General features: G+C 49.5%; 6 protein-coding genes, 1 long non-coding RNA gene and 1 pseudogene across 14 annotated transcripts in view; 4 read left to right on the top strand and 4 right to left on the bottom strand.

Moving 5' to 3' along the window:
• The window catches only part of EML2 (EMAP like 2), a 22,803-nt gene extending 17,505 nt beyond the window's left edge, over positions 1–5,298 (top strand). For 3 of the 4 annotated variants that reach the window (XM_010987578.3, XM_031458880.2, XM_031458881.2), the window contains 8 exons: positions 151–282; positions 1,711–1,778; positions 2,048–2,136; positions 2,370–2,467; positions 2,949–3,036; positions 3,468–3,563; positions 4,424–4,554; positions 4,877–5,298. In XM_010987578.3, the coding sequence (XP_010985880.2) occupies positions 151–282; positions 1,711–1,778; positions 2,048–2,136; positions 2,370–2,467; positions 2,949–3,036; positions 3,468–3,563; positions 4,424–4,554; positions 4,877–5,002 (828 nt within the window). In that variant the 3' untranslated portion in view covers positions 5,003–5,298. Of the gene's footprint in view, positions 1–150; positions 283–1,710; positions 1,779–2,047; positions 2,137–2,369; positions 2,468–2,948; positions 3,037–3,467; positions 3,564–4,423; positions 4,555–4,876 lie in introns of those variants that run through there. The other variant, XR_004138991.1, reaches the window with a different exon arrangement.
• A 6,583-nt stretch (positions 5,299–11,881) lies between these two features.
• On the top strand, positions 11,882–20,655 carry GPR4 (G protein-coupled receptor 4). The gene is made up of 2 exons (XM_031458878.2): positions 11,882–11,940; positions 18,583–20,655. The coding sequence occupies exon 2, from the start codon at positions 19,435–19,437 to the stop codon at positions 20,521–20,523; it is 1,089 nt and encodes a 362-aa protein (XP_031314738.1). The 5' UTR covers positions 11,882–11,940; positions 18,583–19,434; the 3' UTR covers positions 20,524–20,655.
• A 3,644-nt stretch (positions 20,656–24,299) lies between these two features.
• OPA3 (outer mitochondrial membrane lipid metabolism regulator OPA3) lies at positions 24,300–73,379 on the top strand. Of its 2 annotated transcripts, none has more exons than XM_064489428.1 (2): positions 24,300–24,578; positions 72,669–73,379. In XM_064489428.1, the coding sequence occupies exons 1-2, from the start codon at positions 24,437–24,439 to the stop codon at positions 73,049–73,051; spliced, it is 525 nt and encodes a 174-aa protein (XP_064345498.1). In that variant the 5' UTR covers positions 24,300–24,436; the 3' UTR covers positions 73,052–73,379. The 2 variants fall into 2 exon arrangements, with proteins under 2 accessions (XP_064345498.1, XP_010985883.1); XM_010987581.3 differs by lacking the exon at positions 72,669–73,379 and adding an exon at positions 53,212–56,652 and having other exon boundaries at positions 24,332–24,578.
• Positions 62,406–63,489, bottom strand: LOC105095446 (proteasome subunit alpha type-1-like; annotated as a pseudogene).
• Positions 65,917–72,749, bottom strand: LOC135322073 (uncharacterized). 2 transcript variants are annotated; one of them, XR_010382383.1, is made up of 3 exons: positions 70,049–72,749; positions 68,054–69,904; positions 65,917–66,317 (listed from the first exon to the last, which is right to left on the bottom strand). It is a non-coding gene; the product is annotated as an uncharacterized LOC135322073 (long non-coding RNA). The 2 variants fall into 2 exon arrangements; XR_010382384.1 differs by having other exon boundaries at positions 68,054–70,102; positions 71,379–72,749.
• Positions 73,380–74,753: 1,374 nt separating the features above from the next.
• VASP (vasodilator stimulated phosphoprotein) lies at positions 74,754–87,414 on the bottom strand. Of its 2 annotated transcripts, none has more exons than XM_031458875.2 (13): positions 87,097–87,414; positions 80,134–80,305; positions 79,896–80,061; positions 78,783–78,876; positions 78,227–78,270; positions 77,869–78,110; positions 77,621–77,721; positions 77,018–77,069; positions 76,822–76,855; positions 76,560–76,605; positions 76,320–76,410; positions 75,731–75,788; positions 74,754–75,603 (listed from the first exon to the last, which is right to left on the bottom strand). In XM_031458875.2, the coding sequence occupies exons 1-13, from the start codon at positions 87,099–87,101 to the stop codon at positions 75,566–75,568; spliced, it is 1,143 nt and encodes a 380-aa protein (XP_031314735.1). In that variant the 5' UTR covers positions 87,102–87,414; the 3' UTR covers positions 74,754–75,565. The 2 variants fall into 2 exon arrangements, with proteins under 2 accessions (XP_031314735.1, XP_031314734.1); XM_031458874.2 differs by having other exon boundaries at positions 76,822–76,858; positions 87,097–87,413.
• Positions 87,415–90,068: 2,654 nt separating this feature from the next.
• PPM1N (protein phosphatase, Mg2+/Mn2+ dependent 1N (putative)) lies at positions 90,069–93,541 on the bottom strand. Its single transcript, XM_031458873.2, has 5 exons — positions 92,587–93,541; positions 91,908–92,025; positions 91,724–91,829; positions 91,569–91,629; positions 90,069–90,416 (listed from the first exon to the last, which is right to left on the bottom strand). The coding sequence occupies exons 1-5, from the start codon at positions 93,502–93,504 to the stop codon at positions 90,348–90,350; spliced, it is 1,272 nt and encodes a 423-aa protein (XP_031314733.2). The 5' UTR covers positions 93,505–93,541; the 3' UTR covers positions 90,069–90,347.
• A 1,194-nt stretch (positions 93,542–94,735) lies between these two features.
• Positions 94,736–103,186, top strand: RTN2 (reticulon 2). Of its 2 annotated transcripts, XM_064489426.1 has the most exons (10): positions 94,736–94,956; positions 96,639–96,683; positions 96,806–97,276; positions 97,382–97,636; positions 100,136–100,343; positions 100,619–100,757; positions 100,897–100,966; positions 101,097–101,143; positions 102,360–102,418; positions 102,688–103,186. In XM_064489426.1, the coding sequence occupies exons 1-10, from the start codon at positions 94,923–94,925 to the stop codon at positions 102,767–102,769; spliced, it is 1,410 nt and encodes a 469-aa protein (XP_064345496.1). In that variant the 5' UTR covers positions 94,736–94,922; the 3' UTR covers positions 102,770–103,186. The 2 variants fall into 2 exon arrangements, with proteins under 2 accessions (XP_064345496.1, XP_064345497.1); XM_064489427.1 differs by lacking the exons at positions 94,736–94,956; positions 96,639–96,683; positions 96,806–97,276; positions 97,382–97,636 and adding an exon at positions 98,245–98,333.
• Positions 103,187–103,790: the final 604 nt, after the last annotated feature.

The following is a 103,790-nucleotide window of genomic DNA, read 5'->3' as shown; positions in this document are numbered from 1 at the left end:
ACACTGGGGAAAGGGTCACCTGTGGGGCAAAGTGTGTTCCTGGGGCTGGTCCAGCATTTCTTTCTGGCGTCAGACTTTGGTGTGGGCTGTGGGGGATGCAGAAGAAAAGCCTGGATTGATCTTCCTGCTGTCATCTCTCATTTCCACCAGGGCCACGTGGAAGAGCTGTGGGGCCTCGCCACGCACCCCAGCCGGGCCCAGTTTGTGACATGCGGGCAGGATAAGCTGGTGCATCTGTGGAGTGCAGAGTCCCACCAGCCCCTGTGGAGTAGGATCATCGAGGTAAGGGGACAGAGGGCACAACAGAACCATCTGTTTCAATGAGTCAGGGCTCAGTGCATCCAAAGGAAACCACATCTGGTCTTTTTAGGTAAAAGAGGATTTAACGCAGGGCATTGAATGCTTAAAAACTCACTTGGAAGGGCAGGAGGAGCGAGTTCTCACATGGAAGGAAGCCCAGAACAACACCACAGAACTGACTTACCAGAGGAGCTGCTGCCTCTGTTGCAGTCAGGAGGGTGGGGAGTCAGGAACCACGGAGTTCAAGAAAATGCCATCATCATAGCTGCGATCTAGGAAGCTGGGGGTTGTGGTCACTGCAATTGTTAGCTCTAGAGCTATACTATCCAGTACCTGTGGCTCAAACTTAAATTAACTTTAAAATGTAAATAGAATTAAAAATTCAGCTTAGCATACCAGTTCTCTAGCCAGGGCATCAGAACACATCAGAACCACCTGGGAGTTGTTAGGAACCCAGAATCCTGAGCCCCAAGCACAGGGAGTCTGATTCAGGAGGTCTGAGTTTGGTCCCAGAAATCTGTGGTTTATAATGAGCTCCCTCAGGTTATTTTAATTCTGGCTGTCTGCCCACCATGTCCGACACTGGCTTAACTCTTTACCCACGCCATCTTTTTAACCTCTCCCCTCAACCTCCACACAGCAGTGGGGATGATGGATTCCCCAGGCTCACAGAAAGGTAAAATCTCTTGCCCATCAGGACAGTGTAATTACAACCATAACAACCTTTACTGAGTGCTTCCCATGGGTTGTTATACTTACCAGCTTACTGTTTTAGGACTTCACACCCTGCTTGTAACAACCCTGAGCAGTGTGAATTGATGTTCTCCATTTGAGGCAACCAAGGCCAGGATGGGGAAAGTTATTTGATGTCACAAAACTAGCAAGTGTCAGAGCCACAGTTTGAAGCCAGGTCTGATTCCTTGGTGCACTGTTGCCTGCAAATCATACAAATGCCCTCCCAAATTTAAAAATGATAATACCCAGGGCTGGGGGTTAGAGAAAGCTATGGGGAAACAGGCACTCAGATATGCCTGGGTGATAAGTCGATATAATTTTATGGAAAGCAAATTGGCATGATACATCAAAAGGCTTAAATATATGGCTACCCTTTGGCCCAACAATCTCACTTCTGAAAAATTCTCTAATGAAATCACCTTGGATGGATAAAGCTGTGGGAACTTAAAACAGGAGTGAAAAGGGAAAACAGTGACAGGAGGAATGTTTTCTGTTCAAGCTGACATGTTAAAGGGATGGAGAGTGGTTTCCAGAGTATCCGCGGCCGCAGGATACTGGAGAGCAGCAGAGGAAGGTGGCCGCCTTCATGCTGCGCTGGCTCTGAGGCTGGGGAATTGTGGGCCAGATGGATGGGAGACTGCAGCTCCCAGCCCTGCCTCTTCTCTCCCTCCTCAGGACCCTGCCCGCTCAGCTGGCTTCCACCCCAGCGGCTCTGTCCTGGCAGTTGGCACGGTGACTGGGAGGTAAACCTGAATTGGGCATTTGGGGAAGGCTTCTCTGCTCCCCTCAGGAACTATCCCTTGATCACCACCCCCTTCCCTACAGCCCCAAAGCCTACAGAGAATATTAATTAGGTACCAACTGTTGACTAGGCCTTGATCTCCCCACATTCCTCTGGAGTCAGCCTCTCCCAAATCTTTTCTGGGGTCCCTTCCTCAGGCCTGGCAGGTTGCCACCCTTCTCCACCAGATCAGCTCACTCCTCCTCCCCCCACCATGCCTTTTCTTTAAAGATGGCTGCTGCTGGACACGGAGACCCATGACCTGGTGGCTATCCATACAGACGGGAATGAGCAGATCTCAGTGGTCAGCTTCTCTCCAGGTAAGAGGTGGGGCCAGGGACCTTGGAGAGGCAGGGCCTGGGAACTGAAGCTCAGAGTTACTGGCAGGAGGAAGGGGTGGAGCCCGTGTGGCACAGCCTAGGGGCGGGGCCAGGACTGCAGTAGGGATGGAGCTTGGGACTACTGAGGAGTCTGGGATAGTGGGGAGGCTGAATCTGAGAGAGGAGGGGGTAGAGCCTGGGTGCCTCCTCATAGCCCCCTCCCCCTCCCCCAGACGGGGCGTACCTGGCCGTGGGCTCCCACGACAACTTGGTGTACGTGTACACGGTGGACCAGGGCGGCCGCAAGGTCAGCCGCCTGGGCAAGTGCTCGGTGAGTGGGCAGCGGCCCCCAGCCCGCCCCGCCACCCCATCCAGGCGGTGCAGAATTAACCAATTTTCTACCTCAAGGGAGCACAGCTTCAACACTCAACTGACTGCCCTGATCAAGTCCAGGAGTCTTAGCCCCGCCCACACGTTTACCCTCCTGTTTTAAGCCCATCCCTTGTGTAGCCCCGCCCCTCACGTTCTAAGCACACCCTTTGTGTAGCCTGGCCCCTTGCATTCAAAGCCCGCCCCTCTGTGTCTAGCTCTGCCCACTTGTGTTCTAAGCTCTTTTGTCTAGCCCCGCCCATCACAGTCTGGCCCCGCCCATGGTAGTCTGGCCCCGCCCCCCATGCTTCAAAGACTTGTGTATCCTTCCTCTAGCCTCCTGTGTTCTTACCATACCTCTGTATTTTGCCTTCTACCCATCCTGGTCTAATCCCCCCCGCTCCAACCTCCAGCTCTAACTCAACCCCTTCCCTCCCCTGCAGGGCCATTCCAGTTTTATCACCCACCTGGACTGGGCCCAGGACAGCAGCTGCTTTGTCACCAATTCTGGGGACTACGAGATTCTGTACTGTGAGTTCTCCAAAACCCAAAGGCATTCCTCCTCCAGTCTCCCTATTATGTGTGATTTGCATAGGCTTCCCTGGGTTCTGGGATAGGGGGCAAGGCCCTTCAATTCCCTCTCCTCTGGCTGGTGTATTCAGGGGCTGTTCTAACTGACTGGTCTCATGGCTTCTGATTTTCTCTCTGGTGGACTCAACGCTTAAACAATTCCTCCCCTTCCTGGTTGGATGGATGGGGTACAAGTTTCTAAGCAGATACCCTGCTCTGGCCTTGGGGTGTCATCACCCAGGATCTAGCCCCCTCAGCCAGTCTGGAGAGGTAGATTAAGCCCTGGAACCTTAGCCTCTGGTCTCAGACCTCAGTGCCCGTTGTCTGTGAAATGGATGTGTTAAGTCAGTAGTTCTTTCTGCTCTGAACCCCTCCCCCATTTTCTGCCCCAGGGGACCCAACTATGTGTAAGCAGATCACTAGTGCAGATGTGGTGAAGAACGTGGAATGGGCCACAGCTACTTGTGTCCTGGGTTTTGGCGTGTTTGGTAAGTTCTGGAATGTGGGGAAATCTTGCTGAGGATAGGAGTTTCAAGAAACATCCCTGACTAGTGGTTTTCACAGTCTCTTATTACCTCCAGGCTGGAAAACACATCCCTTTACACATGTGAGCAGCAATATGTGTGTAAGAGGAAAGGCTAGGATGAAATGGCAACTCAGGTTCCTTAGAATTGTAATGAAGTGAAACCAAATGAGTGGTGGCGCCTGGCCCAGAGAGATTCACAGGGCTTCTGTCCCAGCCACCCATTTATTCAGGCCTTAGTGCACGTAACACATACTCCCTGAGCACCTCTGCCCATCTGGGCAGTGCTGTGACACAGTGGTGACCATGACAGCCCTGACCCTGCCATCATGGGTCTCACAGTCCAGTGGAGGAGACAGACTTGTCCCCAGCCTAGGAGGGGGTCACGGAGGGCTTCCTGGAGGAAGGGGCATGGTCCAAACTGGACCTGGAGGATAAGGAGTTACATTCTAGGGTGGCAAAGAAGGAAAGCAATCTTTAGGAGAAGGGAATAATAGCTGTGTATAAAAGCCCAGAGGTGACAGCTTGGTATTTGGAGAAATGCAAGAAGGCGGGATGGCTAAATCATTGCAGGGTTCAAGGGAAGCACTGGTGAGGATGAGGCTGGCGCAGCGTAGGGGACCAGGCCAGGCAGATCTTGAGAGTGAAGGTGAGAAGCCTGGGAGAGTTTGAGCAATGGAGGGATAGGGTCAGATACGCATTTCCAAAAGATTGTTCCAGCTCTCCTCCCAGGCTAGAGAGGAAATTGGGGAGGCTGGGGCTGGGGCCTTCTCACCTGGCCCCAGCTAACATCTTTCCACCACCCATCCCCAATCTTGTCTGCAGGGATCTGGTCCGAGGGAGCAGATGGTACTGACATCAATGCTGTGGCCCGCTCCCATGATGGGAAGTTGCTGGCTTCGGCTGATGACTTTGGCAAAGTCCACCTGTTTAGCTACCCCTGCTGTCAGCCTCGAGTGAGTATCTCTAGGGGGCTGGCAGGGTGGAGGTAACAAGCAGCACTGGGGACAAGACTAAGGAAGTCATTTCTGGGCCTCAGTTTCCCAATCTGTACAAGGAGGGCAGCAGCTTGATCCCAAGAGCCTTAACCTGAAAGTTGATAAATTTCCAAGTCTGTAGTGCTAAAGCTCTGAGCATCTGCATTATGAGATCTTTGGTTCTTTTATCCTATTAACTCAAGAAATATTTATTGATCATCTGCTATATGCCTGGGCACAGGGGCTATAGCAGTGAATGAGACATATGACCCCCCTTCGCTTCCTTCTTTCCCTATCACAGGCCCTCAGCCACAAATACGGCGGACACAGCAGCCATGTGACAAATGTGGCCTTCTTATGGGATGACAGCATGGCCTTGACCACGGGGGGCAAGGACACCAGTGTGCTGCAGTGGCGGGTGGTCTGAAGTGGGAGGAGGGGTGGTCTCAGGAACGTGGGGCCCAGGTAGTCAGGTGACAGATCTGGAATTCTATTTTCGGGAGATGTCTATTGCCGAGTAGAGTAATATATACCCAGAGTATGTCTATAGCAAAGGGGGTTATGGGGGCGGGAGGGTGGACTGACAGACAGAAGTCTATTTATCGGGGTGGGAAGAAGAGTCACATTGCTTTGGGGGAGCCATTAGGGTGTTTGGTTGGGGGTGTTTTTTAAGTTTATTATTTTATATCATCCAGAAATAAAAACACGTGCACTGAGATAGCATGTCAGAGTCTGTGTATGTGGTTTGTCCATAGATTGAGTGTGTCTATAAATGTATGTGAATGGCTGTGTGTATGTGTGTGTATTACAGTGTTTGTGATGAGAGATCATTATTAGGTCTTTTTTTTAAGTTTTTAGTGGGGAGGTAATTAGGTTTATTTATTTATTATTTATTTATTTTTTAATGGAGGTACTGGGGATTGAACCCATGACCTTGTGCATGCTAAGCTCATACTCTACCACTGAGCTATATTCTGCCCCCCCCATTATTAGGTTTTTATTGGCCTTTAAGCTTGACAGAACCCAAACGTGCTCTAACTTAGACCAAAGGAGGACTCAGTTGGCCCACATTGGCAAACAAGGAAGGACAGTTGTCTCCTCTGGTCTTAAGGGCCATCAAACCAAGGATTTGAGGACAACCAGGATACTCTGTCCATACCTTCTCTGTGAGTCAGCATTTTTCTCTGGGACCAGCACTCTCCACACCACACAAGGGTGGCACTGAGCAGCTTCAAAGATCTTATCAACCAGCCTTGGGCTCCAAGTCCAAAAATCCCGGGGAAGGGCTGTGATTGGCCCAACTGCAGATCAATCAGCCTGGCCTGTTGGTTGGTCTACTGTGATTGGCTCCACTTGGGTGAAGACCAGCCCTGGACCAATGATTGTGGCCAGGAAGGGAATTATACAAAAACATGGAAGCCTCTACTTGAACCACAAGGCTGAAATAGGGCAAGGAAAGTTTTCAGAGTAGTGGGCTGTGGGATGGGGTATGAGGACTCTGGGTTGCAAGAGATAGAAACCTATCATAAACAATAAAAAGCAGTTGCCAGGTCATAGAACTGGGTAGTCCAGGATGGGCCCAGCTGAATTCAGGAGACTTAACTGTGGTGACCGGCATTCTCGTCGGGGATTTCTCAGTTTAGTCTCTATAACCCTGAGCAAATTTTTAACTTTTTATTGGTGTATGTTACACGCAGAGACATACAGTCATCATAAATGTATAATCACAAACTACTTCCCATCCATGTAGCCAGCTCCCAGATGAAGACAGAGAACATCCTCAAACCCCAGAAAGCCTCATCATGCCCCCTCCTAGTCATTGCCCCTCATAATCACTACCCTGACTTCTCACATCATAGAATTTTTAACCACTTTTGTACTTGAAAGCAAAAGTCGGCAAACTGTTTCTGTAAAGGGCTAGATATTAAATATTTTAAATGTAATGAGCCCCCCCAGTCTCTGTCCCAACTAACTCTGACATCATTCTGTGAAAGCGACCACAGGCAATGCGTGAATGAACAGCTCAGCTGTGTTCAAATACAACTACTTATGGATCCTGAAATTTGAATTTCTTATCATTTTCACATATCATAAAGTACTATTGTTTTGATTTCTTTGGAACCATTCAGAAGTGTGAAAACCATCTTAGCTCATGAGCTGTACAAAGACAGGCAGTAGAAAGGATTTGGTCCATGGTTGTAGTTTGCCCATTTTTGTTTTAAATAGATGGAATCATAGAGTTGTATGAACTCTTTGAGGCCTGGCTTCTCCCCTTGAGCGAGTTTCTTAGCCTTTTAGGGCCTCAGTTTCCCCATGTCTGAAAATAGAAGTTAATAATAGCACCTGCCCCATAGGAGTGCTGTGAAAATGAAATGACTAAACACGAAAAAGCTTAAGACAGTGCCTGGCACATAACAAGCCCTCTATAAATGTTAGATGATTATTTTTACGCTGTTGAGAACACAGACTCCATGGCTGCAAGCATTCTGCCAGGCTACACGGTGGCATCAAAGCAGGAGGAAGTCTCCCGCCCTTAGCGCTCAAGTGTCAGGAGGAATCTGATTCGGTCAGCTATCATCATGTTGACACCCTCGAGCCAATCGCTATGGCCCAGGGAATGGGCTCATCTGATTGGCCAGACATGGGTCATGTGCCCATCATTTTGCCTTGTGTTTTTTTTTTGGGGGGGGGGAGCGATATTTAGTTTATTTATTTTTAGGGGAGGTACTGGGGATTGAACCCTTCAACCCAGGGCATCGTGCATGCTAAGCATGCACTCTACCACTTGAGCTATGCCCTCCCCCAATACTTTTGCCTTGGCAGGAGTTAGTATACCATACAGGGGCCTGACATCCCCTCCTAAACCTCTCAGAATGGGCAGGGGAGTTCCCTCAAAGGAAAGAGGGTGGGAAAAACAGGAGATGGAGGTTACCAGCAACCGCAGCATATCTATGTCAATGTGGGCGACACCCTGGAGGGCAGAATCAGCAATGTTTCTGGGAGTTTGAAGGAAGAGCACTATTCCCATTACCTGTTGCCTCAGAACAAACCATTCCAAAACTTAATGGCTTAAAATAACAACTATTTTATTGTCACTTATCGTTTGGTGTTATCTGTTCACCCATTGATGGAAATTCGGGTTGCATCCGTCTTTAACTATTGTGGATAACGTCTTGATAAACATTCATATACAGGTTTCTGTTTCGACATGTTTTCCTTTCTCTTGGGTATGGAACAAGGAGTGGAATTGCTGGGCCATATAGTAATTCTATACTTAACTTCTTGAGGAACATGTGTGTGTGTGTGTCTATGTGTGTATGTTTGTGTTTGTGTGTGGTTTTACTTAAATCATTTTGAAATAATTACAGACTCAGAGGAAGTTGCCAGCATGGTACAGAGAGGTCCTTTATACCCTTCATCCAGTTTCCCCTAGTGGTAACATCTTGTATAACTATAGTGCAATACCAAAACTTGGAAATTGACACTGGTGAATCTACAGACCTTATTCAGATTTCACCAGTTATATATGCCCTCGTGTGTGTGTGTGTGTGTGTGTACGCAGTTTTATCACGTGTGCATTTTTTTATGGGGATTCCAGCAAAGGTGAGAAACTCCCCTTTATTTCCAAAGTATTCCCAAAGTTTATATGTATATGTTTGCTCTCTAGTCTTCAACTGCCTAAGCTATAACTCCCTAAATGTCAATACCCTTCAGAAATGACAGCCCTCAGAGACAAACATGAAATTCTAGGAAGGAGAGGGTGTTCAATCTTGTCAAAGGGTTCCATCCCTCCACCTTTCTGGCCAAAGATCTCAATTAATATGACCAGAAGTCAATCATTCACTAATCAATTGTCCATGAGGATGAAGATTTTGGCTTTTTAAGACTGTATCCCCAGGGCCTTGGTCAGTCCCTGGCATGCAGTAAATGCTCAACAAATATGTATGTTGATTAATCAATGAACAAATTCATTCTATATATATGTAAGAAACATTTTACTCTAGGCCAGGGCCTGAACTGGGCAGTACTGGGCAGAGTGGTGACTGAGACAGCCCCGGCCCTGCCCTCAAGGGTCTCAGTCCAGTAGGGGGAGGTAGACCCATTCTCAGACAATGATCAGTCAAAGGAAAAATAATGGGGCATCAGGGAGGGCTTCCTGGAGGGGACAACAGACCTGACTACTGAAGGATGAGTTAGGAATGAACCACATTAAGTGAAAGGAGTGTTCCAAGTGGAAGTTTTGACAATTTACTGCTCCCTCCTTGCTCTTATTCCCCAACAAACTGTGACAACCCCCACTGGGCTTCAGCAGCCCCCTGGGCCCCTGTCTCAGCCTTGACCACTCTGAGATGTCACTGTCAGGGACAGATCTGTCTCCCCCTTCACTGGCTGCCAGCCCTAGGAGGGACGGGCTAGCGCTGTTGTGGTTACCACTGTGTCCTGAACACTGCCTAGCACTGAACCAGGGACAGAAGCAAGGGCTCAGGAAGTGTTTGATGAATGAATATGAGAGTAGAGTGCATGTATGTGTGTGAAATAGTTGAAAGTGTGTTATATGAACAAGATCAAAGTTCAAACTCCTCAAACCCAACTTCCTATCCCAGGAAGTGGCATAAGAGCAGTTAAAACACTGGAGCCCTACTATTTGGACTCCGGCATTTCTTCTCCCTGTGACTCAGTGTCCTTATCTGTAAAATGGGACCTCCACATATGGTTATTTTGAGGATTAAATGAGTTATTCACATAAAGTGCTTAGAGCAGTACTTGGAGTATGGTAAGTGGTCATTAAATGTTAGCCATCCTTATTTTTTAAAATCATTTTTGACCCTTAGCTTTTTAAGCCAACATCCTCTCCTATTTCCATCTCTTATCCGCAGTCATTTGAATCACTAGTACTTGCCCTTCCTTGTGACAGTTCATGTCTCTGAGCCTCTGCACATGCTGTTCCCTCCCCACTAGTACACCCTTTTTGAACTTGTCCACCTGGGGAACTCCTATTCAGCTGGCACAATACAGCAATCACATCACCCCTCCAGACCCCCCAGGTTTCACAGGCCAGCTGGTTGCCTCTCTGGGATCAAAGTCTCCTTTCCTGTCCTCCAGCTTTTGACACTTCCCTACTGTCCAAGGTGTGGGGAAGGAAGTGGTCCAACTCTGTGGAAGCATCCCTTTCACTAGGTCTCTTGGTGCTCTGTCGCCCCCACGTGCCCAGCCTCAGACCTGCATGGAAAAATTTGCCTAGAAAGTTCTGGGAGAATAGAGCTGGTAATGTTCCTCTGCACCCCAAAGTCACCCTCAGCCTTTCTCCTCCTGCTCTGGGTCCTGGGAGAGTGCCCTTTGTGGACTCCATCCACAGGAGTCCCTTGCCTTCTGCCTTCTGGTTGGGTCATGCCCATTACAGGCACTGACCCGAAATCTGAGGATAGCAAGGGGAGAGAGGTTGGAGTATTTATTCTCTGGGCCCCTCCATGGATCCCTGCAGTTCTGGCAATGGCTTTGTTCCTCTGTCTAGAACTCCTATGGGCTCCTCTCCAGACTTTAGCTTTCTGCCTGAAGGGTTGTGATGGCTTGGCTCTGTCTGCTGCTGGTCCCATGTTGTTGCCCCATACTTTGTGGGTTTTTTTCACCGTGCCCATTCCTCTAAACTGTCCCTTCATAAATACTCCCACTTCAACTCTTTGAATGGCTAGGTGTTTCCTGCTAGGACCCTAAATGAATCACAGTATAAACTTAGGGGGAGCCCAGGAGGGAAGGGGACCCTCATTCACCAGTGAGCCTGGGAATTTCTCTGTAGGAGGAGCTTGGGATGGTCATGGGGCTGACAGGAGGGTTGTCTTGAAGCTGATAAGATGTATATGGGGTTATTTGTAGGGAGGGGCTAAAGCCTTCATGACACTTCCATCAGAGTGTCCCTGTCTGTCCACTTGAGGGAGGGTGGAAGGAAAAAGCTTTCATTCTGGTGTGCAGTGCAGGTCACTTGGGCCCTTGATTAACTCTCTCACTTTCAGTTTCCCTCAAAAGCCCTGAGAAGAAGAGGGTAATATGGTTCAGAAAGGTGAAGTCACTTGTCCAAGGCCACACAGCAAACGATTATAATAGCTACTTTAAACAAAACAAAATAGAAGTGTTTCACCTCATTTCTATGGAGTTCTAGAACAGGCAATACTAATTTCCAGAAAAAAAAAAAAGTACACAGTTGCCTCTGAGAGTGATAAAGAGTGTGAGTATTGCCTGGAACAGGCAAAAAAACAATGTTCTTAGGTGATGGAAATGTTTATGTCAATTTGGGTGCTTAGTCACACGGGTGTATCTGTTTGTCACAACTCTTTGGACTGTTCCCTTAAGATCCAGATATTTTTATTTTTTATTTAAAAAATAAACAAAAAAAGAATTTGCAAACCTAACAGCTGTCATTTTTCGAGAACTATATCCCAGATCTGTCCAAAGTGCTTTGCCCAAGAATGAATTCTCCTGACCAATTTATGAAGGATCTGATGGTAATAATAAAAACCAGCAAGTATTTTTGGACCACTTACCATTTGTTTATTCACTCCCTGAAAACAATGTGTGTTGCACACTTATTACATGTCCAGTGGTTTTGTAGACAACAGACACACAACAGTAAACTAATCAAACTCAAAAATGACACTCCTTCTACCTGGGAGGCAGGGAGGAAGGGGAGCATGTGGGGGTGTCATGTTTTACAGACTTGATAGTCTGACATCCCCATGACAAAGGGAATATGAGGGACCACATTATTAGAAGAGGAAACTGGGGCACAGAGAGGTCACCAGCCTAAGTCTAGCCAAGAGGCAGGGCTGGAGCTGCAAGCCCCAGGACTCCTTCCAGAGGTGGCTATGACCGAGTCTGTGGGCTTGGGGACCTAGCAGACTGCTTGTTCTCTCCCTTGGGAAAGGGGTCATGCAATAACCAGAGAGTTAATGATTTGGGCCTGGGGGCTCCGAAGGGAGAAAATGGTTTAGCTCCAGGAGACTTAGTGAGGGACCTCACTTTCCCGTACAGCTTAGGGCTTGATCGAATTAGAGTGCGGGGTGGGCAGGAGGGTAAGCAGAGGGGTTTAATGAGGTGTCTCCTGCCTGGGGACTTTGAAGGACTGGGAGGTGTTCCAGCAGCAAGTGAGCTTTCCCCAGGGCTGGAAGCCTTTAGTGGGGTAAAGGCTTAAAGGAGTTAAGGGGAAGCGACAAAGGAAGGGTTAATGGGGGCGGGGCGGGGCGGGGCCTCGGCTGGCCACGCCGGCCCCGGGACCGGGAGGAGTCGCCGCCGGGTCCCAGCGCCACCAGTTCAGCCCAGATCCCCCAGCCGCCGAGAGACGCGCCGCCCGCCCCGTCCAGCCGCCGCGCGCAGGTAGGCGCCGGTCCCTCCCCTGCCCGCGCGGGTCGTGCGGCCGCCGAATACTGCTCCTCCCTGCGCCCCTCGGGGGCTTTGCGTCCCGGCGCCGGCTGCCTCAGTCTCCCGCGCCGTCTCCGTCTCCCGCGCCGTCTCCGTCCCCGCCCCTCTCTGGGGCTGGCTCTCCCGGAGTCTCTGCAGTTGATTTGCCTCTGGGTCTGTCTCCATCTCTCCATCTGTCTCTGGTATCTCTGTCTCTGCGGTCCCTCTCCCTCTAGATGTGTGTCTCCTCCATCTCTGGATGTCTCTGTGTCTATTTCTGTATCTCTGTCTCACTGTCTCTCTCTGTTTGCCCCTGTCTCAGTCTCTTGATGAACTCTCAGTCTCTACGGATCTGTCTGCTTCCATCTCCACGTCTCCCCGTCTCTGAGCATCTCTTTGCCCTTTGCCTTCCTGTCTCTCTGTCTCTCTCCGTATTCCTCTGTCTCTGTCTCTTTGTATCTGAGACCCCTTTCTGGCAACTTCATCCCGTCGTCGTCATCTCAGTCGAAATCCTCGCAAATCCCAGAGCTTTCCCCTGGGCTGAGGAGCTGCTTGGGAGTTGGGTAGGGGGTAGTAGGGTTGCCACCTGGGGCAGGTGGACTCTAAGTGACCCTGTGACCCCGGCTCCGCCTTAACAGAGTCACCCCACTGCTTTAGAGGTCGCACCCACCCCACCCTCCAATTTCAGGAATTCCTGGCTGGGGGGTGAACTTCCTCCCCCACTTCCTCCCTTCCAGGATTTGGCTGGGTCACCCGTTAACTCCTTCCTGCCTTGGCTTCATCCCCACCTCCATGAACTGGACACCCATGCCCTAACCCCCAGCCAAGCTGAAGAACAGCTCTGGAATTTCTGTGACGTGTTGGTTGTGGGGTATGTGCTGTGTACTCAGGAGGGATGTGCGCTGGGGGGTTTTCTGAGGAGCACAGATGGAGATGATGGGGGCCATAGACCCCCATGGTTCCCTCCAGGGCCACCACCTGCCCCATTCCTCCTGAATTCACCAAGGGGCCCCCCACAACTCTTGTCTCTGTGGATGAGCTTGACTTCAAGTTTGGGGTGAGGATGGGAAGTTTCCCTTCCTGGGTGTGTTCCAGGAGGAGAAAATGAGAGAGACTGTCGGGGAGGGGGCTCCTGAACTCTGGAAATTATAGAATCAAGAAGTCTTAAGGGGGGAGGGTATAGCTCAGTTGTAGAGTGTGTGCTTAGCATGCACAAGGTCCTAGGTTCAATCCCTAGCACCTCCATTAAATAAATAAACCTAGTTATCTTCTCTTCCCCCCAAAAAAGTTAAAAAAAAAAAAAAAAGGATCAAATGTGAAATCTTTGAATAAAAGGACCCAAGTATGTGAGAATGGTCAGAGAGGAAGACTGGGAATGCTCAAATCTTCAAATTAAAAGCCTCAGGATATTTGTATCTTTCAATCCAAAAAGAGTAGTGTTTTCAATATTCACAGCTAAGAGCTTGAAAGATGTCTTGCAGATCCATCCAGACCAAGCACCCACCCATTTTACAGATGGGGAAACCAAAGGCCCAAGAGCAGAAGTCCCCCCAGGGAGTCAGTTTCAGGCTGGGGTTGGGACTCCAGTTCAACTGAAGCCCAAATTCACAGATCTGGCTTCTTTTGCTGCCACCAAATCAGATTAATTTGGGGAAGGAGGTCTTCATAAGGTGGAGGGGAGAATGCCAGGGTGAGTGTGAATGGCCACAACCTAGAAGGGAGTGTTTTTTTTTTAGAAGCAGAGAAGAGAAAATATTTCTAAGACCATGGTGGTGGGGAGGGAGACTGGACCAGAGTTGGTCTGGGTGGAAGGGGTGGAGTTTCAGAGAAGGAGGGAAGAGGAGAGGGGAAGTGGGGGGGGGGAGCAGAGATTAATTCCCGCCTGCCTCTGTCTCCTGACCCTCCCCACGAAGCCCACTGCTCCCGTGGGACAGGGCCTATAATTTGGTTTGTGTCTAGACAAATAATAACTCAGCTGGTGTGAGCCAGGGAGCCGGGAGAGAGGCGGCAAAGCCTGCCGGGCAAGGGGTAGGGATGCAGCCTGGGCTCCGAGTGTCCCCCAAAGGCGGTGAGAATTTAGGGGCCAGGTGAAGATGGTGACTCCCCCCCTCCACCATTGAATCCTTAGTATCTTAGAATCCTGCATAATCTTAGAACTTCAGGCTGCTGGAATGTTAAAAAAAAAACAAAAAACAGAATAGATAAGGGGGAAAAAGTAAGTGAGGTTCACTGTATACAGAGTATGTTCCCATTTCTGTAAAAAAGAAAAGGGAAATACGCATTCGTGTTTGCTGGGCAAAGATAATCACAGAGAGTTTAATAATAGATTATGAAAATCGTAGAATGTTAAAAAAAAATCATAGAGCATTCTAACAATAGAACTTGAGAGTCTTGGAATGTGAGACTCCAGGAATATTGGAAACTTAGAAGGGTAAGGGCATGGAAGGCCGCCATGATAATGATAACAGAATGGTAGAAAAGGAAAGCTCTAGAATATTATAATAATAGAACAGAAAACCATGAACAGGACTAACAACAGAACCGAAGATCTGAGAGCCTTGGAATCTAGAACACCAGAGGGGTACAGTCAGAACACCCTGGTGTCCCTTCTGGGTGGTGTAGGGGATGGGGATCCCCTCGGTAGAAATGGGGAAACTGAGGTCCAGCGGAGCCGTCATGGTGGCCTGACTGTCCCCCAGTTTCCGCCAGCCAGCCGCCAGGGCACCAGGTGGGGAGCGAGGCTCCGTGATCACATTTCACCCAGTAATGAGCAGACCGGAGCTGGCTGGTCCCCGGAGGCTGATGGGGGAGTTAGGGGAGAGCAGGAGCCCTCAGAGGAGGGAAATGAGGGGGTGAGAGAGGCAGCCTGGAGGCGTCCAGGACCAGGCTGGTGAGTGAACCAGTGTGGGGGATGTGGGGGGCTGCCTCACCTCTCCCTCCTGTCCTCTCACCCCACTCCCGCCCCCGCCCAGTCCTTCAGCCTTGGTGGACTTGGAGGTGGCTGGTGGGGCCCATGGGCTTTTCTGGCTCGAGCACTGAGACGCCAAGTGCCAGCAGGGGTCTGACCAGTCCTTCCTGTCTCCCCACTACGGCTCCACACTCCCAGCTTATCTCTCTTTCCTGCCCCTCTGGGAGGGGCCAGCATGGACCAAAGAAGGAGCCTGGGGGCCAGGGAGAGCTTCTTGTGGGGACTGTGAGATTTGGGGGTTGACCCCCCAACAAAGCCTGAGCGAGGGACGCAACTTTGATCCCAACCCACGGTGGGGGGCTGGGCAGGGGATTCAGGTGATGAAAGGATATGCAAGACATTGAGGCCACTTGCTTTTTTGTGGTAGTGAGTCCTTAGATCTTTCAGCAGATTCTCCAGGGGGTGCTGAGAACCCCAGAAACACTTGAGGAAAATTACAGGAAAGAGAGAAAACATTCAGGGAAGGGGAAGTTTTTGAGTTAAGACCTACAATGTCTTGATATATCATGTGACTTAGACGACTGCCTTGTGGCTCTGGGCCTCAGTTTCCCCATCTGTACCAGGAAGGGGTCAGAAGTAGCCTCGCATCCCCAGTGGTGGCATATAGGCCTGTTGTACTGTGGAGTTCTAAGAGTCTGCCTTTCCATGCTGTCTCTTGTGGGCTGGATGGTGGGCAGAGCTCAGGTGGGGGTGGGGGAGGAGAGGGCTAAGTGCCCCTCCCCTATGCCCAGCATCCCCATGAAGCAGGTGGACTGGGGAGGAGGGATAGGAGGAGAGGGGGGTGAGCGTCCACCTGGTTCCCCCTCGAGGAAATTAGCAATGGGAAGTGTATTTCCTCTGGCTGCCGGAAATAAGTCTCCTGTCTGTGTTCCCGCTCCAGCCTCAGCTGAACCCAGGGGTTCTTGAGAAGGTGGGGCAAAGGGAACTCCCAGCTCTTGGCACCTCCTCCCATTATGAACTGGTTCAGTTCTTGTCTCAGCTTCCCAGTGAATAGTAATAATTGTTCAAGTACTGCACGATTTATATATGGTGTCACCGCTATACAAAAGTTATGCCCCATCCCCATTTATACAGAAAGGGAAACTGAGGTTCCTGAAGAGGAATAAATTCCCTCAGTGTTACAGGAGGAAGGAGAGACCCAGGGCAGAGAGAGGGGAGAGAGATGTTTCCAGTGATTTGTTCAGGGAGGGAGGGGTTTCAATTCAAAGGGAGGGACTGGATTGCACTGTTCTAGCCAGGAGCAAGCTCCCTCCATCCCATCTTCACAGGATCCTGGAGTCTCTGTGAGGCTGAGGTGGGGGCAGCCCTTCTGTCGCTGAGGAACCCACAGGGGGTAGGGCTTACTAAGCGGGACTCAGCTCTGACCTTTCAAAGTCAATTACGCAGCGGATGGGTCCTGCCCTTTTTAATTTTCCCCTCCCCATCTCCTTCCTTGCCATCCCGCAGGGCCTCACTAGAGCTTGAAGTGGGAGGTGGTGCCCTCTCAGGGGGAGAGGGGGGCCTGTGTTGGAGGAGGGGCTGACCAATGTGTGTTCCTTTGGTCCACAGTCATTTATTGAGTGTCTACTGGATGCTGGGCCTGTCCTGGGTGCTCAAGAACAAGGTCCCTGCCCTTCTGGAACATCCATTCTAGACAGACAGGCACAAACAAGATACAAAATAATGTGAGGAGAGAGCCCTGGGGATGGGTGGGTAGGACTTGGTAGAGAGGGCCTCCCTGAGGGAGTGATGGAGGTGAGGGAGCTAGTCCTGAGAAGATCTGAAAGAAGAACAAAGGTTTTGAGTTAGTTGAGGCAGAGGAGGGAAGGTGGGCAAGAAAGTCAGCTAGGCTGCCCAGGCAGGTCAGACAGCACCTTGTCACCTGGGGAAGGGATTTGGGGTTTTACCCCTAGTCCACTGGGAAGCTATTGGAAGGTTTCAAGCAGAGAAGTAACAAGAGCTGATTTCCATGTCAGAGAGATCTTTCTGGCTGCTGTGTGGGAAGTGAGTTGAGGGAAGCCAGAGCGACAGCCAGGAAAGCTATGAGGAGGCTACTGTAAGGTTCAAGTGAGTGGTGATGGTGGAGCAGAGCAGGCAGTGGCAGGGGTTTTAGAGACATGCATGGATTCAGGATTTATTGTGGAGCTAGGTAGCACCATGAGGACTTTCCCATGGAAAGATGCTGAACCGTCTGGGAGGTTCCCATGGACCTGCTGTGTGCCTTTGGTCTCATCCTTTCCCCTCTCTGGGCCTCAGTTTCATCATCTGTCCAACTGACTCAACCAGTGGTTTTCCTTCTTTATTTTTATTTTTTTCAACCAGTAGTTTTCAAAATGTGTCCTGGGGATTCTTCAGAGGTGGCTTTCTTCCCCCACCTCATTTCAATCAGAGCACAAAGCAGCGTCCCCTTTTCACTGCCTTAGGTGGGGTTTCCAATTGGGATTTGGTTAAAAAAATAAATGATTTCACAGCCTAAACTAAAACCAATGCGGGGGTGGGGTCGGTGGGTGGGTATAGCTCAGTGGTAGAGCACCTGCTTAGCATGCACAAGGTCCTGTACAGAACCTCCATGAAAACATTTTTAAAAAGATACATAAATAAAATCAAGGACCGACCCCCAAAGTTCTCCAAAACTAAACCGATGCAAACCTGTGGATGGAGTGGCTTCCGAAGATGCTTCTAATTCAGGACTTATCTCCCCTCTTCTCTGGGGTTGACAATGATCCGGGGCTTGGTCCAAGACTGTCCTTTGTCCTGTGCTTTCAAGTCTCCCCAGGACCAAGCCTCTCGGGAAAATCAGAGGGGAGTGGGAAGAGGCAATGAAGTCCCCTTGAGGGAGGGGACTCCTGGCGGTGCCCCCAGGGCTCCCCCTTACTCCAGATCTTGATGGAGTCCAGAAGCTCCTCCTCGCATCCCTTCCCCTCCCAGCCCCCCGCAACTATGCTTCCCTGAGCTGTCAGCCCAGGACTATTTTCTGTCCAGCAATTCTTGGGTGAAAACTGAAGCACAGGCAGGAGAAACGGGGTGAGAGCCGACATTTCCACGCTCCCGCCATCAGGACCTTGGACAGGTCTCTGAACCGCCCTGTGCCTCAGTTTGTCAAATAGGGAAAGTAACAGTATTTTCCTCACTGGGTTCTTGAAATTTTAATAAATTCACACCCACAAAAGTATTTGGAACAGGGTCTGCTATGTAATAGACTCAGTAAACTTTAGCTGTTATCGTCACCCCCCGTCATCATCATTGTCTAGAATGGGGTGCCCTGGGCTAGGGGTGGGAGGCTGGTTCTAGCCCTAGTTCCATCACTGCCTTGCTGTGCATCCTTGAAGGGAGTGACCCAGCCTCTCTGGGCCCCATGTCCCTGCCTGTCACATGACAGGGTAAGTCTAGTTCAGCATTTCCCAAAGCAAAAACTTGTGCCAGTTTTATATGGTTTCTGGAAGAAAGTTTAAAAATCTGAGTTGAGTCTTTATTTTAATCTCTATTAGGGAAGAAATATTTCTGGCATCTCAAATCTGGGTTTTCAGAGATCTGTTGCTTAGAATGGGGGCTCAATTAGGCATCGTCAGGGTTCCCACCCTCTGCAGCCCTCTGGAGTCACTATTACAAAGGGGAATGGGGAGAAGGGGACAGTCCGTGACTCCCCTCACTGCAGTCCTCTCTCCCCACAGGCACTGGAAAGTCAGCTTCGAACTGTGAGGTGGAACCACCTTGTCCCAACTGCTCAGTCCCCACCAGGACCAAGCTGGAGCCCCTCCCTTGGCCCCTTTAAATTCCCTGTATTGTTAACCGTGCTCTTATCCAGTCCTTACTCACCTCCTTCCTGTTTCTTAAAAATCCTTCCCACGTTGCCCAGGCTGAGCTCTCCCTGTCTTTCATCCCACACAGGACCCCTCCTTTTCCGTAATTTTCTCCTCATTGGTTACCTTACTTATTTCCTTATTTCTTACTGGGGTCCTAGGAAATGCCAGCGCCCCCACCCACCTTGCCTGGTCTTTTCAATACTCCCTAACTGTAGCTGGTCCTATCTCAACACTATCCCATATATTTCCTGTGTCTTCTAGAACATTCCACCCCACCATTACTTCAGCATGGCCACACTTACTTTCTACATCCTCCGCAAGTATCTCCCTCTCACCACTGCCCACTGATGCCTTCATCCTCTCTATAAACCCCCCGCCCTGGCCAATTTTGTATTACCCCAATATTCCCCCATTTATGCTCTGATTTGATCTATAAACACCTCCTTGATGAAGCTCTTTGTTAATCCTGCCATCCCCCAAATCTCCCTCCTGTCGTAATTCTATCCCTCCTCCAACTTCTCCCTCTCAAGCTCGATCCTTCTTTGCCCAGCCCAGCCCACGATTCACAGTCAACCTCATCTCTTCCCCCTGGACTCCCTCCCACCATGTTCCCCTGAGCCTCCAAGGAGGGGGCCCAGGGGGCCTGATGGCCTCCTGTCCCCTGTGGCCCCACAGCCCTTGTGGGCCAGGGGAAGCACCTCGAAAGCCCCAGTGTCGAGGATGGGCAACCGCACGTGGGAGGGCTGCCATGTGGACTCCCGCATGGACCACCTCTTCCCGCCCTCCCTGTACATCTTCGTCATCGGCGTGGGGCTGCCCACCAACTGCCTGGCCCTGTGGGCCGCCTACCGCCAGGTGCGGCAGCGCAACGAGTTGGGTGTGTACCTGATGAACCTCAGCATCGCCGACCTGCTGTACATCTGCACGCTGCCACTCTGGGTTGATTACTTCCTGCACCACGACAACTGGATCCACGGCCCTGGCTCCTGCAAGCTCTTCGGGTTCATCTTTTATACCAACATCTACATCAGCATCGCCTTCCTGTGCTGCATCTCGGTGGACCGCTACCTGGCTGTGGCCCACCCACTGCGGTTCACCCGCCTGCGCCGTGTCAAGACGGCTGTGGCTGTGAGCTCTGTGGTCTGGGCCACGGAGCTGGGCGCCAACTCGGTGCCCTTGTTCCATGATGAGCTTTTCCGTGACCGTTACAACCACACCTTCTGCTTCGAGAAATTCCCCATGGAGGGCTGGGTGGCCTGGATGAACCTCTACCGGGTCTTCGTGGGCTTCCTCTTCCCGTGGGCCCTCATGCTGCTGTCCTACTGTGGCATCCTGCGGGCTGTGCGGGGCAGTGTGTCCACCGAGCGCCAGGAGAAGGCCAAGATCAAGAGGCTGGCCCTCAGCCTCATCGCCATTGTGCTGGTCTGCTTTGCGCCCTACCACGTGCTGCTGCTCTCCCGCAGCGCTGTCTACCTGGGCCGCCCCTGGGACTGTGGCTTTGAGGAACGTGTCTTCTCAGCATACCACAGCTCACTGGCCTTCACCAGCCTCAACTGTGTGGCTGACCCCATCCTCTACTGCCTCGTCAATGAGGGCGCCCGCAGTGACGTGGCCAAGGCCCTGCATAACCTGCTCCGCTTCCTGGCCAGTGACAAGCCCCAGGAGATGGCCAATGCCTCGCTCACCCTGGACACCCCACTCACTTCCAAGAGGAACAGCATGGCCAAGGTCATGGCAGCCAACTGGGTGGCAGCTCCACCCTCCCAGAGGGACCAGGTGCAGCTGAAGATGCTGCCACCAGCACAGTGAACCTCAAATCGTGCAGAGGCCCCACTCCTCCAGTCTTATCCCACACTCCTCCCCTTTTGGTCTGGTGTATGCAAATTGTATGTAAATAAGGCTGTGTTAATATTCATAAGAATATAAGAACATAGGAAAACAGTGAGGTTGGTGTGTCACTGGTCAACTATCATCCTCCACAACCCTCTAACAATTCAGAAGAATGGTGTCTAGCCCTGTGCTGGGTGGAACCAGTGACCCAGCAGTAATGAATCACAGCCCTGGCCTTGCCCTCATGGCTCCCACGCAATGGGGGACAGCTGTCCCCAGATAGTGATGACCCAGCATGGGCAGGGCTCAGACAGGGGAGCCCAATGGCTGGGAGAATCCAGTCTGGGAGTCAGAGGGCTTCCTGGAGGAGAGGACAAGTAAATTAAGTTTCCAGAAGGTAAAGACAAAAAAGTTAGGATTATTTCCGATGAGGGGGTAAAAGTCTGTGACTTAAGGAGAAGGTGGAAGGAGAAATTCACACTGAGGGTAGAGTGATCACTTTTGCCTTTCGGAAGCACCCATGGAGAGCAAGAACAGGACAATGCAAAAGTCAGGACTGAGGAGGAAGAGGGCACATGTCAGAACTCAAAGGAAGGACAATCAGCTGACTGGCTGGAGAAGCAGCAAGCAGGGCAGACTTGGGATGGGGACTCAGGAAAAGAGAAGGGTATTTATTCATTCACTCAAGAGAGAATTGTTTATACCTATTCTCTGCCCAGCTCTGGGCTGAAGGGGCTGGGAACAAAATGGTGACCAAGACAGCCCAGGCCCCACCCTCATGGTAAGCGAGTAAATAAAGATAAATATAAAGTTTGGAATTGATAAGTGTAATGGGGAAAAATAAAGCCGATTGAGGGGATAGAGAGTGACATGGAGTCTTATCTAGATAAGGAGGTCAGGGGAGGGGTCGCTGAGAAGGGGGCATTTGAGAAAAGACCTGAAGGAGGCGGGGGAGCAGTCAGCCTTGTCAGGTGGAAGAGCACCGCAGGCACAGGGAACAGCAAGTGCAAAGTCCTGGAGTATGAGAGTTTTGAGGGACAGCAAGTACACACAGTGGTGTGGGGGGAGCAGAGGGCAGGAGGATGTGAGGAAAGAAGCTGAGAATGGCGGGGGACAGGGGCCAATCTCTCAGAGCTTTGTAAGCCCAGATGAGGACTTCGCCTTTTACTCCAAGATAAATGCGAGCCACAGAGGGGCTCTTAGCAGAGAATGATGGGATTTGGCTTTAATGTTATGAGAATCGGCTGGCTTCTGAGTGGGGAACAGAGTATGGAAAGTAAGGGCAGAAGCCAGGAGCCCAGTGAGGTGACTACAGTAGTCCAGGCAGGAGATCCTGACAGCTGGACCAGGGTCGGGGTGGGTGGAGTGAGTAAGGAGCGGTGTCAGCTTTGGGATTTACTTGAAGGAATTATCATGATGCAAGAAGCACCAAGGGCCGGGGGGATTGTGTAACTTGAGCCCCTTGCCCATCTTGGGAAAAGGGTGACCAGCAGACCTGAACTGGAAGGACCTCTGGGAATGATCCCAGGCCCTGTTCTAAGACCGTCACCAAAGAGGCCAAATGATTAGCCCAGGGTCACACAGCCGGTGAGTCAGTGCTGGGGCCATCCTAGGCTCCCTGTCCCATCCCTGTCTCCGCCTATGTTCCCACGCTCCAGAGTGGCCAAGGCTGCTGCCCTGGTTGATGGTGTTCCCCTCCATCCCCAGCCCTCAGGGATCAACCAGGAATGGTTGTTCTTCCAGAATCAGACTGGAAAGCAGAAGGAAACACCCAACTCGAGACAGGCCTCACCCCTTCTGGTAGGTCACCTCCCTCTCTTCCTCCCCATGGGTGTGTAACAGGCTCCAGGCCCCTGATGAGATGTGAAGATTCCCCACCCCCCCCGACACACAGGAGCACACACACCCTTGCCCTAGAAGTTCCCAGAAGAGGTTCCTGGAAAACCCTTTTCAGAGAAAGAAAGAGGAAGGAGGAGGAGGAGGGGTGGTTCACTGAGATTTAGGAAGTTGGGGATTTGCTGTTTTGGGGGAGAGAAAAGAGGGAGGCCTGGAATCTGGGGATGCCTAGTAATTTTGCCACCCTGTTTCATGGCCAAAAAACTATTGGAATGGAGATATAGGGGGCAGAAGTTTTTTTTGAATACAGTCCCCTCCGGGAATCAGCTGAAAGCTCGCATACCATCCCTCCACCAAATGCTCATTCCCATTCATTCAATGAATATTTATTGAGCACCTACTGTATACCAACTATTGTTCTAGCTGAGGAAACAGTAGTGAATTATACCCAAAAAGTCATGTACAAGTTTGAAAGTTTCCTAAAACGACTGTGCGGAACCGCAGCCCCCACCAGTAGGTCCTTGGGCCCCAGGCTAACAACCTTCCAGGGATCAGGAGAAGACTCTGGGCTGGGACTCAAGAAACCATAGCTTCAGTTCCATCCTGATTATCCCTGGAACTCTGCAGAAATCCTTTTCATCCTCTAGCCTCATTTGGCCGGTCTGTAAAATGGGGTGTGGGTTGGTCCCAAGAGAATTATGGACCTTGAATAGGCCCCAAGCTTCCTCACACCTTCAGTCCAGAAGGCATCCTGGGGAGGGGTTGTTTCTATGGAATCTTGGCATTCTTAGTAATTTAGAGTATCAGGGTTCACACATGCCAGTATCATTATTACAGACAGAGAAACGGAGATCTAAAAAGGCCAGGGAAGTGACAAAGGACACTCAGGAGTCAGAGTGGATGCTGAGTAAAGCCCTGGGTCCCCTGACACTGTATCCTGAATGTTCGTTTCCCGCTATACACAGCTCCTCTGCTCCTTGTACTTCCCCTCCCCCCTGCCTCTTCTAGAATCTCTGTTACCCATCAGCACTCCCCATCCAGAAACTTCTCTCAACTCCTTCCTGACCTTGTTTATAAGATTTTGCTCCCCGCTGGGTAAGGGATGACAGTCTGGGACATGCATGTCCTTAAACTCCTTGCTGAGCCAGCTCCCAGGGGGCCCTCCCACAAACGGAGAAAGTTGGGCTGCTTGAAAACGGGTATAGTTTTATTAGTCAAGATGCCGGGCTATCAACCTCTGCTGGCTGAGGGGCCTTGTGCCATCCCCTGCCCACTATTCTGGCCTCAGTTCGTCAGTTACTTGGGAAATGATTGGATTAGCTGCTTCTGGAGATGAAATGCACTCGCACGCTGCAGTTAGCGAAAATAATGCTAATACCTGTATAGTAATAAGGGCTGTTTATTGGATGACTGGCACCATTCTAAGCACTTAACATTGTTCACTCACCATGTTTTTATATTCAAGATTCGAATGCAAGACCCACAACAATCCAATAACGTTATTAAGTGCTGTCATGATTCCCATTTTGTACATGGGAATACTGATGCCTAGGGAGGTTAAGTCACTCGCCATACACAGTAAGTAAATGGCAGAGCTGGGATTCCAACCCAGGTCCGTATGACTACCTGGCTAGGTTCTTGCTCCCAGGGAGGGCTCTAACTGCGGGGAAGAGGGTATATAGGACTCATTAGTCCTGATTAGGATTAATTAAGAGCCTCTTTGGGGCGGAGAAGCCACTTAGGTATGCGACGTCACGAAGGAGTGCGATGACATCAGCCGAAGCGGGCGTGGGAACCCGTTCACACTCCCGCGAGCAGCCGTTTAACGGCACCACCCCCTGACGGCCTCACTTCCGCCACAAATTTGCATATTCATCAAACGGACGTCGGAGCGTCAGCGTCGACGCGGTGACGTGAGAGAGCGCCTCTGCAGTTACCCACGGGGCGTACGCACGTACGTACGCACGCAAGGCGACGAGAGGGCGGGGGAAGAGGGAGAGCTCCGAGGCGCCCCGCCCAGTCAGCAAGGTTGCGTGTGCCCCTTGCGACCGCCAGGATGGTGGTGGGCGCGTTCCCCATGGCGAAGCTGCTATACCTGGGCATCCGGCAGGTCAGCAAGCCGCTTGCCAACCGCATTAAGGAGGCCGCCCGCCGAAGCGAGTTCTTCAAGACCTATATCTGCCTCCCGCCGGCTCAGCGTGAGTCTGACCCCACGTCCCCGCAACCTTTCCATTCTCTAACCCCCATCAGGTGGTTGCTCAGGAAGAGATGGACTTCTGTCCACGACCAATCACAGCCCGAACCGGCAAAGTCCTGCAGCCAATAGGGAGGGTTCCTGGGAGAGGGGCATGCGGGTTGCCTAATAGTAAGAACAGGCTTGGGGTAAGGGGCGGGTCAGGGAGCCCGCGCCGAGTTGGGAATACTAGCCAATAGAGGAAGAGAGTGCGTGGAGACTGATGTCTAGACAAGCCAATAGTATGGGGAAGGGGAGTGATTTGGGCGGGGCATTTGAAGACTCAGAAGAGCTAGGGGAAAGCCGAGGAAAGATAGGGTCATTTGCCAGGCCATCTTTCTAAAGCTTCGTTCCCAAAACTGCACCTCAGGCCTCAGTTTCCCTCCCGTCCTGGGAGGTGAGAGGTGTTTGTATATCATCCGTTTAGGACGTTGGTTTACCCCAATTGTGCTCCGGGAAATAGGGCTGGGTTAGGGGCGTGGCTCGGGGCGAAGTCTGGGGTCTGGGGGCGTGACCTGGGAATCTGGCAAAAGGGTAATTTTAACTAGAGCGGACATTCGTCCATCTATTCATTAATACCACTTCTATACGTGTTTGTTCGTCCATTCATTCAGTAGACAGACCGAGCTGGCTTTTTGCTGGGCACTGGGAGACACATTAATAACCCATCATTGTTAAGGTCAGTCAGGACAGTGCGAACTCCAGAGCTCAGAGAAAGCTCCTCACCCAGGGGTGTGGGGTCAGAGAGGGTGTCTACAGGATCTCTGCCTGAGCTGAGATCTGAAGGGCATTAGTAAACGTTCAAAATATGAGCTGCTTTCAAAAGATGATCAATGTGTTTTTGGCCTGGGGGGAGTATAGAATATGGAAATTTAACATAATTTGCTGGGTCAGGGAACCACCATTCATCCTCTATTACTTCATTTAGTTAGTATTTTTAGAGCTTCTGCTCTGTGCCTGGCCTTGTGCTGGGTAGTGCTGGTGAAACAGCAGAAATCAAGCCAGCCCCAGTCTGTGCCCTCAAGGAGCTCACAGTCCAGCGGGGACAGACTCATCCTGCAAGATCCAGAGTGGGCAGAGCTTAGATGGGGCGCCCCACTGGAATTCTGCCCTGGCATGGAGTTCAAGGAGGGCTTCCTGGCAGAGGAGACCTTTGGGCTGGGAACTGAAGGGTGAGGAGAATCTCACCAGACAGCAGGGGGACAGGGATGATGTGGAGGGAGAGGGAGGAGCATGCACAAAGGCCAAATAGTTGAGGGGAGCACACTTTTTTCCCTTGTAACTTTGAGTGCTTAAAGCTTGCTTTTCAGGGCCTGAAATTCTTGGTCTTTCGGTGTTTGGTCAGGCTGCTGCCAGAGTTGCAGCTCTTAGAATGGAAAAGTATTGCATTTCGTACAGGCTCTCTCATTTGACCCTCACACTGTTTTGTCCCCATGTCAGGGAGGGGAAATGACTTCCCCTAGTTTATAGACAATATAACCGAGGTCTTGAGAGCAGAAGGGAATTGCTGAGGTCACACATGGAGTTGGTGCCAGAGGGAGGACTTTAATCCTGCACTCTGGGTTCCCAGAGCTGGTTTCTATTTCCTGCCATTGCCTCTCTCCCAAACACTGTGATGTATCTTAGCATTGTGGTTTAGAAAGTAGCTTCTTGAGTGAGACTGACATGGGTTCCAATCTGTTGGTCCCCCAACCCCTTCCCAGCCAGGTGGTTTTGGGCAGGTCACTAACCCCACTGACCTTCAGTTTCCTCTTCTGCACAGTGGATATTATATAATAGTGACATTTAATAGGCACTCACTTTGTGCCAGGCGGTATGCTAAGCACGTCACAGCATTAAATCCTCACCAATTATTATGAAGTAGACACTGTTATTATTCCCATTTTGTGTATACTCTATATATGTATTTACGCTGTAAATAATACTCATCTTGTCGTGTTGTTGTGGGGAGTAAATGGATGTAAAATGTTAAGTTAGTGCACACTGAGTTGTGGCTGTTGTGCAAATGTTATGGATACGGCAGGGAAGAAAAAAACCACAAATCTTGTCTTCAGGGGACCTGGCATTCTCGGCATTGGGGGAAGCCAGACAGTATACAAAATGAATAGTTAAAATATGAAGTCGATATCAGATAGCAGTAACTGCTCTGGAGAAAACATCTGGGGTGTTGAAGGAGGAGTATTTGGGGGACAGTTGTTAAGTTTAGATAGGGTTATCAGGGAGACCTCACTGAAAATATGAGGAGAGGAGGGAGCTGACTAAGCAGGTATCAGAGCATTCTAGCCCAAAGTTTCCGTACATGCAAAGGCCCCGAGGTGGGCATGCGCCTGGCATGTTTGACAAATGTCAAGGAAGCCAATGTGGCTGAGCAAAGAGGCGGAGTGGAGACTGAGGGCGGAGAAGGTGGTGGGAAGGGAGACACATCGTGCACTGCAGTTTCTTTGGCTTTACTCTGAGTAGCTGGGACTCACTGGAGGGTCTGAGCAGAGGAGGGACAGGATCTGAGTTCTCTTTTAATAGGTCCTTTTGGCAATCATAAGACGAAGGCGGATGCAGGGAGGGGATGACTATGATAGTCCAGGTGGGAGGTGAGTGGGGAGGAGGGGTCAGATTCTGGAGATATTTTTAATTTCTTCTTAAAATTTCAAACTCTCAGAAAAGTTGAAAGAAAGAATGGCATAGTCATTAGTTATATGCCCTTCAGCACCTAGTTCATCTGTTTTTAGCCTTCAACAGATCTGCTTTGTCTTTGCTCCCAAAGAAAGAATGTATACACACAATCTTTTTTTTTTTCCTGAACAATTTGAAAATAGATTTTGGACATGAAACTTCACTCCGAAATATTTCAGCCTGTGTCTCCTAAGAACAAAGACATTCTATATAACACAGTACCAATATCATGCCTGAGAAATAAACAATGATAACAATAATATTGATAACAATTTAGTTCACTATTATAGCTATAACTCATGTTTAATATATAGCTCATATTCTGGTCCCCAAAATGTCCTTTGTGGCTGTTTTATTATTATTATTATTATTATTATTATTATTATTATTATTATTATTATTTTATTTTTATTTTTATTTTTATTTTTATTTTAACTCAAGGTCAGCTCACTGCATTCGATTATCATGCCTGTGTAGTATTCTTTAACCTACCATACACTCAGCAGTCATGCTCACTGCCTGTCTTTGTAAATAAAGTTTTCTTGGAACATGGCCACACCCATTTGTTTGCATACTGTCCGTGGCCTCAGAGTTGGGTTTCTATGGCCCCAAATCTAAAATATTTACTCTGTGGTCCTTTACAAAAAGTTTGCTTGTCCTGCTCTGTAGTAGTATCCCTGTTCTTTCTTGTTTTTCACGACACTGACATTTGCAAGGGTCCAACCTAGTGGTCCTGTTGTGTCCGACAATCTGAAGTTTTCTGATCGCTTCCTCTGATTTGCTCATACTGAGCATACTTGGCAGGAACACCACAGAACACCTAAGGACGTCACCTCAGGGGGCTCCTGATGTCTGTTTGTTCCGTCATTTGTGATGGTAGCTTGGATCCCTTGGTGAAGGTGGTGACCACTAAAAAGAACCTTTCCTTTTCCCCTTGGTAATGAATAACCAGTAGATGTGTTTGGCAGGTAGCGCCAGCGGGATTTCCTGTGCGTCGGGTGTGACGTGGTAGACCAGAGGAGGGCAGGCTGGACAGAAAGGGCCAGGAGCTCAGCCCGGGACTGGCTTGGTTGGAGATGGTGTTGGTTGTTGGAATGCACTGCCATCTCATATTTACACTTTTTAAATGATGTTGTTAGAGTCTTCACCTGGCTGACTGCCCTTTGCCGTGTCCCTGTCCTGTGCAATTGCAATTTCCCAGAACCTGTGGCTGCTGTGCGTTCTCCTGGGTCAGGCCCCTGAGCTGACCCACACACCCGGCATCCATTTCTTTGGCTGAGGTTCTTTTGACTCAGCAGGACAGGCCTGGCTGTCCGTCTTCTCACAGTAGGGGTTGGAGATGTAGGTGTGTCTGCCCAAGGAAAGACCAGTCAATGCAAGAAGCATAAGTCATCGGTGATGCACTGTGTGGGGAAAGCAGAGATCTTTTTAAACAAAGATTTCTGGGGGAAGAAAAATAAAGGAGGTGAGTGATGCCAGGCAACTGGGGGCCACTTTTGCAGAGTGCGCTGCTGATGCTTCCAGGAGCTGTGGGAGGCCCCTGGGCAGTGGCAAAATTTAAATTGGCTTCCCCTTATGCCTTTGGAGAATACTGGTCATTTTTCCAGTTTACAGCTCTGGTGGGTAGAGGTGCCCACATCTTAATCCCAGGCACCTGTTGAATGTTCCCTTACACAACAAAGGAGACTTTACAGATATGATTAAAGCAGGCATTTGGTATCGAAAGTGTAGCCTGGATCACCCAGAGGGGCCCAGTGTAATCACAAGGGTCCTCAGAAGTGAAAGAGGGAGACAGGAAAGGGACTGATTTGAAGATGCTACCCTGCTGGCCTTGAAGATGGAGAAGGAGCATGAGCCAAGGAAGGCAGGCGGCCTCCAGAAGCTGGAGAAGGCCAGGAAACCGATTCTCCCCTAGAGTCTCCAGAAAGGAACTCTCGCCACATGACACCTAGAGTCTAGCCTTGACAGCCATTTTGGACTCCTGACCTCTGGAAGTGTGGTTAGGAAGTGTGTTTTGTTTTAAGCCACCGTGCCTGTGGTCCTTTGTTACAGGAGCAACGGGGAACGAATACAAATATGCCAGAGTTTATTCAGGCTGCTGGGGTCACTTTTCCAGCGGAGTTTAGCTCTGTGATCATTCTTACAAGTTGCGGCTTCAGAGTTGGTTTCACTTTTCCTTTTGCTACATAGCAGTCTGACTGCAGCCTCACGGCTTTCAGTGATAACCAGACTGTTTTCTCTCTCAGTCTTGCGGCTTGGCTGGGCTCAGCTGGGCAGCTCCTCTGCCAGTCCTGCTTGGTGGTCTCTCAGGGGGTTCAGTGGAGGGCAGCTGGGGCTGGAGTCATCAGGAGGCTCGACTGGGATGTTGGAACGGCCAGTGCTCTCTCTCCCCCTCAGTGTTGTCTCAGGACTGCTCTTCTTCACGGTGTCTCTCCTCTCATGGTCTCTCAGGGACCCCCAAAGCCGGATTTCCATGAGGGAAGAAGCAGGAGCTGCAGTCCATTGAAGGGTGAGGCCTGGGGCAGCACAACATCCTTTCCACCACACTCTGCTGGTCCAGGCAGCCCTGGGACAGACCAGAGTGAGCATGGGAGGGGCCTGCACAGGGCATGATGCAGACGGTCACCAACAGCAGTTTGCCACCAAGGAGACACTCTTGGGTTTGAATCTCGGCACCACTCATGAGCTGTGTGACTTTGGGCAAGTGGCTCGACCTCTGTGAGACTCTGCATCCATATTTATCAAGTGAGGGTCATGCTAGAACTCACCTCCCAGGGTTCTTGTGAGGATCCAAGAGCCAGTGGATATCAAGGCCTGTCCCAGAGTGCATGCATCTGGTCGCTGGTGCTGGCTGTGAGCCTCCATTCTTGTTACACGTGGGCCTCACAGTCCAGAGGCTGTGAACTCTGCTTCCAGATAAGGGCTTCCAGCTCTCAGCTCCCGCTCTGCCATTTCCTTGGGGTGTGTCCTACGCAAGTCCCTCTGCCTTTCTGTACCTCCCTTAGGGTGAACCGGTTCCTCGGGGCTGAGTGGTCAGGGACCCCACCTCTGGGGCTAAGCTGCCTGTGTGTGAACTCCAGTTCTGCCCCTTTCTGTGTGTCCCCAGGGCAGGTTACTTAACTTCTCTGGGCCTGGTTTTGTTGTCTGTAGATTGTATTGTTGTAACTCATTCTGTAAGTTAATATCCATAAAGCATTAAACAGCATTAAGTGCTGCGTGAATGTTTGTTGAAGGTATGGGCACTATTATTATTATTTTTATCCTCCTCATCTTTTTTATTTTTAATTTTTATTTATTTTTAAAATGAATTGGAGGGGAGGTAATTAACTTGGGGAGGGAGGTAATTCGGTTTTTTCATCTGTTTATTTAATGGAGGTACTGGGGCATGAACCCAGGACCTCACGCATGCTAGACATGCACTCCACCACTGAGGGTTCCCCCCTCTTCGTCCTCCTCCTCCTCATCTTAATAACTCAACTTTCTAGCACATTCCTTCTCAGGGTGCACACCCTGGTGGCCTGCTGTAGCCGAGCAGCCAGCACTTCAGGCCTCCGGATGGTGCTGGAACATCTTCCTCAGTCAGCCCTCACAGGCTGGCCACAGGCAGAAGGGTCTGGGCTCTCCCGTGAATACTTCCAACTAGCATAGGGCAGTTATTCTGTTTGATCAGAAGCTGGGATTAGAGCTGTATCTCTGAGTAAAGAAACGTGAGAAAGTCACACAGAGAGAGGGCAGTGTGGCCGAGTAGAGAGCCTCCTAGGACCTAATGCTTCCTAAAATATTTAAAGCATCCCCTGAAATGAATGGTTGTACCTGCAGGGGGGAAAAGGGACTCCTCCCGGAGCAAGGAGAAAGCAAGAGTAAAGAGCCAAGGAGGGGAGTGAGCACTGAAGCCGTGTGATACTCTGGGGACATTGGCAGAGTCACAGGGCCTCGGGGACAGAGGCTAAGCTGTGGGAAAGCTGGACAGGGGACTGCCTTGTGCAAAACCAGGTCCTCAGGGGAGGACTGAACTAAAAACAAACCCATCCTGCGAAGTCACACAGCCTTAGATCTAGATGGAGATGGAGAAAGTCTTCCTCTGGGAATTTGCGGCCACTGACACTCCCTCGTGTGACTTTAAGGCTTGAATTATGCTCTTTGAAAGTTCCTGGAAACAGCAGGCTGAGAACGAACCCGGGTCTGTGTGCCCCCTAAGTACCTGGCAGGGACAAACATAAAGCCTCCCTCGAGGACCCCTCCTCCTTTGCCTGGGCCTTGGAGGAGTCTTTTAGGTAGAGTTCCGTCACCTATGAGCTCATGATAAAAATCATGTGCCTTACGGAGAAGCCGTCACCATGATGGAGAGTCAGCAGACACAAAATACGGCAGGTCAAGACTGGTAAACGTTGCAGACATGGGAACAATCAGATATGGATATAAAACAGCTATGTTTGTATATGAAAAGGATAAAATAGGAGGGATATAAAACCACAAATGGGTACAATAAAAATTACTGGGAAGGAGAAGAGGGTAGAGCTCAGTGGTAGAGCGCATGCTCAGCATGCACAAGGTCCAAGGTTCAATCCCCAATAGCTCCATTAAAAAATAAACAACTAAATAAAATTTTTAAAACATTACTGGGAAGTTGGAAAAAGAACCAAATCGAACTTGGAGAAATAATGGATACAACAGTTGAAGTACAGAGCCCAGTAGGACTAAACGATTGCCAGCTGCTGAGAGGATTGGTGAGCTGAGAGGTAGATGATCTGCAGGGAAAAAAAGAAGTGAGCTTTGTGGGGTGCTCCCCTGAGCTGCTGGGGGGCTACCTGAGGTACCTGATTGGATCCCCACCTGGGGAAGGAAGGGCTGGACATTTTTATTTTTATTATTCTCCAGACAAGATTCTGGTGTGCATGAGTGTTTGGAAACCACTTCCCTGGAGTCTGTTCATAATCTCCAGAGCATGACAACAGTTATGTTACATGACAGTGGGCTGCTGCTGGTGGCCTCCGAACAGTTTTATTATGCTCGCCTATTAAGGAAACATTTTGAGAATTCTCTCCTAGTGTGAATATACATGTATGTGTGTGATATGAATGTGTATATATTAGTTAGGAGTGATGTATAGTGCTGACAGATAATACTGTGAATGTGTTATGCACATTTAAAAACATTCAAAAATTGGAAGGGGTGACGTTAATGTTTTAAAAGTAAAATTTTTATTTTCTGTATTCATAACTCCCCCAAATACTCTTGCTCTCACTGAAAATATTTCCTTATACAGGCGTTGTTAAATGCATGTGGAAGCTCTTGATGTAACCCTCTGTGAGAATCTAGTTTTGACATTCTTTGTGCACGGCTGTCACAGCTGACAACGACCTAGGTAAGGCACAGAGATCCGAATAAGAGAAGTGTGTGTGCCGTCAGCTGCATTTAATCCCGGTGCTCAGTTTTCAGTCCCACCCTTCCTATGCAGAGGCGTTTTTTTGGAATTTGCTTGTGCTGGCATTGCTAAATCTCCTTGCTTTCTGAGCAGGAGTCTTTTTAAGAAGTGAGGACTAACTGGTGGGTTTGCAACCTGAGACTATCCCAGGGAATCTATTTGCTTGGGCTGCAATGCGCTGAGCGGACAGGAGAGGGCGCCCTTGTCAGTCTTTCAGCCTTTAGGTCCAACACCTGGGGATGCTGACACCTGCCGCCTGAGAGGCACTGAAGTCATCTCGGTCGTCGACCTCGCTGTATCTCTGAATGCCTAGAAAAGCTTAATTTCTTCTGCTTTTCCTCTTCTTCTTCCCCTTCCTTTCTTCTCTTCCTTTGCCTTTTTCTTCCTTGCTTCCCCTTTCCTCCACCTCCTGCAAAATATAACCAAAAGTTCTGATATTTTCTTCATGTGTTCCAGAGAAATGCATTGTACCCCACTCTTTATTCATCCATTCTTGAGACTTCGTGGTCATCTTAGAGGCCTACCCCAATGTCTTGGCCTCCCAGGATGTGCTCCTGTCCCTAACTGGGGTCTTACTCCCCACTTCTAGCTTCTTGGTTCCTCCTCTGTTCTTGCTGCTGGGTCTCCAGCTGACCCCACCTCGGACCCCTAAGCCTCCATACAGCTGGTGACCTCCTCAGAGCCCCCTCACTCCTGTCTGTCCTAAGTGACCTTCTGGCTTCCGGACCCACCTTGGTCCTGCCTTTGATGAGCGCACAGCCACAGCAGCCACCTCCTACTGAGGGCCTGGCCTGTGCCAAATCCCCTGCTGAGTGTCTTGCCGTTTTTAGCTCTTTCCTTTTTAAAAGTGAATCAAATTTTATTTTATTTTTGCCTTTTAGGGATTTTTTTTCCTCTAAAGTTTTTCAGGGGGACTCACTAAATTTACAAAAGTAATATATGCTTATTGTGAAAGAAAGAACAAGACAAATCAATTGGTGCTCCTCTGTGATTAACTAAAAACCCAGCAAATAAATCTCAACACACTGATCGCCATGTCACCTAAATCTGGGTGACAGTTGTGTTTCCTCAGGGGTACCTGATCTACGGTAGGTGATCAACATGTCCAACCTTAAGTCTAAGGAATGTTTCTTGTTGGTGGAGGCAGGTGGCTTTGTGGTTGGTCTGGTGGCTTGGTGATATCATTAGGGACTTGAGGACTCTTTCTGTCTCTGCCATCTTGGTGGTCAGGCAGTAACTTTCTTCAAGGCCTCAAAGGGGCTGCTGGAGCTCCAGACATCATGCCTTTATGTTGCAGTGTCCAAAGGAAGGAAGTGTGTGTGTGAGTTTATATGGGGGGTTAGGGCTCTAGGAAATGACAGAAAGCTCCTCAAGGAGAAAAATCTTTTCTCAGAAACCCCCAGGGGACTCCCCTCATTGCTGATTGGCCAGAATGGAGTCACAAATCACCCCTCGCTCTATGGGAGGTCAGGGTGGTGATTATCACTTCTGGGCTCTAATGGCGTGGGGGGGAGGATGTATTAATAAGACAGTAAAAAATAATATAAATAGTATTAATAATCATGAACACTAAGGTTATTGTAGCCATTATGTATTTTAGTTTATTCTCACCAAATCCCATGAGGTAGATTATCATCATTAGCATACCTGAACAGATGAAGAAACTGAGCAGAGCTGTTAAGTAACCTGCCTGAGGGCACACAGGTGCTTAGTGGTAGAGCTCAGACCAGACCATATGGTTCCAGTTTGCACCCACCGTGTTCAACCCTGTTCCCAGTCTCAGCTGTGCTGAGTCTCCCACTAGACCATCAATTCATGCATAAGCTTTGAATGCACCAGTATCCCTGCAGGCCAAGGACTATGATCCCCATTTGAAAAAGAGGAAGTGGAGGTACAGAGAGGTTGAGAAACTTGCCCAAGAGTGTAAGTAGCAGAGCCAGCACCTGAATTCAGAACCATCTGACTCCAGAGCACACCAGCCTCTTCACTTCTCTGTTAGCTGCTTCCCTTGTGCCTGTTAAATCCCCAAATGCTGTCTGTACTAAGTTGAGTTGTGCAGACTTTCCAGATCTGGGTGGGGAGAAGAGGTGGATTATTTTCTGGGACAGGGACATGCTTCAGTCCATTAAGGGGCTGTATAATTGACTCATTCAACAAATTTTTATTTAGTGCCTGCTATGTGCCAGGAACTATTCTAGGAGGTATGACTAACAATAAAACAGACAAAAGTCCCTCCTCCCTAGGAGCTCCCATTTGAAGGTGTTACCTAGTGACTGCAGGGCACAGAGAGCCCCTTCTTCCCAGTGGTTCCACCCAAATTCCCAATCTCAGTGGTCCAGGTTGGGTCACACCCCCATCCCCCGGGCCAAACATTGTAGCCTGGGGAATACAGTGTTCTGATTGGCCAGTCTAGGGGGGCGAGGTTAACCCTACCGAGTGGGGGAGATGGGATTCCCCAAGATGCTTGACAGGCAGAACACAGCCTGTTCTGTGCCCTCCGGTGACTGGTGCACTGTGTGTCACTGCTGTCTCCAGCGGCAGTGATGGAGGATGGGGCCAGGTTTGCCAACGGAAGCTCCCACCCTGCTTGTGGCACCATGAATCTGTAAACACCTGGAGCACTGTGGGGCGAGCTTTCAGCTGGCTGGAACGCACCCCTGAAAGGGCAGCCCACATAAGGACTGGCTCGAAGCTATGTTTACTCTGAATAGTAATTTCTTAACTGACGGTAACAGTTTTCATTTATTATGGTTTCTGTGATCTCAGCAAATGATATTAACCATGTTATTAGGGAGTTTATATGATTGTTGTGGTTTTATGAATGGGGAAATATCTCAGAGCAGCAAGTTCCCAGAGGCAACGCTGAATAAGAAATCAAGCCCCACTGGCTCCCAGACTCCTCTTATGTTTAGTGATTAATATTTGATTTTTTTGCCTGTTCTTTACTGAAGTACAGTGTCTATACAATGCAATGTACAGACCCAAAGTTTAATAAAAATCTATAGTTTAATGAATATTAAAGCATATACCCATATAACCAACACTTCTCCATTGCTCTGGGAGAAGTTCCTTCCTTTCCCGTTGTGTTACCCCGTATGATCTCTCTCACTCTGGATTAGTTTTAGCTTTACGACATTGTTAAACATCATATAAATGGAACCACGCAGTATGAACTTTCTGTCTAGCTTTTGTTCATAGGTATCTCCTTTTTGCTGTATGTATCTATCGGTGGTTCATTTCATTTATTGCTTTTAGTATATATTCTTTTCTTTTACTCCCATATGTGAATGTCCTATACTTTGTTTATGCACTCTCTTAATCATTTGGGTTTCCAGTTTTTTTTTTTTTTTTTTGGTTATTACAGGTAGAGCTGCTGTGAACATTCTTGTACAAGTCTTTGTGTGGACGTATGTTTTTATTTCTCTTGGGTAAATACATAGTAGTAAAATTTCTGAGTTATATGGTAAAGGTATGTTTCATCTTATAAGAAACTACCCAAGTTTTCCAATGTGTTTCTAGTTACTCTGCATTCTTGCCAATATTTAATATTTTCCACAGTTAATTTTAGCTATTACAGTTGGAGTATGAAATGGCAACTCATTTGCTTTTCTCTGATGAATGGTAATATTGAATACTTTTTCATGTGATAATAGATAAACATTTGTTACCTCACACAGTTCCAGAGAATTGGGAGTGGCTTAGTTAAGTGGTTTTGTCTCAGAGTCTCTCAAAATGAAGGCTCACCTGGCACTGGAGAAACTGCTTCCAAGGTGACTCACTCGCATGGTTGTTGGTAGAAGGTCTCAGTTCTTCGCTGGCTGTTGGCTGGAGGACTCAGTTGCTTTTCACATGGACCTCTCCCTAGGGAGCTATCCATGACCTAGCAGCTGGCTTCCCCCAAAGAGAGTAAGCCAAGAGTGAAAGTGACCAAGCCTGAAGAAGCAGTGTCTGTAATGTAATTTTGAAAGTGACGTTCTACCACTTCTTTCACATTCTGTTCATCATACTGACCAACCCTGGTACAGTGTGGGAAGGGACTATGCAGAGGTGTAAATACCAGGAGACAGGGATTGTTGGGCACCATCTTGGAGGCTGGCTACCACAGTTTGATTACTATTGTGAATTTAAATGATTGGTTTTAAAAAAGAAAGTCTTTTATTCCATATTCCTGTATAAACCCCATTTGGTCATGGTGTATTATCCTTTTTATATATTTCACATATTTGCTAATATTTTCCTGAAGATTTTTGCATCTGTGGTCATCAATGACATATTCGTAATTTTTTTTGTAGTGCCTTTTTCAGGTTTTAATATCATGGTTTTGCTGACCTCATAAAACAATTGGGAAAATATTCCCTCATTTTCTATTTTCTGTAAGATTTTGTGTAAAATTGGAATTATTTCTTCCTTAAATATTTGCTATAAATGTCCATCTTAGCTTGTAGTTTTCTTTAAGGGAAGATTTTTAATAACAGACACAATTTCCTATAGGACTAATCAGATTTTCTGTTTCTTCTAGTGTCAGTTTCCAAATATTATATTTTTCAAGGTGTATGGCATTTAATGTAAATTGTTGAATTTATTGGGATAAAGCTGTGCATCACATTCCTTTGGTATCCTTTTAGTATTTGTAGGCTCCATATTGATGTCTCCTTTGTCATTCGTGATAGTGGTAATTTATGTTTTCTTTTTTCTTTATTTTTGATCACTAATCCTGCTAGTGGTTTATCAAAGTATGTTTCAAAGAATCACCTTTTAGCTTTGTTACTTTCCTCTCACTTGTCTGTTTCCTGTTTCATTGATTTCTACTCTTATTATTTTCTTCTGTTTACTTTGAGTTTAATTTGCTCTTTTTTAATTAGATAGAATATTAGATTATTGCTTTTTAAAAATCTTTCCCCTTTTCTTAAATAAGCACTTAAATATACATTTCCCTTTCTAAGCACTACTTGAGATGTATTCCATAAAATTTGACACATTGTCATCATTGTCATTAAGTTCTGTATATTTACTAGTTCTTTTTTGTGATTTCTTCTTTGACCTATGGGTTATTTAGAAGTGAGTTGTCTAATTTCCAAATAGTGGGGCCTTTTTAGATTTCTCATTGTTATGAATTCCAGTTTAATTCCATCATGGTCAGTAATAACGCATGTGGTAGAAAAATTCAAGTGGTGCAAAAGGGAATATGGTGAAAAGCACATACATTTCCCAGCCCTATCTGCCTGCCTGTCTTTTCTTTGTTCATTAAGAAATATCTACCAAATATCTACTTCCAGGCAATGGGGATACAGCTGTTTATAAAGAGACCCAAGTCTCTGCTGCCCTTTAGAGTTGAGATTCTCCTGATAAGAGACAGATAGTAAATAAGAAAGTAAATATATCATGTGTTAGGTGGTACTAAGGAAAAGATGAAGCCAGAAAGAAGGACTAGGTGTAATAGGAGAAGGTACGTGCCCTATTAGAGTGAGTTTAGGAAGGCCTCTCTGAGGCGGTGATTGTTTGATTAGAGACTTGAGTCAAATGAGAAAGTATGGATGTTTGGAGAGGAGTGTTTCAGGCCTAAGGCACAGTAAGTGCAAAGACCCTAAGGCTAGCACATACCTGCCTGGTTCCAGGGACGGTGAGGAGGCCTGTGTGACTGGGGCAGAGGGTGATCTGAAGAGTAGGAGGTCAGAAGGGGAACCACGAAAGATCACTCCCCAGCCACTTTCCAGAGATGCATGATCAGGTATATTCTTCTAGGTATGCACATAGAAGGTTGTATACCCATTTTTGTCCCTCTGAGCTGCATATCTTGAAAATTGTTTTCAATCCCATGTTCTTTTTCATAGCAGTCGGTACTTAGTGTGGATGTACCGCATTCCTGCTGGTGGATATTAGGTTATTTCTGGATTATGCTCTCCCAAGGAATGCTGCCATCAGTATTCCAATCTGTGTGGCACTTGGCAGGCAGCCTTCATGCTGTGGTATGTGGAGTCACCCCATCCCTGCACCCACACAGGGAGGGTTTTAAGGGAATCCTTTCTGGTGCTCTAACTTCACCTGACTTGCCTAAGGAATCTGCTGGGTTTCCTCCCTCCGTCCCTCCCTTCCTTCTTTCTTTCCCTTTCTGATGGCCGAAGAAAAGAAATTACAAGAGAAGTAAAGTATGAAGAGAAAAGCAAATCTCCTTCCCCATCCTGGTGATACAGTGAGGCATTACCCCAGGTATAAAAACAACCAGGGTAACTGTGGACAAAAGGGCTTCCATTGTTGTCAAGCAAATTTACTGTAAAACATTTGTCTAACAAGGGTCTCAGCAGAAATCTCAGGGCTGCTTGGAGGCCTAGGGTCTTCCAGGCCACTGTGCATCTGATCTGCTGCCACCAGAAACTCAAAGAGAGAATGAGACAGTTGTCTAGTAATTTTATAATCTTGTGTATATGTTTAAGTCTTTGATGGATCTGGAATTTATTTTGGGTTTTAGATGTGAGGTAGGGATCCATCTTATTTCTTTCCTAGTTGGCTGTCCAGTTGTCCCAACAGCATTGACTGAATAAAGCATCTTTTTTCACCAAGCTGACTTTTCACTTTTGGTCTCATTCTTTGAACATACCTCCCATAAGCATCTTCTCTATACCATGTCCTGTGCTGCGGGCTGTGGACACAGAGGTGAAACAAACCCTGTCCCTCCATCCATCCAACAGTCCTTGGAATCCTCTCCGTGCTGGGTCCTGTGCTTAGTGGTGAGGACACAGTCCTGCCCTCATGGGCCTCACAGTCCAGAGGAGGAGAGAGGCCTGTCTCCAGATGATCCAGAGTTGTCAGTGGGTTGGTGCTGGGCTGGGGAAGCTGGGAGGGGACTTTAGCCAGCCTGTGGGTTCAGGGAGGGCTTCTGGGAGAAGGGGATGACTCAGAGGTCAAGGAGGAGTGAGCCAAAGTAGAAAGACAGAGGCACAAGTAATAGCATGCGTAAGGGTCAGGTTTTGAACGAGGGGAATCAGAGGAGGCTGGTGTGGTTGCAGTGTAGACGGTGGGTCTGCAAGTGGCAGGAGGAGAGACTGGATGGCCATCTGAGGACAGATCATACAAGGCTGTGTTAGACATTTGAGGGCAGCAGGGACCCCGTGTCATGGTTACAAAAGAAGTCAAGGACAACAAGGAATTAATATATTTGCTTTACTATTTTAAAAGAAAGCAGATTTCTACTTATAAAAGTAACACCTGCTCAGTGCAGAAGACCTGTCTAGTCTCTTTTCTGTGGTGCTGGTGTCCATTGTATATACATGTTCATAGGCACACACTTCTAGGAACTTCCCCCTCCAGTGCTCCTTGAAACCCACGTCTCTCCGTGTTTGTCTAGGAGGGGTGATGGTCTCACTCTGAACTTCTCCTTCAGCTCTTATTTACAGACTCCTAAGCTAATGGGCAAATGCATAAAAGCTCTGGATGTATATAGCTTCAGGCTCAGCTCAATCCAGGACCTCAGACAACGCCTGGAAGTCACCGTCCCATCCCTGGGCCCTGTGTTTCTCTGTGCTGTCCTCTTTCTCAGGCAGTCTTTCTCCTTTTGGGGACAAGATGACCTCTGTAGCTCCAGGTTCACATCCCACTCCCTAAGCAACCCCAGAGGAAGGAGAGGGCCTCTTCACTGAAATTCCAGGAAAAAAATCCCAGGGCTGAATGCCAACATCTGAAGATGAGGGTAGGGTTGGTTTTACCTGAACAACATAAGAGAGCAGTAGGGGAGGGGCATCCCCAAAGGAGAGTCAGGAGAAGTTTCCAGAGAAAGAGGAGTGGATGTGGGGCCAGCAAACCCAGCAGATACCTACTTCACCGGGGCTTTAGAGAGGGAGAGGGAAGCGGGGAGGGGCCTCTGTGTTCTTGAAGAGGGGCGTGGGGGCCTGGGAACCACCAGGATGCCCTTGGCCTAGATCTTTCCCATCTCCCTGGGTGACCGAGATGCACTGCTGAGCAGAACCCCTTTCTGTACCTCAGTGGAAGGTGTGGTCTCAGTCCCAGCAACTCCAGCTAGCATCACTTGGGTTCAGGGCTGAGGTCAGGTGCACTCTTGACCTCTGTGCATTGGCCACCAGCCGCAGGCGAGGGACAGGCCTGTTTTCAGCATGGCAGAATCCCCTTGACTGTTCCTGGAGTCCCCCTGGTTCACCCTCTCAATTTCCTATTGGGGAGGATAGCGGTTCTGGGAGTCCTCAGTTTATCCCCACTCTCAGAGGGCCTGGTGTGTGCCATCCCAGTCTCTTGGGTTCAGCTGCCTGCCACCCTGCCTCACCCCAAACCCACCCACCCACGGGTGCCTAGGTCCCCTTCCTGCTGGCTCTGTCAGTTACCTCTCAGCCATCTGCTTTTGGCCTCTGAGGCTGCTGTGACTTGCTCCTCTTCAGTCCATGCCACTCTGTTCCCGCTGTTTTTGGGGCTTCTGGCTTCTTTCCACCCGCCTGCCATCTTAGTGGGGCTGAGGGAAGAACAGAGTATTTAATCTAAACAGGCTTAACCAGGAATCCAAGGTCCAGGGTGGCTTGTTTGTTGATTTTTGGGGAGAAAAAATTTTAATGATCTGTTTTGGTTTTGTTTTGTTTTTTAAATTCACATGGTTTAGTGTTCAGAAGAGTATGTAGGGGAAAGTCTCCCTCCACTTCTGTTCCCCAGGCACCCTGTTCTGCACAGAGGAAACCACTATTATCTTGTGTATTTTCCAGAAAAAAAAAAACCAAAAAACTACTGCGCATTCCAAGCAGATGCTGATTTGTGCCCTCTTTTTTTCCATGAATATAGCAAACAGTATACACTGCGCTAGTCCTCACTGCTTTTCGCTGACCGTGTTATATGTTATCCTGGAGAGACTTACCTGTCAGCTCATAAAAAACTTTCTTACCCTCTATTTCACCTGCTGACAGAATTATTGTAATTTATGAGACTGTAGATAGTCTTACAGGGTCTTTCCTGGCTGTTTTATTGTCATCATAAATGATGCTGCAGGATTAATGTGTCAGCAAGCCTTTCACACCTGCCTGGGTGAGTCTGGCATCCACCTCCAGCAGCAGAATTCCTGACTCAAGGGTGTGCACCAGATTTACACTTGCGGCCGCCAAGGTTTGAGACTGTCCCTTTCCTCCAAGTCTGGCCACCTGGATGCTATTTCTTTTTTTATCTTTTTACTTTGAACTCAGTTTAGATTTACAGAAAAGTTGTAAAAATGGTCCGGAGAGTTCCTGCATACCTTTCTTTCCCTCAGCTTCCCTTGATGACAGCCTCTCAATGTAAACACTGTACAGTGAACAAACCCAGGAAATGAACATGACTGCAGCGCCGATGTCGCGACCACGCATGGCATTCAGACTTCGCCAGTTTTTCCACCCCTGTCCCAGGATCTCATCCAGTACCCCGCATTGCATTTAGTTGTCATATCTTTGTAGTCTCTCTTAATCCGTGCTAGTTTCTCAGTCTGTCTTTGTCTTTCATGACCTTGGCCCTTTTGGAGGAGACTGGTTAGTTAATTTTGTAGATAGTCCTTCAATTTGAGTTTGCCTGATGCTTTCTTACAATTAGAAAGAGGTTCCACACTGTTGGCAGAAACAGCAGAACTGCTGCTGTGTCCTCTCAGGGGACCACAGCAGGGCATTCACGATGTCAATCTGTCCAATTTCTGATCATGTTGACCTTGGTCACGTGGTTAAGGTGGTGACCACTAGGCTTGTCCAGGGTCAAGTTAGTGTCTTTCCCTGTACAGTTAATTTAATTTTGCCATGTATACAATTACCAAATCATTATGTTGTACACCTGAAATGAATAAAATACTATGTCAATTATACCTCAGTAAAAAGAAAATGAAACAAATCTCTTGGGGAAGATGCTTGGGGACTATGCAAATAGTCTGTTTCTCCTCAAACTTCTGTCCACTAATTTTAGCATCGATTTTAGATCTTGCCTGCAACAGTTATATTGTGGTATGATTCCAGTGTTGATTTTCCACTTCCCTCTTTCCTTTTCCATTTATTAATTGGAAGTCTGCTGTAAGAAGAGCTGTCGCTTCTTGTGGGCTGTTTTACCCCCGTCCCCAGTCATTCTGGGGAGGGGAAGGGGGTTCATGGAGGAAGTGGGGATCAGATCTAGGCTGGGCCTATTTCCAAGCCTGTGGTCTTGGCATTCTCCAGAGGGAAGAGGACCCACTGGGTGTTGCTAATGGTGACCTCGTTTCCCAGGCCTGGAGGAGCAATTATAACTTATAACATTATAACGTAACTACAGTGGCTGCCCTTTATGGAAACCTCAATTTGGAGCCAGGCCAGTCCATCTTGATGGAACTCATGGTAAATTAAACCCTTTTTATAAAGAGTGGAACTGAGACTTGGAGGGCGAGGTTTGCTGTTTTGTGGAGGGGGGACAGATAGTTACTTTTTTAAGAAGAGGTACTGGGTTCAGTCCCCCAGTACCCCACGCATGCTAACCATGCACTCTACCACTTGAGCTATACCCTCTCTCCCTCCAGCAGTAACTCTTAAAACCGCAGGTTCTCTGGCAGGAGAATGAGGGAGCCAGAGGGAGTACGTGCTACCTTCATCTCTGGCCAGCAGGGGGAGTCAGAGACCCAGAGGCCCTTGAGGCCCCTGTTCCTGGGGAGGAGATTTCTCCACTGTGCTGGGCCGAGGCCAGGACAGCTGCTTAGTTCACCTGTTGTGTTTAGGGCCCCTTTCCACATCGGCCATAGAGAGCTTTCATCATTTCTGAGGGCCACTGTATAATCAGGGTTCACCTACAGAAAAGAGAAAACACTCCAGCTCTTTTAGAAGAGAAGATGGTTTTCAATATTTTATTATAAACATTTCCAAACATACAGCAACATTGAAAGAATTTTACATTGAACACCCACATGCCCACCATGAAGATTCTCCCAGTAACATCTTACTGTGCTTCCTTTACCACATTTTGGTTCATCAGTCCACCCCTCTATCTGTTGATCAGTCTGTCTTATTTTTGATGTATTTCAAAATAAATTAGGCAGAAAGCAATTAAATACAAAGAATGAGGCTTGCACAGTTACTGGAAGGCCTGGAGGAAATACCTCTCGCCTGGGCCTCTGGAAACAGCACTACAGAACTGACCCACCAGGGGAGCTGCTGCCTTTGAGGCTGCCTACTCGAGTGCTATGTTGAAGAACGTATCAATTTAATGCTATCCAGGGACCAGGAAGCCATAACACCCATGAAATTGGTGATAGGACACTGGAAGTTCACCTTGGAAAACCCTGATGTCCCTAACCTACCTTTGCCAACAGAACCCGGGCGAAGCTGCAGTTGGGGGCTATTTTACTCATGTCTCCTTGCACGTCCTGGGTGATGCATCTCATTGGCCGACTGTAACTCACATCCTGGGCCCATGTGGCAGGGAAGTTAGTGAAGCACCCTTTAGAGCTCTGCAGCCTCTCGGTACAGGAAGGCCCAGTCACGGGGGACTGTCATGTGCACAAACTGGGGATCATCTGCTTCTGGCAGTTGAGTTGTTTCCCACTTCTTACCACTTTCACCTTCGCTGCCCAGAACATCCTTGAATGCTCATCTTTCCCCTCTTGGGTCTATTGCCTCTCAGGTGCTAGGAGGATGGCTAGGGGACAGGCCTGCAGCTCAGTGTGTTCACTTGCTAACAGAAGGAACTTCCCTCTGCCACAAGGAGAGCCCTGGGGAAGGGGTTCCAAAACTGCATGCTTCATCTTCCCTGACCACTGGGCCTTCATCCTTTCCCCTGGCAAGAGCTGTTTTGCAGACAAGGAGCCTAAGGCCCAGAAATATGAAGTAAATTACCCAAGGTGACACCACAAGAACGTATGGCCCATAACCTGTGGCCCAGATATCTGTGGCTGAGAACATTCCTGGAAAGAAATGGCCACTGGGTGACTCCAGGCCAAGTCCCTAAAGTGAAGGCTCAGGAAGGAAGAGGAGGGAGTCGGGGTTGGGAGGATGCCTTCCCTGAGCCTAGACCTTTTTCCTGTTGTATTTCCTGCGGTTGTCCTAATCTGACTTGGTATTATCCCCAGGGGATGACCAGGAACTCCTTCGTCTTGGCTGAGCAGCTCCAGTGGAAGGAGTATTAGAGCGCACAGCAGCTCCACCTGCCATTCTTGGGGTCAGGGCATGGCTGCCTCCATGTGGATCACCTGGGGGCCGGAAACAACTCAGCCGGGGCCTGGGCAGAACTGGGAGACAGGGCTCCCTGCCTGGGGGCGCCTTGGCCCCCTCCGCTCCTCACTCTGGTTTAGCTCTTATCTCCCATCTGGGGACCGCCCCTCATCTCCCGTGGTGTTTGTCCCTTCATCCGGCTGATGCCCACTCCTCTTCCTTCCTGGCTTGCTTAGTCTCTCCTGTTCTATTTTATTCTCTTCTGTTTCTTTTATTTTTTTATGACCTTATTGAGGCTCAGTTGACACACACTAAACTGCACACAGAAGTTTTGATAGACACGAACGCCCGTGAAACCATCACCACAATCTAGAGAGTGAACATGCCCATCACCCCCAAAGTGTCCTTGTGCCTCTTGTCCTCCCAGCCCCAGCCCCCAACTCCCCCGATCCGCAGGCAACCACTAATCTGCTAGAGATTAGCTTGCATTTTCTAGAATTTTATATAGTTGGAATTAGGCATTTGTGAATTTAAATTTGTTTTCTTTAAAGAGATGCTGGTCATCATACACCACATTGATGCTGCAGTCTATGACCGTAGATCTGCAGTTTTCAAACTCCTGTGTGGAAGCTGCCATACCCACTGCCCACCTCACTTGTTCATCTCCCCTCAGAAGATCCCAGCCTTCTAACCTCCTTACCCCTGCGCTTACCCCAGGGTTCCTGGCTCAGGGAGGGCAGACTTTAGAGAATGGTCACAGCAGGAGGCAGAGGAGAGAGGAGTGAGGGCTGGGTGGAGTGTGCCCTTGGCCCCATGACACTGGCTGCTGCAGGGTCCACCGCCCTGCGGGCTTCTCTCGGCGGGCACACACCCACTCTGCAGCAGCGAAGCTTCCCGAGACAGATCTAAAGGCTCCTCGGATGCCAACTGAGGTACTTTCTGTTTAGGTTCCTTAGAACCTGTCTTGTCCTCAATGAGGATTCTTCAAGTGACCCTGTCCCATGACCATAAAAACCTTTGGGTCACCAGATGGTGTCATGCACCACTCACATGCCTCTCGCCCCAAAAGTCACATGTAAATTCCCCTCTCATGAGTCCCGTCTGTCCTGCAGGGCAGCCCCTCGGGTGGCTGGTGCTCAGGGTGCACCCTGGATGGCTGAATGCAGAGCAGCTCCCTGGCTTGGCAGGTGAAAGAAGCTCCCCACTAAATGGGCCAGGCTAGTAGGGGGCAGGATGTTCCTCTGGTATCCAGATATTTCTATAAATCTCTACTTCCTTTCTTGAAGAACAAGGTTATGAATTCCTAGAATCAGAACTGTGGTTCCAAGGATATGCAGTCAGAATTTTTTTCTTATTTTTAAAAATAGAAGAGCAATCCATGTTTATATAAGTAGAAAAATGTAAAAACACAGATAAGAAAAAAATATAGATAGAGCATTCCATACCCCAGCGCTCATGACCAACCAAAAGTTCTTATTTTTGATGTGTTTCTTTTGTTTATTGTTTCATTTGCCAAACCTTCCCTGAGTGTCCAGTCTCAGTCCATTTTTGTGCTGGATAGTGCTGGGGACACAGCAGTGCTATCCAAGGACTCAGAGTCTGTTGTGAGAGACAGACCTGTCCCTAGACACTGGTGGCCCCAAGTGGGCAGGGCTGAGCTGGGGTACCAGGAGGCTGGGAGAGCCCAGGGAGGGCTTCCTGGAGGAGGAGTCAACTGAGATGAGCCTGGGGCTAAGAGAGAACATGTATATAAAGAGAATACAAAATGTTTTGAAAACTGAAAATAATTCCACATGTATAGAGGACTGGTGGTAAAAGGTATGTTGATCACATGGGACCTTTAGGTCATTTTAAGAAGTTTGGACTTTATCCTAGAGTCAGCAGAAGCCAGATGTTAAGCAGGAGAGTACCTTGATCTGATGCTGGTTTCAGTCTGGTGACTTCAGGTATGAAAGCTGCATGCAGACGAGGTGAGAGAGATCCAGGCCAGAGATCAGGGAGGTGGCGGGATCAGGGCAGAGGCCTGGAAACCCAAAGGCAGTACTTATATATTTCTGGCTTGGACAAGTTTTTTTTTGTTTTTTGTTTTAATTGAGTTGTAATTGACACAGCATTATATTAGCTTCAGATATAACACACAGTGGTTTGATATTTTTGTATATTGTAAAATGGTCACCACAATAAGGCTAGTTAACATCCATCAGCACATGTAGTTATAGAATTTTTTTTCTTGTGATGAGAACTTTTTATTCAACTATAGTCGCCATGCTGTACATTACGTCCCTGTGACTTACTTATTTTATAACCAGAAGTTTGTACCTTTAGACCCCCTTCACCTGTTTGGCCCAATCCCTTCATCCCACCTCTGGCAGCCACCAATCTGTTCTCTGTGACTATGAGCTTGAGGTTTTTGTTTGTTTTGTTTTGTTTTATTTTTACGTGTCTTTTTTTTGCTTTTACTATTTTTTTTTCAAATTGAAATGTAGTCAGTTTACTGTATTGTTTCAGTTTCTGGTGTACAGCACAATGTCTCTGTCATATATATACATATGTTCTCATATTCTTTTTCATTGTAGTTATTACAAGATATTGAATATAGTTCCCTGTGCTGTTTTGTTTTTAGATTCCACGAGTGAGATCATGTGGTATTTGTCTTTCTCCATCTGACTTACTTCACCTAGCAGAATGCCCTCTAATTCCATCCACATTGTCACAAATGGCAAGAATTCATTCTTTTTTATGGCTGAATAATATTCCATTGTGTATATAGTCCACATTTTTTAATCCATTCATCCATTCCATATCTTGGCTATTGTTAATAAGCTGCAGTGAACATGTGGGTGCATATATGTTTTTGAGTTAGTGTTTTTAATTTTCTTTGGATAAATACCCAGAAGTGGAATTGGTGAATCATATGGTAGTTCTACTTTCAATTTTTTGAGTAACCTCCATCATGTTCTCCATAGTGGCTGCACTAATTTACATTCCCACCAACAGTGTACAAGGGTTCCCTTTTCTCCACATCCTTACCGTCTCTTGCTGTGTCTTGCCTTTTTGGTAATAGCTGTTCTAACAGGTGTGAAGTGATAGCTCATTGTGCTTTTGACTTGCATTTCCCTGGTAATTAATCATGTTGAGTATCTTTTTAGGTACCTGTTGGCCATTTGTATGTCTTCTTTAGAAAAATGTCTATTCAGATCCTCTGCCCATTTTTAAATTAAATTGTTTGGAAGTTTTTACTATTGAGTTAAATGAGTTCTTTGTGTATGTTGCATGTTAACCCTTTATCAGATACATGATTTGCAAATATTTTCTCCCATTCTATATGTTGCCTTTTCATTTTGTTTCTGGTTTTCTTTGCTGTGCAGAAGCTTTTTAGTTTGACTTGGTGATTTTTGCTTTTGTTGCATTTGTTTTTGGTGTGAAATCCAAAAAATCTTAACCAAGACTGATATTAAGAAGCTTGTTGCCTATGTTTTCTTCTAGGAGTTTGATTGTTTCAGTTCATGCATTCAAGTGTTTAATCCATTTTGAGTTAATTTTTGTGTATGGTGTAAGATACTGGTCAGTTTCTTTTTTTTTTTAACGTATGGCTGTCTGGTTTTCCCTGTGCCTTTTATTGAAGAGACCATCCTTTCCCCATTGTATATTTTTGGCTCCTTTATCATAAATTAAAAATTGACCATATATGTGTGGGTTTATTTTGGGGCTCTCAATTCTTTTCCATTGATCTATGTGTCTGTTTTTATGCCAGTACCATATAGTTTTGATTACTATAGCTTTGTAATACAGTTTGAAATCAGGGTATGTGATGCCTCCAGCTTTGCTCCTCTTTCTCAAGATTACTTTGGCTACTCAGGGTCATTTGTGGTTCCATACAAATTTTAGGATTATTTGTTCTATTTCTGTGAAAAAGGCCATTGGAATTTTGATAGGGAGTGCATTGAATCTGTAGGTTGCTTTGGATGGTATGTACACTTCAACAATAATAATTCTTCAAATCCATGAACACAGTATATCTTTCCATTTATTTGAGTCTTCAGTTTTTTTCGTCAGTGTCATATAGTTTTCAGTATACAGGTTTTTTGCCTCCTTGGTTAAATTAATTCCTAGGTATTTCATTCTTTTTGATGCAATTATAAATGAGTTTTTTTCTTAATTTTTCTTTCTGTTAGTTCATTATTAGTGTTCAGAAACAATTTTCTGTATATATGAATATATTTTAACTTTTTTTCAAAAGCCTTTAATTTTTTTAAAAAAATTTTTTATGGGGTCATTAGGTTTATTTATTTATTTATTTATTATTAGGTTTTTGGGTTTTTTTTCCAGTGGAGGTACTAGGGATTGAACCCAGGACCTCGTGCATGCTAAGCATGCACTCTACCACTTGAGCTATACCCTCCCCCGTAATTTTCTGTATATTGATTTTGTATCCTGCAGCTTTACTGAATTCATTTATTAGTTCTAACAGTTTTTTGGTGGCATGTTCAGGGCTTTCTGTATATATGATGTCATCTGTAAATAGTGACAGTTTTATTCCTTTCTTTCCAATTTGGATGCCTTTTATTTCTTTTTCTTGCCTAATTGCTCTGGCTAGGGCTTCCAATACTGTGTTGAATAAAGTGGCAAGAATGGACATCCTTGTCTTGTTCCTGATCTTAGAGGAAAAGCTTTCAGCTTTTCACCATTGAGTATGACTTTAGCTGTAGGCTTGTCATATATGTCCTTTATAATGTTGAGGCACATTCCCTCCATACCCACTTTGTTGAAAAGTTTTACCATAAATGGATGCTGAATTTTGTCAAATGCTTTTTCTTCATCTGTTGAGATGATCTTCTATATGATTTTTATCCTTCATTTTGTTAACGTGGTGTATCACATTGATTGACTTTTTAATCCTTGCATCCCTGGAGTAAACCCCACTTGATTAAGGTGTATGATCCTTTTAATGTGTTGTTGAATTCGGTTTGCTAGTATTTCGTGGAGGATTTTGAATCTGTGTTCATCAGGGATGTTGGCCTGTAATTTTCTTTTCTTGTGGTGCCCTTGTGTGGTTTTGGTATCAGGGTAATGCTGGCCTTGTAAAATGAGTTTGACAGTGTTCCCTCCTATTCTGTTTTTTGGAAGAATTTGAGATGGATTGGTATTCATTCTTCTTCGAATGTTTGGTAGAATTTACCAGTGAAGCTGTCTGGTCCCAAATTTTTGATTTTTTGTAAGTTTTCAGTTGCTAATTCAGTCTTCTTACTGGTAATTGATCTGTTTAGATTTTCTGTTTCTTCATAATGCAGTCTTAGAAGGCTGTATGTTTCTAGGAATTTATCCGTTTCTTCCAAATTGTCCGATTTGTTAGCATATAATTGTTCATAGTAGTCTCTGATGATCCTTTGTATTTCTGTAGTATCGATTGTAACTTCTTCATTTCTGATTTTATTTATTTTCTTTCTCTTTTTTGTCAGTGAGTCTAGCTAAAAATTTATCAATTTTGTTTATATTTTCAAAGAACCAGCTTTTAGTTTCATTGAGCCTTTATATTGTCTTTTTAGTTTCTATTTCATTTATTTCTGCTCTGTTCTTTGTCATTTCCTTCCTTCTACTATCTTTGGGCTTCATTTGTCCTTTTTCTAGTTCCTTGAGGTATAAAGTTAGGTTTATTGAGATTTTTCTTCTTCCTTGAGATCGGTGTTTATCACTATGAACATCCCTTTCAGAACTGCTTTTGCTGCATCCCATGAACTTGGGTATATTGTATTTCATTTTCTTTTTTCTCAAAGTATTTTAAAAATTTCTCTTTTGATTTCTTCATTGACCCATTTGTTGTGCAGTAGCATGTTGTTTAATCTTTACATATTTGTGAATTTTCCAGTTTTCTTCTTGTAATTGATTTCCTACTGTTGTGGTCAGAAAAGATGCTTGATAAGATTTCAGTCTTCTTAAATTTGTTAAGACTTGTTTTGCAGCCTAGCATATGACTCCAAAGGCCTTGTTGCGGTGTATTAAGCCTGGCCCTGACTGAGAAGGTTTCGTATCATCTCATTTAGTCCGTTTAGCAATACTCTCCTGTGGGTGGGAGGGTCCTTATTTGAAGATCTAAGGCTTAGGGAAGAATACTCCCTTGCCCACAGCCAACTGGCGTGACTTCGACACTGGAGGCAAAAATATACAGTGGAGAAAAGACATTATCTTCAACAAGCGGTGCTGGGAAAACTGGACAGCCACATGTAAAACAATCCCATCAGACCATTCCCTCACACCGTATACAAAAACTAACTCAAAATGGTTTAAAGACCTAAATGTAAGGCCTGAAACCATAAAACTCCTACAGGAGAACAGAGGTGGAACACTCTTTGACATAAATTGTAACAATATTTTCTTGGATCAGTCTCCTAAGGCAAAAGAAATGAAAACAAAACTAAATAAATCGGACCTAATGGAACTTTAAGATTGCAAACAAGTGGCTGGATGACAAGACCATTCCCAGTTGTGATAGGTGCTCTGAAGGCAATTCACAGAGTGATGGGAGGTCAAAGAGGGGACATTGGTCAGAGCTAGGACGGGGCCTGGATAAGGACAGCAGAAGGGGGCGTGGAAGAGGCACTCCGGCTGGGGGATGGACGACTCAGAGCAGAGCGGCTGTCATTGCCAGGTGGCAGGACCCCAGGTGGACCCCATGGAGACCTGATGCTAGGACCTCAGTGTGGGCGGGGTCTCCACAGCCTGGCTCCCAGGGACCCCACCACATCGGATCTACATAACAACTAGTAGCAACAGTAGCCACAGCAGCTGGCAGTTACTGAGAGGGGACCCTGGGTACTCTCCTCCGATCTGACCGCCAGCCCCGGGCAGAACTCCACAAACAGTTTTACTGCTTTAAAAATTTTTTTTAATTTTACTCCTTTAAAAAAATTGAGAAGTTATATACCCTCTAGTGCATTTTCAAGTTGACAATTAAAACTTCGTAAGTTCAAGTAGATGCAGAGGATATAGTTTCTGGTGTGTTAACGAATACTGACATTTTCAAACATCCAGTGCGTCCTTTTTTTGTAGTATCTAGTGCAATCCACACACTCGTGATTCGGTGCCTGCTGATGTCTGGCATATTATTGTTAATTTTTTTAATGGAGGTAGGGGGGATTGAACCCAGGACCTTGTGCATGCTAAGCACATGCTCTACTGCTGAGCTGTACCCACCCACCCCAGTGTCTGGTTTAGAAGAAAAAAAATGAACACGTTCTTCTTTTAGTCAGAAATTTTACCTTGTTCCTTTTGTCCTTAAACTTGTATTTACAGTTCCCTTCCCCATGGAATTCTGTCTGATGAATGATGTATCAGCAACCAAAATATGTACAGAAATTCAAATTTTAATTTGTTAAATTTCCTGTGACCATAAAGTTCTGAATATTAAAATGTTTTCTTCTGGATTGAACTATGGTTAAACGTATTAGTGCACAATTAATTTAAAACATTTTCAGTATTTTGAATTCATGGATAATGATTAAACATTAAAAGTAAAATGATATGTTGGAAATGAGTCTCCAAATGGGCTAGAATACAATAATGTCATGTGTCCTTGGATGAATGGCAACTATTACAGAAGTGAGTCAGGCTTCAGCCTCAATTCTACCTTGGTTTCTAAGACAAATGCTGAGACCTTCCTTCACAGAGGAGCAGCTAGGCAAGGAAGGTTTTGTTCCAGCAGCACCAGTCACCTCTGAGCTTCTTCCAAGGTATGTGCCCAAAGCCTCACCATAAAGAGCTCACAACTCCTAGCTCTATCTTCAAGGTTGGTGAAAATCTAGGATGGGAGCCACCCAATTTGCAAAGAGGATTGGTTATCCAGCGCTCACACGCTTAGCATTGGTTCCCACATATCAGCCACCTTTTCTTTGGATCCAGGAGGTCCCCCTCCACTGCAGCCCTAATTCTGCATTTGGGGAAGATTTGGAAAGAAAGGAGGTCCGCCTTTTCCCTGGGTGCCAGGGCAGGTGGCTTGAGGGAAGAGCAGAGGGGGCTGATCTTCTGGTAAGGGGGCTGATCTTCTGGTAATTGACCCTTTTTTTACACCTTCCCAGGACTTTGTGCCCTGGGAGCTTCTAGTGGCCTTCCAGGGGCTTGGTCCCCAGTCTGAGGACCTCCCATCTAGGCCAGAGTTTCTCATTCCTGGCAGCTTGGCAGAATCTTCTGGGAGATTTAAAAAGATGCCCTCAGGGTCACCCTACGCCTGGTGACTGGCACGCCTGGGGCCATGCAGGTGCGGATCTTATTCCGAGTGCCCCCTGGTGATTCTGGCTGCCATGTCCCCATTTCTCCAACCTGGACACCAAGGCGCGGAGGGGCGGGGCTTGCAGGGGGCTCCTGGCGCACCACCTGACCCCTCTCTTCCCCTGCAGTGTACCACTGGGTGGAGATGCGGACCAAGATGCGCATCATGGGCTTCCGGGGCACGGTCATCAAGCCGCTGAACGAGGAGGCGGCCGCCGAGCTGGGCGCTGAGCTGCTGGGTGAGGCCACCATCTTCATCGTGGGAGGCAGCTGCCTGGTGCTCGAGTACTGGCGCCACCAGGCGCAGCAGCGTCGCAAGGAAGAGGAGCAGCGCGCCGCCTGGACCGCGATGCAGGACGAGGTGGGCCACCTGGCGCTGGCGCTGGAGGCCCTGCAGGCGCAGGTGCAGGAGGCGCCGCCACAGGGCGCCCTGGAGGAGCTGCAGGCGCAGATGCGAGAGGTGCGCACCCAGCTCCGCGCCCAGGACCCACCATCCACATCCCGGGCAGCGTCCACATCCAAGGAGTAGAAGTCTACTGAAGCATGAACTTAGGCAGTATGCCCTGACGTGGCCTTCTCCCTGCACTACCCCAGCCTGTGCTGGCCCAGTGGAAACCACAGGATCTTGATGGAACTTGGATTAGGTCACCTCCCACTGACCAGTGGTACCTTCCACTGGGACCAGCCCCCAGCAGGCAAAGCGTTTGTTCCAAAATAGCCCCCTCCAGTCTCTGGCTCGTTGGTACAGTGCACAGTGCTCATCTCCACCCCCACTCCTCACAGACCTGTGAGGTCCCAGCCTGCTGGACCACCTGATCATTCTTCCCGCAGAAGAAAAAGTGGAACCAGACTTCAGCCAAATCAACCTCAGTCCCCCATTTACCTGACAGTGTTACCTTTTTCTGGGATGATCATCCTTTATACCGGAACACCTCCTTCCCTTTGTAAGTTGGTACAGACTGTTGTGAGGAAACAAACGCAGTGCCAGTGAACTATCTCCCTCACCATATAAGGTGGGCTCTTCTCCCTCTTTCTTTGAGGGAGAAGAAAAAAGGGGATCCTGGCTTCAATTAATCCATCAAATATATCTTTCCCCTTAACCTGATCTGTGGTACCTTCCCCTGAGATGCCCAAATGGAATATTCCAACAGAACCCAGTCATCCTTCAGTCTGTGGCACAACCCACTGGAATGGCTGTGTGGGGGGTCTTCTCCTGGCCCTCCCAGCCCCCCTTCTGCTGGAAACATTGATCCTGCCTAGGGCTAATCTGTCTTGCAGCCTCGGCCCCCTGTTTCCTTGCCCTCAGTCTCTGGGCCCTTCCTACCTTCCGCACTGTCTTGAGTAGCTGCTCTCAGGGGGCTACCGGCTGTGGACTAGATGATCACGTCCTCCATGTTCCGTCCAAATCTATGGATCTGTGTACCCTTGCCCCTCTCCCCCGGGGCTCTGGAATGGCCGAGCAGTCCCCCTTCATGCAGTGGTGCCCTCCTGCCTCTGTAGCCCCAAGGCCCCCCTGCATCCCACTGGGCTAAGCCACCAGTCGGTCTTACCTTCTTTGTTAATTTCCACAAACTCGGTGGCTTAAAGCAATAGGAGTTTATTCTTTCACAGTTCTGGAGGCCAGACATCTGAAGTCAAGGTGTCGTGAGGGCCACGCCCCCTCCGAAGGCTCTAGGGGAGGAGCCTTCCTTGCTGTTCAGCTTCTGGTGGCTTCCGGCCTTCCTTGGCTTGTGGCCGCGTATCTCCAGTCTCTGCCTCCATCTTCACGTGGCCTTCTCTCCCTCTCTGTCTCTTCTAAAGATTCCTGTCATTGGATTAAGGGCCCACTCAAAATCTAGGATGATTTCACTTCAACTGTAACTTAATTACACATACAAAGACCTTTTTTCCAAATAAACTCACGTTCAGGTTCCATGGGTTGGATGGGGACACCCCTTCTGGTGAGCCACCATTCAACCCACCACGCCTCCTGCCAACCCCGTGGGTCATTTGGGGAACCACGAGGATGAGAGGAATGGTCCAGGAACCACCCATCACTGCCTGATTTCTCTTCCTGGGCTCACCTCTGAAGGCGGAAGGGCGGGGTGGTGATCTGGGCCCCACCAGTCTGTATTCTCTCTTTGAAACTATAGATATTTCCTAATTAAAAGAGCCCTGGAGTGAGGAAATCATCTGAGAATCATGATATGGCTCTTCAAATGGGTATAAGGCTCATTAAAGTTAGGAGAGAAGCTGAGAGAGTTCTGATGAGGGTGAGTGGTGGAGAGTCATCCAGTGAACTCTTTCCCAGATGGGGACACTGAGGCCCAGGGGAAGAGAGGGACTTGCCCAAGGCCATGAAGCCAGTGAGGTGATGAAGAAGTGAGAGCAGAGTCTAGAGCACCGGGAGGGACGCAGGGAGGATACAGGGCGAGGAGGAGGAGGAGGAGAGGGAGGTAGGTTACTGGGGGAGGGGCAGAGGCTCCCAGACTCAGCACTGATAGTGGGGAGTGGGGGCCTCCATGTTCTATCAGAACAGCCCCAGATCACTCCCAAGATCTTAGCTTGTAGTGAACGGGGTTAGATCCATTCCACGTGGGCCCGTTTCCTAGCAGCTGCAGGTGAAGGGAGAGGGGGAGGCTGACTCTCACTTCCTTCCTCCCTCATCTCACTTCCCCAGGGGATTGAAAATGATTTGGATACAAGACCTACGCAGATAGAAAACCAAGACACTGGAGTTCTGAAACAGCACCTTAATTCCTTCTAGAAGAGCCTTCTCTGATGTGGAGGGAGCTGAGGAGGTTGGGTCCCAGGTGGGAGTGTCTTTAAAGTTGGAAGTGACCTGAGTGGATTAAGTGGTGAGGGGAGAAAAGGCAAGAGACAGAGCTACACTGTGTGAAGGGGTGATTAATGGAGCCAGATGAGCAGGCCCAGTGCCTGTTTCCATGATTACCCCTGGGGGTCCACTCTGGCACTGAGACCTCTCTGGAGCATGGGTTGCTGGAGCCCAGGGACTGCCCACCCTCTCCCCATCATCGGGTCAATAAGGTGTGGTCATTATCATAGTTGATGGAGATTCTTGAGCTCTGGTTAGGTGCTTGGCACTGTTCTAAGTGCTTTACATAATCCCTCAAACATTATTTTCTTTGTTTTCTGGATGAGGAACCTGAGGCACAGAGAGGGAAAGTCAGCTACCCAAGGTCACAGAGGCAGGGAGGAAGCAGAGGTGAGGTATGAAGATGAGCGCCTGGGTCCGAGCTCCTGCGCTGTCCTGACCCTAAGGCAATGCTACTGTCACATCTCTGGGACTCAAAACTCAGCCCTGCCGTGTGCCTACGTGGGGCGAGACCTTGCGGGATGCATCCGCTTCACCCACTGGGTGGGGGTGGGATGAGGGTGTGTGGAAGTGGAAAGGATCCCCTCTCCAAATGCCTGAGGCCAGAGGATGCTTCAGCACTCTGGTTTCCTACTAACTAAAATTTTGTGTACATTCGCGACATGGGGAGAGGGGTTAGAATAAATGTGGAATTCAAGTTGTTTGTCTTCAAGTTGCTGCATTTTTTTCCATATTAAAAAAAGATCTCTGTTAACCCTAGAAAAATGTTCGTCGTTTATTATTTCACTCAAGAAACCGTCACCGAGGTGCTCACCATGTTTTCTGCCACATTCTGTGTTAGTGCTAGGGTCCCAGCCATGACTGAGACAGCCCCAACCCTGCCCTCGTGGGCTCACAGTCCGGTGGGGGGACAGATGCATACACAGACATTTCTTTTCCAACGTTACATGTCCCGTCCCACCGTTATTTGGGAAGAAAGGGCCAGACTGAATCCAGACTCCTCCTCTCCTGAGGGACTCAGCGCTTTCAGAACAGAAACTCATTCACACTGGCTCACAAAACCTCAACTGATGTCCCAAGGGCTCTGCCTCTCCCATCTCCTGGCAGGCGCTGTTGTCCCCTGTGTTAATTTCCCTACTGGGCTGGCTCTTGCCTGGGGATAGCCACCCCAGGGGGAAAGAGACTTCATAAAGCCCTCGCCTGATCCATTGGCCCATACGGTCGTCTCTGTGCTGGCCACTATAATGCTGTGTGGCCAGGTCGGGGTCCCCCCGCCCCAACAGACAGAGGGCATGTCCAAAGGAGACTCAAGTGAGCATCATCTGCCTGCTCGCTGGAGAAATGTTTACTGAGCACTTGCTGCGCACCTGGCCCCATTCTAGTGGCTGTGAACTAGCCAGGACTAGACAAGGTCACCATCACGGGGAGCCGACTTCTAGTGCAGGAGTCAGACCATAAAGAAGAAAAAAAACTAATCCAGTGTTTGGTTGATGAGAGCTGAGAAGAAAAAGCGTTCAGGAGGAATGAGGATGACTGATTTAGATCAGGTAGTCAAGGAGGAGGCGACATTTGAGAGGAGCCCTGAGGGCAGCTGCCAGGGAGAGAGAAAAGGTTATTGTATGGACAAAGGCCCTGCGGCAGGTGTGTGGTCGGCCTGCTCCTGGAACAGCAAGAGGTCCTGCTGTCAGAAGAGAGCAGAGGTTAGCGGACTTAGGCCATGGGCTGCCTGTCTTTGCAAATAGGGGCTTAACTGGAAGCCGCACCCATTGTTTCTGTATTTTTTATGGTGCTTCTGCACGGCAATGGCAGAGTTGAGTCATTTCTGATAAATACCATGTGGCCTTTGAAGATGAAAATATTTACTATCTGGCTTTTTATGTGAAGAGTTTACTGACCCCTGAAACAGAGTAAACAAGGGGAGAAAGATGGGCAACGGGGACAGGAAGACAAAGGGCGGCCGCCTTGCCTCAGTTGACACAACTCTGGAGGGTCTTACCAGCTCCAGGCGCCCCGTAGAATCGACCCTTGCACCTGAAGAGCACTTCAGCTCCTCCTGCAAAGCCCTGCTCCCGTCACTCTCTACCCACAGGGGCTACTTCCTGGAGATGCAGCAATAACCCTGCTGTCTGCAGATCTCAGAATCTCCATCTCAATCTCCAGCAGTGAGGCACAATGAGACAGAGTCTATATAATCCACAATATACGTGTTTATCTAATAATTCACAATTCACCCTATATATGTAGGATAAAATAGCATAATTTATGCATTATGTGACATAGTATGTAATGGAATATAAAAATGTTTTATGTAATATGTCACATAACATTATATACTATATGTTGTGTGTGTGTATTTAGCATTGGAATTAAAATTTCACTGAATAATTACACTTAATATGTGCAATGCAGTCTGAGACTTCCTGCTTTATCGTATTTCATTTCATGCAGAAAAACTATATATATGTATCATATATACCTAATATGTATTTTAAACATATAAAACCCACTTTGTGTGTTATGTAACATCACATATTATATATCTTTGTTAGAACCAAAGTTTCACTTAACAATAATTGCCCTTACCATGTGTGATGCACTCTGTTGCTTTCTGTTCACTTTTATTCTATTTTGTAAAGAAAAGCACACACCTGTTTACATATTATACAAACCTACATAAAGTGGGCTGCCTTGGGCCACGGTGAAGACTTTGGCTTTTACTCTGGGGTGAGGTAGGAGCCACCAGACGGCTCTGACAGAGGAGGGATGTGAACTGACTTAGTTTTAACAGGATCGTCGGACAGACTATGGGTGGGAAAGGTGGAAGTCGCCAGTCCAGTGACGAGGTGACTGTGATTGTCCAGGAGGGAGTTAATGGTGGCTGGACCAGACAGAAACAGCAGAGGTAGGGAGAAGTGGGATTCTGGGCATATTAATATTTCAAAGATGGAGCAGACAAGATTTGGTGAGTGATGGGAGGTGGGGAGTCGATGTTCAAGATTTTTGCTCAGTGCGTCGAGAAGGGACACGCTGGTCCTGAGATGGTGCGGCTGCAGCAGAACCAGTGTGAGATGCTGATAGCCCTGCCCTTCCCTACCCCCTGGTCACCTCAGATTTGGGTGCACTTTGACAGGCTTTGATTATTTGTTCTGAATTGTAGTCAGCAGGGGGCTGGAAAGACAGTCCTGGGGTTTCTCCTCATGCTGTGTAACTGACATTCTTTATATCTCACCAACTCCTCCATCAGGGAAACTTCCTGGTGTTCATTTGGGACATCTTGGAGGAAGGAGGCAAATGGAGGTGGCAGGCTTGGATGTGGGACTCTGGTCTTAGGGCTCCTCTCACCCCCAGAATGGCAGTGCCCAGGCCAGGCTCCCTTTGGATAAGGGCTGATATGGACCTGGGGGGCACCGTGGGCTCCATCACATTCAGGATGCCCGCCTCACTCGGAGGGCATATCCATGTGTCTTGATACTTTTTTTTTTTTAACTGCATGGTCTCTTCCTAAAGTTCAGCTGTTTCAGAGAAACCAAAGCCCCCTCCCTGGAAGGAATCCTGTCTCCAGTTTGGGGGAATGTTGGCAGAACTCTTTCAGGAGTGGTCTGACCACGCCAAGTCCTACCTAAGATCCCCCTTTGTGTGCTTGGTCGCTGTCCACCTCTTCCCTCTTGTGACAGTGAGCAATCTGCACGTGCCTCTCTGGCCAGCATGAGCATTTCCTTGGGGAGATGCCAAGAGCAGAAAGGACTGAATATATTAAAAACTTTTATAGTTAATATAAAAATGCTCCCTAAAAGCTCTGCAGTGACAGAGGAACTGTCAACACTTGCAATGATCAAACTTAAAAAATTTTCAACCCAAAACAAGTGCACGGTGGAATGTCATCCTTCTTTTAATTTGTGTTTTCTTGTTTACCTGTAGGTGGAGCATCTTTTCAGCCATTTATTGGACATTTGCAGTGCTTTTGGAAAATGCCTGTTTTCACTATCTGTGAAATTAATGTTTGTTTCTGGAGTGTTTTGACCTACTGAAGTTTTTGCCTTTTAAAGTAACCAAATCTATTAGCCATTTTTCCTGCAAGCATTTCTTTTTTCTGCCTTTATTTGAAAAGGGCTCCATTACCCTGAGAATTGGTATCGCCAACTCTACCTTCTAATATTTTTATTGAGGTTTTCTTTGTGCTTAAGTCATTCACTGAGATTGTGTTGCATTGCGTTTTGATTTTTGACAAGTTTAAGTTCAGAAACTGCCTTCTTCATTTTCCAAATGTACTGGTGGCTGACGTCTCCAAGTACATGGAACGGTCCATACTTCCCCTCCTCACCTGAGACCGGACAGCAGCATCGCTCTGTTCCCTGGACACAGCACCTCTTTCTCCATCCTGTCCTGTCAACTGTTTGTCCGTCCTTCAACCAAAACCAAGTCTTTTGAACAAGAGCTTGAAAATATTTTTTGGTTTCTTCTAGGCAACTGGTAGTACCGTTTTTATTTTCAAACCGTAATCAGGTTTGTCCGTTTGTTTGTTTATTTAATGGAGGTACTGGGGATTGAACCCAGGACCTCGTGTATGCTAAGCATGCGCTCTATCACGGAGCTATACCCTCCCCCGCTCATATTGAGTCTTTTCTTTTTTCTTTTTAATTTTAACCATTCTGGTTAGTATGTAGTGATATCTTATTGTGGTTTTTTTAAATTGAAGTATACTCAGTTACAATGTGTCAGTTTCTGGTGTACAGCACAATGTTTCAGTCATACATATGCATGTATTCGTTTTCATATCCTTTTTCATTATAGGTTATCATTGTGGTTTTAATTTGTTTTTCTCTGATGAGTAGTGATGTTGAGCATCTTTATATGTACTTATTGGCCATTCTCATCATCTTCTTTTGCGACGATACTAATCGCATCTGTTAATACAATTGTTTGATGAGAATTGTATCTGTCGAAGCCTTTTGTCCCTTGTATTAGTTTCAGGTGGCTGCTGTGACAAATGACCCCACACTTGGGGGCTTAAAACAATACACATTTGTTCTCTTACAGTTCCTGAGGCCATAAAACTGAAATCAGTGTCACTGGCTGAAATCAAGGTATTGGCAGGGCTGTGCTCTCTCCCAAGGCTTGAGGGGGAGAATCTGTTCTCAGCTTCTTCCAGCTTCTGGTGGCTCCAGGCTTTCCTTGGCTTGTAGCTGCATCACTGTAGTCTCTGTCTCCATCTTCATGTGGCCTTCTCCTCTGTGTGTCTGTCTTGTCCTCTTCCCCCTCATATAAGGACACTTGGCACTGGACTGAGGGCCTACTTGGGTAATCCTGGGTGAGCTCATCTTGAGATCCTTAAATTAATCACATCTGCAAAGACCCTTTTGCCAAAAAGACCACATTCACATGTTCCAGGGATTTGGGGGTGGACATCCCTTCAACCTACCACAGTGATCAAATCTCCCCCTGCCTCCCTCTCATAAGGATACTTTGGGTTGCATTTATGACCCACGGGGATAATCCAGGATAATTCCTCTTCTCAAGATCGTTAACTTCATCACATCTGCAAAGTCCTTTTTGTCGTATAAAGCAAGTTTCTCGAGATCTGGGGACTGGGATATGGGCACTTTTGGGAGCCACTCTTTAATACACTGCATCCACTTTTTTTTATTCTTCAGTCTTTCACTAGTGATTTGTAGGTGCTTTCAAAGAATCTGCATACTACCCTTTTGTCTGAGATGGGGATACTTTTTGGAAAACTTCTTGTCAGAGCCTCAGGGTAAGAAGACTGGCATGGGGGGGGGTGTGTGATCGTTGCTTCACTGATGGTCCTGAGTGGGCTCAGCATGTTTTCAGCTGTTTACTGGACATTTGAACTCCTGTGAGAAGTGCCTGCCTTAGTTGTCCTCAGTGCTTGCTTGTGGGGTCTTCTGTCCTTTTCCCAAATTTTTTTGATTTTTAATAAGCCAGATTTTCCCATCTTTTCTCTTATGGCTCTTCCTTTTCCTCCCTTGTCTGGGAAGAGCTTCTTTGCCCCAAATTATAAGCATCCTCACCCTTAGAGGACGGGATGACTATAACCCCCATTTTGCAGAGGAGGAAACTGGGGCACAGAAGAAATTAATCTCTTCCAGTTCACATTTCTTAGGTTCCAGGAGCTGTGAGGAGGATTTTACAAGAATTGTATCTTTTTTTTTAATGAAGTATAGTTGATTTATAATGTTTTGTTAGTTTCTGGTGTACAGCATAGTGATTCAGTTATACAGATATATATTCTTTTTCATATTCTTTTTCATTATAGGTTATTACAGGCTATTGAATATAGTTCCCTGTGCTATACAGTAGGGTCTTGTCATTTATCTATTTTATATATAGTAGTTAGTATCTGCAAATCCCAAACTCCCAATTTATCCCTTCCTACCCCCTTCACCCCGGTAACCATAAGTTCGTTTTCTATGTCTGTGAGTCGGTTTCTGTTTTGTAAATAAGTTCATTTGTGTCCTATTTTTATTTTATTTTTTATTTTTTGCAGGTAAAGCAATTTTATTTCACAGTTGTCTTTAAAACCACAAAGACACTGTGTTCTCCATATAAAAACATTAGTACAGATAGCTATACTTTCTACAAAATGGTTATATAGACTCTCTTAAAGAAAAATGCACCCCATTGTATGGTTTCAGTAAAGTTGCTTGGAAAAAATTCACTTCTGGACTGATTCCTAAAACATACCATTCCACCATTCTGCATCTTTTGGTTCAAAGTATAGACTAGTGTCCTCAGTATGTGTTCCTGCATTCTTACATGTTTGATAATCCACATATAGACTGGTCTATCATTAATGTTCCATTGGTTCAACAGCCTTTTCTGCAGCTTCATCAGCAGGTTGAGCAGGCTGTGCCTTTCTCTGTGGTCTTTCTTGAAGACTTCCCAGGAATGGAGACACATCAACATCACCATAAATCGTGAAGTCTTTCCCAACAATTCCAATGGAAACGTTCTTTGTAGTTAGGTCCTGTTCTGCAAGAAGTGTCTTCTGTAAGGCACGCAGACCATGCTTAACCAATTCATTCAAATTGTACTCCATAAACTCCGACATGTGTCTCTAAGTAAGTACAAGCTGACTGAGAACAGACTCCAATAGACATAGCTCTGCAGTCAAAATAGTTAGCAGAAGGACAGGTTTGGAAAATGTGAGAGCCCATATCATCATAACCAGCAATAAGCAACCCAACACCATATGGTCTCCGGCCATATCGTTGCGTTGGTATCTGAGTTTTGCTTCCGATTAGATATACAAGACGAGACACAGGGAGAGGTCTGTCAAATACAAATCTGGAATCCAAACACTCCTGGCACATAAAATTACATAACAGTCTAGCATCAGCAGTAAGTTCCACAATTGAGATACCAATATGGTTATCAACATGGAGAATTTTCTTCTGATGAGCTGCAAGTTCTGACGTGCTCTCTGCAATGCAACCAACACTGCAAGGGTTTTTTATTTCAGACCAACTGTGGCTGAACCGTGTTTGACAGCTTCCATTGCATATTCAATTTGATGAATCCTGCCCTGAGGACTCCAAACAGTAGCTTCATTGTCTTACTGGTTGCAAAACATGGTTCCATTGTGAGCCTGGCTGCAGCCTTCTGTGAACCTGAACCTGCAGATCAAGGAGCACTCCATTTGTGTCCTATTTTTAGATTCCACATATAAGTCATATCACATAATATTTGTCTTTCTGTTTCTGGCTTATTTCACTTAGTATGACAATCTCCAGGTCCGTCCGTATTGCTGCAAATGGCATTATTTTATTCTTTTTATGGCTGAATAGTATTCCCTTGTATATATATACACTACATCTTCTTTATCTAGTCATCTGTCAATCTGACATTTAGGTTGCTTCCATGTCCTGGCTATTGTAAATAGTGCTGCTATGAGGCACTATTGGGGTGCATGTATCTTTTCGAATTAGAGTTTCCTCTGGATATATGCCTAGGACTGGGATTGCTGGATTGTATGGTAAATCTATTTTTAGTTTTTTAAGGAATCTCCAGATTGTTTTTCATAGTGGCTGCACCAAATTACATTCCCATCAACAGTACAGAAGGGTTCTTTCTCTCCACACCCTCTCCAGCATTTATCATTTGTGGACTTTTTCGTGATGGCCATTCTGACCTGTGTGATTTGATGCCTCATTGTCAAGAATCATATCATTGAATCCTTGAATCTGCTTGTGTCGAGGTTCCCCCAAACCACTCTCAGACCTGATGATATGCTAAGAAGGACTCACAGGACTCAAAAGGTGATATACACATGGTTATGTTTCATTTCAGTGAAAGGATACAAGTTAAAGTCAACAAAGGGAAAAGGGGCATGGGGCGAGGTCCTGCAGAAACCAGGTGCAAAGGGAGCAGCATGTGCAAAGGTCCAGAGATGAGAGTGAGGAAGGATGTGAAAAACAAAATTTTTTTTAAATGACCTTGTCCTGGAGCTCAAGGTGTACAGCATAGTGGGCAAAATGAAGGGTCAGTGACCAGATCACACAGGGCCTGGGGCCGTGGAAAGGAGGGTATGGCTCCAAGCCTTGCGTGATTGAGAGCTGAGGGCTGACCTGGAATTGGAGAAGTGAGTACAGAAAGGAACTCCATTCCGGTCATTTCTTTATTTTCCACAGATTTCCAAACACAGCAGGCTCTCTAGAGAAATCATAGCAAACACTGAAAAACAAAAAATGGAATGAAAAAAATCGTCTGTGATCCCACTACCCAGAGATGATCATTGTTAACTTTTAGCTGTGTTTCATGATCCTAAGCCTGTGTATGTGAAGAGAAAAAAATTATTAATTGTATACATATTGGTCAATGTACCTGTACGTACAAAGTGGGACTTATCCTCTAAAGTGTTCTGTATCTATTTTAAGTGACCAATAAGAAGTCTCGGAGGAGAAGGCATCAGACCCCCCTGGCCAGGTGAGGGTGGATTTATGAGCCACTCTCTTTCATGGGCAGCAGTTTGGGGGGGAAGGGTGTTCCAGTAAAGGGCAGGGCCTGTGCAAAGCTCCGGCTGCCACCAGGAGTGGTCGGTGTGGCTGGAGCAGGGTGGGGTGGGCTGAGATGAGCTGGTGAGGCTGGACTTGTGCAAGACCTCAAGGGCCAGGCTAATGGCCCCCAAGTGCCCTAGGGGGCTGTGTGGGTTTTTCCTGTTTATTTGCTTTGTTCATTTTGTTTATTGAAGAGAGTGCAAGACAGCAGCGTGGGCAGGTGTGGGCAGGCTGAAGGGAGCCAGGGAGGGGCTGAGGCCCCCAGGAACTGGACATAGCAGAGCTGACACCACTCGGAGATCTCAGAAGGAAACCAGGAGCAGGACCCAGATGGGCAGATGCAAGCTGCAGCCAAGCCATGTAGGAGCCGGGGAAACTACCCCAGCTTTACCTTCTCTTGTCCCCCCCTCTTGAGGGCACTGCCCCAAGTCAGTGCCCACCAGAAATAGAGGACAGTGCCTCGGTGATGCCATCCCACGCACTCAGCTTCCTGGGAGCAGAGAAGGGCAGGCAAGAGTGGAGAAGGGTGTCTGGGGACGGAGGGAAGAATTGCAGCCCCAGTGTTCCCCGGCTTTCCAGGGAGCATGAGACCAGGACCCCCAACACCAACCACTCACCAGAGCCATCCCCACTCAGGGGCAGACCCTCGCCAATCATGATTGCACTGAATATTTAAGCCCAGTCTCCATGCACTTATCTCTGTGATCTTGCAATTTGGGAGCTAAGGTCCCAGGCTTGGTGAGTCACACACTCAAGACATCTGGTTGGTTCCAAGGTTTCTGTCTCCCATCCCAAGTGCGGCTCAGGTGGCAACAACCCGCTGGACGGTAGGTGGACGGACTGCCCTGCCACGTGGAATACTGCACGTGACTTCAAGTTAGTGCATGATTTGGGGTGGGTTGGGTGCAGGCTCCTGGAAGAGGCTCACTTTTGGATCGATCCACAGAGGTTCTTATTGGAGGACACATGGTGGGCTGGTGACGGGGGTTGGTAAAAAGAATTTATCAGAAACCAAGAGAAATTGAAGAACAAAGGAAAGCTTTTAATAGGTTCCCTGCTTTAGGGAACAGTGAGTCAAACAGAGAATAGGTGCCTGTGTGAGTGCCCGAGTGTGAACGTGCAGGGTTTTTTATTGAAGAAGGGACCGTGAACACAAAGGGACACGGGAAACATGGACTGAGAGAAGTCAGCCAGAGCTACAGTGAATTCAGGGATTTCCCGGGGCCGTTAGTTTTGCTACTCAAACATCTATCGGGCGTTTATCTTCTGAAGAGGAGCAGGTGGATGCTGCCGATGCCTAGGGGCTAGGAAGTCTTGGAGGGTCACAGGGCCTGGGCAGGCACCAGCTGGCACTGTGGTTCTGCTTCTTAGGAGATTATTCTTGTCCTTTCCTGTTCTGGAACACCTGCTGATTAAATACAATCAGCCAGTAGGAAAAGAAGAAAGTCCCACACTTCCAGCCAGTTAATAGTATGATTTGCTTTTCATCAAAACCAGATCAGAATGTGTGCCCCTCAGTATCAGGCTCGTTCCATCAAGGTTATCCTTGCATGAGAACGCACAAAAATCTCATCATCCGTCTTCATTTTGTTTCGTAACATATGGAGAAGAGAAAACCAAACACCCACGTCACCGCCAGCCCAGGTTCAGAGACGGGGCTTCCCCTGACCTTGGCAGTGTCTGTATCTGTGAGACCCTTGCAGGGGGTCAGCAGGCACCACGGCCACGTGGGGACCCTCAGTGATTTCCACCTGGTCATGACTCCCAACAGCCAGGAGCTGAGCCTCTTTCCTTTGCCCCCACCCCGACCCCCGCCGCTGTGGGACATTCTTGTGGGCCTGGGATGGGGCAGGGGCTCAGAGGAGGGCTGAACACAAGAGGGGCGGCCCCTGAAAGCTTGCAGAGAGAACACCCCCTCCCCAGACACAATAAAACCATTCATTGAAAAAAAAAAAAGATTAGAAGGGCACATAATTTGCTTTGTGACATACCTCACATGAGTGCTTAGCCAAACCACCGAACCTCTGAGTCATATGCATATTACTGCAAGCACTTACCCTGCCTAACTGACAAAAGGTGGGAAACTAGTATTTGCTGGGTACCGCCATGTGCATAGGCACTGTAAACGTGCTGATTATTTATTATTTCTATCTTAATACCCACCACAAAACCTTGGGGTTGATTTTTAAACTTATCTTTAACTTTTTTTTATCAAAGTAATTACTAAGAAAAAAGCACACGTAGTTTTACAGATCAAATACACTGCAAGGTTTATAACAAAGCAGGCATTTTCTGCCTGTTCCATTCGTCTGAGTCCCATACCCGAGACAAGTGTTCATTTTAGCTGTTCCTCTTCCCTTTCCCCTTGTATTTACTTGCATATTTCTTAACAGTGTGATTCTATCTCTATTTTTTGACCTTTTTCTTCAATTACCACTTGTCTCCCACTATGGTTTTCGTATCTTGTTGCTCCCGACTCTCCCTTCATCTTCCTAATATAATTGTATCACAACTTTCTTGGTAAAATCAATATTTATTGCTTACACTATTATGATTATAATATGTAATTCACAACTATTTCTATCATTCCTTTTATTAACTCTCTTCCATTTTCTCTCCTTATGGATTTTATCTTTAAAAAAATTATTTTAGGGGGAGGGTATAGCTCAGTGGTAGAGTACATACCTAGCATGCATGAGGCCCTGGGTTTAATACCCACCACCTCCATTAAATAAATAAGTGAGTGAATGAACCTAATTACCTGCCGCCCCCCAAAATGTTTTTTTAAGTAATATTTAAAAACAATTGTCACTTCCAGAACTGTGGGAAGGGATCACTTCTGGAACTGTGGGGAGGGACTACAAAAGCCCCAGCCCCACCCTGTTTGGCTGAGAAGTTCTTGTGCATATCTGTCACTTGGTGACAGGTAGACTGGGCCCAGAGAGGGCAGGACAGTTGTCCAAGGTCACACAGTGGGAACTGGAACGCAGCTAAGCTATTGGCACAGACGCCCTGTCTGGAAGCAGACAAACCCCTCCATGGAGGGCAGAGGTCCTGGGAAGGAAGGAGAGAGAAAAGAGTCTCTGAGACCCCCCCCCCCCCAGAGCAGAAAGGGAAGCTAGCAATGGGGCCAGGACCTACCTAGAGTTTTCTGGGTGTATGTCCTGCAGTCTTCAGCCTCTGACTTCTCTGGGTCCATGGGGATGATGATGAACTTCCCCCAGGTTTGGCAGCACCTCTGTGTGGGGCGGTGGAAAGGGTAGAAACCTTTGCAGCAGCTCCACTTTCCATCCTTGGGGTCCAGCGCCACGCTGCCACAGAGCTGCCACTTCTCCTTTCTCACCACCAGCACCTCCCCTGAGGGCCAGACAGGGCTCAGCAGGAGGGCCTAGGCACTTGCCCTTCCCCCGTACCTTATCTCTCTTGCATCCGTTCATTTTTTTTTAACTTTAAGACTATCATTGGCATAGAATTCACATACCGTACAATTCACCCATTTAAAGCATATGAGTCAATGGTTTTTAGTACTTTTGTGGGGTTGTGCCATCATCCCCACAATTAATTTTAGAACATGTTCTAAAAGGAAACCCCCAGTCCACTGGCATTTGCTCTCCATTTTCTTCGACCTCCCCGCAGCCCCAACCCCGGGGAACCACCAATCTACTTGCCGTCTCTAGATCTGCCTGTTCCGGACATTGTACCATTTTCCATTCCCATCAGCTATATCAGAGTGCTGATTCCTCCACATCCTGCTAACAGTTGTTATATGACTCTTTGATTCTAGCCATCCCCTAATGGATGGACGTGCTATCTCGCTGTGGTTTTGATTTGTATTTCCCTGCATCCATTCATCTTTTACCCAGCACTTAAGTCCGATGGCCAGTTGGCCTCTGTCCCCAAAGCAGTCATGCCCCTCTGCTCTGGCTGCCTTCTTCTCATCAGCCTTCTTCTTGGCGCAGGGGGTCAAGCTCTCAGGCCCTCAGTGAGCTCCTATCCTGTGGGCAAGGTTGCCAGCCACTCACTTTGGGCACCCCAGTCACAGCCGATGAAGTGCAGATAGCCAGTGGTCACACAAGATGATGATCGGCCTCACTCAGGCTCCAGAAAGAGAACTGGACAGCGAGGTGGCCCCGTCCACACATCAGCCTGACCAAAGGATCAGGCTGATGCTGGGTGGGGTCACTAAGGGTGTGAGGAGCACCAGCCCCAAATGTCACCCGAGGGAGAGCAGGTTGGGCTGGGTAGGCATGAGGTCAGCATCTTTCAACAAACATACAATGTCCAAGGTTGGTGGGTGGGGCAGGGAGGCTAGCAAAGCTTCAGGGGCAAGGAGATACAGGTCCACACCCAGCTGTTCTTGCCTCACATCATCTCAGGTGAATTGTGGCACTACATTCCTCACCACCTTCCTCACATCAGAAGAGTCCTCAGCTGATCGTGCCTCCTATGGCTCCTTTCCCGCATTCTGTCCCTCATGCCATGGCTGCACTTACCTGATTTTAGGGCTGAAACTCACATCACTGGGTCAGGGTTTAAGCCCCACTCTCCCCCTCACCTCAGGTAAGTAACTGTGCCCCTCTGAGCCACACTTTGTCCATCTCTAAAATGGGACTGTCTGCTTCACGGGCATAACACCCAGACAGAATCTGGCTGTCAGGTAGTGAGGTTGAAATAAGGGATGGGGGGAGAGTATAGCTCAATGGCAGAGCATCACACGAGGTCCTGGGTTCAATTCCATTACCTCCTCTAATAAACAAACAAACCTAATTACCTCTCCCCACACTGCCCCAAGAAAAAAAAATAAGGGATAATACAACATCTCCCCAGCTGGGTATGTGGGGGGTGGTACTCAACTTTGGCTCTTGACTTGGCCGATCACTGCCCTTCTTCCCAGCTCAGCAGACGCCCCATTTCTGGCACTCCGCCACCCCCAGCACCCACATTCAGCGCAAGGGGCTGGCATGGGGGATCCTCCAGAGGCCATCTCAGAACCTGGGTGTGGGAGGTGGGTCAGAATTCTGCGCTCATGCTGACATTTAAGCTGAGCAGGAGCGTAGAGGTGGGAGTTGAGCCCCTCACTGCCTCCCGGCCACCCCAGAGGGCTCACAGTGCCCTGTCCCCCATGCTCCCGCTCACCTTTGGAAGCTTGGGGCCATCCGGGCACGAGTGGGAACAGCAGGAGGAAGAGAGCTGCAGGAGAGAGAGACGTGAGGGTTGGGGAGCTGGGCCAGAGGAGGAGGGTGAGGCAAGCCCTGTACTTGATAAGAGAAGAAATCGGGACTTCCAACTGGCACTGGTCCTGGGTTCCGGCTTGCATTGGCGCATGTCCTGGAGGCCCGCAGCACTTGCGGAAGACTGGACAGGTAGGAGATTGAAACTGACTACCATCTTCAGAGTCAGTCACCAATGAGCGCTAGATGCTGATGTCTCAAGTAACTCCTTTATTGGTTAAGAATACATCTAGGCGTTTTCACAATTTCTAAGGCACTGTCAAAATTCTTTTTTTTTTTTTTTTTTGTCAAAATTCTTCATTCCTAATGGTAGGTGTATCTGTTATTGCTAATGAGATGACTCAGATCGGGCCACTCTGAAAGACCCATACAAGATGTAGAGGGTTGTGATTTTAAATTAGCCAACTTCACAATTTGGGGGGGGGGTAGGTAGTTGGTTTATTTATTTATTTTTAGAGGAAGTTCTGGGTATTGAACTCAGGACCTTGTGGATACTAAGCCTGCACTCTACCACTTGAGCTATACCTTCTCCCTAAAAATTGTATATATGTATTTATTTTATTTTGGGGGAGGTAACTGGAGTTTTTTTATTTACTTATTTTTAATGGAGGTGTTGGGGATTGAACAAACCCAGGACCGTATGCTCATTAGGTACGCGCTTAAAAACTTTTAACTGAAGAACAATGTACATAAAGAAAGTGTACAAATCCTAAGTGTACAGTTTGATAAGCTCTCACAGAATGAACAGGAGACAGAACATAACCAGTCCCCCAGAAACCCTACCATGCACCCCTTCTGGTCATTGTGCCCCCCAGGGGTAACCACCATCCTGACTTGTAACCCCACGGATTGAATTTGCCTGTTTGGGGACTTTATATATACATTGAATCACACAGCATGTGCCCTTGTTTGGCCTCTTTCACCCAACATTGTGAGATTCATTCAACTTGTTGAATGTAGTTGGGGTTCATTTGTTCTCACTGCTGTTGAGTGTTTCACTGTGTGCATCTTTTTTTTTTTTTTTAAACCAATCCTACTATTGATGGGCATTTGGGTTGTGGTGAGTCTTTTATTCATATCACTGGGGTGAATATGCCAGGACATGTCTTTTGGAGAACCTGTGACAGGTTTCTGTGGGTGTCCTCCCAGGAGCAGAATTGCCAGCTCATAAAGCATCGAATGTTATGTTCAGTAGGCGCTGCCAACCACCTTCCGGAGTGGGTGTTCTTAATTACCTTTTCTGAGTCTGATCCAACTACATCTTTGCCAGCACTTAGCATGTGTGGGTTGTTTATTTCAGCCATTCTGGTGAGTTTATGGTGCTTTCTCTTTGTGACTTTAATTAGTAGTTTCCTGATATGTAGCAGAGGCCAGCACCTCTTCACAAGTCTAGTGGCCTTGTAGATTTTATCCTCTTAGGGGATTCACGTCCTTCTCATTGGGAGGTCTGCTGTTCTCTTATTGACCCAGGAAGTCTTTGCATATCCTGAATCTGAGTTTTTTTGGTCAGATAGGTGTGTTGCAAATGGCTCCCCACAGTCCAGAACTTGCCTTTTCCTTCTCTTGCTGGGATCTTTTGAGGAATGGAAGTTCTCAATTTCAGTGTATTCCAGCATGTCAAACTTTTTCTTTATTGCTAGTCCTTTTAGTGTTTTGTTTAACAAATATTAACAGAAAAAAGATCAAAAGTGGTTAAGCTTTGAGAAATAGGACTAAAGCTGGAGGTGGAAAGATGGACGTCTGTCTCTCAGTATACCCACCTCTGTGTAGTCTAAGTAATCCCCCCAGGTGTATCTGTTACTCTTCTAACTTAAAGGAAGGTACTTCCGTCAGCCCAGCTGTTGTGGAGGACGGTTGGAAGGGGTCAAGTATCAAATGTTTTCAGAAATTCACCCCTTAATGAGCCCAAGGAGGCAGATTTTTCCCATCAGTTCGTGTATCAGTGGATGAATATTAATTATTACTGCAGTGAATCAGGTTTCACCCTCAGCTCTATGTTTATGCTGTGCCTACAAACGATGACAAACAATGCTGATAATCCTTGTTCTCATGAATAAGTGATTAGGTAAAGAAGGAGTTGGCATCAGAGCAGCAGCGCTCCAGCCCTGTGCTCCTTCCAAAGCCCCAAACCCCACAGTGAACGCACTTGAGGACCGGGCCTGGCTGGTCGGCTGTGAGAGGGGCGAGGGAGCAAGCTTTACACCTGCCCTGGATTGTGACCCTCCCCTCTAGAGGTGCGGTCCCCACACTGGACCTCCCCTCTAGGGCAGTCCTTCTCATCCCTGGCGGCTCACCAGAATTTTCTGGACGTTTTCAAAAGATGCCCTCCGGGCTACCCCTGGCCCAGTAATTAATTCGGCATTCCGCGTGTCAGGCCCGATGCGGGTCTTGGTTATGGCGCCCAGTCCCCAGCGCCCGCGATTCTGGCTGCCGCGTCCCCACTGCTCTGATCCAGACGCCGAGGCGTCGAGGGACTGGGCTTGCAGTCCCCAGCAAAGATCCCTGACCCCTCTCTCCCCCGGCAGTGTACCACTGGATGGAGATGCGGACCAAGATGCGCCTCATGGGCTTCAATGCCGAATCCGTCAAGCCGCTGAACGAGGAGGCGGCCGCTGAGCTGGGCGCCGAGCTGCTGGGCGAGGCCACCATCTTCGTCATGGCCTGCAGCTGCCTGGTGCTGGAGTACTGGCGCCACCAGAAGAACCTGCGTCGTAAGAAGGGGGAGCGGCGCGCCGCCTGGACCGCGATGCGGGACGAGGTGGACCACTTGGCGCTGGCGCTCGAGGCCCTGCAGGCGCAGGTGCAGGCGGCGCCGCCGCGGGGCGCCCTGGAGGAGCTGCAGGCGCAGATGCGAGAGGTGCGCGCCCAGCTCTGCGCCCTGGATCAGCCGCCCGCGCCGGAGGAATAGGAAGCCGCAGGGCCCTGGTCTTGTGAGTGACTGATGTCTGGGCCGCCATGTGTCCAACACGGCCTTCTGTCCTCAGGGTCCCTACCTGAACCCGCCCAGCTAATACCACTAGGTCCCTTTAGGGGCATAAGTGATCCTGGACTGGGGCTGATGGAACTAGGCTTATTGGTTACCTCCCTACTAACTTGCCCAGTGAGGGGTACCTTTTGCTGGGACTCCCCCATCCACTTATGGAACCTTCCAGCCCCACCCCAACTGCCCCTCCCCCCCCCCATCCACTGGTTTAGCACTTTGGAATGGAAAAGCAGTGTCTTTCATTGGACCCCACCCACCCACCACTGGGAGGGCTAGCAGGACACATGGACCATTTCTCATTTTGTCACTCACACTTCCAACTTATCTGAGGAGTGATCTTTTCCCCGGGACCTCATCCATTACACCAGGACAACTTCCCCCTTCTTCACTGGTACAGACCATTGTAATGAAAATGCAGAAACTTCTGATGTACTTGACCACCCCCACCACCTTCCATCTACTTCACTCTTTTGTTGGGGAGTTGGGGACAGGGAATAGAAGGACGGATCTTGGAGCGCATCAGCTCCAGCGAGTCACCCTGTGGCTCCCATCTGTAGTCCATTGGTACCTTCACTGGGGTCCTCCCCTCCTTAAGTGGATCATTCCAACAGAACCTCCTTCTACACATATACAGGCTTTTAGTACGACAAGCAGTGTCTTCCAGTGTAGTTCCACCAGACTGACACCCCCCCCCCCCAATGTTCTGTGGCCCTTTAGAGTGGGAACATTGGCCCTGTCTTGGGCTGAACCATTTTGTGTTTTGTCTCAGCCCCCTGTTTACCTGTCTGAATGTTCTAAACCTTCCCACCATCCTCCCTTGCTGCCCTCATGGGGACCCAGCTGTCCCCCTGCTACATGGGTCATTGTCACAAGCCCTATCTTCCATCCAAATCTGCTCTTCAGAGTACTCAGGGATTCTCCCTTCTTGCCTTTGGACTGGACACCCAGTACCCACCTCCCTCCTTCATGCAAAGGCTTCCTCTAGTGGGACCACCTGCCCCTCACCCCTGAAGTTTCCTACCTCCAACCAAATGGAGTATTCCACCAGGCAGAGTTACCTACCTCACTTACCCCCTGCCAACCAACTGAACCACGAAGGGGGTTTGTATGAGTTCTATGACTTCTGAATTCTATATGTATATGTTTTAGACTGTAAATGTTTTATAATTAAAGGAGTTCTGGGGGAAAGAAATCATCTTAAGAATGTGTCTGAGAACCATGATATACATGCAAAATGGGTACAAGGCTCACTAGAATTAGGGGAAGCTGGGAGGGTTGTGGTGGAAAGGGGCCAGAGTCACCCTTCGAGCCCTTTCTCAGATAGGGAAACTGAGGCCTGGGGAAAGCCAAGGCTCTTGCCCCTGGCTTTCTCTAGGGTGGCGAAGTGCTTGGGCCAGGGTGAGGAGTGAGGAGGCTGCCTGGTGAGAGGTACTGGGAGGAAGAGAGGGAGGCTGAGAGGTACTGGGAGGAAGAGAGGGAGGCTGAGAGGGGGCAGAGGCCATCCTGGCTGCCGGAGCCTGAGGAAGGAGGTTCAAGTGCGAGGGAGGAAGATGAGAAGGCAGATTACTGGGGGAGGGAGGGGCCCCCTTCCTCATGAGCACAGCCCATCAAAATCACTCCAGAAATCTTAGCATTTATAAAAACTGGCAGATTTATTCTGCAGGGGCCCATTTTCAAGAAGCTAAAGGTGAAGGTGGGAGAGGGGAGGTTTCCTCCCCCTTTTCCTTTCTCCCTCATCTTATTTTCCCCAGAGGGTAAAAATGGTCTGGACCCCAAAACCTACCCAAATAAAAAAATCAAAAAACTGAGGTTCCAAAAAGTTACAGCATCTTAATTCCTCATAGAAAAAGGGAAGGAGCCAGAGGGAAGGGAAGTCCCAGTGTGGGGGGAGGCGCCCCCAGCCTTGGTGGGACATCCCCCCCATTAAATAGCTGTCTCAAATGGGACAAGCCTGGGGCACAGCATTAAAAACTTCCCACACCCTATTTTATCAAAACCAAAGAGAAAAAAATTTCCTCCCCCCAAACCTAAATATATATATATATTTTTTTTCCTTAAAAAAACAAAACTTCAAAGGCATTAAGCACTAAAGTGAATCTAGAACAAGGGAATGTGAAATTCCCTCCTTCCTTCCCCCTCACTGTGGGGTTAATTGGTACATCCCCAGCAGAGGAACCAGCCCCAAGGGGATGGCACAGGGGAAGGACCAAAGGGAGCAAAGGGTGGGGGCCTCCCCAGCCAATCAGCAGCCAGTATGGGTGTGGGCATGGTGCCAGGGAAGCCACACCCCCTTGGAATTTTCCAGGTGAGATGGGGAGTGGGGAAAATGCATTCCTGTGTAGCCTTCAGCCAATTCCAAGTCAAGTTGAGGCAGGGAAAGCAGGTGACAGGCGAGGGGATGTGCGGAAAGGAGAAACTGGATCTTCTGGGGCCCTGTGGTCAGGGGGAACCCCGCTTCCTCAGCTCCTGGACAAAGGCTGGAAGGAAACAAGGGGCAGAGATCAGGGCAGAGCCTCCTCCCTCTTCTCTTCCAAAACAGGATTCTTTCCGAGGGCCATGATGCCTCCAAAATAAATCAACATTTAAAATAAAAAACAATCTCACCTTCAATTATTTCCTCTTTCACTTTCTGCAATTCCTTCCTCACCTCTTCCAGAAGCTCCTGAAAATAATGCGGTGCAACCAATCAGGAAGGGTACCTGGACTTGCAGAAGCGAATCCCCCCTTTCTTAATGACTGAGGGGCCAGAGGAAGGAGGTTCAAGAACCTCATCACACACAGACCATGACATCACAGGCAAGGCCATAGAGTGACTGAGAATTCTAGGGGAGAATTCTGGATCCTTGGAGCCAGAAGAAAAGTACTGGAGAACACCCAGTACCAGGGTTGGCCAAAGACATTCCAGTCTCCTGTCAACTCCGATTGGTGATAAATGTCTGGGGCCAGTGTGCTGAAAAGGATTCTGGGTACTCATCAGGAATGAGTGCAGGGTCACAGGCACTGGATAAGGGAGTTATGGTGTCTGTGTCATCACTGATCTTATCCAATCTCTCCATTTCTTAGACCAGAAAACTGAGGTTTCCAAGGCCTTTTCTAGAATCACATGGCAGAGTTTGGACCCAGATCTCCTTTCTTCCTGTAGCCCCTTTCTATCCCCAGAGACCTCACCTCCAGCCCCCTCTCCCCAAGCTACCTGTTTCACCCTTTCCAGGTCTGACTCATCATTGGAGCTGGGCGTAGAGGGGTGGGCCTCGGAAGTGGTCACTGAAGAAGATGACTTCATCCTGGGAGAGTTGGTGTGGTTTGGGGCAGAAATGAGGTTAAAGAGAGGGTCTGCCTCCCCTACCTCCCATTCCTGGTCACACTGTTCCTCTCTACAGATTTGGCAAATCCAACTATTTCTGGGGGTGGGGCCCCAATATTGATGGCCCACCTTGGCAAGGTTGTGCTGTTCTTCTCCCAGGGTCTCCGCACAGATTCTGGGGGACAGGCAATAAATCAAAAAGATCAGGGACAAGGAATGCTCTGCCTCAATCTTTCTCCCCGAGCCTCATCAGCCCCTGTTCAAAGAACCATCTCAGGAGAGTACGATACCCAGCGTTATTTGTACAGACTCTCCCATGAAAGTGTGCTATATGTGAGAAGAGGGCTGGGACTTGTAGTTCCTGTAACTAGAGTGGGCTTATCACACTTACCACAGTGGGCTGGGACTCTGGCCTCTGGCTCCTCCTGCTGGTGGGAAATAAAACTGTCATGCGCCAGGGACCACTGCACCTCGGCTGACTCCTCTAGCTTCAAACCCAGCCCATCCCTATCAAAGCCCCCTCTCCAATACCCCTACCCAAAGGGTACAGCCTAAGGTGTATATGGCAGGAAGAGCCCCTAACTCACATTGGCGGATTCATCCTTGGCGGGTTTCTCTCCAACTTGTGTGGCTTTCCTTCTGCAAGAGAGAAAGCCAAAAACAGAGGGCTTCAGCCACTCAGCATTTCCCCTCTCCAGAGTTCTGGAAAGGTGGATTCTAGGGTGCAGAGTTCTGGAATTGGTCAAGGTTAAGAAAACTTTAGTTTTAGAAGTTAAAGAGAGTGCTGTTCTCAAATTAGGGTGGGGGTTTTAAGATTTCCACATTTGGGAATCACAAAATTCTAAGGGCAGAGGGCTCTATCTTAGACCGCTGAGATTCAAGGAATCAGAGTTCCCAGATTCTGAGGCAGGATCTCCTCAGGTCCTAGAATTCTGGGTTTTAGAACATTCTAGAGGATACCTAGGTGGTTGCAAATCTCAGCTATCTCAGGAGAATGCAGTCCCCATCATTATATCCCAAACCTGGCTATCAAAGGGGGAATTTTCATCCAAAGAAACCAACTAAATGGAAATGTGAACCCTCCTCCCACCTGGCCCTACAGAACTGGAATCTCCAAATGGTAACTGTAGGCCTGAGGATTTGATCCCAGGGCTTTCTATGACCTTTGAGGACTCCAGGCTCAGGCTCACCTCCGGGCCAGCATGGCGTTCATCTCCTCCATAAGCCCCCCGCCCGTGCTTCGACTGCTCTCAGCTTTGGGAGCCAAGGATGCCCCTGGGGCCTCCTCCTGCTGGAGAAATTACAAAGAGGAGGGGGCTTTATGGTTAGGCCTCCTGGCCTCCCAGCCCTCCTGTGAGGCTTCCAAGCAACTCTGGCCTCAGTCTTGTTATTTCTTCAGGCCCTGTCACCCCACACCAGCCATCCTTGGTCCCCTTACCTTGCTGACTTTCCTGAGTTTGGCTCCGGCAATGGCTGTGGCCAGGCCAGGGGCCCCGGTCCCTCCACCACTGGGACCTTGTGCTGTGGGGAGAGGGGGTGCAGGGGGTGGGCCTGCCCCTGCTCCATGGCCCGCAGCCGAGACCCCTGAGGAGGAGATACCAGGGGGTGGGGGAGGACCTGGAGGAGGGGGAGGTCCAGGAGGTGGGGGCGGTCCCCCAGCCGGGGGAGCAGGTGGGCCTCCTGAAAGAAATACAGAAAAGGAGCGGTGCTGAGAGAGAAGCCTCATTCTTTGTTGTCCGGCTGGCCCCCTCCCTCTGCAGCGGTCCCCAGACCCCTGAGGCCAATCGAGCAATCACCTGCATTAGAGACCCTGCGCTCCATGTGCTCTGCCTGCTGCTGCCTGGGGAGGGATGATGAGCTGCCGTCAGTCAGGGCCCCGAGGATGGCCAGCAACCTGCCAGATCGTCCCTCAGAGGATCGGCCCTCAGAGGTCTCCGGCAAGGCTGGCTCCTAAGCCCCCCTCGTGCCTTCCATCCCCCAGGAGCCCACGAAAGGGTTGCGGGGGAGGCCAGGGACAGGGCAAGACCTAGATGCAAGCATTCTAGTCCTCCGACCTTCACCAACACGTGAGTTACAAAATGCCCAAGATCCTTTAAGCAAGCAAATTCTGGACTCTGGGATTCTGGGGGACCAGGATTTCAAGGGTCAAAAGGTTCTGCAACTCTGGGCATCAGGAGTTTTTTAAACTCCAGGAGGTGGGAGTTTCTGAAAGTTGTCACTTTCTAGTCCCCTGGGAGTTGGAACATTCTGGAAACTGAAAGTTGAAGAGTTCTGAACTCTAGGAGTCAGGGTTTCTGGAACATCCTAGAACTCTGGCAGGGGTAAGGTTCCCCATCCAGGGACTGGCCCCACCTTTTCTGTTGCTCCACCTCCTCTGCGGAGGGGCCATTCTGGACGGACCAAGTAGGAGGTGCTGTAGGTGGTGGCGGGGGCGGAGGCCCTCCTCCTGGAAGGTAAGAGTGAAGGCCGGTGAGTCACCCCGGAACCCAGCCCTACCCCTCGGTGTGATCCCTCAGCTCCCCCAGGCCTCCCAGGAACCCTGACACCCCAGGCTGGGGTGTGAGGTGGGCACTATGAGGATGCCCAGGTTACAGGGGGGACAGGGAAGGTGCAGAGGGAGCAGTCACTTGTCCCGAGTCCAGCAGACTGGGATTTGCAGGAACAAGACTTGAATTCCAGCTGACTCCAGCATCCAGACTCTTACCCACTGTCACAGAAGTTCAGAACCCCCACCTGAGAACCCACAGCCTCCTCCACACCTGCCCTCAGGCCTCTGGCTCCCATGTACTTTTCTGTGCCCCACACAAGCAAGCCCCTCCCCACTGGCAGTGAAATTGCTCTAGGAAGCAAGCACACCCCCACCATTTGGTGATCTGAAATTCTACAGCAGCGACCCCAGACCCCAGATGCACAGTCATCACCTAAAGCCTTGCTCCTCAAAGTTCTGTTTGTGGACCAGCAGCCTCAGCATCACTGGAGAACGTGCTAGAAATGCAGAGGCTCAGGCCCTAGCCCAACCCAGCTGAATCAGAATGTGTATTTTTCTCAGATGACTCATGGGCATGTTCAAGTTTAAGAAATACCAACTGGAGTTTTTTCCCCCTGAATAACGTTGCCTGAAAGCTAATTGATGATGACGTAAGTCAGTACAATGGTTACCTGGAGAAAGGGGACAGAGAGCCTTCTAGGGGCTGGAAATACCTAGATGTTGATCTGGGAGGTGGTCACACAGGAGTGTGCATGTGTAAAAATTCATGGGACAGAGTGTACTCTTAGAAACTGTGCATTTTATATGTGGGTGCACACGGGGGCACACTGGAGCCCACATAATCCTCATAATAGTTCTTCACGGTAGCAGTGAATTAGCCCCGTTTTCAGATGGGTAAACTGAGGCCCAGGTGGTAAAGTGGTGGCCCCAGGTCACAAGGCAGCGCTCAGTGGTCCCCTCTGTCCACTGTCTCTAACCTTCCAGTGCTTCTAGGGCGCTGGCCATGCCGGCGGCGAACTGTGTTGCGTCTTCCTTGCTGCCGAAGTTGAGGCCCCAGACCTGGCGGGCGTCACGCCACTGGTGGAAGTTGGGGGTGGCCTGGTTATACTTGACACCGCGGACGATGGCACAGTTGATGACCACCTGGCAGGAGGGGAAAGGTGGGTGAGAGGTGGTGGGTGCAGCCCACAGAAGGGGAGGGGAGGGAAGCCTCACCTGCTGGTCCGGCTGCATCTTCCGACCGACCACCCGGAAGGAGTTGGCGGTGGGGTTGTGGTAGATCTGGACGCGGCTGAAGGCCTGGGGGCCCGTGCCAGCAGGCATCCATCGCTTGTTGTTGTCATCGTAAAGCATCACAGTGGCCCGGCTGGAGCAGACGACAGTCTCACTGCCGGGAGGGAGAGAAGCGGAGAGGGGCTGTTAGCAGAGGGGAGCCCGGCACCCTCCCTCCAGGGTCCAGTCACCCTCTCCATACAGGTACCCCTGGGAGATTCAAAGACAAAAGACAGTGCGAGAGGAGGAGGGACCCATGGAGAGGCAGAGGCAGACAGACGGATGAGGAGAGAGGGTTGGAGACAGATCCTCGAGATCAGACAGACAAGGAGAAAGACTGGGAGAGAAAAAGAGGCGGGACAGAGAGACAGACAGACTGGGAGAGAGACAGACAAACAGGGGATGTGAGACAGACGCGGAAAGAGAGAGAGACAGTCAAATGGAGAGAAAGAGACAAGAAGAGGAAGAGTCAGACTGGAAGAGACAAACATACAGAGATGTGAGAATGGGAGTCGAATTGACAGAGTGGAGGTTGACTGAAAGACACACAGAGGAATAGTGGGGGTAAACAGGTGGAAAGGCAGGGAGCAGAGAGAAACAGCAGATGGAGAAAGACAGACTGGGACAGTCAGAGAGAGATGCAGAGTGAGAGCCAGAGGAGGGGGAGCTGGGAGGAGACAGAAGGGACAGGTCAGGAGCTCGGGGCAGTGCTGGGAACCAGTCCATGCCTGGTGCTCTTGGAGCCTCAGTTTCCCTATCTCTGATGGGGTGCTTGGACCCCCACCCCACCCCCGCCCCCACTCCTCACTGGGTAGGAGGAAGCTGAAGCTTGGAGAGGGGAAGGGTGAGGCTTGCAACTAGCTGGAGACCGAGGTTAGATCTTACTTAGGCTTTTCCACTTCCTGCCGCCCCCCCATCCATCCACCCCGCCTCTTCCCGGGCACCAATGGCCATCAGCAGACACTCCCTGCTCCATGCCAGGCAGTGACCCAGACAGACCCGGCCCCACCCTCCAGTGCAGGAGAGGTCCAGTCTGCAGACAGTGATAACCCAAGGCAGGCTTGGGGTTTTTTTTTTGAGGGGGGGGATTGTAGTTTATTGAAACTCAACTCAAAAAATACAAGATGCTGTAGTGTACAGTGTATTACACAAAGCCCCCTCGAGTGCACATCCGAGTCAAGTAAGAACCCCATATCCCTTTCCCTAGCCCTCCCACCCTGCCTGCCCCAGCCTGGGGGTCAGAAAGATCTTCCTAGAAGTGACATCTGACTTAGCCTTTGGGGGAGGGGTCAGTAAACTGGTTCAGGGTTCAGGTTTCAAGATCGGACATCCACAGATCTAGGCACAAATTCCCGCTGGGCCACCTACTCCATGTGAGTCAGGCAAGCAACCTTCCCACATGAGAACTCATCTTCTTTGCCTACAAACTGGGGAGATGGCAGACCCCAACTCCCAGGGCAGTGGGAGAAGGAAATGAGTCTGGGCATGTCAAGCACTTGGTGCGCTGCCTGGCATGTGCTGAGGGCTCAGAAAGTATTGGCATCCCCTCTGTGGGCACCCTGAACAGGCACTACTGGGGCCCTGGACAGCCACTTCCCTCCTGCCCCCCTACCAGTCCTTCTGGGGAGGGTCAATGCCCTCCTCCCCAGATGAGGAAACTCAGGCTCCCAGACGGGAAGTGACTTGCCCAAGGTCACACAGACCAGGGGGAAGCATTAGTCCCTGCCCTACCCCACCCCCACTGGACTTTTTCCTGAAAAGAGGAAGTCGGTCGTCAGAGGTTTCCGGGGAGAGAAATTATACCCCACGAAGGCTCTGTCTCTACCAGGGCTGGGGGCTGGGGCATGACACTGACACTGTAAAAGACAAGGCAGGGAAAGCCCCTCAACAGATCCAGATCTGGGTTCCTAGGCCCGGAAGCTGAGTCCCCTGGACCTCTCCCCGCAAGTTTACTTAATTGGGGCCACCCCCTCTTATCAGGCATTGCAGCTGGTCAGATGCCCTAAGCCCTTTCCTCATAGTCTCTCATTTTAGTCTCACTGCAGCCCTTTTAGATGGGCAGTTTCATCCTCATTCTGCAAGGACTGCAGAGGCCCAGAGAGGTTTGACTCGCCTGTAATCACACAGCTAGTAAGTAGCAGAGCAAGGAGTTGAACCCACGCCACCTGGCTCCCAAGTCCACAGTCTTAACCACAGGGGACTGTGTGGGTGCTGTTTGCAGACAAGCACAGCTCCAGGGGCTGTTTCTGGCTTCCACTGCCCCTGGAGGGCAGGGGTAAGGCCTCACCCACACCTGCCACCCACACCCAGGGCAGACTCTGGCCAGGTGCCTGGGGCCTTTGTTGCTACCCCACCCTGGCTGCACTTTGCTCTCCCAAGTGACCCTGCCCTGCTGAGTCTCTGATCTGGCCAGAGAGCTAGCACCTGCTGAGTGAACTCAGACTGGTCTTGTCCCTCTCCAACCCATGGTGTCCCCATTACAGCAGAAGGATCCTGTTAAAACACAAGTCAGATCGTGTCCCTCCTCTTCTTGGAAGCTCCCATGGTGGCTCCTGCAGCATAAAAGCCATGTTCTTCCGGGGCCTTCATGATCTGTGAGATCTCTGATCTCATCCCTTCCCTCCCTCCAGCTTGCTGTTCCAACCCCACTGGCCTCTAGGGTGCTCCTTCAGTGTGCTAGATACCTTCCAGCCTCAGGCCTGTGCTCTCGTTCTCCCTCAACGTGGATTTTCACCTCCTTCAGTTCTCTGTTTAGACGTCACCTTTTCTGAGAAGCCCTCCCTGGCTACCCTATCTAGAAAAGCTCCTTTCCTTCTCATTGCATATTGCACATTTCGTATCACGGATCCCTGCCCGACAGATACTTGTCTATCTCTCCTACCAAAACGTCAGGGCAGCGACGTTTCTGTTCACTGCTGTGTCCCTGGAACCTAGAATGGTGCCTACCTAGCACGTAGTAGGTATTCAACTGTTGTTAAATTAGCCACCGGTTAAAAAAAGGGAAAAGATTTTAAAATGGTAGCTGACATTTACTGGTTAGCCTTCCTCCCAGACACTGTTCTAGGTACTAAGCTCTAATTTCTACAATAAACCTTGCAATGACCTCCTGAGATGGACTCCGGTGCTTACCCTTTTTACAGATGGGGTACTGTGGCCACAGAGAGGTGAAGACAGCTATCTCAGGTCACACAGCAAATAAGCCAAGGGGCTCATAATTGAATACAAGTCCCCCCCACGTTCTTAACCTCATTTAAAGAGGAGGAAGCAGCTAAGCTGAATGTTTTTTTAAGGCAGGGTATAAAGTAGTGTGTATCAGAGGTTTATTAAAAAAAAAAAAAAAGGTGGGGAGGCTATAAATACCTCTGCACACAGAGTGGTGATATATGCAGAGGCTGCTTCTCAGGTGACTAACTGTGGCTGCCTGAGAGGCACTGGGGCACTGGGGGCCTGAAGAAGGAGGGAGGGAGGAAATGGACATTTCATACTGTTTACCCTTTTGAATTGCTTATGTCTTCTCTTTTCATTTTGTTTTGTTTTACCAGGGGCTGGTAAACTAATGCATTACTTAAGTTAAAAAAAATAAATAAATAAGCCAGGGCAAAAGCTGGCACGGGAAATCCCACCACCAGGAAGCAGGGAGTGAGACTGAAATGGGGTCTACCTAATTCCAATGGTCTCTGGGGTCTCATCCCCTCAGTGTGACATGAGAGCCTTAATTTACCCCAGCCAGCCCACAACTCCCCCCCTCCCCCCGCGAGTCCACCCATTCTGGAAAACTCTAGCATGTGATAGATAAACAAACGTTCAAGTCACCCCCTTGCTGTGCAGCTTCCCCTCTCTGAGCCTTAGTTTCTAGCCCTGGAAACCAAAACTCAACAGGTTTGGTAAGAATTGAAAGAGATAAGAAAAGCCCTAAGGGCAGGACCTGGAATTTGGCACAGGCCCAGTCCAAGGGTGCCGAGGGGCAAAACAGGAGGGTGAGAGCTCCTCATCACTGGATGCAATCAACATAGTCTCTCTGGTTTACTCAAGGCCTCCAAGATTAGAGGTTTGCCCTTCCCTTTACCCCTTTGTCCTATAGCCCCTTACACCGTAAAACTTGTCATCCAACCTCCGCCCCCCAGCCCCCAGGCACACGCAACCTTTCCAAACTACAAATCTTCTTTGAAGCAACCCTTAATAGAGATCAAATCTAGGGTCCGTGGGGCTTGTGTGGGTTCACTTTAGTCCCTCCTCCCTGAAGGGCCTCAGTTCCCCCTAAGTGAACAGGAAGGTAACTGGGTTTCTTCTTCCTTATCGGCATCATCTTCAGTGTTTGTACAGTGAAAGCACGTTACTAGTTTTTGGTTTTTAAAGACCACTGAAGGTTTAATTTTCCATTTTCTCTAATAGCATAAGAGTCCGGAAAGAGCCCTGGGTTCAAATTCTGGCTTGCCCACTTCCAAACTGACTTTTAATAGGCAATTTGCTTAATTTTTCTGGGCCTACATTTTCCCATCTGGGGAAGGGGGACAGTCATAATAGTATTAATCTCTTAGAATTACTTTGAGAATTAAATTTAATCAGGCACCTAGTACAATGCCTGGTACAAAGTAGATGCTTGATCAAATGGTCTCTCATTATTAAAAAAGAAAATAAAACAACAACAGTTACTACTATTGGAAGAGGAAAGAAATGGACCAAATTCTTCTCCAGTCCCTTCTGCCCTGAGATTCTCAGACCTCTGCCCCACTTCCCAGCCTTCCCAGAATCCCAGCTCAGAGTCCTGGACACAGCAGACATTCAACAAATATTTGTTAAACTAGGAGAAAAAGAACTATATCTTGTAATTTTCCATCTTAACATCCTCTCTTCCAACTGGCCCTAGCCAGACCAGCCAGAAATCAGAGGATCCCAGTTCCCTTCCCTCCCTCAACACTGCTTAGGAATGTCTGAGGGGTCTTGGGTCAGGCCATTCTCTCTTTGAGCCTCAGTTTCCCCAGCTGCCACCATACAGAGGTGTGGGTCTTTTTGAGTCCTAGCTGTCCTGGGAGAAGGGGCACAGCCATTTGGGGTCGGGTGTGGCCTTCCTCAGGGAAAACCCCGTCAGGAGGTGGGAGTGGCCCTCTGGTGGGACAGGCATAGGCACGACTTCTGCCACCCCCCAGGAGGTGGGAGGTCTGGCCCGGCCAGCAATAGGGGGGCCTGTGGGAGGGCCAGGGCCTCCGGGATGGGGGGGGGGCGGGGTGCGGAGGCCGGCTGAGACATTGCTCCTGCCCTTTTACGGTCTCAGTGAGTGAGGCAGCACTAACTCGGACATCCGCCATCCGCCTTCCACCATGCCTGGGACCGGAAACGCAAGGGGGGGGGCGGGGCGGGGGGGGCAGTGGGAGAGAAGAGTCCCCCGGGAAGAAGGTGAACGGAGAGAGCCTGACTCCCTGAAATTGACCCCTCTCCAGGACAGGGATGTTGCTATAATGGGGGAAAGGGTAGGCAGGAAGTCTTGTGGGTGCCCCCATGCTCCAAATTTCCCAACAGTCCCTTTACATCAGAAAGAACAAATGTGGGAGACGGATTCTCTAACGGTTGTAAAAAGGAATGCCACACATGTCAGAGGGCAGGGGTAGGAACGTGGGGGAAGTGGGAGTATGTGAGCACCAGGGGGTTAATCCCCAGACGTCCCCAGGGGCCTCCCCCTCAAGCTGGGGGCTTTGGGGCAGGAAGTCCCAGAGAGAGTAGAGGAAGGGAGATAGTATTGTCAGGCTCAGGCCTCAAGGGAGAGATTATGGGGGGCCAAGGGGAGGGGAGTTGGGGGGGCTAGTCGGATTCCCCCAGCCCGCACTGGCCCCGCCCTCAGGTGAGCCCCAGGAAAAGACAAAATCCCTGGGTCCCTTGGGCCCCCTTCCCCCAGGATTAAATTCCTGGGAAGATAGCTGGAACTCTCTGGGAAGCCTAGGTCCCAGGGGGAGAGGGCTATGACCTTGAAGCTTTCCAACGCCCCCTCCTCCAACCGCACAACTCCGGACGGCCGGGGAAGGTGGGGGGCGGTGTTGAGAGAAGGCGGAGGCGCCGTGGTGGGGAAAGCTGCCTGTCCACAGTGCTCCTTGCCCGCCCCCCACACCAGCTGTCTCGACAGGTGAGTCAGGAAGACAAAGGCCCCCCTTCCCCCAGCTGCCGCGCCCCCTCCCTCCCTAGGGCCGCGCAGGTGGGGGAGAGGGGCCGCCCTTCTGGCCAGGGGCCGGGGAGCCGCCCTCGGCTCATAGCGCTCGCTCGGTCCTAGGCACAGCCTGTTTCAAGCAAATTGTAGGTAGGGAGCGGCGGGGGAGGGGAGTCCCAAGCAGACCCTCAAGGCTGCGTCTGGGTCCGTAGATCCGTCCGCACCAACCTCCTCCACAGGATGAGCCCCCCAAATTTAGGTGGTTAAGTACCCCCGAAGTTAAGGAGAAGATCCCTCTTGGGAAGACTTCTTACAGCGCCACGTAAAAGGGGACCCAGAAAACCAAGATCTACGTCTTAATCTCTCCTCCAGGTCCCAGGGACCCCCAAACTGGCCCCCTACAATCCCTCTCGGGGCCAGGTTGAGATTTGGGGAAGTCCGAGCCCTGCCTAAATTCTGGCCTCCTTGCGGGCAGTATCTACCAACTTGGAGGTTCTCTGAAAAAGTCTTTTAAAAATTCGGGAGTCCTCGGAGCGCCCCCAAATCTGAGGGATCTTAGAAGAACCTCACCGGCACCACCTGGAGCCTTGGGACTCAAGGGGAAAGTGGTCAATACCTGGAGCTCGTCCAAGGGGGCTCGGCCTCAAATCCGAGGCTCCCAGTGTCCTGTCCCCAAATTCCAGCCTGGAGCAAGCTGGGGGGAGGGGGACAAAGGCGGGGCGGGAGCCCGCGCCGGGCGGGGAAGGATCTGGAGGCAGTTCGTGGCTCACCTCATGGCTGCTGGGCGGGCGGGCGGAGCGCCCACGGGGTAGGTGCTCCCGGGGCGCCCCTAGCTCGAGGTTCAGGGGTTCAGGGCTGGCTCCAGGTTCTGCTCAGTCTCCCCCGGGGTCCCGCCCCATAGAGTCCGGCTTCCTGGGGGGAACGTGGACAGGGCCGGGGCGGGTCCTCAGGCGCCTCCTCCCTCTGGGGTTGTGATCCGGGGTCCCTGCTGCAGAAAGGGGGTGCAGCGTCCACTCCCCGGCGCGCCCCCTCGGCCGGCGGCGGCTACAATGTTACTCTTACTACTGTACTTCTCTTCGCTACATTTCGTTCCAAAATTCCACTCCCCACACCCACAATGCCCCGCGCCTTAAAGGGGCAGCGGACATCTCCAGGAGGTAGGGTTGGGAGGTGGAGGGTGCTTAACAGGGCAACGCGGAACCTTAGACTTCCGCTATTTCCCTCTTCCCCAATGTTATTGCATAGCTATGCACTCTGGGGGGGGGGTCACCCCCAAATTAGGGGGGAAGCTTGGTGGAGGGGAAGGGATCCTTCCTTGATCCTTAGTTTACTCCCACGATGGAAATTCTTATGGGAATCTGAATGGGGGTACGATTTCTTCTCACTTTCCGTCATCTTCTCCATTTCTTTACATTCTACTCAATTTGGGGGGCGAGGAGGACCCTCTGGTTAAGCATAGATTCTCTCAAATGTTCTCCCTTAAATCCTCCTGCCTTCGGACCCCGTAACGTCTCTCTTCTCTGCCAATTTATTAAGTGTTACTAAAGGGTGAATTCCCTCACCCCCTGCAGAGGAGGGGGATGGGTGGGGAGGGGCCCCACCCCTCTCACTGTCCTCCCCCCGCCCGCCCTGGGAAGGTGAGGAGGAAGTGGGCCGAGGGGGTGCGGCCGGCCGCTGACTCACAGCCGCAGGGTGTGTGTGTGTGTGGCGAGGGGGGAACGGGTGCGTCGCTGGACCTGGGTGGAAATGGGACTCCCGGTCCCCGAAAGGATAAGGTCCCTGGCCCCTTCCCGATGCACGCTCCGCCGTGACTCAGTTTCGTCTGAGGAGGATGGCGGGATCATCCAGCAATCGGAGGACACGGAGGCGGGGAGCCCCCTCCCCCACGCGCCAGGGACTCGACTGAGTCCCTACACCCTCCCAGGCTTCCGCAGCGGGTCCTGCCGGCTCCGCCCCACGTGACGTCACTAATATGGTCACGCCCCTCCCGTAGAGCGCCACCTGGCCAGGATAAGATGCCGAAGGCAGGGGCAGGAGTCTGGGAAATCATCAGTTCGACGTTTAGAAATGGGTAAACTGAGGCCTGCCTCGTGCCTGAGCCACCAGAACTCCAGTGGTGCTTGGGTGCAAAGTATGAGTGTAAAACCAACTACTCTCAGGGTTCAACCTTCCCAGCCTTTTTCCAAGCGGAATCCGCTGCCTGCGTGCCGTCCTGAGCTCCTTCACCTCATTTTCCTAGGCCATGCTCTGACATTGTTTTCACAAGAGCTGAGTTATCCTCACCCCTTCTCCACCCCACTCTGGGAGACCTTGAACCGTTGATTTACAGTAGGTTATAATTGTTTCTCTATATGTCTCCTCAGGTAGTGAGGTCTTTGGGGGCAGAGGTAGATTTGATTGATTTTTGGGTCTTACTAACCCAGCCAGGCCCAGAACAGCAGCTCAACACACATTTATCTAGCTGTATGAGAACCCCTGTTCTGTGTAATCATGGGCAAGTCCTTACTCCTCTCTGGGTCTCAGCTTTCCCATCTGTGAAATAGGAGGGGAGGACTTCTGTGTGCCTTTAAAAATGTAAAACTCATTCTTAGCTCAAGTGCTGCACAAAAGATGTAGCAGACCCTTGTACTAGAGAAACTCTTGCATATGGACACAGGAGCCTGATCAAGGATCTTTATGGCAGCAGTGACGTAAGGGCAAGAAATTGAAAACAGCTTAAATGTCCATCAAGAGGATGATGAACGGTGAAACCATTGCACATCTCTTGTCTGAAGTGCTACGCAGCAGCTAAAAAGAATGAGATGTGCAAGTGGCATGAAGAATTCTCCAACACATTACTGAGTAAAAAACAAACAAAGAACCCAGACTGCCAAATGATACATAGGGTATGAAAAAAATCAAGGAAACACCTAAGGTACCATATATATGTGTGTGTACATGCCCGATAAAAGATCTGAAAAAAAAAATCACTCTGACTCATTGCAGGGGTGTCCACTGGGGACAGGGGATGGGATCATGGAGTTTGATGGTTGTAATCTCAAGCCTCACCTTGAAAATGCCAAATTCAGTCCTGCCTCTAGGCTTTCACACTGACTGTTCCTTTCACCTTGGGACACTCTTCCCTGGGGTTTTGCATGGTTGGCTACTTCTGTGTTAGGTTCCTGCTCAGTGGTCCCCTCTTCATCCCCAGGTGGAAAATTGAGTGGCTGTTGGATGGGGGATCGAGAGGGACTTTTCATTTTATACCATTTTGTGCCCTTTGAATTTCAAACCAAGTGAACTTATTACCCATTCAAAAAATAAATAATGTAAAAAACCAAAGTAGCTCCCCTAGACATTGGCTTATCACGTCCTCCAGTTTCATTTTCTTTGAGACATTTGTCAGTGTCTGAAATGACCTTATTTATGGGTTCCCTTGTTTACTGTCCCCCCACCCCACCCCTCACACTAGGAGGTTTTGGGGGTAAGAAACCTCAGTGGGTCTCCTTAGCTGACGGCTGTGAGCAGGGCCTTGCAGACAGCAGGTGCCCAATACATAGTTGCCAAAGGACTGGGCAAATAATGTTTGTGTTTCCCCCACCTCCGCAAGAAAAATGTATTTTGAATTATGTGATGAAAATTTAATCAAACTTCCCCCTACCTACCCCCCATTTAATCAAACTTCCCCCTACCTACCCCCAAACCCCCTAAAAAATGGAAAGGGAAGAGAAGGTTATTGAACTGGATGATTTCTCAGGGTCCATTCAGCTCTAAATATTTCAGAAACATTTGGTTTGGGGGGTGTTGTGCTTGGGTTTTTTTTTGGGGGGGTAGTCTAGCTGACGGGTGCAATTTCCCCTATCTCATAAGACTTTATTTGAGAGGGAAGTAGGAGAAAGGGAAATAAACATTCTGGGATTCCTCCATTGGCTTGCCTTCCTTCCGCTGGTCTACACAGCCGAGGAAGGGGAGTTTTCTTCCTTTATTCTGTTGAGGCCCCAGTGGGGCAGAGGGTCCCCAAAGGATGACAGCTGTGTACATGTCAGGCCTCCAAGTCCAAGGCAGAGCTTGAAAGGGTGCCAGCGGGTGGCCCAGCCCCATTGTGCCCCTTCTGTAACATAAAATGTGGGAATAGGAACCCCTTACCTCTTTGCACTTACTCCCCTGTATTCTGGAAGCATCACTCCTATTTTCCTTTTGAGGAACCAGGATTCCCCATCTCTTAGTCCCTCAGTTTTTCCTGGTGTGAACCCCAAGCCCGAGCGAGGGGGGATGGGCCTGTGATCCTAGCCTAGCCAATCAGAGACAGTGACTGGTCAGGCACGTGATCTGGTGTGGCCAATGGGAACCAGCTCTGGAACCACAGCTGCAACTACCGGGAAACTGGCGCGCCCTCTCCACTGGGGATTGTAGGCTCCTGGGATATGAGCCTGAAGCTGCAACTCTGCTATCTCAAGCGGAGACCCTGCCTGGGAATGAAGCCAACTCAGAGAAAATAAAACTAAGAGACGATTCCTGATGACATCATCCGACAACTGGAGCAGTCATGCCTTAAGTCTCTGAACTCTTCAGTTTCATGGCCCAGGAAATCCCCTGGTTTGTTTTCTCAGGTTAAATGGGGGCTTCTGCCTTTCACAACACGAAAGAATCCTGACAAACACCTCCTTTAACTCTTGAGAAACTATCAACAATCCCCCTACCCCCCACCGCCTTCCTCCAATTGGTAATAACCAAACTCCCTTCTCTGCCCTGCAAAGGCTTTCAGGTTTCCTACTTCACATTTCCTCCCTGACTCCCACCCCATACCTCAGTTTATGTGGTTTCGTCCACCACTTCTTTGGACATCTCCAAATAGGCTGTCTGTGCCCAACCTCTCTCATCTAAGACCTGGACCACCCTCAGAGATGTTATGGTGGTCTCTGCAGCGCAATCAGCCTTTGGTATGGGTCATCAACATTCCTTGAATTTTTTTGCCTTATTCTGGGATAGAGTGGGTGGTGCTTGGGATGATAGGGCTTCACAGAGCAATGTAGGGGGTACATTTCTTGGAGGGCAAGCATAGTCTCTTCTCTGCTTCAGCATCCCCCCACCCCCATCATGCCTAGCACAATTTTCAGGACCAGGAGTGAGAATTTATTAATGTATCAGGCAAGGCCCTTCTCCCCCTGGCCTCAATTTCCCCCTCACTTAAGGAGGTGGGGCAGTGTGAGGGGGCTGGATTACATGTTTCTAAGAGAAAGATTATGGAACACAGGGTCCTTACCACCCAGCGCTCTGCTGAGGCCTGGCAGAACTCAGAATAAGCTTCAGCAATGACTGTGGCCCTGCAGAGCAAAGGAAGGCCCTCAGGAGGAGACCCTCCTCCCATTCCACCCTACCACCCCTCCTCCCATTCCACCCTACCCCACCCCAACCTACTTGCAGTAGAGCCCTCCCCCAGGAGGCAAATCTGGGATGTTCTCAGAGGCCAGAGTCCTGAAAACTGTGTTCAGGCTGGGAGGCTCCTGGGTAGAGGTACATAGCTCTGAGAAGGAAGCAAGAGTTATGGGGGTGCCCCTCCTTGGCGACCACCCCTTCTGCTGGGCTCCTGGCACCTGCTCACCTGCAACCCTGTGTCCCAGAGCTGCGTCCAGTGCTAGCTTCTTCCTGATGGCCTCCTCACAAGGCCTGGGGGCCCCCGGGAAGCAGACCAGGATGCAGGTCATGTTGTCCAGGCTGCCCTGGAGAAGGTGGAGAAAAGAGGGCCTGGTGGGACACGGCTGGATGCCCTTGGAAATAGAGTTTCCCAACACTCCCTGGGTTCTAGTGCCTCTTCCCAATCTGGTTACATCCATTTCTCTCAAATCCCAACTTTCTGCCAGTCTAAACCAGGCATCTCACAAGGACCAGTCCCTGAGACCATGCCCTCTCACTGTCCTAGCCCCACTCTATTAAAGAGAACCACTTCCCTTCACCAAAGCTCCTCCCACTTTGCTGTTTAGCTGCTCCTCTTTCAGCCACTGATCATACCTTAGGGCCCACTCCTAAGTCTAACGGCTGTCCCATTCCAAAAAACCCAGGCCCTTTCTCTTAAACCCCACCCACTTGCCTATCTAACACTACTACTCTCCCATCTTGCCACAAGTCTTCCCTCAGTCTCCGCCCTCTGCATATTTTGGCCCTGCCCCTTAGTGGAGCTCCACTCCTTTTCTAGTTTTATTCCTGCCTCTCCATCAAAGCTCCTCCTCCGCTAAAATCCCTTAGGTTCTTTCTTCAAAGATCTCAAGCCCCGCCCTCAGGACCTTACATAGACACGTGTCCAACAGCTGCGCGAAGAGAAGCTCTGGAGCCAAGCCCAAGCAGAGGCGCGATGCCACCAGTCCCGCCAGGGCAGTGCCAGACATCGCGTCCCACACTCCATCAGAGGCCAAGAGCATGAACTCATCCTCGGCCTGGCGTGCCAGGGCGGTCACCTCAGGCTCCGCGGAAACGAGCTGCAGTTCAGGGGGCCTTCCTGGAACCTCTTTGTAAGCAAAGTCTCCTAGTGCTCGCGATACTGCTAGAGAACCCTTGAGGCGCCGGCGGAGGATGGTGCCGCCTGCGTCGTGGATGCGCTCGCGTTCCCTGGGATGGAGAGGCCGGTGGTCCTCGGTGCTGAAGGCCACGGCGCCGGCGCGACTCAGCACCGCGCGGGAGTCACCACAGTGCGCCAGGTACAGAAAGCACGGGGAAATCAGCAATGCCACAGCGGTGGAGCCGCCGGGCTCGCCGCGGGGCCAGAGCGCGTGCAGGCGTGCGTCTGCGCTCAGGAAGGCGTGGCGCAGCGCTTTGCACACGCCCTCCGGCTCGTGGGGCGCGGGGCCCAGAGCATCGAGCACGTGGCCCGGCAGGTGGCGCGCGCCAAAGAGGGCGGCTCGCGCCCCGCCGTGGCCGTCAAGGACTGCGAAGAAAGACCAGCCTGGGGGCACCCCAGGTAGCGCGAGCCAAGCGCAATGCGCGTCCTCCATGTGTGCTCGCCAGCCTTGCACTGAGCTCGCCCCGAAGCTCAGGGCACACGACGCCGCCACACCCCCATGAGGCCGCTGGGCGCAGCGCGGCGCGTCCAGAAGGGATTGAGGCCCGTCCGGAGACCTCCCCTCCTCTTCCTCCTCCTCCTCCGCCTCTTCTTCCTTGCGAGATGGCCAGAGAAGACGCTCCAGCAGGCGGGCAAGGGCCTCCATCCTTCGGCCTGGGGATCAGGAAGACTCCACCCTCTGCACCTGCTAACCGCTCCCTCACCCTCGTCACCTCCACTAATCCCCTCCACCGTTGAGATTTTAAACCACCTAAATCTTCCTATGCCCTTGACTTACACTCAAGTCGAGTCACTAGAAGGGACTGAACTCCTCGTTCTCCTCTCTCGCACCTTCAAAGCGAGATTTGAAGTTTGGGTCAGGGAAAAATAATAACACACTAGCACTTATCATGAGCTACACACTATTTTATATCATCTTCTCCAGTTTACTGAAGAGGAAACTGGGTCACAGAAGTAAACAAGGGTTACAGAGAAACGATCTCTAGAATTCGTATTCTCAGTACAACCCTAGGCTTCGGGTCCTCAGCCCTGCTTTGTCCAAGCTCCGCTCATATCAGTGGTCCCGTCCCCGGTTTCAAAAGCTTTAAATCCTTAATTGTTTTAGTTCGTCCCCTCCCTTCTTGGTTTCAGTTGCTTCTCTTCCAGGTTCCGCCCATTCATTCAAACCCACAGCCTCACAAGCTTCTAATATTGGGACAGTCCTGGACCCGCCTCTAGCTCCGCCTCTTAACTGCAGGCCCAGCCCCCTACTCCAGGTTACGCCCATCTTCTGTGCCGCGCCTCCTCCCTTGCCTGTTCTGCGCTACTCTCGATAAGGTTGCGCCTCTACCTTCTCTGTCTCTAACTGACCCCGCCCAACCTGAATAAGTCTAAATTGGCTTAAGCCCCACTCATGTCTGAGCTCTTCCCCTTGTCTCAAACTTTGAGTAGTTTCCTCCCGCCCCATTTCTCACTCCCTTTGAGAATCTAGGCTCATACTCTACCTCTCAGCAGTAGAATCTTTATACCATCCCCTCAGTGCCACCTCTAGCTCCACCCCAGACCACTCTGAGATCCACGGCCCCATCTTCTCTACCTAGGCTGTTTCATCATTCTCTCCCTGAGCCCCTCACCCTACCCTAGGCCTGGCGCCTCTTCCATAAAGGCCCCACCCTCTTCTCTTTAGACCCCGCCCTTCAGGCCGCCTTCCATGCCTTCTTGGCCCAGCAGCCTACGGTCCTAGCTCAGCCCCTCTATTAGAAAGGCCACGCCCCCTCCATCCTCTCGGGTTTCCCCGCCCCCTCGCCATCCCTCAGGTACCGCCCCTCCGTTCTCTGGCCCCGCCCCCGGCCCTCGCGCTGCAGTGCCCTCCCCCCACCAGCGGCCCCGCCCGCCTCCGCCAAGCCGAGCTGAGGGCGGCGGCAGCAGCGGCGGCGGTGGCTGCTGGAGCGGCCCGGGAGGAGGAGTCGGCGAGGATGGCGGCGGCGGCGTCCTGGGCGCGGCGGAGATGAGCGCCCGCGGCCCCAGGCCCAGGGCGGCGTGGCCGGAGTGGGCGGGGGTCCCGATGCAGGCCCGAGGTGGGCCATGGGGCAGGTCCTGCCGGTCTTCGCCCACTGCAGTGAGTAGGGGGAGGCTCAGGCCTGGTGTGGGGCCCAGAGGCCCGGGTGGGCTCCTCCCGGGTTTCTCCTCAGCCTCTGGCCGGGGGAGAGAAGAGATGGGGGAGGAGGCGAAGGAGACAAAGGAAGCTCTCCCTTCCCCCCCCCCCCCGTGTTCTAGAGGCGATGGGGGCCACTTGACCAGGAGAACCTGAATGAGACAGGGCAGAAGTGGGGGGCACGGAGATAGCCGGCGGTGGGCGCGCTGGGCGCTGGGATGTGCCGCAGGGCTCCGCCGGGGGTTGAGAATGTTCTCCGGGAGCTGTCCCCTCGCCCTGGTGCTGGCCGCCGCTGGCGGGGAGGGGATTTGAATGGAGGGGTAGAGCCAGGGTGGAGAAGAGGGGTCTGAATCCCCCACTCCCACATCACCCATCTTTGCATCCCACCTCCGTTTTCTGCCCACACTCAGAGGAAGCTCCGACCTCGCCCAAAATGCCCAATGCCCTGTCCCCGGGAAACAGCCATCCCTGGTTTAGGGCTAGGACACCTGGGTCCTTAGCGGGCTTTAATACCATTGATTAGCAGTGGCTTTACCTAGGAGGAGACCCACTCCGCTCCCTGCCTCTGATTCCTGGCCTCCTATTTCCCAGCTGAAGAAACGAAGTGGGGGTGGGGGACATCTGATTTCACTTTCCAAGGGGTATTGAGCATCTCCTGTAGGCAAAGCTAGCTCCAAGGAGCGGGATTCCACAAATGAAAATGTCTTATCTGATCCTCATGATCTCCGAGCCCAGGGCTATAACAGTCCTTGTCTAACATTCTCTGTCTCACACCCTCACAGCCGGGGATTTCAACGCTGACTAGGCCACTTGCATGTCTTGAGAGTCCAGATGCCAAAATCCTGAGAATTTGTTACTTCAACATTTTAGAGTATCATCCCAACATTCTAAGATATTTTCCTTACCTGGGCTTACAAAGGAAGGCCCTACTTGATCTCCCTACCTGCCTCTGCCACCCTGGCCTTACTTCTCTGTCCTCATGTCCCATCCCTCTCTCCCTCAGTCACTCTGCTTCACTCACATCTGCACACTTCTCTGTTCCTCAAATATGCAAAACATAGTGCTTGCAGTAGCTTTTCCTTCTGCCTGGAAGACGGTTCTCTTGACATCCTGCGGCTTCCCCACATGATTCAGGTTTCTACTCAAGTGTTATCAGAGAAGACTTCCTCACCACCCTGACTGAAATAACACCCGCTTACTTTCTCCTCCCTTGTCTTGATTTTTCTCCCCAAGCTTAGCACCCAGTACCATAAATTGGTTGTTTATTGTCTGTCTTTCCTATAGAGTATAAGCTCTATGGGAGTAGGGATTTTGTCTGTTTTATTCACAGTTGTATCCTCAGGATCTAAAACAGTGCCTGCCATATAGTAGGCACTTAATTAATGGTTGTTGAAATAATTAATTAATTGAAACCTCCTAAAATCCCTAATTTGAAGATCGAGATTCCTGGACTGGAACATCTAAGACTGAGCTTCTTGATAGCAAGGATACTGAAGTTTTACAGTCTGTATGCAGAATGTTCTAAGGGTCCTATGATTAAAATTTTAAGATTCCTTATTTTGGACAAGTTTCCACGACTGGCACACTACTTCTGTAATTCGGGCAGTCTAAGCTTCTAAGAGTCCTTGATTCTTTCCTTCTCGCAGAAGAAGCTCCATCTACAGCGTCCTCTACCCCTGACTCTACAGAAGGTAAGTAGAGAGGGAGGATGTGAGAGTGGGACTTGAGGAGGCTCAAAGCTGGGTAAACGGGTTAAGGGGAATGGGTCAGGGTCTTGGTCAGAGGAGTTCATGCCCTCCTTTGCTCACGGCAGGAGGGAATGACGACTCGGATTTTCGTGAGCTGCACACAGCCCGGGAATTCTCAGAGGATGACGAGGATGAGACCACATCGCAGGACTGGGGCACTCCCCGGGAGCTGACCTTCTCCTACATTGCCTTTGATGGCGTGGTGGGCTCTGCGGCCCGCAGGGATTCAGCTGCCCGCCGCCCAAGGCCCCAGGGCCGCTCAGTCTCGGAGCCGCGAGACCCACCCCCTCAGCCTGGCCTGGGCGATAGCTTGGAGAGCATCCCCAGCCTGAGCCAATCCCCGGAGCCTGGGCGCCGTGGTGACCCCAATTCTGCCCCTCCGGCGGAGCGTCCCCTGGAGGACCTGGGTCTCAAGCTGGACCAGCTGGGCTGGGCGGCCCGGGGAGCAGGGTCCGGGGAGGACTCTGCCACAAGTAGCTCCACCCCACTAGAAGACGAGGAGCCGGATGGATCGGAGGCTGGAGAGGCTAGGAAAGGTGAGATGTCCCAGGTGCTGGAACCGAAGCCACAAGGGGTGGGTGGTCTATCCTTCGGGCACCTCCAAGGTGAAAGCTTACAGCCTTCTCTCTCTAACGCACCAGAACTGGACCTACAAATTGGACTCGCTCAGTCTTCACCGCCCGAAGTCTTGACTCCGCAGCCCAGCCCTGGCTCTGGGACCCCTCAGGCCCGCACTCCATCCCCTCCCCGATCCCGGGATTCAAACTCTTGGCCGGATGAGTCCTCGCTGGTCGAGAAGGAAGAGCTGTGGGGGCAGCTGGAGCGGGAGCCAATCACGGGGCAGTGCCTCCATAGCACGGACCAATCAGAATTCACATTGGAACCATACCTTCTAGGTAAACTGCGTCAGGGAAAGTGCTCCTTTGGACTACAGCGAGGGTGGAGGATTGGAATTTTAAGGGACCAGCCTCGCGAAGGAACGGAGGAGAGTGGAGAAGGGAGGAGGTATTGCTATTGGCAAGACATCATAAACTCCGCCCTTAAATTTTTTTCCTGTTACCTAAGATTACCATTGGCTCTTTTTATACAGTTCCCCCGCCCATTTGAGAAGTTAGCCCTCCTTGGAGTATTAGCATTGGCTGATTGCTGAAAAAAAAAAAAAATCCCTCTTTTGGAGTGCTCCCCCTAGAGGCTGATTTTGGAGAGGCCAAATCCCTGGGGGAGGGAAAAAAAGGCTCTCTTCTGAATGTGGCCATGGGGCATTTAAAGGTAAACTCTACACTTTTTAAAAACTCTCCTCTTTCCTAACCACATGCATTGGCCAGTTGTAAATAGACCCCGCCTTATTTTAAAGTATGCTCAGCCTCCACAAACGGTTCCTGTAGGTTAGTTGTAGACATCACTGATTTTGGCTGTTTACAAAGACAGCCATCCCATTTTGGAATTGTTCCCACCTCTGTGGAGAGCCATTGGCTGGGTACAGAGGGGCCCCGCCCCCTTACTCCCTCCCTCTGGTTCCACTGAAGTGGGCAAAATCCCTGAGAAGCAGCGGTGTCCGTAGCCTCTCATTCGGAGCCGAGATGGGGAGTAAAGGTGGGCCTTCGGGGCGGGCCGGGACGGGGGTGCTGGGGGATCGCGGAAAGGGGTCCAGATTAGGTCTTATCTCCCTCAAGTCTGGGGGATGTTTCCTATTGGTCCCAAATTCCCCAGAGCTGCAGGCTGGGGCTGAGGGGCTGCAGGGGTGTCTAAGGAGTGCGTGGAGAGGGTGTGGGGTCCCCTCCCTCTCGAGCTGGAGCTTTGGGACCGAAGAGCGGGGAGGCCCCCTCCCCCAGCCTCAGGCCCAGGCGGCGCTGTCACTCAGGAGCTAGACGAGCCAGCACAGCTGCGGGTGAGGCTCCCTCCCCCCAGCTGCCTAAACTTAGCCCCCGCCTCGGGCGACCCCGTCCCTCCCCCATTCACTGGCTCTGGTGTTGTAGGGGAGCCTGTAGGGAAGGGGTTACGGGGGAGGTCTGCCCTAGTTAGAGGCAGGTGGGAGGATGTGATAGGGAGGATACAAAAGTGAGGGGAGTCAGACTCTAAGGGGGACTGGCTGGGATGGATCAGTTTGATTGGAGTAAGGGTCGGAGGATGGAGACTAGAAGTAGATGGAAGAATACTGGGCTCTCAGTTCAGGTCTCAAAGGGGAGTGGATTACAGGGAGGGCTGTTCAAAGTTTAGATGAGTGAGATGAAAAACTTTGGGGTCCCCAGGTCACTGGTCAGGGGTTAGGCTGGGCTTGGGAGAATTTAATTTAAACGTGCATGAATACAAAAAGAAAAAAAAGGGAGATGAGTCTCAGAAAGATATCAAAAATTTGAGTTAAGGCCTAGGAAGGAGGATAGTGTTATTAACATATTTTAGACTTAGATAAATGTGTTGGTAGGAGTATCAAGGAGCTAACTACACTGGTCAGGGTGCAAAAAATAAAAAGAACAATAACACCCATTGCTGGGCAGGATGCTGGGAAAAGATCACTTTCATGTTACTCATGAAAATAAGGATTGTTAGAGTCTTTCTAGTAAGCGATCTGGTAATATTTATGACATTTGAAAATACATAATTAGTCCACCCAGTGATGATTCCACCCTTTGGATTCTATCTCAGAAATAGAACCTCTTGGAGGTAAGAATATCTGTAGGAGGCTGGTATTTGCAATACTGCTGGGGAAGGGGATGGGGGGAGGAAACAAAGTAAATGACCCAGCAATAGATACGTGGTTGAATGAAATGAATGATGGTGAAGTCACACCATGGAATAGCATGTAGCCTTTAAAAAGAATGAATTAAAAGCTAGTCCATATAAAATAGATAAACAACAAGGCCCTACTGTATAGCACAGGGAACTATATTCAATATCTTGTAATAACTTACAATGAAAAAGGATTTGAAAAGGAGTGTATATATAATTAAATCACTATGCTGTCCATCAGAAACTAATACAACATTGTAAACCAATTATACTTCAATTATATACAAAGAATAGAACAGGAAAAAAAAGAGCTATTCCAGTTGATCAAGAGGGAATTCTAGGAGAAAAAGTAGAGTGAGATATGCAGGATGTAGAAGAGTATATATATATGGTACCATCTTAACCCCCAAATTGTGCCCACACATAATCTATGGGCAGAAGTAAGCTTAAGGGGACTTACTAGACAGTTAACTTGGGTTTTCCAGGAGGAGAAGAGAGGAGGCAAGAATGGAATAAAAGACGACAAATAAAAATCGGGTAATTGGATTAAGGCTCAGACAGGTGCATCAAGAGGTCATGGTTTAGCCCTGAGACAGGAAATAGGAGGTCAAGAGGTCAGCCAGACAAGCTCCAAACCCCAGCCTGATCGCCACCCCCTCCCTCCACAGTGGCGGACCTGCTGTACTGGAAGGACACGAGGACGTCGGGAGTGGTCTTCACGGGCCTCATGGTCTCCCTGCTCTGCCTCCTGCATTTTAGCATCGTGTCCGTGGCCGCCCACGTGGCCCTGTTGCTGCTCTGCAGCACCATCTCTCTCAGGGTTTACCGAAAAGTGCTGCAGGCCGTGCACCGGGGGGATGGCGCCAACCCTTTCCAGTGAGAACCCCCGGCCCAGACCCTAGCACTGGACCTAAGTCAGGACCCATGACCTCAAGTCAGGCTCTGACTTCTCACCCTGGCCCTGACGCATCCCATCTCCGCTTCTATCTCCCACATGATCCCTGACTTCCAGCCCTAACCTCTGACCCTTAATCCTTGATCCTGTCTCTTGACCCCCAACTCCATCTAGGCCTGGCCTTCTCCCCAACCCTCATTTCTTGCCCTTGTCCCAGCCACCCGCTGAGTCACCTCCCACACCTTGGTTATCTCAGGGCCTACCTGGATGTGGATCTGACCCTGACTCGGGAGCAGACAGAACGTTTGTCCCAGCAGATGGCCTCCCATGTGGTCTCTGTGGCCATGCAGCTGCGGCATTTCTTCCTGGTAGAAGACCTCGTGGACTCCCTCAAGGTGCCTGGAAGCCCCTGCTCCCTCCTGGGTTCCCAATATTCATGTCCCTGCCCCTGGTGGGTAGGAGGGCCATTGCTGGGGAAGTTCCCAGCCTGGGGAGCACCCCGTCGGCTCTGCTGACCCTGCCTCTCACCCTCAGCTGGCCCTTCTCTTCTACATCTTGACCTTTGTGGGTGCCGTCTTCAATGGTTTGACTCTCCTCATTCTGGGTGAGCTGGGAAGGCTGTGGCGGGGGTGGGGGTGGGTGCGTGGGTCACTGAGGGGTTGGTGGGGGACAGGGCTCTGGATGGAGCTATTAAACTCCTGGGAGAACCCTGATCCCTATTACTGTGCCCACAGGAGTGATTGGCTTATTCACAGTTCCTCTGCTGTACCGACAGCACCAGGTGAGTGTGACAGGCCCTCAGCTGGTAGCATCCTAGCCAAACATGAGTGGTCTGACTGCCCCTCGCTACAGCCAGGATCCCATGATAGATGTCCCAGCCAGAGACAGGAGGATAAGCCGATGTGCCCCCTCCGTGACAGAGTCAGGGTCTGATGGACACATGCCCCAGCTGGGCACAGGTGGTCTGCCTGCTGCCCCTCCTCGATACAACTGGAGTCAAAATAAGATATTTCAACAGCCAGAGACAGGCAATTCGATTGGTGTCCTGTGGCAGAGCCAGGATCTGACTGACATGTCCCAGCACAAGGCAGGTGGTCTATCTGATACTCCTCCCTGACAGTGACCCAAGGTCCAATGTGACATATTCTAGATGCAGCCTGACTGGTGTCTTCTCTCCCTGACACAGTGTGAGACTGAGTAACACTCATCCTAGCCAGAAACAGGCAGACAGATGAATGCCTTCTCCTGATACCCTGATACCCCTGGAGACTGACAAACACATATTCCATTTGCAGACAGACAGACAGACTGATGCCATTTATCCCTACACATAGTCTGGGTCTGACTGACACCCATCCCAGCCAATCAGGTGGACTGACTGATGCCCTCACTCCCTGAAACTGCAAGGGACTGACATTTCAGTTAAATCAGGTGGGATGTCTGTTACCCAGAACACTGGCGGAAACAGGGCCAACTGACACATATCCTATCCAGAGACAGGCAGATGGACTGGGATTCCATTTATGACATTCTCCAGCACAGCTGAGAGCCAAATGTTACACGTCTCTGCCAAAGAGATTGTCTTAACTAACTCCCTCACATGCCAGAATCACTGAGACTCACAGAGTCAACTAACACTGTGTATTAAACTAGTATTTAAATTCAATCCACCCAGGGACTCAATACCAATGTCCTCTAAATACACACACAGGCAACTCACTCAAAAAGTAACAATAATGTCCAGGACACAAACTCACTTGCAAATTCCTGTGTCTCTACCTGACATTGCTTCCCACACAGTGTGGTCAAATGAACTTCTGACTTCACTTGATCTTCTGACTTCCAAGGGTATTTTATTAGGTTTAGAGTTGAAGACTGTGTGGTGGGCCACTCCCTCAACTCCTGATTTGAGGATGGGGAAGGGAAAAGCCTCCTGAATGAATTAGGGAGAAGAACCCCTTCCAATCTCTCCCTTCACCCCTTCTTGGTCTCCCCAGGCCCAGATTGACCAGTATGTGGGATTGGTGACCAATCAGTTGAGCCACATCAAAGCTAAGTAAGGGCATGTGGTGGAGATGGATGGGATGGGGAATGGAATGGGGAAACTTGGGAATGCCCTCCAACCCCCAATATTTCCTGTCCCTAAACCTCCTGGGACTGAATGCCTCCTTCTTAAAGGGTGAGAGACAATTCCATCTCAGGCCAGTAGGTGGAGAGCAGGAGCTGGCTTGGGCACTCAGTTCCTCCATCCCGTTTCCCCCTTAGTTCTCACAGACTTATCCTATTTCTTGCCCCACCCTTTGACTCCACCTGTTTCTCCCTCAGGATCCGAGCTAAGATCCCAGGGACCGGAGCCCTTGCCTCGGCAGCAGCCACAGTCTCCGGATCCAAAGCCAAAGCCGAATGAAAGCGGTGTCTCTGCCCGCGGGACGCCTGCCCCCACCCTCTGTACCCCTCTGTCCCTCTCCATCTCCCTTCCATCCCCACCCTCTCCCCGCCTCAGCCGGAGCGGTTTCCGGGTGGATGTCAGGATCACTCACACCTGGGAGTTTGCGCAAATTGCCTGAGCGGCCAGGACTACATTTCCCAAGAGGCTCTGCTCTAGGAGCCTGGGAAAGGCGAGGCACCTTGGCCGCGGGGCCTGCTGGGACTTGTAGTTGCCTAGATAGGGCACCCGCCCTACACTTCCGTGACCCCGCCGCTGGAGGCGCCGTGAGGGATTGGTGTCTCCTGGACGCCAGTAGCCCCAACGCCGGGGCTTTGCATGGGGCCCAGGGGAGGCCTGAGCTTGGATTTACACTGTAATAAAGACTTCTGTGGAAAACGCAAGGACTCCTGTGCTTCCAGCCCCCTCCAGCCTTCACTTTCCCGCACTGAAAAGCAGCTGAGTGATACTCAAGGAGTAAACTTACCCTCTACTACCTAAGAGATGGCCAATCCCAGGGCTAGCCAACCTTCACAGCCACTTTCCATGCCTGTGCTCAAGACAGACATCACTAGTCGATCCCCACACTCTGCCTGCTGTCCCTCCATCTCACCTGAGTCCCAGACCCGTGTATCCAGCTGTCTTTTGGACTATTCCCCCGACAAACTCACTCAAACCTCTTCCTTGTCCTACCTGATTTCCAACTCAGGGATGTCCTCTCTGCCCACGTCGTCACCCGGCCAGAGACCCAGGTATGGCCCTGGACTCCTCCTGCACCCCCTTATATCTAACCATGTCTATCTTCTCACCCACGCACTTCTTTCCATTTCAGCTGCTTTGGGAGTAAGCACAGGCCCTCATGGCCTCTTTGGGCTTCAGGTTCTAAAACTGTAAGCTGGAGGAGGAGGAGGCAGGCAATTGGAGTCTAAAGACTCCTAGGCCTTGATTTGAATCAACTTCTCTAATTTTTAGCTGCGTGACCTTGAGCAAGTGACTTCATCTC

The sequence above is a fragment of the Camelus dromedarius genome, chromosome 9 (genome assembly GCF_036321535.1).
Source record: "Camelus dromedarius isolate mCamDro1 chromosome 9, mCamDro1.pat, whole genome shotgun sequence".
In the NCBI taxonomy this organism is placed as follows: domain Eukaryota; kingdom Metazoa; phylum Chordata; class Mammalia; order Artiodactyla; family Camelidae; genus Camelus; species Camelus dromedarius.
The sequence above is the reverse complement of the archived record's forward strand: the minus strand, read 5'-3'. Positions and strand labels throughout refer to the sequence as shown.

What these genes read in the sequence shown, in the direction of transcription:
- GPR4 (XM_031458878.2), top strand. Translation starts at nt 19,435, where the DNA reads ATGGGCAACCGCACGTGGGAGGGCTGCCATGTGGACTCCCGCATGGAC.
- OPA3 (XM_010987581.3), top strand. Translation starts at nt 24,437, where the DNA reads ATGGTGGTGGGCGCGTTCCCCATGGCGAAGCTGCTATACCTGGGCATC. An exon ending in CTGCCTCCCGCCGGCTCAGC is followed by an intron (nt 24,579 to 53,211) that starts GTGAGTCTGACC and finishes CTTCCCCTGCAG; the next exon opens with TGTACCACTGGGTGGAGATG.
- VASP (XM_031458874.2), bottom strand. An exon ending in AACGCCATGCTGGCCCGGAG is followed by an intron (nt 77,070 to 77,620) that starts GTGAGCCTGAGC and finishes TCTCTCTTGCAG; the next exon opens with AAGGAAAGCCACACAAGTTG. An exon ending in AACAGCACAACCTTGCCAAG is followed by an intron (nt 76,411 to 76,559) that starts GTGGGCCATCAA and finishes CAACTCTCCCAG; the next exon opens with GATGAAGTCATCTTCTTCAG.
- PPM1N (XM_031458873.2), bottom strand. Translation starts at nt 93,504, where the DNA reads ATGGAGGCCCTTGCCCGCCTGCTGGAGCGTCTTCTCTGGCCATCTCGC. An exon ending in TCTGGGACACAGGGTTGCAG is followed by an intron (nt 91,830 to 91,907) that starts GTGAGCAGGTGC and finishes CTTCCTTCTCAG; the next exon opens with AGCTATGTACCTCTACCCAG. An exon ending in GGGGGAGGGCTCTACTGCAA is followed by an intron (nt 91,630 to 91,723) that starts GTAGGTTGGGGT and finishes TTTGCTCTGCAG; the next exon opens with GGCCACAGTCATTGCTGAAG.
- RTN2 (XM_064489426.1), top strand. Translation starts at nt 94,923, where the DNA reads ATGGGGCAGGTCCTGCCGGTCTTCGCCCACTGCA. An exon ending in ATTGGAACCATACCTTCTAG is followed by an intron (nt 97,637 to 100,135) that starts GTAAACTGCGTC and finishes CTCCCTCCACAG; the next exon opens with TGGCGGACCTGCTGTACTGG. An exon ending in TGCTGTACCGACAGCACCAG is followed by an intron (nt 101,144 to 102,359) that starts GTGAGTGTGACA and finishes TGGTCTCCCCAG; the next exon opens with GCCCAGATTGACCAGTATGT.